Source organism: Ochotona princeps, chromosome 16 (assembly GCF_030435755.1).
Source record: "Ochotona princeps isolate mOchPri1 chromosome 16, mOchPri1.hap1, whole genome shotgun sequence".
In the NCBI taxonomy this organism is placed as follows: Eukaryota; Metazoa; Chordata; class Mammalia; order Lagomorpha; family Ochotonidae; genus Ochotona; species Ochotona princeps.
Genome location: NC_080847.1, coordinates 47,351,873 through 47,488,984, shown reverse-complemented (window position 1 = coordinate 47,488,984; position 137,112 = coordinate 47,351,873). Strand labels below are relative to the sequence as shown.

At 54.3% G+C, this 137,112-nt stretch overlaps 10 protein-coding genes across 12 annotated transcripts; 1 reads left to right on the top strand and 9 right to left on the bottom strand.

Moving 5' to 3' along the window:
* Positions 1-26,710: 26,710 nt before the first annotated feature.
* Positions 26,711-31,128, bottom strand: LOC131482204 (free fatty acid receptor 3-like). Its single transcript, XM_058674333.1, has 3 exons — positions 31,037-31,128; positions 28,462-28,590; positions 26,711-28,152 (listed from the first exon to the last, which is right to left on the bottom strand). Exon 3 carries the CDS (start codon positions 28,145-28,147, stop codon positions 27,194-27,196), a length of 954 nt encoding a protein of 317 aa, XP_058530316.1. The 5' UTR covers positions 28,148-28,152; positions 28,462-28,590; positions 31,037-31,128; the 3' UTR covers positions 26,711-27,193.
* Positions 29,332-31,161, bottom strand: LOC101532413 (free fatty acid receptor 3-like). The gene is made up of 2 exons (XM_058674334.1): positions 31,037-31,161; positions 29,332-30,727 (listed from the first exon to the last, which is right to left on the bottom strand). The coding sequence occupies exon 2, from the start codon at positions 30,720-30,722 to the stop codon at positions 29,769-29,771; it is 954 nt and encodes a 317-aa protein (XP_058530317.1). The 5' UTR covers positions 30,723-30,727; positions 31,037-31,161; the 3' UTR covers positions 29,332-29,768.
* Positions 31,162-31,872: 711 nt separating this feature from the next.
* FFAR3 (free fatty acid receptor 3) lies at positions 31,873-33,314 on the bottom strand. The gene has a single exon (XM_012929769.3). It carries the CDS (start codon positions 33,307-33,309, stop codon positions 32,356-32,358), a length of 954 nt encoding a protein of 317 aa, XP_012785223.3. The 5' UTR covers positions 33,310-33,314; the 3' UTR covers positions 31,873-32,355.
* A 1,929-nt stretch (positions 33,315-35,243) lies between these two features.
* FFAR1 (free fatty acid receptor 1) lies at positions 35,244-36,467 on the bottom strand. Its single transcript, XM_004595056.2, has one exon. The coding sequence runs from the start codon at positions 36,203-36,205 to the stop codon at positions 35,303-35,305; it is 903 nt and encodes a 300-aa protein (XP_004595113.2). The 5' UTR covers positions 36,206-36,467; the 3' UTR covers positions 35,244-35,302.
* A 4,193-nt stretch (positions 36,468-40,660) lies between these two features.
* On the bottom strand, positions 40,661-53,925 carry CD22 (CD22 molecule). 2 transcript variants are annotated; one of them, XM_058674626.1, is made up of 14 exons: positions 53,790-53,925; positions 51,052-51,193; positions 49,821-50,198; positions 48,068-48,364; positions 46,574-46,843; positions 46,131-46,394; positions 44,931-45,185; positions 44,513-44,773; positions 44,164-44,424; positions 42,935-43,031; positions 42,732-42,807; positions 42,472-42,590; positions 41,580-41,664; positions 40,661-40,947 (listed from the first exon to the last, which is right to left on the bottom strand). In XM_058674626.1, the coding sequence occupies exons 2-14, from the start codon at positions 51,125-51,127 to the stop codon at positions 40,816-40,818; spliced, it is 2,571 nt and encodes an 856-aa protein (XP_058530609.1). In that variant the 5' UTR covers positions 51,128-51,193; positions 53,790-53,925; the 3' UTR covers positions 40,661-40,815. The 2 variants fall into 2 exon arrangements, with proteins under 2 accessions (XP_058530609.1, XP_058530610.1); XM_058674627.1 differs by lacking the exons at positions 46,131-46,394; positions 46,574-46,843.
* Positions 53,926-60,448: 6,523 nt separating this feature from the next.
* MAG (myelin associated glycoprotein) lies at positions 60,449-72,725 on the bottom strand. Its single transcript, XM_004595057.2, has 8 exons — positions 72,365-72,725; positions 70,196-70,492; positions 69,811-70,068; positions 67,638-67,898; positions 62,723-63,010; positions 62,287-62,383; positions 61,670-61,769; positions 60,449-60,931 (listed from the first exon to the last, which is right to left on the bottom strand). The coding sequence occupies exons 1-8, from the start codon at positions 72,702-72,704 to the stop codon at positions 60,767-60,769; spliced, it is 1,806 nt and encodes a 601-aa protein (XP_004595114.2). The 5' UTR covers positions 72,705-72,725; the 3' UTR covers positions 60,449-60,766.
* A 5,710-nt stretch (positions 72,726-78,435) lies between these two features.
* Positions 78,436-79,818, bottom strand: HAMP (hepcidin antimicrobial peptide). The gene is made up of 3 exons (XM_004595129.3): positions 79,710-79,818; positions 78,741-78,800; positions 78,436-78,639 (listed from the first exon to the last, which is right to left on the bottom strand). The coding sequence occupies exons 1-3, from the start codon at positions 79,794-79,796 to the stop codon at positions 78,535-78,537; spliced, it is 252 nt and encodes an 83-aa protein (XP_004595186.1). The 5' UTR covers positions 79,797-79,818; the 3' UTR covers positions 78,436-78,534.
* A 1,911-nt stretch (positions 79,819-81,729) lies between these two features.
* On the bottom strand, positions 81,730-89,656 carry USF2 (upstream transcription factor 2, c-fos interacting). Of its 2 annotated transcripts, none has more exons than XM_058674073.1 (10): positions 89,466-89,656; positions 89,099-89,145; positions 88,858-88,976; positions 88,500-88,700; positions 87,997-88,147; positions 87,814-87,901; positions 87,501-87,559; positions 82,734-82,828; positions 82,505-82,633; positions 81,730-82,406 (listed from the first exon to the last, which is right to left on the bottom strand). In XM_058674073.1, the coding sequence occupies exons 1-10, from the start codon at positions 89,525-89,527 to the stop codon at positions 82,317-82,319; spliced, it is 1,041 nt and encodes a 346-aa protein (XP_058530056.1). In that variant the 5' UTR covers positions 89,528-89,656; the 3' UTR covers positions 81,730-82,316. The 2 variants fall into 2 exon arrangements, with proteins under 2 accessions (XP_058530056.1, XP_058530057.1); XM_058674074.1 differs by having other exon boundaries at positions 88,581-88,700.
* Positions 89,657-90,604: 948 nt separating this feature from the next.
* Positions 90,605-102,552, bottom strand: LSR (lipolysis stimulated lipoprotein receptor). The gene is made up of 9 exons (XM_058674072.1): positions 102,165-102,552; positions 100,765-101,109; positions 97,170-97,289; positions 93,792-93,938; positions 91,957-92,121; positions 91,779-91,838; positions 91,563-91,694; positions 90,844-91,475; positions 90,605-90,746 (listed from the first exon to the last, which is right to left on the bottom strand). Exons 1-9 carry the CDS (start codon positions 102,271-102,273, stop codon positions 90,711-90,713), a joined length of 1,746 nt encoding a protein of 581 aa, XP_058530055.1. The 5' UTR covers positions 102,274-102,552; the 3' UTR covers positions 90,605-90,710.
* A 7,144-nt stretch (positions 102,553-109,696) lies between these two features.
* On the top strand, positions 109,697-116,392 carry FAM187B (family with sequence similarity 187 member B). Its single transcript, XM_004595126.4, has 2 exons — positions 109,697-110,470; positions 115,993-116,392. Exons 1-2 carry the CDS (start codon positions 109,749-109,751, stop codon positions 116,360-116,362), a joined length of 1,092 nt encoding a protein of 363 aa, XP_004595183.2. The 5' UTR covers positions 109,697-109,748; the 3' UTR covers positions 116,363-116,392.
* Positions 116,393-137,112: the final 20,720 nt, after the last annotated feature.

Here is a 137,112-nt window from a genome sequence, read left to right as displayed (position 1 = left end):
AGAGTTAACAGAGAGAGAAGGCAAGGCAAAGAAAGATTTTCTATTTGCTGGTTCACTCCTGAAATGGCCACAGAGGCCATTGCTGGACCAGGCTCAAGCCAGAATCAAAGAGCTTCATCCAGGTGTTCCACATGTGTCCATGTTCCCAAACACTTGGGCCATCTTCTGCTGCTTTTTTCGGGTCCATTAGCAGGGAGTTGGGTTAAAATTGGGGCAGCCAGGACTCGAACCTGGACTCCATACAGGATGCTGGCTTTGTAGGTGGCAGTTTAGCCCACTGTATCACAATACCAGCTTTAGAAATCTGGCTTTTCTTTTCTACTTCGGGCTAGGCTGGTGTGAAGAAAGCTGTTAAGAACATAAATCTTTTTGTTCCTATCTATTGAGTTCTCCTGGACAATTCTGCAGGAGTGAATTACCTGGATCTTATGGTAAGCTTTTGAGTTTATGTTTGAATTGCTACCTCTCCAGGGTGGCTGTAGGCCTTTGTATTTCTACCAACAATGTTTGAGCATTGCAGCTCCACACCCTCACCCTTCCATTGGTCTTGAACTTCATGTGCTCTGATTAGCTTGCCAGGTTATTCCCCTGGAGTCTTTTTCCATATTTCTCTGCTGCCTGTTGCTGTTAAGCACTTTTCAAGTACTCACTGGCCTTTTGCAGATTCTTTTGTAAAACGCCTGTTCTAGCCATTTGCTCATTTTGGAAAAAAAAAAGGCTTTTTCATATTATTGTGTTCTGAAAATTCTTTATGATATGATGGGCACAAGTCTTTTATCTGGCATGTGTAGTACAAATACTTCTCCCATGCCAGGATTTGTTTTTTTCATTTTCTTAATTGTTTCTTGAAGAACAAAAGTTTTAAATTCTGAGAAAATCTAGGTTATCTGGAGTTTCTTTTAGTTTGTACATGTATGTTCTAAGATGACTTTACCCACCTATTCAGTTGTTCTAGATGTTCCTCTCACCTCGCCTCTCTTTTTAAAAAAGATGCATTTATTTTATTTGAAAGTCAGAGTGAGAGAGAGAGAGAGAGAGAGAGAGAGAGAGAGAGAGAGCGCTTCCACCTGCTGATTCACTCCCTAAGGGCCGCAATGGCCAGAGCTGGGCCAATCCAAAGCCAGTAGCTTAGATCTTCCTCAGGGTCCCCCGTGTTGGTGCAGGGGCCCAGGACTTGGGCTGTGATTTGCCACTATCCCAGGACATCACCAGGGAGCTGGATGGAAAGTGGAGCAACTAGGACTAGACCCCATATGGAGCACCAGCTCTGCGAGTGAAGGATTAGTGCACCACTACACCAGCCCCATTCTCTGCCTTTTGAGTCACCTCAGCATCTTTACTGACAATTGACTGTATGTGAATGGGCTATGTCTGGACCCTCTGTTCTTTGGAATCTCTGTTTCCTTTCACTATGCCATGGATTGCATATGGTTTAAATGTATCCTCTGCACCTGGCAAATGGCTCAATTGGCTAGTCTTCCCTCAGCATGTGCTAATATCTCACGTGGACACCTGCTTCTGTCCTGGCTGCTCTACTTCCCATCCAGCTCCCTGCTGTGGCCTAAGAAAACAGCAGAGGATGGCCAAAGCCTGGGGACCCTGCACCTACATGGGAGACCTGGAAGAAGCTCCTTAGTCCTGGCTTCAGATCAGCTCAGCTCTGGCCATTGTGGCTACTTGGGGAATGAACCAGTAGATTTTTTTTTCTGTCTCTCCTTCTCCTTGTAAATCTGCCTTTCCAGTGAAAATAAATAAATAAATAAATAAAGTGTCTCTCAATGGTTCATGTGTTGAAAGCTTGATCCCCAATGTGCTGAGGTTGGGAGGTGGCAGAACCTTTCAGAGTTCTCTACATCAATTCTCTAATGAGCACTAAGTTATTACTTCTTGGAGGTGCATGGTTAATCCAATGAAGGGATTACTGTTGTTCTCATAGGGTCTGGTTAGCTCCCATATGAGAGGTTTGTTGTCAAAGAGCAAGCCTGGGCCCTTGCCACTCTGGCTCCCTCTCTTGCAGTGTCATGTTCTTCAGGTGCGTTCCTGCCATGGTACTGCCATCCTCACTGGGGGGGTGGGGGGTCCAGGAATGGGATCACCCAGTCTCGGACTTTCAACCTACAAAACTGTGACCCACATGACCCCCATTTTCTCCCTACCTGTGCCAAGTATCGTGTTCTACCCATGGAAGATTGATTGATACAAAACCATTCTCATCCAGCCTGATTACTATGGTTTTATAACACATCTTGGAATGACATGGGGTAAATTCTCCAACTTGGTTCTTTTCTGAAATTGCTTTGGATATTCTTCTCTTGTATTCATGGTTAAAGCAATGTGTACCTTCAAGTGAAGGGTCCAGAATGATGGCTTAGTGGCTAAATCACTGCCTTGCAAGTGCCAGGATCCCATAAGGGTGCTAGTTCATGTCCTGGGGCCCCGCTTCCCATCCAACTCCCTGCTTATGGTCTGGGAAAGCAGCAGAGGATGCCCCAAAGCCTTGGGCCCTTGCACTCCTGTGGGAGACTTGGAAGAAGCTCCTGGCTCCTGGCTTCAGATTGGCTCAGCTTTGGCTGTTGTGTCCACTTGGGAAGTGAACCTGCAGATGGCAGATCTTTCTCTCCATCTCTCCTTGTCTCTATAAATCTGACTTTCCAATGAAAATAAATAGAAGAAGACGATGACGATGACCAAATGAATAACTGCTGGATGCCAGAGAGATGTGAAGGTCCTTTAAGGCCTCCGAGCCCAGGATATGCAGAGCTTCCAGAGTTCCGTGGTGTGCCCATGCCAGCGCTGCTCCCCCTCTTTGCATCTGTGTATCACACCCTGCCCCCACTGTGAACCCCAGCAGTGGCTGTCCAGGGGCAGCTCATGCTGTTGCAAAGGTGACAGACTCACAGCTTCTCTTGTGGTTGCCTCTCCTCTCTTGTTCTCCTAGCAGTCCTGTAGCCTGGATGGAAGCCAGCCCCAGGGCACCACAGACAACATCAATGACAAAGGAGCATCTCTTCAGATGCTTGGCTGGGCACAGACAGCATTTGTCAGAGCCTGTCTCTGTTGGCCTCTGCCATGGGCATCTGAGAGCTGCTGCCCTCCCCCGCTGACCACCATATCCTATTTCACCTCTGCAGAGCCTGTTGCTCTCATCCTACCTACCTCTGGCTTGTAGTACCAGCTGTGATGGCTGAACAGCAATGCCTCCCGGAAGATGTCACCCCTCCTAATCTGGACAACCTGGACTTTGCAGGAGAATCACGAAGGGCTGGCCTTTTGGTTGATAGCTTGTGACCTGTTTTGGAGTACTTGGTTCGGGATCCAGCTCCGATTCCTCACTCCAGCTTCCTATTAATACTGACCTTGGGAGACAACAGGGATGGCTCAAGTGGCTGGGTCCCTGCCACCCACATGACCAACCCGTGTAGCCCTGGAGGTCCTGTGGGTCTGACAGAGGGGAACCCAAGGGACCAGGCAAGGATGTGTAGTTGTGCCAACCACTTCCCCCAGCATGTGGCTGTGGGGTTGCCAGGCTTCTGGCAAGGGGCCCTCACTTTTCCCTGAAAGCACAAAGGCACGACCTTGAACCACTGTCTTCTAGGAGCCAGACGACTCTTGGCCTTCCCCAATTTCTGCTTCTTACTCTCAGTTTGGAGCCCCGATATTGAGTTCTTCCATCTGCTGCTCGCTTCCCATCGCTAAACATATCAGATATACAGGAAAAATGTCATTTGTTGTTTCTCTCCTGCCCACATTCATTGCATTATTTAGCCCTCTGTGGTTTCTGTGTGTGTTTATGAAGGGCCTGGGTGGGATGGTGACATGGAGAGCAAAGGCCTGGGAGGAGGACCGCCCCTTTCTCCCAGACTCCTGGGAAGGCTGCCTTACTCTTGTTGTCCACATCCCCGACCCCCACCCCGCCAGCCTTCTGTGCAGTGCTGACCTGCCGACCAAGAACCAGGATAAAACCCACACTCAGGCCCCACACAGCTCCCAGGCCAGACCACCTAGAAGGCAGCTGCTTGGCCCCGTGGCTTCCCTGTGCCTGGGAGGAGAAACATGAGGGGTTCTGGGCATGGAGCTGAATGGGTTTACAACAGAACCAGATCCAGCTGTTTGCTCTCTATCTCTTCCCAACCCAGCCTGCCCCCTTCCCCCCATTGTATATTCCTGTCATATACATGACTCACCTGCCCCCAGGACTTGGGGCATGGCTGGAGTTGCCAGCATTTCTTGCAGAACCTTAGGAAACTTTACTGGGATCACTGATTCTCAGCAGATGTGTGGTATGGGAGGGATTCGAACTCGCTGGTGTGTGTGGGGGGCAGGGATGGAAGTGCACGGGCAACAAAAATGCTTGGAAATTTTTTGCAGAGAGGTAAGTCCAGGTTTTCTCCACCCCCTTTTTTGTTTTGTTTTATTTTTAAAGGCAGATTTATTTATTTATTCTTAAATTTAATTTTTAAATGGGGGCTGGGGAACAGAGAAGGGAGAGAGAGAGAGGTATCTTTTATCTGTTGGTTCCCTTACAAGTGGCTGCAATGGCCAGAGCTGAACCAATCCAAAGTCAGGAGCCAGGAGCTTTTTCTGGGTCTTCCATGTGGGTTCAGGAGTCCAAGGACTTGGGCCATCCTCCTCTACTTCCTGGACCATAAGCAGGGAGCTAGATGGAAAGTGGAGCCCCCAGGACACAAACCTGAGCCTGTATGGGATGCTGACATTACAGGGAGAGGATTAGCATGATAGATACCACAGCACAGGCCGTGAGATTTATATTCTTGCAGGTGGGAGGAGGAAGAAAATGGGAAAGTAACTACATGGCTAGAAAAGGTTGTTTATTAGTATAGCATGCTCTGTGAAGGAAAAAAAATGGATAATAACGTACATAGCCTGGGGTTGGGTGGGGGGCGGTAGAGTTCTTGAACTGGTAGCAATAAGTGTTCCCTATTGGGTGACCCTCCTCTGAGCTGAGGCCTGAAAGAGTGCTCCTTTTGGGAAGCTGTAGGAGAGGCACACTGGGTGGATAGGATGGCTTGTGCAAAGGCCCTGTGGTAGCACAACACTTGGTGTGGGGGAGAAAGTTCAGGAACCCAGTGTGGTTGGGGCAGAATGAACTGAATGAACTTGAGGGAGAGTGATGGGAACGAAGTCAGATCCAGGTGAGGGGTGTGATGGGAATGCGATACTTTGGAAAGGGGCGGGGCATAGCCCGAAGGACTTATAGTCCAAGGTAAGGGTTGATTCTATTCTCAGATGGAAGGTCATTGAAGGGTTTTAGACAGAGGAAGGAAGTGATGTGCCTTATGGAGTGGCTCCTTGGCAGGGCTGTGGCTGGCACTGGGATGCTGGCAGTATGAGATGCCTGCATCTCAGATGGCAGTGTCCAGGGTTGAAATGCACCTCTACCCCTCATCTGGCTCTTGCTAATGCTGCAGGAGGCAGCAGGAGATAGCCCGCACCCTTGGGTTCCTGCTGCCTCCCTGGGAAACGCAGCTGGGTTTCCCGTCTGCTGACTGTGGCCTGGCCCAGCTCTGGCTATTGTACCCACTTGAGGAGCAAATCTGCAAAAATCTCTCTCTCTCTCTCTTTCTGTCTCTCCTGTCTTTCAATAGGTAAATAAATCAACTTTTTAGAAAGCTATTTCCTGCTGTACTCTCCACACCTTCCCCCTCCCCTGGCATTAGGGGAGGTCCAGTGTTGGGCCACTGTTCCTCAGTCTCTTCCTCCCACAGCTCCAGGCCACCCAGGCCCACCAGAGACACATGGGTCTCTGCTAACCCTTGTGCCTGCCTCAGTTTATCTTTGACTCCTGGCACGTGTGTATGTGTGGCACTCTGGCCTTTCTCTCACCTCCCAAGAAAACAAACAAAAAAACCAAAAACCAAAAAACACCTTATGATACCTGTTTTATGAGTGTTTAAGGAGCCAAATATCAGGAGTTACTCACCTTCTCTGAGCCTCAGGTTCTCCCTTTAGGGTCACTGTGAGGTTAACTGAGTGTGTATACACATGCACAAACACATTGTATGTGTACAATGAAGAGATCAGCTTCATTTGGTGCAAAACTTTATTTATTTTATTTTTGTGTAGAATAAGTCTATTATACGGGAAAAATAAGCCCATTGAAAAAGCATAAGCCAACCAGCAGGCGCGTGATACACGGACCAAGTGAGGGACAGAGGTGCCGATGCTTGACCGGTGCAGTGACGTGAAGCACTGGATAGACCAGGTGCGTCCTCTCAGCCCTTGCTGCACAGCACACTAGTTCCTACTTCCTTTCTTCTACTTTGTGAGGGAAGACAGAGACAAAGACAGGGAGAGAGAGAGTACTCCTGTCTGCTGGTTCACTTTGCAAACGTGCATAGCAGCTGGGGCTGAAGGAAGGAACTGCAAACTCAATCCACGTCTCCCTCATGAGTGGCCGGGACCCGATGACTTGAGCCCACACTGCTGCCTCCCAGGCGTTCATTAGCAGGAAGTTGGGGGACAGGAGTGACACCATGCATTCACCAGTGGGACAGGAGGCCTTGAAGAGCTCACTTTCCTACAGACTTTTTGATCCTCATTTGTTACTTCTTTTATTTATCCAACCTCATATCATGTGCTTTGTGCTGAACAAGGTCCTGGTGTGCTTGGTGAATTCTTCTAGGCCTCTGTCCTTCCTCTCCCTCTTCACTGACCAACAGTTCCAAAGTCCCACCACCATTGCCCCCTGTAGGAGGGGAATCACGTGCCCTCAGAGCTCAGCGGGTCTCAGCAGGTGCTTCCTGAACCTGCAGTGTCACAGCCCCCTGAGAACTTGCCAGACACAAACTCTACAGCCCCTGCTGCAGACATGCTGAGAGGGAAACCTGTGGACAAAGCCCAGTGACGTGTATTATAGCTGACCTTTTGGAGTCACGCTAAGGATGGAGAACCTGTGTCTTTGTGGAAAGGGTAGGGGCGGGGGAAGGGGGGTCCAGGGGCTGTGACAGTTAACTTTCTCCACCGCTCAAGGCAGGCTGTGGGCTGCCCAGATGCAGGGCAGTCATTTCGTCTGGGTGTATCCTTGAGGGCGTGTCCAGGAAAAGACTGGTGCTTGGGTCTCAGAATATAACAAAGTGACCCTCACTTCCAATCCTTGCGGGCGAGGAAGGGCTGATTAAGACAGAACCAGTGCTGCCAGCAGCGTGGGTGGGGTGGCGTGGGAAGGGGCACTGCTGACTTGCCCTCAGGCATGAATGCCTCTGAGCCTCGCGTCATCAGCCTGGGCCTGCAACTTGCTCTTGGCCCATCACTGGGCTTCTTGGTCTCCCTCATCATTGCATCTGTCTTGCTTCCATCTCTGTCTCCTATAGATTATCTGGAGAACCCCAGTATCTGCCTGGCTATTGAGGGTTTCAGGCCTGTTATGGACACTAAGCACTTACACAAGACTCCAAAGCCTGGCTGTGAACAATGGGGGTGGGGAGGATGGGTCTAAGGGCGCCCGTGGAGCCAGCTGGCTCAGTCAATCGCCTTTTGTCCCACATTTACTCTAGAGCTGTCCAAAGACACGGCTCGGGACCATTGCACTCAGTGATGGCCAGGACAGCCTGGGTTCCCACGTGGGCTCTGCCATGGGCAGAGATCCGGGGTGAATGTGGCTCAGCCTGTGTAGACCAGCCCAGGAGTGTCTGGGGGAGTAAAGAAGGCAACACGTATATTGTCTCCTCTGCAAAACTTCCCCTCTGTCATCCATTATCATGAACATGCCCTCTGCAGGAGCCGCTCAGCTCCTCCCCAGAGGCCACACAAGGGACAGATTCTGTTCCCTCCCTGTGCTGGAGGGACGCCCAAGGCCTTCCACAGCTGCAACTTCTCCCATTGTGCTCCCAACCCAGAGAAGGCGTGTTGACAGTGTCTGAGTCACCAGTTCCAAGGGCAGAAGGCAGTGGCTGCCTGTAGACATGACCTTCGCTGCTTGCTCCCAGATCAGCCCTGTGCAGTCTGTCTAGTCACAGCCCCGAGGTCCCGTTCTGTCCCTGGGAACTCCCCCCTCACGGGGTCAATGCCTACCTTGGGCGTGAGTCCTTGCCTTGTCCCATGAGTCTGTCTCAATGCCACACAAGAGCACAGCCAGCTCCCAGGGCTTGCATCTCACTTTTCATTGGGGAGGGACCTGAAATCACCTCTGAAAGGAAGTCTTCCTGCTCTTTACTGCCCCGCCTCGTCCCACAGGTTTGCAGGGCCAGTCTGAGTATGTGCCCACAGAGGGTTGTTGGTCGCCTGCTTCCACAAAAGAGCTAGAAAACTCTCAACTTTTTCTCAAAACCGATCCTATGTAATCTAATGTTACAATTCTTAGCTAGACTACACCTGCTTTCCAGTTGCTGTGGGTTGGGTGTGGCTTTGTCCTTGCCTCTGGGTTTCACCTGTTGGGAGCTTTGTCCCACTGTGGTGCTGGCGTTGGGAGATGGTGGAATGGGTTAGAGGTAGGGCTGATGGACAAGGCGGGGGCGGAGATGTTACACAGGCAACAACCTTAGTTTTGGGTTGCTTTAATGAGGACTTGGTGTTGTGTGTAATAGTAAGAAATGCACATGCAGCCATGCTTTGGGGTTAAACAAAAAATAATAATAATTTTTTTCACCCCCTTTAAGAGGAAGCCACGCCCATGACTAAGACAACATCGTTAGCTACCTGGGCCTTTCACAAGTTTGATCAAGCAGGAGCCCTGTAAATGCGTCTTGTTCCTGGGAGCCCAGATGCCAGGCCTCAAGTGGTACAACCAGACTCCGCCCCCCTGCCCCCCAACCCGAGCTTTGTAGAACACAAACTCAGTGAGCGCTGTACCTCCCAGGCCCAGCATGCAGCAGGTGCTCAGTAGATGCAGCTGATGTAGGAATGAGTGAAAGGCCAGTAAGGGTGGCTGGTGTCTGCGTCTCTGGACACGTGGGGGAAGAGAGCTGCCGCCTGCAGATCTTCTATGGCTCCTGCTTGTGTCGGCCAACCTTCTTGGGAGGTTAAGCAGGAAAGAGGCATTTTTAAAGTTATTTTTTATATTTTTATTTTTACTGGGAAGTCAGATATACGTAGAGGAGGAGAGACAGAGAGAAAGATCCTCTGTCCCCTGGTTCACTACCCAAACGGCCGCAATGGCTGGAGCTGCGTCGATCCGAAGCCAGGAGCCAGGAGTTTCTTCCAGGTCTCCCACACAGGCTTTGGACCATCCTCGACTGCTTTCCCAGGCCACAAGCAGGAAGCTGGCTGGGAAGCAGGGCCATCGGGACTTGAACCAGTGTCCATATGGGATCCTAGATGAGCAATGCGAAGACGTTAGCCACTAGGCTACCGTGTCAGACCCAGAAAACGTTAGCCACTAGGCTACAGTGCCAGACCCAGGAAAGAGACTTTGAAAACTGGATTTATTCAAGAGATAGAGAGATAGACAAATGGACAGATAGACATCTGCTGGTTCACCTCTTGAATGCCCACTGCTGTCAGGGCTGGGCCAAGCCCAAGCTGGGAACCAGGATCTCTGTAGGAGGACATTGTGACCCTAGAAGGTCAGTGAGCACAGGATTACAGTTGATTGGACAATATTTGTATGAAAACAACTGAATGTGTGACTGATTGGATAACCTTTGCATGAGAACAACCGAATGGATACCTTTTGTATAACTGACTGGATATCATTTGTATAAGAACAGTTGAGTGGACAGCATGTGTATGAGAACACTTGGTAGAATATACTAGACAAAAGGAGTTCCAAACAAAAGCATAGAAACAATTGATGGGTTTGTTGATGAGCTCAATACCTCCACCCTAATCCTATATGACCCTCAGTGTAGAAAGTCTGGTGCCCCTAATAAATTTTGGCCATTGATCCTCAGTCAGTAGTCCATGCGTGTTATTATCGGCTCCGTACACCAAGTCCATCACTGCAGGACAGCGACAGAGCTCCATCCCAGTCTTTTGTAGGATGGCAGGAAGCACTGGAGCCGTCAGGTGCTGCCTTGGCACCAGTGTGCCTCAGCAGCAAGCTGGGGTCAGGAGAGAAACATGGGCATGCCTGCGTTGCATGAGGTCGATGTCTTCACCATGAGGCTAAGGGTGTGCCCCAGAAATTGGGTTTGTAAGGGATCTCAGGCAACTTTGGGCACCTCCAACACAGTCAGGGCAGCCTGCCCAGATTACACCCCTGGAGACAATGAGCCTCCACTTCTGTGCCCACCCATTCTGGAGGCTAGCTGTGTACCCAGAGCAGCTTCCGGGGCCTCATGCCAACAGCTTGGCAGTGCACTCCTACCTGAACATGGCCACTGGTTGTGTCTTGGTCACATACCTGTGCTCTAGGTGTGAGGCGACTCTGGGAAATCGAGTTTTGGCTGCTGCTGTGGAGCGGCACAGCCTCTGAGGATGGGTGTCCGAAGGTGCTGGGTGACCACTAAGAACGGTGTAAGTTTCTGACGGAAAATCATGGAGCCAGGAACCTACCCAGAGCCGCCATTCTCTGCTTCCAGCAAGCCCAGAGGGTTGGTTCTCCCCTGTGCTGCTCTCCTGGCTCTTGAGGAAGCTGGTGGCGCAGAAGGGGGCATTGGAAACAAGGAATGACCCAGACTGGGGTCCAGGCGTGGTCACTGTCTGGTTGTGCATTTTGAGGAAGCCGTAGGGAATCTCTGGACTTTACAGCCTTTGCTGATAAGGGGATATCATAAATCAACCTGCCAGGATTAGTTGTTGGCTGGAGTGTCTAGTGTGTGTTTGTGTGCAAGTGCAATTGTGGCTGGGGCTATGGCACATCAAGCTAAGTCGCTACCTCCTGTCACACCAGCATCCCATATGGACGCACCACTTGTAGTCCGGGATCTTTCACTTGGAATCCAGCTCCCACCTGGGAAAGCAGCTCAGGTGGCCCAAGCGTAATTTTTTAAAACTCAAAGAAACACATCCTTGGGCTTGAAGTAGTATTGCTCTCCAGACAATGGACTAGGTAGAGCCACGGAGGGCAGACCTGAGCATGCGCGTAGAGCCGCAGCTGCCTCCGCCCTTGGGGCTGCGACTCCGCCCCTCACCTGGCTGACTGAGAGTGAATCAGTGGAATTAACATGCAGACAGCCTTGACTTTATTTTACACATCATAAAAGAGGTGATCCCCTACGCTGTCTTCTTCATCGTTGGTGACAAACGCTCTGAAAAAATACTGAAATCGGCTGCGTCCAGACAACAGAAACCTGGCTTCAGCAGATGAAGCAAAAACAAACAAACAAACAAACAAACAACCAAAAAACACACTGGAATGCTTTAGCTATGGAATTGGAGGACTGTGGGGGAAGAGGGACCGGTCGCTCAAAAGAAGCTGCCAGACATGCAGGTCTCTGTCCTTGGGCGGTCCACCCCCAGGGAATGGCAGAGGACTGCCTGGGGCTGCCTTGTTCATCACCCTGCAAACCATTCTCTGGATGGGAAGGCATGGGCATGTGTCTTTGGGGAGGGTCCCATGCCACCTCCCCCACCCCTTCGCCTTTCACCCTGGCTACCCTGTGCCAAGTGGACTGAGTGAAGGAGGAGTGGTTGGCTCTGGATAAGTCACAGGTGGCTACCAGAAGGGGGAGGAATTATCGTGGGCAAGCCCAGCCCCGCAACCACGGCAGAAGGTCCCCACGTGGCTGGGAACGTTGAGGATGGCTGCTTCTGCTGGGTGATTCCCAGGTCAGCCTCTATGGGGGTGCTGCAAAAAAGTTCGTGGGGAAAAAATAGAATTGAGTGGTAAGTTTAGGGAGCTGGTGCCATGGTGTAGTGGGCCAAGCTACAGTGCTGACGTCACGTATGGTTGCTGACTCGTCCCGGCCTCTCCATTTCCTATCCCACTCCCTGCTTATGGCAGAGGATAGCCCAAGTGCTTGGACCCCTGAACTCACGTGGGAGATCTGGAGGAATCTCCTGGATCTTAGGTTCAGATTGCCTAGATCCGGCTGTTGTAGTCATATGGGGAGTGAATCAACAGATAGAAGATCTCTCTCTCTCTCTCTCTCTCTCTCTCTCTCTCTCTTTCCATGTCTCTATGTAGCTCTGCCTTTCAAAAAAAAAAAAACGGTTTAAAAAATAAGTTTATTTTGATGGAGAGAAAAAGAAATTCTATATATAATTTTTACCCCCATAATAGACCTTTCCATGAACTTCTTTTTTAAGATTTATTTTATTACAAAGTCAGATATACAGAGAGGAGGAGAGACAGAGAGGAAGATCTTCCTTCTGATGTTTCACTCCCCAAGTGAGTGCAACGGCCAGTGCTGTGCCAATCCAGCACCAAAGCCAGGAGCCAGGAATTTCCTCCAGGTCTCCCACATGGGTACAGGGTCCCAAGGCTCTGGGCCGTCCTCGACTGCTTTCCCAGGCCACAAACAGGGAGCTGGATGGGAAGTGGAGCTGCTGGGATGAGAACCGGTGCCCATATGGGATCCCGGTGCATTCAAGGCGAGGACTTTAGCCACTAGGCCACGCCGCCGGGCCCTCCATGAACTTTTGAAAGCTCCCTGTATAATCTCTTAACCAGTTTATTTCTTAGTCTTAACTCTCCCCATCTTTTATGCTTCTGGTTCCACCCCTCCCTGGAGATGACGCTGTGCACCTTACTCCCCAGCAGGAGGAAGCTGTGGTCTCAGGGACCTTCATCCTTTCCCTTCCCCAGACACGATGTTAGGGCATCTCCCACCAGGACTTGGGGTACCTGGCTTCACCTCCACCCTGAGCTGCTGCCACCTGGTATCAGCCCTGAAGAGACATGTCCCAACCCATGCAGGGCTGTAGTCCTGCGGCCTCCCGGGCCTCCCAGGACCCAAGAACCTTTTACACTTGAGCTTGCTGCTGCGTGTTAGGAAGAGGAAGGTCAAGAGTTGACCACGTTCTCAGGCCACTTAGCCCTCTGTGTTTTGCCCGAAAGCCTGTTCCCACAAATCTAATTGATTTCTTCGAGATCTCCAGCCGTGATGATTCTCTCCAACAGACCTTGTTCTGCTTTCTCAGTGCGGAATGGCCTCCTGTTTTATGTCCTCCTTCTGATTGCTGGTTTTGAATGAGTCCCTGCCCAGTCTGGGTCTTCTCTGCCCACGGCGACTCTCCTTGTTGTGTCCATCCTTCCTTTTCTGGACCAGGCTGGAACTGGTTTCTCTTTAGCCCTGCCTCACAACACCCCTTCGCTCCCAACAATACACACACTGCCATCCCCAGATACGAGAGTATCCAAGTAGCAAGCAGGGCTGCTCCTGAACATGGCTTATCAAGGAGCAGGTGTCCAGCCAGGGAGCTACGATGCCCTCACCCCAATTTCACAGGGCCTGGGTCTGCTTTCTGGCCAAGGCTCGAAGCAGACCCCACGACGGGGGAGAGGTGATGGCTTGAGCAGCTGGGCTCCTGTCACCTGCCTAGGAGACCTGCACTGCTTTTTCTCACTCCCAACTGCTGTGGCCCTCTCAGAACCAACCACAGGGTAGGGGAGATGTCTGAGAAGTGACCTCTAGGTTGGAGTTCTCTCTTTATCTCCATACCCCTTCAAATAAATAAATAAAATTTTAACAAGTGTCCACAGAGGAGCAGAAATCCTCATTCAGCCCACCGCTCTCTGCGGGAAGAATTGGGGACTCTGACACTGTCTCCCAGCATCCTGGCCCTGTCCTGGTGCTCACTCTACCTTCTCGCTGATTATTCCCTTAAACCACCCAGCTCTGTAGTGGCTCCAGTTCCCTTGCAATCCACTTATGCAGATATGCAAAGAGGTAGACCCTGGGGTGTCCAAACCAGTACCATTAGCTGGCTGGAAAATGGGAGATGACACAAAGGTCAGACAGATAGCACTTCATCCCTTGTGACACGTGGCTCTGATCTGAACAAGGCTTTCTTCTCACCCCACATACCAGGAAGGTTGGCTAGTACCCCTGGGTCTCCCTAAGGAGCCCTACTGTCTCATTTTTGCGTCACACCAGCTTCTGTCTGCACCTGTCTTGAGGGCTAAGATTTCCTTGCTTCTAGTCACTGCTAATCTCTGGCACGTTGCACTGCATGAAGGGTGGCGGTGGCTCCTGCTGGCTCCAACCAGCCTGCCTCAGTGCTTTTCTCGACTGTTCATGATATTCTGGATCGGGTGAGCAAGGTGAGGGGTGGGGATATGGACAACCCCTCTACCCCAGTAGAATCCTGGAGCTGTTGTCTGTTCCCCTTTGCCCCTCCCACCATGGTCCACATACAGCCAAGCTTTGCTGGACACCCCAATGCTTTCTGAGAAATGAATCGCTGGCTTTGTCGTAGTATGGGCTGGATTGAGCTGGGATGCAATATCAGCCACAGTCTGTGGTGTCCAAAGCCCTGAGAGGTGGTGCACGCCTATGTATAATGCCTCGTGTGCCTACCCACTGGGTGGCCTTGAAGGTCTTGGGCCTCCTTCCCACTCAAGACTTAGTGCTGGCTTGCAGGGCTCAGGCTGGGAGCAGAGCCCGTGGGAAGGTTGGAAGCTTTGGTATGAAAGCCATTTCCAGAAAGATTCAGATTTACGCCGCCACTCTGGGAAAACCATGGCAGCCACCACTGGAGTTGTAAATACCTGTGTTGTGCTGCCCATGGGAGAACCGATGTGTGGGTATGCAAAGAGGTACACACCGGGGTGTCCAGACCTGGGCTGTTAGGCTAGCTGGAAAATGGGAGATGACACAAAGTTCTAAGAGGAGTGGAAGGGAATAAAACAAAACTTGGCTTTCTTTTATGATGGAATATTCCAACAGACAAACTGAAGTCTCGGTAATCTGTGTCAGGGACGGGGTGGGTGTGGTCATTTATAAGAGACACGATTTGAGGCAGAATGTAGCTTGTGCCAGGATGGGCATTTGAAAAAAACACAGAAGAATCCCAAGCAGTGCTTATGGAGTTTATTGTAAAGAACATTTGAAGAACAAGAACAGGAAGGCTGCCCTTGAATTCCAAAGTAACAGTGCCTGTGGTGAAGGAGGTGGGGAGTTCAGTGAGGCAGCTGCATAAAGGGACCATCAGCCTTCAGTCGCACAAGAACAGGGATCAGCTTTCAGTGGTCACAGAGAAACACTGGAGGCATCTCACCAAGGAGAGAGAAAGGGCTGTGTAGCCCACACCTGGAGGGGTTCAAGTTCAACACGGATCAGCATCCTTGATTTGGCTAGGGAGGAACACAAATGGGGGAAGCGTCACACAGAAAACCATCAAGCAGAGAGAGAGCAACTGGGCCCAACTGAACTACCACAGCAAACATTTTTGGGGAGAACCGACTTCAGGAGGCGCACCTTAATTATCCAAGGACACCCTATTGTTCCACCTATCATGTTCAGTTTCCACCCACTGAGGGCCACTAACTTGTAACTTTGGGGACTAAAGTCTGGTGTGAGTTGGGGGCTGGGAGGGGCAGTAAAGCCTACTTAGTCTCATCATTCCTTCTCCTCCCTTCCCTGCTACCCGAGTCATTTCTCCAGGCAGTGCCACTTGTCAGTGAAGAAGTCCCACTCCCTGTGAACCAACGGGGTCATCTCGGCCAACTTCTCGGCCGGCTATACCTCCCCATGGGTGCACAGAAATGCATCATCACAGCTGTTTTTCCATTTGCTGGTGTGTGTGTGTGTGTGTGTGTGTGTGTGTGTGTGTGAGAGAGAGAGAGAGAGAGAGAGAGAGAGAGAGAATAAAATAATGGCAGCATCCTCTGTTCATTCACTCAGGCTGTCATTAAACACAGGCTATGGAGCATGCGGATGGTGGCCATGGGATGCACCTGTAACAGAGACTGGGCAGGTGCACTCTTGCCAGTGCAGGTGAAGCTCTGCTACCTTTTGTTAAAACGAGTAAGCGACACGTAGAAGACAAAGAAGAGATGCAAGCAGGCTTGGTTACTGAGTACTTCCCAAGCAGCCCTTGCTCCTTGCTGCTGGGTGGGAGTGGGAGCGAATCATTGTGGATGAGGCAGTGCTGTGGTAGCAACGCGAGATGGATGAACAAATGAACAGATGCAGTAACTTACACCTGGGGCTGGGCTGGGGCTGAGCAATGAGACAAAGGCTGGACCATCGGAGTTGGGCAAAGAGAAGGGGGACATCCCCAAGACGGAGGTTCCCAGAGTTCTCTGAGTAAGGCAAGGACAGGTGGGAAATTGCTGGGTACATTCCGGCAAGGCCTGAGATAAGCCTTGGGGCTGTAAGGGAACAGAAAGGTTGGAGTGGCTGCCAGGGCCCCAGATGAGATCAGGGTCCTGGGAATGTGGACGGGGTTGTCAGCAGAGTCTGGTGGCCAGGAGCAAGATGAAGGCTGACACCTGTGGTAGTTGGGGAGACCCCCCACCCCGCAAGCAGAGTCATCATGTGCTCCATTTCATGTCTCCAGAGGCTCCCCCCAGGAAGCTGGATGGGATGTAGGCTGGGGGAAAGGATACCCATGATCCTGTTCTGGGTGCTTGTCTGGGAAGGGTTTAGGAAGTTTGGGTGGAAAGGAAATGGGTCGTTTCCTTCTGTCCTCTGGTGCTGCAAGAGAATTTCCAAGCATACTCCTGTCGTATCTGTGTCCTCATATGGACAATCTCCCAGAAAGCAAATTGAAATTATGCAAAAAAATATTCACAGTCAATGCGTGCTGGGCATCTGTAACGGGCCCTGCTGCTTACTACAGCCAGGAGCCTCTGTGCAGCATGCACATTCCAGCCACAGCCTCTTCCACAGTGGAGCACTAGAGCGCCTGGGGCCCATGCAGACATTGAGAGGGGAAAGGGCCCAGGGCCCGCCCTCCAGCAGTTGGTGCTCTGAGCCCCATCCTCACTCCTTCCTTGATGCTGTCCAGCTTCCGACTTGCCAGCCAGATGGGCTCCAGCAATGCCAAGAGTGCCGTCTTGGTGCAGTCTCATTTTCCTGATTACGAATCCTGGACCACGCACCCCTCAACAGACGGCAGGCTTGTTTTGCCCATCACCATCGCGTGTCAGTGGCGCTTTGTCACTGTGGAAACAGAGGCCAGCTTGCTCATTTAGGGATTTAATCATCAGATCTGGAGTAGTTCGGAGATTTGCCAGCAAGGCTTGGAGAAACAGACTCCGGGAATAAGGGAAGCTGTCCAACCACACTCATGTTGAAAGTCATTCACTGACCTCACATCCACTGTGATCACACACACACACACACACACACACTGTGCACTAGCTCCCAGCACCATATTCTGCCCATCACCATTGGAAGTCATTCCTCACCCTCCCTCTCACCTGGTGTTGTACCACTTGCCTCGGGTTCAGAACCGGGGGCAGGTGCACCTGATGGGCTCTGCACAGAGGTCAGTTTCCAACCTCCTCAGCCTCTACCAGGAGCAGGCAGGCTGCCTGTCTCCCCACAAGGTACAGAGTGGTTCTAAGCCAAGGTGCCAGCCACTTACCGAACATCCAGCAGGGCCTCTGAGGAGAAGGGACCCAGATCGCTTCTCTGAGGTTCCCAGTGAGGGAGGGAAAATGAAGAAGGACCAGAAGTGGGATTCCCAGGACGGCACTGTCTTTTCCATGTTTGGGATAGCACAGCCCCATCCCTAGCCTGAAGTGAAAAAGAAATCATTCACACAGTTTGTTTCTTGACAAACACAAATTTGTTATAGTGCAAAGCCACGTATGGGGCCCTAAAGACAGCCCTGGTGTCTCCCCTCAGCCAGTGGTGGCCCAAAAAAGTACCTGGGAGGCCTGGACCAGGTGCCCTCTGGGCTGCTGGCTGGTCCCTGGTAGAGACAAGGTGTTTCAGCGTTGGGGCTTGGCATCGCTCTGAGTGCAGGAGCTGCTCTGGGCTGCGAGCCCCTCTCTGCTCAGCCATCTGGCTGTGCCAGCTGGCAGAGAGCTGCCTTGCAGATGCTGAGTGCCAAGAGGAAAATTACTGCCCGTCACTCTTATATTTCATAGAGAAAACACCCAGCGTTCCATGCCAAAGGTCTGGGGGTGCTTAATCAACTCTCCCTGCCACTGCTCTGGGGGTGCTGGCAGGCACACGTGGAGTAAATGATTCACCCCAGGATTTCAGCACTTCTCCCAGTCACCTGTCATCCCAGGATACCAGATTCGTTCTGATTTTTATCAGAATCAAGGAAGTAGATGTTTCTTCCTTTTCATTTCTTAGTTTAAAAAAAAAAACATTTATTTGAAAGACAAAATTACAGAGGAGAGAAAGTGAGAGATCTTTCATCTGTTGTTTCACTCCTCAAACAGCCACAACAACCAGTGCTGAGCAAGTCAGAAGCCAGGAGCTTCTTCCTGGTCTTCCATGCAGGCACAGGGGCCCAGGGTCTTGGGTCATCCTCAGCTGCTTTCCCAGACCACAAGCAGAGGGCTGGATGGGAAGTGGAGCAGCCAGGGCACGAGCTGGTACCTATAGGGTATGCCAGCACGGCAGGGCAGCTTGATGCAACATTGTGCTGTCCCCTCATTTCTTAAATTTTAAAACATTGCATCATCCCCAGTCATATTCTTATTATAAAAATCCAATGATATGATAGTAAAATGCAAAATGCTATTTCACTTCTGCTTGACCTTCTCCCTAGAGATGAACACTTCATAAATGTTTACGGGCACATACATGAAGTTTACATACATACATGCATATATATATGTAAGATTTCATTTTAAGTCCATGAATTTAAATTGTTTTATATATATGTATATATAGGCATTATATACATATATATACAAATATTAGTATTATATATATATATTTCAAAACTTCCTTTTCCTCCTTAAGGGGATGGGGAATTCCAGCTTGTAACCCACATAAACCTGTGAAAAATCATTTGTTCTGTCCTTGCCAAGGTAACTACAGGGGCTGACGCCACGGTATAGTAGGTTGGGCCTCTTACTGCAGTGTCAGTAACCCATACGGGTGCCAGTTTAGGTCCCAGCTCCTACACTTCCAACTTAGCTGTCAAACTAATTGCCTGGCAAGCACCAGAGGATTGCCCAAGTCCTTAGGACCCTGCACTCACCTGGGAGACCTGGAAGAAGCTCCTAGATCCAGGCTTCAGAGCAGCCCAGCTCTATTCATTTCTGGAGTGCTCCAGCGGATGCAAGATCTTTCTCTGTCTCTCCTTCTCTTTCTGTAACTTGTTTTTCAAATAAAATCAATAATAAATCTTTTTTTTAAGTGCTTCCCTTGATTTGCAAGTTAGCAAGAAGATTTTCAAAGGAGAAAGGGCTCCCTCATTTCCAGGGAGAGGTGGGGTTTTTTGATAGGAAGCTGAGCTGCATGTAGCAGGTGGCTGTGAATCTTATCTAGGGTTTGCAGGAGGGCTCTTAAAAATTTAATGATGAGGAGGCCTGGTGAACGTTTCAAGATCCCATATGGGTGCTGGTTCTAATCCTGGTAGCCCTGCTTCCTATCTAGCTCCTTACTTGTGGCCTGGGAAAGCAGTCGAGGATGGCCCAAAGCCTTGGGACCCTGCACCCATGTGGGAAACCCAAAAGAATTTCCTGGCTCCTGGCTTTAGATCGGCGCAGTTCCGGCTGTTATGGTCACTCGGGGAATGAATCATCAGACAGAAGATCTTCCTCTCTGTCTCTCCTTATCTCTGTATATCTGACTTTCCAATAAAAATAAATAAATCTTTAAAAAAAAACTTTTTTGGTGGGGGCCCAGTGCGGTGACTCAACTGGTTAATCCTCCACCTCCAAGCACCAGCATCCCACTTGGATGCCAGTTCATATGCCTGCTCTTCCACTTCCCTTCCAGCTCCCTGCTTGCGGCCTGGGAAAGCAGCAGAGGATGGCTTAAAACCTTGGAACCCTGTACCTGCCTGGAAGACCCAGAAAAAGCTCCTGGCTCCTGGCTTCAAACCAGCTAAACATCCATTGCAGCCATTTGGGAAGTGAACCAGCAGATGGAAAAATCTTTCTTCTCCCTTCTCTCTATAAATCTGCCTTCCCAATAAAAATAAATAGTTCTTTTTAAAAAGGTTGTAAAGGTGTAACCTTGTGTAAAATGCAAATATTCCCTGCCTTACTTTTGTCTGGAGTGTTAACATTAAAGTGCGATGCCAACTCCATGTGTCAGCTTAGCCGGGCACAACACACAGATACCTGCCCAACCTTGTCTGGATGTCTCTAGATGGTTTTCACACTGGAGTGGCTGGACAGAGTCACGCAGATTCCATGGGTGCCTCGTGCAGTCAGTAAAAGGCCTGAGTAGACCAGATGGCTGAGCTCCCTGAGCCAGCAAGGGTGGACTCTCTGATAGCTGCTTCAGGCGCCAGCTGCACCTGTCTCCATCCTGGCCTGCCTACACACTGCCCAGTCCGCAGACCCGCCACGAGCTGATTTTTTTTTTTTTAAAGATTTATTCATTTTATCACAGCCAGATATACACAGAGGAGGAGAGACAGAGAGGCAGATCCTCCGTCTGATGATTCACTCCCCAAGTGAGCCGCAACAGGCCGATGCGTGCCGATCCGAAGCCGGGAACCTGGAACCTCTTCCAGGTCTCCCACATGGGTGCAGTGTCCCAGTGCATTGGGCCGTCCTCGGCTGCTTTCCCAGGCCACAAGCAGGGAGCTGGATGGGAAGTGGAGCTGCTGGAATTAGAACCGGCGCCCATATGGGATCCCGGGGCATCCAAGGCGAGGACTTCAGCCGCTAGGCCACGCCGCCAGGCCCACGAGCTGATTTTGAATGCGCCCAGCCCCCCACACTACGTGCAGCGATGCCTCAATCTGTTGCTAGATGTGTGTCTGCAAAGCTGCATCTGTATCCCCGTCCGTATGATGGGTGAGGGTGCTGAGCTCCTGCAACCTTAAGTGTGGGGTGAAGGCTTTGGGGCAGTGATTAGATGGGATTAGGCCTCAGTGTGGAGCCCTGAGATTGGACGTTGGGGGCTTTACAGGGACCCCACAGATACACACGCCCCCCATGCGCTTCCCCTGTGCTGCCCGGTGCCACCTGGGGTCTCTGCCAGCAGGAGCATTTTCACCGGAAGTAAGCTGATGACCCACCCACCTGGGACTATGAACTCCTAGAAGTATGAGGTCAAACTGGACTCTTTCCTCTGGGAGGTCAGGCTGCTCTGTTGTTTCATTTTACTTAATGGGAATTTGGCCCACATGAGGGTACATCAGAAAATATGTGCAAAGTGGGATTAAAACACAAGTTGGGGCTTGGCACAATGGTGCAACGGCTAGATTCTAACTTTTTAAGTGTTGGGATCCCATATGGGCACCAGTTCATGTCCCAGCTGCTCCACTTCCCATCCAACTCCCTGCTGATGGCCGGGGAAAGCAGTGGAGGACGGCCCAAGGCCTTGTGCACCGTGTTCTCATGGAAGACCCAGAAGAAGCTCCTGATTCTTGTGGCCATTTAGGGAATGAGCCAGAGGTTGAAAGATCTCTCTCTCTCTCTTCTTCTCTGTAACTATGACTTTCAAGTAAAATAAATAAACTTTTAAATAAAATTCAGTAACTTGGTGTACTAGTCTTGATTTTTCAGAGAAGCAGAGCCAATAGACTATGCAGATATAAACATGTGTCTGAGGAGGGCTCTTAAAAATTTGATGGAAAATGAAGAAACAAATTTATTTTGATGCAAAATATGTTAATGTCCATGCATAGTTTCTTCCTAAAAGACATTTTTTGCATGAAGTTTTGAAGACTTTTACTATTTATGGATTTGAGAAAAAAAACTGCACCAAGTCAACTTATCTTTTTAAAGATTATTTTATTTTTATGGAAAGACAGATCCACAGATAGAAGGAGAGACAAAGAGAAAAATCTTTCATCGGCTGGTTCACTTCCCAAATGGCTGCAATGGCCAAAGCTGAGCCAAAGCCAGGAGCCAGGAGCTTCTTCTAGGTCTCCCACGTGGGTGCAAGGTCCCAAGGCTTTGGACCGTCCTCTACTGCTTTCCCAGGCCACAAGCAGGGAGTTGGAAGGGAAGTGGAGCTGCCAGGATACAAACCAGCACCCCCTACCAGATGCTGGCATTGTAGGTGAAAGATCAGCTTGCTGTGTGCCACTGCTCTGGACCCCAAGTTACCAAATTTTACTTATTTTATATTTCTTGAGAGGCAGACAGATAGAATCAGAGAGCTCCCATCTGCTGGTTCACTCTCTAAATGCACACAGCAGTCAGGAGTCACGCACCAGCCACAGAACCACAGCCAGGAGCTGGGTTCCCAATCCAGGTCTCCCATGTGGGTGCACGTGGGGGCTCTCCAACTCCCTGCTGATGGCGCAGTTAACTGAATCAACCATGCCACTTCACAGGGTCTGCACTGACAGGAAACTGAGTCAGGAGCTGGGGCCAGGAATTAAACTTTGATATATGATCCTGGTGTTTGAATGGCCTGGTTAAATACTTGCTCTTGAGTTGGTAAATTTTTTATATCAATGTTTTGAGAATTTAAAATTACATAATTTGGAGAGCAGTGTCATGGTGTGGCGTACCAAACCTCCTTCTGCAGTGCCGGCATCTCACCTGGGTGGTGGCTCCAGTCCCACTGGTTCTACTTCCAATCCTGCTCCATTCTTGTAACCTAGAAAAGCAGCGAAGGATGACCCAGGTGCTCAGGCTCCTGTACCTGCATGGAAGACCCGAAAGAAGCTCCTGGCTCCTGACTTCAGATCAGCTCAGTTCTGGCCACTGTGGCCATCTGGAGAGTGACCCAGTGGATGAAAGATTTCCCTCTCTCTTTTTCTCTCTCTCTTTCTCTCTCTCTCCTTGTCTCTGTAACTCTGCCTTTCAAATAAAAATAAAATAAATCTTTACCACAAAGAAAATGCAAAATGCTATCTTATTGGCAAGGTTGCATATAGAGTCTCTGGAAGACTGTTGGGAATGAGAAGGTTGATTCAGCTGGCAAAGGAAATTCATCAATGCTTATCCAATTAATTTGCTAAATAATTAACTTAGCAAGTGAAATCTTCGTTTCCGTCAGCAGCACTACTTTAAGAGAAAGCAGCAACACACAGGTGTTAATACGAGACAGTGCTGGTGATGTCATTTATCGTAACAGGAGATCAGAGATGCTTTACTGTTATCCATTCATTTGTGGCATACCAAGTGCCGGTTGTGTGCTGGGACACCCCCTGGGTGTCGCGTCTCAATTAGGATGCACATGGTGACTGCTGCCGAGGGCCTGCCTGTCTGTAGGAGGAGTCACACTAAACCAAAGAAGACAAAGTACATAAACCATCATTGTGTAAGGGAAGAGATAACTATATAGGGTTACTTGGGGCTGCAGGAGCAGAGAAAACTTCTGTAGCAGAGAGAAACCTGGGAGAGAGGTGTGAGCCTGCTACCCTGCTTGGAGGAAGCTGGCAGTGCAGTGACAGAGAGCGTGGCCTTGAGTAAGGAGCAGGTGTCACTGCAGCAGAGCGACATCAGAGCAAGTGGGACGCCCACACAGCTTCCCTGGGAGCAGGCAGAGCGGGAAGACCTAACTCAGGACGGTGGCATGATTCTGGTTCCCCACAACTCCTTGGGGGTGCAGTGGGGACCAAACAGGGAACCGAACAGGAAGGAAGCTCAGGCAGTAGCCCAGGTATGAGACAATGCCTGTCAGGGAATTGGAAAAAAAAATGATGTTGTAGTGCCCCGGGTGCTAGGTTCTAGCTCTGCTTCTAATGCTAGCTTTCTGCCAGTGCGCACCTGGAAAACAGCAGATGCCGATTCCAGTGCTTGGGTCCCACTCACCCCCAGCCCCAGGGAGACCAGCTCTGCGGCTCCTGGATTCAGCCTGGCTGTTGTGAACATTTGGGGAGTAAACAAGCAGATGGATGAGCTCCCTTCACCTTCCCCCTACCCTACCCTTCAAATACAGAGAAAACCAAACAATACTATATGTCTATGAGAATGGCTAACATAGAGGTATTAACAACACTAAGTGCTGACAAGGACATGAGCTGAGTGGGCTGTCCTTATATTTCTGGAGAGCCAGCAGTTTGAGGTCATCTCAAAAAGTGAAACCCCAAGGGCTCAGCGCAATAGTTCAGTGGTTAAATCCTTGCCTCGCAGTGCCAGGATCCTATTTGGGCACTGATTCATGTCCCAGCTGCTCCGCTTGCCATCCAGCTCCCTGCTTGTGGCCTGGGAAAGCAGCAGAGGACGGCCCAAAGCCTTGGGACCCTGCATCCACATGGGAGACCCAGAAGGAGGCGCCTGGCTCCTGGCTTTGATCGGTTCAGCTCTGGCCATTGTGGTCATTTGGAGATTGAACAAGCAGATGGAAGATCATTGTCCCTCCTCTCTGTAAATCTAACCTTTCCAATAAAAATAAATAAATCTTTTTTTTTTTTAAAAAAAAAAGAGAGAGAGAGAGAGAGAGAAGAAAGAAACGCAAAGCATAAGCCCACAATTTCCATTTGACTCAGCCATCCTTCTGTGGGGTGTTTGACCAGGAGAGATAAAAGTTTATGGGTCTACACGAAAGCTTGTATATAAATGTACACAGCTGCTCCATTCGGCATTGTCCTAAAGCGGAAACAACCCAAACATCCCCCAGTGGGGAAACACACTGTGATATATACATGCACACAATGGGGTACCACCCAGCTGTCCAGGGAGCACGCTGTTGGGATGAGCCTCAGCACCTTGAGCAAAGCAGACAGCCTAAAAGGCGTCTGGTTCCTTCATGTGATAGTCTTGAAAAGATACAACTGCAATGATGTCGAACACATCTGGGATGACCCACACCTGGGGGTGAAGGAAAAATACGACTGTAATAGCCCTTGGACCCCCAACATTTAAAACAAAAATGCTATTGCTTTCCCAGGGCACAAGCGGGGAGCTAGAAGGGAAGTGGGGCAATCAGGACATGAACCAGGCACATGTGGGATGCCTGTGCTTGCAGGTAGAGAATGAGTCTGCTGAACCACCCTGCAAGCCCCATACCCTTCCTCTCACTGCACCTGCTGACCTAGTGGCCTCAGTCTGTTGAGGTGCCAGCTGGCCAGTGTCACAGCCCTTGCTGCTGCCTGCAGTCGTGGTGGAGCCATCTTTTCTGGGTTTGCAGCATCTTCTTGGGTGACTTCCCTGTGTTTCGGGTCCCACTTGATGACTTTATACCTCAACTCTCCTCTCCTGTCAGCTGAGACTCTACCTTGTGGCCAGGATGAGTCACTCCAGCCTTCCCCTGACCTTTTAGGTTGGGCTGCCCTTGATTTTGGTGGAAGAAGAACCCCTTCCGGGGAATGATCCTCCTCTTTCAAAACATGCTAGATGAGCAATCATGCCAAAAGTTTGAGGAACGAGGTTTGGGGCAGGCTCTGTGGTGAGGTGGGTTAAGCCACTGCCTGCAGCATTGGCACTAGCATCCCATACGGGTGCTCATTCCAGTGCTAGTTGCTGCACTTCTGATCCAGTTCTCTGACAAAGCACCAGGGAAAACAGCCATCCTCTACTGCTTTACCATGCCACTAGTAGGAAGGTGGATGGAAAGTGGAGCAGTGGGGACTCAAACCAGTACCCCTATGGGATGCCGGCACTGTCTCAAACCAGCCTCACCCCGACCCTCTGACCCTGGTGGATTTTGCTTCTCCAGCCTGGGGTGGGGCCATGCTAGATGACAGTTGAGGGGCAGCAAAGCCAGTGCAACTGCCTGCTTTTCCTGCAGCTGTGGCTCTCTTGGTCCTCACTGTTCTCTTTAGAACATGGGGTTCTCCCACTTCCTCAACTCGTGGCCCACACCACCAACACACCTCTCAGTTGCTGTCAGTGCAGAATGTCTTGGGACAGCCAGAGGGATCCGTGGCGCAGAGAGAGAGGCAGTTCAGTCCTTTCTCCACACAGACACAAATGCCTTCACCCTCTACCTGTGATCCATCTGTCTCCCATTCCCACAAAGCTGGAGCCAGTCCCCATTTTCCAGGGAGAAACTTAGTGTTTCAACAGGCCGGTATTGGAGTCTGAGGCCTAGAGCCCAGCCACTCACACCACAGACACACTGAGCGAGCACTGCAGAAATGAGCTGGCTGAGACCTGCTGCCAGGTGCCTGTGCCAGGTGGGCGAAACCGTAACGAGTTCTTGCTACTTCTCAGTTGAAAAAGAATATGTATCTGGAGAAAACAGCTCCAAAGAAGCCCCGTGTATCTGCTGCACAGGCCTCGTGACCCTGGTTGTCCTGTTTTCTGTAGGGTGCTGTGTGGGCAGGTGCCTTTCCTGGGAAGAGGCTGGTGTCACACACAGAGGCATCTGCTTTGCATCTAGCCGACCTCTCAACCATGACCTGTTTACCTATGCCGTCGTAGTCCCCCTCAGCTCCCTTCTGAGTTTGGAAATTTGACTGGGCCGGGGCTCTGCGGCTGGCCGGCTGGCGGCTGTGTGCTGGCAGAGTGCAGCAGGCTGGGTGAGGGCCTTGGGGTATACAGTCAGGTAGACCAGATCCCATTCTGCTTCCAGTACCTACTGGCTCTGGGCCTTGCTTCCCTGGGCCCACGGACCAACCAACTGCAACAACAGCAGCTATTTGGTGGTTATCACAGGCTCAGGTCATGCCTTTGGCTTGGTCAGGTCAGCTCCTGGTTCCTCTTCCAGCTCAAACAATCTTAGTGCGGTTCTTGCCGTTTAACCCTTTCCACTCCGGATCTAGGTACTCACCCATCCACCAAGCACACCTCCAACGAGGACCCCAGAAGGATAAGGAGAGACCATCCCATCACACTTGCTACCAAGTTTATTTGGATGGTTCCTCTGCTGCCGCTGCTCACACACGTCCCCCAAGAGCTACACACACTGGGCAGTGGGTGCCCGGTGGGCAAGCTCACACACAGCCAGGCTGCTCCCCCAACCCTGGAGGCTGCCTCGGGGTTCCCCACCTGCCACCTGACTTCCTTCCCTGGGGATGGAACCATTGCTCCGAGGGGTGACCGCCTCTACCACCTGTCCTGAGCAACAGGGCAGCTCTAAACTCCTCCCTTACCCTCAGCATGGGCTGCAGAGAGGGCAGACCGCCTGTGGCATTCGTTGGGAGGTGGGGGAAAGGGGAAGAGGTTCCTCCTGGCTCTGCAAGGGATCGCTCCCCATGGCTACTCCCTGTGAGTCACTTGTGTTCTCAGTGTGTGCTGGAAGGGTGGGAGGTAGGAGTGGGGAGAGCTGGGCTGCAGCGGGACCATCCCAAGTCACATCAGGCCCCTGCCTGCCATGCTCAACCCTGAGCTGGCAGGGTGATCCGCACGCCGCACCTGAAGGTCTAGTTGCAGTCCTGGTCCATGGCCTGTCTGGAGCCCAGCCCCTGCCACCTATGTGGGACAGTCCTGCACCTGCCCGCCCCCTGCAGTCTGTACCTTCAGTTCCACACTGCACTCAGGCTGCCAAGGGCCCCAGCACTGAGCCAGCCTCCTGAACAGCTGGTGCAAGTCAGCCTGGAACTGAGACGACGAGAAGTAGTAGACGAGGGGGTCGACGCACGAGTTCAGGGTACTGAGGAGTAGCACGTAACCCCTCCAGGTCGGGCTCTCGCCCCGGATGTAGCCCACAAGGTGGGACACGTTGTAGGGCCCGAAGCAGACCAGGAAGTTGAGCAGCGTGGCGGCCACCAGCCCCGCCACCCGCTGGCGCCGGCGCCGACTGGCTCCACGGCCAAGGAGCCACACGAGGCGACTGTAGCAGAAGCTGGTGATGAGCAGCGGCACCCCAAAGAGGACCACGGACATCTCCAGGCGCACGGGCAGGAGAACGGCCAGCTGGTCCTCTCGGAACTCCAGGTAGCAGGTACCGTTGGTGCCCTGGCTGCGAGAGGAGCTGCCCGAGTACTCGATGATGTAGACCACGCTGCAGTGCGCCACGGCCAGGAACCAGCACACCCCGCTGACCAGAGTCGCCTGGCCCAGCCTCGGTTGCGTCTTGTACCACAGCGGGTAGGCCACACTCAGGAAGCGCTCCACACTCACGGTGGTCAGGAAGAGGGTGGTGAGATAGATGGTGGTGAAGAAGAGAGAGCCCGAGAGTGGGCAGAGGATGAAGGGCAGCGGCCAGCGCATGCCGCTGGCTGCCTCCACCATGCGGAAGGGCAGGAAGAGCAGCAGGAGCAGGTCAGAGATGGTGAGGTTGAGCAGCAGTATGTCCACGGCCACCGGGCGGCGCCTCAGCTTGCCCACGAACAGCACCAGGGCCAGCAGGTTGAGGGGCAGTCCCACGACGAAGGCAAAGAGGTACACAGAGAAGAAGAGCCAGTGATGGCCAGGGACGGTCATGGCCGCTGGTGGCAAAACAAGCTGATGGGCTGGGGAGCTCCGTCAGGAGCATCTCCTGGGCACCACCACCCCAACACACACACACACAGAAACACACACAGAAACACACACAAACACCTGGCCCTAGGTGCATTCCCCCCACCTTGCCGCACACCCTGACCAGGCCAGCTGCCTGTCTTCCTGACCATGCCCAAACTCCTGCCCCTTCCATTGGCACAGAAGCACCCAGGTGCTCCACTGCACCGCCACCACTGCCCCCTCCACTTCACCCCTCCCACCTACCCACCCACCCCGCCCCTCTTGCACACTCTCACCTGTTGATCTGAGAGCTCTGGGGCTGGTTGTACAGCACCTAGCTGTCTCTTCCAGAACGAGTGGGCGCCGGCAGCTCGTGTTATCTGGCAGAAATGATAAAGACCTGGCAGCGCCCGTGACGTCACCCGCTAGAGATCAAAGGCACAAAAGATGCCTTGAGCTCTGTTACCAGGGCTGCGCCAGTATGCAAAGAGGAACAAATTCCACAACTGCGGGTCTGGCTCCTCGGGCAGCTGCAGCAGGGATGTCCGAGGCAGATCCAAGCCACCTTGCTCCCCACTCCTGTCCCTGCCACGTCCTCCCTTGTGTCTAATTCTCAGTGATGGCCTTGGTCCACTTCACCTTGCAGGAGGTGTGAGGTAGCCAGGGAGGGCTGGGCTCTGTGTTAGCACCATCTCTTCGTAGCTTTGTGTCTTCTTTCCCCTCTTCACCCAGGGGTGGTGACATGAGCCATCTCAGAAGAGGTTAAGGTATAGCTATGTGGGACTGGCAAGGTGCTATAACAGGCTAATCCTTCACCTTCAGTGTTAACATTCCTTCTGGGCGCTGGTTTGTACCCAGCTGCTCCACTAACCACCCAGCACCCTGCTTGTGGACTGAGAAAGCAGTAGAGGTTGGGGCATGGCCTTGGGACTCTGCACTGCATGGGAGACGCAGAGGGAACTCCTGGTACTCACCCATCCACCAAGCACACCTCCAACGAGGACCCCAGAAGGATAAGGAGAGACCATCCCATCACACTCGCTACCAAGTTTATTTGGATGGTTCCTCTGCTGCCGCTGCTCACACACGTCCCCCAAGAGCTACACACACTGGGCTCACAAGAGCTCACACACAGCCAGGCTGCTCCCCCAACCCTGGAGGCTGCCTCGGGGTTCCCCACCTGCCACCTGACTTCCTTCCCTGGGGATGGAACCATTGCTCCGAGGGGTGACCGCCTCTACCACCTGTCCTGAGCAACAGGGCAGCTCTAAACTCCTCCCTTACCCTCAGCATGGGCTGCAGAGAGGGCAGACCGCCTGTGGCATTCGTTGGGAGGTGGGGGAAAGGGGAAGAGGTTCCTCCTGGCTCTGCAAGGGATCGCTCCCCATGGCTACTCCCTGTGAGTCACTTGTGTTCTCAGTGTGTGCTGGAAGGGTGGGAGGTAGGAGTGGGGAGAGCTGGGCTGCAGCGGGACCATCCCAAGTCACATCAGGCCCCTGCCTGCCATGCTCAACCCTGAGCTGGCAGGGTGATCCGCACGCCGCACCTGAAGGTCTAGTTGCAGTCCTGGTCCATGGCCTGTCTGGAGCCCAGCCCCTGCCACCTATGTGGGACAGTCCTGCACCTGCCCGCCCCCTGCAGTCTGTACCTTCAGTTCCACACTGCACTCAGGCTGCCAAGGGCCCCAGCACTGAGCCAGCCTCCTGAACAGCTGGTGCAAGTCAGCCTGGAACTGAGACGACGAGAAGTAGTAGACGAGGGGGTCGACGCACGAGTTCAGGGTACTGAGGAGTAGCACGTAACCCCTCCAGGTCGGGCTCTCGCCCCGGATGTAGCCCACAAGGTGGGACACGTTGTAGGGCCCGAAGCAGACCAGGAAGTTGAGCAGAGTGGCGGCCACCAGCCCCGCCACCCGCTGGCGCCGGCGCCGACTGGCTCCACGGCCAAGGAGCCACACGAGGCGACTGTAGCAGAAGCTGGTGATGAGCAGCGGCACCCCAAAGAGGACCACGGACATCTCCAGGCGCACGGGCAGGAGAACGGCCAGCTGGTCCTCTCGGAACTCCAGGTAGCAGGTACCGTTGGTGCCCTGGCTGCGAGAGGAGCTGCCCGAGTACTCGATGATGTAGACCACGCTGCAGTGCGCCACGGCCAGGAACCAGCACACCCCGCTGACCAGAGTCGCCTGGCCCAGCCTCGGTTGCGTCTTGTACCACAGCGGGTAGGCCACACTCAGGAAGCGCTCCACACTCACGGTGGTCAGGAAGAGGGTGGTGAGATAGATGGTGGTGAAGAAGAGAGAGCCCGAGAGTGGGCAGAGGATGAAGGGCAGCGGCCAGCGCATGCCGCTGGCTGCCTCCACCATGCGGAAGGGCAGGAAGAGCAGCAGGAGCAGGTCAGAGATGGTGAGGTTGAGCAGCAGTATGTCCACGGCCACCGGGCGGCGCCTCAGCTTGCCCACGAACAGCACCAGGGCCAGCAGGTTGAGGGGCAGTCCCACGACGAAGGCAAAGAGGTACACAGAGAAGAAGAGCCAGTGATGGCCAGGGACGGTCATGGCCGCTGGTGGCAAAACAAGCTGATGGGCTGGGGAGCTCCGTCAGGAGCATCTCCCGGGCACCACCACCCCAACACACACACACACATGCACACACACAGAAACACACACAAACACCTGGCCCTAGGTGCATTCCCCCCACCTTGCCGCACACCCTGACCAGGCCAGCTGCCTGTCTTCCTGACCATGCCCAAACTCCTGCCCCTTCCATTGGCACAGAAGCACCCAGGTGCTCCACTGCACTGCCCCCACTGCCCCCTCCACTTCACCCCTCCCACCTACCCACCCACCCCGCCCCTCTTGCACACTCTCACCTGTTGATCTGAGAGCTCTGGGGCTGGTTGTACAGCACCTAGCTGTCTCTTCCAGAACGAGTGGGCGCCGGCAGCTCGTGTTATCTGGCAGAAATGATAAAGACCTGGCAGCGCCCGTGACGTCACCCGCTAGAGATCAAAGGCACAAAAGATGCCTTGAGCTCTGTTACCAGGGCTGCGCCAGTATGCAAAGAGGAACAAATTCCACAACTGCGGGTCTGGCTCCTCGGGCAGCTGCAGCAGGGATGTCCGAGGCAGATCCAAGCCACCTTGCTCCCCACTCCTGTCCCTGCCACGTCCTCCCTTGTGTCTAATTCTCAGTGATGGCCTTGGTCCACTTCACCTTGCAGGAGGTGTGAGGTAGCCAGGGAGGGCTGGGCTCTGTGTTAGCACCATCTCTTCGTAGCTTTGTGTCTCCTTTCCCCTCTTCACCCAGGGGTGGTGACATGAGCCATCTCAGAAGAGGTTAAGGTATAGCTATGTGGGACTGGCAAGGTGCTATAACAGGCTAATCCTTCACCTTCAGTGTTAACATTCCTTCTGGGCGCTGGTTTGTACCCAGCTGCTCCACTAACCACCCAGCACCCTGCTTGTGGACTGAGAAAGCAGTAGAGGTTGGGGCATGGCCTTGGGACTCTGCACTGCATGGGAGACACAGAGGGAACTCCTGGTACTCACCCATCCACCAAGCACACCTCCAACGAGGACCCCAGAAGGATAAGGAGAGACCATCCCATCGCACTTGCTACCAAGTTTATTTGGATGGTTCCTCTGCTGCCGCTGCTCACACACGTCCCCCAAGAGCTACACACACTGGGCAGTGGGTGCCCGGTGGGCAAGCTCACACACAGCCAGGCTGCTCCCCCAACCCTGGAGGCTGCCTCGGGGTTCCCCACCTGCCACCTGACTTCCTTCCCTGGGGATGGAACCATTGCTCCAAGGGGTGACCGCCTCTACCACCTGTCCTGAGCAACAGGGCAGCTCTAAACTCCTCCCTTACCCTCAGCATGGGCTGCAGAGAGGGCAGACCGCCTGTGGCATTCGTTGGGAGGTGGGGGAAAGGAGAAGAGGTTCCTCCTGGCTCTGCAAGGGATCGCTCCCCATGGCTACTCCCTGTGAGTCACTTGTGTTCTCAGTGTGTGCTGGAAGGGTGGGAGGTAGGAGTGGGGAGAGCTGGGCTGCAGCGCGACCATCCCAAGTCACATCAGGCCCCTGCCTGCCATGCTCGACCCTGAGCTGGCAGGGTGATCCGCACGCCGCACCTGAAGGTCTAGTTGCAGTCCTGGTCCATGGCCTGTCTGGAGCCCAGCCCCTGCCACCTATGTGGGACAGTCCTGCACCTGCCCGCCCCCTGCAGTCTGTACCTTCAGTTCCACACTGCACTCAGGCTGCCAAGGGCCCCAGCACTGAGCCAGCCTCCTGAACAGCTGGTGCAAGTCAGCCTGGAACTGAGACGACGAGAAGTAGTAGACGAGGGGGTCGACGCACGAGTTCAGGGTACTGAGGAGTAGCACGTAACCCCTCCAGGTCGGGCTCTCGCCCCGGATGTAGCCCACAAGGTGGGACACGTTGTAGGGCCCGAAGCAGACCAGGAAGTTGAGCAGCGTGGCGGCCACCAGCCCTGCCACCCGCTGGCGCCGGCGCCGACTGGCTCCACGGCCAAGGAGCCACACGAGGCGACTGTAGCAGAAGCTGGTGATGAGCAGCGGCACCCCAAAGAGGACCACGGACATCTCCAGGCGCACGGGCAGGAGAACGGCCAGCTGGTCCTCTCGGAACTCCAGGTAGCAGGTACCGTTGGTGCCTTGGCTGCGAGAGGAGCTGCCCGAGTACTCGATGATGTAGACCACGCTGCAGTGCGCCACGGCCAGGAACCAGCACACCCTGCTGACCAGAGTCGCCTGGCCCAGCCTCGGTTGCGTCTTGTACCACAGCGGGTAGGCCACACTCAGGAAGCGCTCCACACTCACGGTGGTCAGGAAGAGGGTGGTGAGATAGATGGTGGTGAAGAAGAGAGAGCCCGAGAGTGGGCAGAGGATGAAGGGCAGCGGCCAGCGCATGCCGCTGGCTGCCTCCACCATGCGGAAGGGCAGGAAGAGCAGCAGGAGCAGGTCAGAGATGGTGAGGTTGAGCAGCAGTATGTCCACGGCCACCGGGCGGCGCCTCAGCTTGCCCACGAACAGCACCAGGGCCAGCAGGTTGAGGGGCAGTCCCACGACGAAGGCAAAGAGGTACACAGAGAAGAAGAGCCAGTGATGGCCAGGGACGGTCATGGCCGCTGGTGGCAAAACAAGCTGATGGGCTGGGGAGCTCCGTCAGGAACATCTCCTGGGCACCACCACCCCAACACACACACGCACACACACACACATATGCACACACACACACACATGTACACACACAGAAACACACACAAACACCTGGCCCTAGGTGCATTCCCCCCCGCCCTGCCAATACACCACCCAGGACAGCTGCCTGTCTTCCTGACCACTGGCACAGAAGCACCCAGGTGCTCCACTGCACCGCCACCACTGCCCCCTCCACTTCACCCCTCCCACCTACCCTCCCACCCCGCCCCTCTTGCACACTCTCATCTGTTGATATGTGAGCTCTGGGGCTGGTTCCATAGCACCTAGCTGTCTCCTCCAGAACGAGTGGGCGCCGGCAGCTTGTGTTATCTGGCAGAAATGATAGATACCTGGCAGCGCCCGTGGCATCACCCGCTAGAGATCAAAGGCACAAAAGATGCCTTGAGCTCTGTTACCAGGGCTGCGCCAGCGTGCAAAGGGGAGCATCCCTTCTGGGAGCTAATCTGTGTCCCAACTACTCCATTTCCTATCCAACTCCCTTTTTGTGGACTGGGAAAGCAGTAGAGGAAGGTCCATGGCCTTGCACCCACATGGGAGACCCAGATGGTGTCTGGCCCCTGACCTCTGGCTTTGGCTGTTGCAGCTCTTTGGGACGTGAACCAGCATATGAAAGATCTCTGTCTCTGCTTGCACGTCTGTAAACTTGTGTCCAGTCTTGTAAGCAAGACAAATGTCCCCCCCTTCCTAAGGGCTGTTAGGAGCATGCTTTCACCTGGCCTGTGTTCCCTGAGCACCTGTTAGGTGCCAATCTCCCTTCACGGTGCTGCAGGGGTGTCATCAAAGCTGCCAACGCCCCCTGGCAGCTGAAGACATTAGGAAGGAGCACTGGTGTAAACAGTTCCCCCCTGCTCATCTCTGTGACCCTCACAATCCTTCACCTTGGCCATCAGCAGACCGGTGCCTCTCAGTCTCTTCTCCCTTGCCTAAGAGTGTTGACCTGACACCTTGAGTTTTCCCAGGGGCCTCTGCCTGCTGCCCGGGGTCCTAGTCCTGCCCACCAGGCCTACTCCCACCCCTTCCTCTCCATGGAGTCTCAGGTGGGCTTTCTCACCCTGCCAAGGGAAGGTGATCGTACACCTGAGCCAAGGACTGTCCCACCTCCCGCCAGGCCGGGTGCCTAGAAACACAAGACCCGACCCTCTCTTTTCCTTTCCGGGGAGCCCTGCCTTGCACCCCGACATGCTGCCTCACTGGCCAATGTCTTGGTCCATAGGCTAACGAGGCTAGGATGGGTGGTCTCTACCTGGGGCCTTGGGATAGAGCACAACATGCCCACATGCTCAGCAGGACCTGCCTAAGCCACAGGCCGAGTGTGACTGCAAATAGCGCTCGCCACCAGACGCCCCTGAGAGCAGGGGTCCGTGTCCTGTTAAAGACCCCACTCCTGCACTGGTAGATTCTCAGGCCGCTTGGTGAAAGTTCGCTTGTTGCAAACCTTGTCCCACTTGCTCTCTGTTCACAGTTCTCGTGCTGCCCCCTTGTGACACTAAGACAGTATAGCGGCATCGTTACCCTATCACCTACTTTCTTCGGAAAAAAAAAAATCCCGTCTTTCCCAGGATATTTCATCTCCTGCTGTGGATCAGCCTTGTAACAGCCCTTACCTCTACATCGGAAGCAAACCTTCCACCCCCTTCCCTCTGGTACCAGGCCTCTGCCCCTCACCCTTGGTGGGCCCCAGCAGAAGGGAGCTTACCTTCCCCACTGTGACCCAGCTCCCAGCCTCCTTGCATCCTTGTCAGCTGCGGCGTTGGCCTGGCCATCTCTTTGTGTGAGGGGCTGAAGGGAAAGCTCCAGGCAAGGCTGCCCTGCAGTTTCTGGGGGACAGCTCCCAGCAGGAGTCTGGGGAAGCAATCAGTCTCTCCCACTCGATGTACACTGCCCCTGATAGGGGCTGCTACTTCTGGGATGTTCCTCCTTGGCCCCTGGCCAGACACACTGTCCCCCGGCCAGGACCCCTTCCCAGGTAGCCGGTCACCAATGGATTGAGGACCACACTCCAGGCTCCCGTGATGAGCCCCAACTTTCGCCAAGGGCCTCCCATGTTGGGCTTCAGGAAGCCGGCCACATTGGAGGCGTTGTAAGGTCCCAAGCAGAGTAGCAGAGTGAGCAGTGCCCCACTGGCCACCCAGGCTGCTCTCAGCTTCCGCCTGTGACTCAGACCTGAGTGGGCCAGAGCCCGGAGGCAGCCTACATAGCAGAAGGCTGTGATGGCCAAGGGCAGGAAGAAGAGCAGGAGAGAGAGGCTGAGTCGGGCGGGGCCGGCGGACGCTGGGTCCCAGGCTTCCATGCAGACCGGGGAGCCGTTGACAGGGGTGTTGATTCCCAGGGAGCTGGTGCTGTTGTCCAGCCAGCCTCCAGGAGCCTCCAGGGCAAAGACCAGCCCAAGGTGACAGAGCACAAGGGCCCAGATGGCCGCACACACGCCCCAGGAGTAGCGTGGCCTCCGGAAGGCCTGGTAGCCCAGGGGGAAGGCCGCGCCCAGGTAGCGGCCGGCGCTTAAGGCGGCTAAGAAACCACCACCTGCGTAGAGTGGAGCGAAGTGGAGCAGGGCAAAGGCCGGGCAGATGGAGACCGGCAGAGGCCAGGTACCCAAGGCCAGGGCCTCCATGGCCTTCAGGGGCAAGGAGATTGTCAGCAGGAGGTCGGAGCAACACAGGTGCAAGGCGTAGACCAGGCTGGGTGTGAGGCGAAGCCGGGCCTGGGCTGCTGCGCCCCGGATGGCCAGGACATTGAGCGGGAAGCCCAGCCCAAAGGCTGCCACGTAGAGGGCGAAGGAAAGCTGAGGGAGCAGCGGCATAGGCCTGGGGTGCCGCCTCCACTGCTCCTGCTGGGTGGGTCACGGAGCGCTGTGGATCGATCCCACTGAGCCCTGGTGGCCGGAGGGACGGCTGGAGACACACAGAGGCCAGCGGAGGGAGGTGGCAGCCAGGGCACGGGGTGACTGGAGCAGAAGGAAGCAGCCTTAGGCTTCAGCGTCGGCTTTCATGTCACCACATCACGCGTATCATGGGTGGAGACAGGCAACAGGGTTGTGGTCCCAGTGGAAGGAAGGTCTTACAGCTTTGGGGACTGGGGAGAGGATGAGAGAGAGCTGAGCACAGGGCTGGGCCCCACAACTGCACTTTTCCTGGGGATGGGTCCCCAGGACACTTCCTTCCCCCATTCCCTGCCAGAGCAAGAGCTGCTCCCCTCCCCATCCCTGGGTCCAGCTGGCTATCCAAGGACCGCGAGGACAGGAGAAGTTGGGCTCTGGGTGACACCAAGGGACAGGTAGAGTGGGGGCCCAGTGGAGCCCACCATGAAGCAGGGTCCTCTTGGGGATCTGGGAGTGACCTTCAGGGGGCACCTAGTAAGAAGAGCTGGGGCCTGGGGATCCCAGGAGTCACAGAAGCAGGGACTCACCTGGACACGCAGCCAGCTGTCTCTGAGCCCTGGCCAGGCTGCGGGAGGATGCGGGCAGGGCGGGAAGCCGGAAGGGCGGGGAGCACGGGAGGCAGGGCCATTAGCCAGGGGCACCAGCAGCCTGGGTGAGCAGCTAATGGGGCATCCGAGTCACCGCTGAGGCCGGCCTGCAGCAGGTGAGGGTCTGAGGAGGAACCAAAAAGGAGGGAGAGGGGGCAGGAGGGGCTGAGAGGGACAGGAGTTGGGGTTTCTCAGGGTGGGGGCAACATGTGATGCCCGAACCTCAAAGCAGCATGGTTTCCAGCTGGCTGCTTGTTCTTAAACCCACTGTCTTCCCACGTGCCCTGGGGACCAAAGCTACCCTGCCCTGGGCTGCACCCCTGGAGACCCCACCTCACTGGCTCTCTCCTGGGGGGCAGGGAGGCAGAGTCATTGACCTCCCTCCACTTGCAGGGCCACCTGGGTGATGTGTCCCCACAAAGACAGGGAGTCCCTGTTTTTCCTGTCCCTTCTCTTCAAGGGTCTGTCCACGAGGAACAAGGCTGCAGCATGTCAAGTTCTGGTGGCTGGGGCTTGCAGGGCACAGTCCCTGCTGCACTTTGTCTGGGCTGTGCGGACATCCAGGTGGCTCCTTCCCCAAGGGTGCCTTGGCAGTGGCATGGGTGGCACTTCCAGGGACACAGAGGACCCCTCCAGTAACAGTAGCCCTTTCATCTCCTCCTGGGGTCCACTGGCCCTTCCAGGAAGTTCTCCTAGGCAAGGTTTTGAAAGGCTCAGGATACGGGGTGTTCAACCTAGTGGTCAGACACCCTCTATCCGGAGTGCTTAGAGTTCTGGAGTTGAAGCTCCTGATTTCTGCTAACATGGATTCTGGGAGGCGGCAGGAATGCTGCCATCCACTTGGGAGACCTGGATTGGGTTGCTGGATCTTGGCTTCCGGTCCTAGCTGATGCAGGCTTCTGGGGAGTGACTTAGCAGGTGGAAACTACCCCCATCTCTTCATCTTTCTGGAAGCTTTCTGCCTCCACCGTTTCTGTCCATCTCGGAGCCTGCTTGCATCCTTCTGGCTCTGGCTCCTGGCTGCCTCCGGCCAGTGACCCAGCCACTCACCAGGCTACAGGCTTCTGCGCTTGTGAGCAACTCCCTCTGATTGCTTTTTGTCTTCCTTCTAGAACCTCAGTCACTGACCTTCCTTGCCCCCTTTAACTGCGCCTTCTAGCAGAAAAACTTGTTACCTGTTACAAGGATAGTTTTAAAAGTTATGGAACAAGATGCCTGGACGTCACAATTTGGGCGGGGCATTAAAATAATCTACCCGTTCATTTTCCCTATGAGTAAGTGACTTAAAAGACACAAATAGAGAGCTCCCATCTGCTGGTTCACTCTCCAAGTGCCCACGATGGCCAGGGTGGAAGCTGGGATGAGGGAACTCTCCAGCCAGAGATGTCCCATGTGGGTGGAGGGACCCAACTACTTGAGCCGTCCCTGCGGCATCCCAGATTCTACCCGCGCATCACACCCAGGTACCCTGATGTGGAATGTGGGCATTTCAACCAGTAGACAGAATGCCTGACACTCCATGGCCTTTGGGGATTCTACCCAGGGTCACTTCCCCAGTTGGCCACGCTGACTCCTCTTCTCCTGTTGTGCTTTTCTTGCACGGAATGTACCCTGAGCAGCCACAGCTGCAACCTCGCACCTGCCAGCTCCTCTGCAGAACGCTGACTTGCTAAGGAGCTAACATGCAGGCGGCTCTGCCTGCTGCCTGCTGTGGAGCAGGTGCACAGGCCGCTGAGTGACTCATCAGTTGTTCTGGACCTGGGAGCGGTAAGGTTGGGGCTGGGCGGGGGGTTGCCTGTGTTCTGGAGCCCCTGGCCTGGAGCTTCCTGGCCACCTGCTCTTCACGCTTCAGCAATGCCTGTTGACAGTCACATCTCGTGGTCAATGGGTCATGAAGAAGGCTTTTGTCAGCAGCTGGGGACTCGGGGACAGGAAGGGAGGCAGCTGATGGTTGCCGGGGAGCCTGATCCAGGCTTCCTGAGCACCGGGGCTACCTTCGGCTCTCTCAAGGGGACAACACCATAAAAACCTTCAGGGCTTCCTAGACCAGACACCCCCAAGATGGTCACTTCATTTTGTCTTTTCTGTACCAGAACTGCTGGCCACATGAATGAGGGAGTGAAGGGTGGAGTGACACTAGATTTTATTTTGAATCTAAAGCTCCAAAATGCAGCCCCTCTCTTTGAAACAGCTCTCACTTTCTGGCAAAGATAATGGTATGCACAAGAAGTCCAGCAAGTGAGTTGATAAGGAAGCCAGCGCCTCACCCTGCCATCATTCTAAGAATGCCCATCCTGGCAGTGAGCAGAGGCAAGCGAGCAGGGTAGGAAGTCATACATCGGGGGCAGTTACCAGGGGCCAGCAGTGGTGCTCATTGCCTGGTGGTTGGCTAACCATACGTGCTTGCCCTCTGAGGAGCAGTTCCCACCTCCTGCAGGTGAAGCAGAAGTGGACAGTACACCTGAGAGGCGAGGAAGGGGCAGCTGGAAGCACCTGACTGGAAGATCTGAACCAGCGCACACAGCAGGTGTGGATGACAGTGGGCTACCAACACGCTGTGAGGCGCTGTGAGGCTGTGGGTCCTGGAGGAGTTCTCAGGCAGCTGTGGGGTATGAGCCCCTGGTGGCTCACGTCAGTGACTCAGTTTCTCTTTTACTGATATTTTTCAGGAAATGCAAATAAAAGCAGATAGGGGCTCTCGTGGCTCTCTTCCTGTCCATTTCTCACCTCTCAAAGAAACAAGCCAAAGACAGATTCAAGCTGACGAAAAGTGCAGGCCAGAGCACTCCTGCAAGATGCTGAACTCCCCAACCTGCTGACTTTTTGAAAATATTTATTTGAAAGGTAGAGAGGAGAGAGAGAGAGAGAGAGAATTTCCAATCTGTTGATTCACTTTCCAAATGCCACAACAGTCCCGAGTGGACCTGACCAGAACCAGTAACTAGCCAGAAATTCTACCTCCGTCTCCCCCGTGAGGGACCAGGACCCAAGTGTTTGAGCACTCCCTCCCAAAGTGCTCATTAGCAGAAGCCAGATTGGAGGTCAAGCACTTGGTATGGAATGCAGGCATCCCAAGCGGCAGCTTAACTTGCTGTACCACAAGGCCAGCTCCTCCCATCTGCTGATTTGATCATGAAATCATTGTAACTGCTTTTCCTTCTCCATGAGGGCCACAGTGCTACTCTGACACCACAGACTGCAAAGGGCTCCCTGGTTCTTGGGAGTGGGGTCTGCACTGGTTTTATTGAGCCGCTGCCCGTTTGCTCCATGTTTGTCCACACCAGTAAGTCAGTTCAGAGGCCAGGCCCCTGCACACCGGGGCTGCTGTGGCGAACGCTCTCCATGCGGGACCCAGCTTGCTTGCACACAGGTGTCCCCAGGAGAAGCCAGCTCACACAGCACCTCCTTCCATCTCTGTCTTTTCCCGGAGAAAGCCAAGAGGCAAACGTTGAGCAAGATATCACTCGGTGGGGCTGTCAGCACTGGGGGAGGGACCAGAAGGACAGGAAACACTGCCCTCCAGTCCCTGACCCCTGCAGGGTCCCGGCCATCTGGGGCTAGAGTTAGAGGGGGCTGTGGATGTAGCAGATGGCTGGGTGGAGGCAGTGGAGGTGGACAGCCCAGATGAGCTTCTGTGTGGGAAGGAGAGCAAGGAAGGCCCTTCTAGAAGGCTTGGGTTAGCCATGCTGAGAAGGAAAGCTGATTCGCACCAGGCACAAGGTTTCCTGCAGTGACAGTGTGTCTGTGTACACGGACATGAGTTATGTGTGTATGAGTGTGTGTGTGAACGTGTATGCATGCATGTGCGTGTGTGTATGAGTGTGTGCATGTGTGTGTTGGAAGGAGGCCCTGTGATTTAGCAGCTGAGTGTCCAGCAGTGTGGGGAGCTTTGAGATCTCCATGACACCTGCCACCCTGGGCACCTCCACCCCGGCTGCTCCAGTGTCACTGCTTGAGGGTCACATAGTCCACGTCTTCCTGGGCCTGGGGTCGCACCCCTGTCCCAAACCGCACCAGCTCCGAGTAATGAATGCCTTCATCTTCTGGGAGATTTGGAGGCACATTCTCATAGTCAGCCTGTGAGAACACACGGCAGTGAGCCTGCCTGTGCGTCACGGGTTCCCATCATCAGCTTTCCCAGCCCCTTCTCTCCTCGACTCTGCCCGTGTTGTCTAAAAGCACCCCCTCACCCCAAGAGTCTTCTTTGGCAGAGGGCTGGCTGTGTGAGATGCCTGCCTCAGCCTGAAGCACACGCACGGTTTTGCATGCGGCCCCAGATCCCATATGTGGGAAGCATGAGCCCCAGGTTTGGCGTACATCACTTGGAAGCTTTGCAAGGTGATTGGGTGCTGGGGACGACCTCATGACTGACCACAGGAATAGATGCATGAGTTTGGACAGGGGAACCAGGGATGTTCTCGCACCCATCCCTCCCCACCCGCCCCCATGTGACGCCCTGTGCCAGCAAGGAGGGTCTCACCAAAGGCAGCCCCTCCACCTTGGACTTCCAGAACCAGGAAGTTGTCTTTCTTCTACACAAGGTGCAGCCTTGGGTATTCAGTGATAGCAACAGGAAACGGTCAAAGCAGCGGCCCTGGCCACCCACCGCCCACTTTTCGCCACGGCTGATGGCTATCCAAGTCATTCTGGTGCAGAACTTACCACTGAAGCCAGGCCTGCCTCCCTCCCTCCCCTGCCCTGCTACTTACCACTCGGCGCTTCTGCACCACCGAGTAAGTGACTGTGTCCTCGCCACTGAGGGAAGGTCTCTGTAGTTCAGCTGTCCCTGTGTCTCTAAGAGGGGAGGCAGGTGGATGACCAAAGGGAAGCATTGCCCAGGCTCCTTCCTCGGGCACCTGGCAGAAGCCCAGCCTCTGCTTTTCCGTGCCCACCTGCAACAGACAAGCCCTCTCCCTTTGCATGCAACAGAGAGCAGCAGCTTCCGCAAGACCACAGCTCAGAACCTGCACTGGTCCAAAAACAGCCAACACAGCTGCTGGCCTCACCCCGGCGATGACCTTTAGCTCATTATAATCTCATTATCATAATATCACCAAGGCGGGCACTCCTGTTCCTGCCATGTACCTGATGTCTTTTGAAGACTTTCTAAAAAGGACAAGGAAGTGATCAGCACTCAAACTCTACCTGCATCTGCACCCACTACAAACACTCAATTATTCCTTTTCCCAGACCTCCACCCCATTATGCCTCCAGAGTATATAAGCGGATGCTCAAACCTTATTAAAGACATCTCCTTTTGAGTCTATGCTTTCACTTTGTGTGCAAACAAATTTTGCTTCTCCACTAACCTTTACCTGTTTCATTCTTGACCTTTTCTTGTGTTGGAGACAAGGACTTGACCCCAGCCAGCCCTTACAGAAAAATAAAGTGCTGTTTCCCAGGTGCCTAAGACTCAGTGACAGCTGATAAGAATGTGTGCCCAAGGCAAGAAACCTGGGTGATAAAGGCAGATCCTGGGCACGGGGTGCTCCGAGGAGGAGGGGAAAGAGAGGGTGGGCACATAGCAAGTCCAGTTATCAAGAGGAAGATGGGATGCCAGCTTTTCCTCGCCCTCCCTCCCTCTCCCAGTACCCTCGTTACCCTGCACTTGATGTGTCCACCTCGGGAAATCGCAAGGTTGCATAGCTGATGCCATCCTCCATCACCGGATTGTAGCAGCCCAGGGAATGGGAGCCTTCAGGAAGTGGGGGCCTTCGAACCTGGGGGTGTGGGAGGGACAGAATTGGGGCACTGACCCTCTTGCCCCCTCCTCGGCTCTCTTCCCCTGGGCTCTGGCCCTCACTTGGTTTCTGGGCTTGACTTCTGGGTCTGCCCTGATGTTTTTGTCTCTGCAATCCTACCTTTGGATTCTTTACAAAGAAGCTCTGACCACTGAAGTTGTCCTGAGCCCCCTGCTGGCTGCGGATCCTCTTCCATCTAAGAAGTAAAGGCCATCCTCAGACAGGGACAAGGTCTCTGCAAGCTCTGGGATCCAGTAACCCAACCAGCATCCAGGGAAGGAGCATGAAGGATGTGGGCTGGGGGTGGGAGGAGGGGAGCTCACTTTTGCCGAAGCTTGAACCCCCAGATGGTCAGGATGAGGACGGCCATGGAGCAGCCGATGCCCACGGCCACTCGCCTGCCGATGGTCTCCGGGCTGTCTGGTGGAGAGAGCAGCAGGCTCAATGACACAGCGCCCCACACTGACTTGTCTCTACCCCCAGATCCAGCCATCTTGCCCACCAGCTTCTCCTTGTGCAAAGCAGGAGTACAGAGAGAACAAGGACACCTGCCCTTGCCCATTCCACTAGAAGAAGTTGAAGGAGCCCTGTGACACACCACACACCAGGAGCCTCCATCCCATCAGTGGACAACTCTCTGGGTCCTGGAGCCACCCTGTCTGCGGCTACAATGCACCTGCCCTGTGAACCAGCAATTTCCCAGTGGACTCTATCCTGTCATCCTCCTTGCCACCATGTCCAAAGCGACAGACTGCACTCCTGGGCCTCGCCGAGGGCTCTGGGTGCACTTGAAATAGGACATGGTGTAGTCCTTAGCACAAGGGGTGGGTCTCAGGGTGTCTCAGAAAGGCAGACCAGGCTCTGGGGATTTGATGGAACATGCTGTTGCTTTTCCGGACCAGCAGGTCATGGTCTTTTGCTGGAGCCTCCAGCGTTGTGGGAAACAAACTTGTAAATGTAAAGCATGGCGGCCATCACTCATCACTTGGTGGACATTCTGTGTCTGCCTGGATACAGGATGCTCTCTCCAAGTGATGTTATTATGGCATGGGGAAGAAAAACAATCCAAGAAAAAAAAAATAGGAACTCTGTGGCCATTTGCCAAGAAAACAGTGGAAGGAAGCCAAGCCGGGTGTGTGATCTGCACATGCACAGAATGGCTCTATCAGAAACGTTGAAACCGAGAATGTCCCTTCGGAAGCGACGGGAGCATCAAGAGTGACAGGTGTCTGTCATTTCACCTGTTGGCCTTTTCATAGCTTCTTTTCCTTTTACTATGCCTCTGTATGATGCTTAAAACACACACACACTAAAATCTCCCAAAAGAGAAGCAAGGAGAGAAGCCCCAGGAGAAGCATGGAGTGTCTGCCAAAGTGGAGGCAGCATGTGAGGGAGCCCTGGAGGCCAGAGGGATGGAGGGAGAGACAGGCGACTGCAATGGGAGATAGCAGCAGCAGCAGGTGATGGACTGGCTGGGCTGGGTCAGGAGCTCTGCAAGACACAGCCTGGGGTCCTGGGATGTGGAGGGTCCAGGGCCAGCAAGGTGGCTTACAGTAGATGGTGAGAGTTCTTGGGGGTGACTCAGCCCTGCCCAGCCGATTGGTGCCCTGGCACCGGTAGGCGCCCGAGTGTTGGACAGTGGTTGGCTCCAGCTTCAGCATCTGGCCAAAGTAGAACTCTTGGTTGTTCCAGTCAAGCCATGCATAGTGGGAGACAGGAGGGTTGGCGTCGCTATCACAGGTCAGGACCACCTGCTTGCCCTCCATCACTGAGTTTCCTGGGGTCATGATCACCTGCAGCCTACGTGGGGCATCTGGAAAGGAAGTGGGGGTCAGGGCACAGGCAGGCAGCCGGGCACCTCTGCCCCTCCCAGCTCTCAGCCTCCAGCTCCAGTAACTCACACAGCACTTGGAGTGTCCAGGGATCAGATGTCCTCTGTCCTACGGAGTTGTTGGCCAGGCAGCTGTAGCTTCCAGCATCTTCTGGGGTGATGGAGTCAAAAGTCAGTTCTTTTCCTTCCTGCACAGGCCTTCCATTTTTCTTCCAGGAGAAGTGCACTTCTTGGGGGCGGCTGCCAGAGCATTCACATTGCAGGGTGACACGTTGGCCAGCACGAATCTCAGCCTGGACTTGCTGCCGGACCTTCACCCCTCTGGGGGCGTCTGCAGGGGCAAGGGTCTCAGACTGACCCTCCGCTGCCCTGGAATCTCCTCTCCTTACACCCCTGAGATTGGGTTCTCCTGACTTAACAGTCCCCTCTCCCTTCACTCTCCAAACCCCACCTGGGCTACCTGTAGGAACCTCTGCCCGGTCACTCACACTGGACATCCAAGTTCACCAGGGGCGCCCACGAACACCAGTTGTTGCAGGCAGCACAGGTGACAGCCTTGGCATCCCAGGCCACTTTGGGGATGGTCACCACCTCAGACGATGATGGCTTGTTCCCTGGGAGCCTCCATTCGTACCGGGAGACGCTGGGGTTGCTGGAATTGTAGCTGCAGGCCAGGGTCACACTGTCTCCTTCGCGGATGGGTGTGGGGCTTTGAATTACTGTGGTCACCTCCTTGGGCGGATCTGGGAGAAAACCAGAGAAGTGAATCAAGAAAAGCCAGCTCGTCCCAGCCTACTGCCTCCCTCTCCCCCGGCCTGTCCCCTGCAGTCACACAGGCCCTCAATGGAGCCCAGGAAGTCTTAGGCATCCCTGTTGCATCCTGTCAGGAACCAGACTCCACCCTGGTCTTTCTCCAGGCCATAGATGGATGTGGGGTGGTTGCAGCAGACAGGAGCCCCATTCTGTGTGACCCAGGGTTGCAGACCTCAGTATACTCATGTGTGTGTCAGGTTCCTGAAAGTACCTAAGCTTGGGGAGCTGTTGTGAGGAACATGGCATGAGACAAGCAGTCAAGGCTTTTGCCATCATGCATCAGCCATCTCAATGCTCATGAGGTGGGCCACCCCACCTGCCCGTGCGACATCTCAGTGTCCAAGGATGAGGCCTGAGGAGTCTCTCTCTGTGTTGCGGTCAACTCAGTGACAAGGTTCACTGTGCAAAAGACGCTCTGACATTTTGACCCCAATTCTTCTAGAAGGTTTCAGGACCACTTCCAGGCCTCAGTTTTGACAAGTGTTCTGGCCTCTTGCCGTTCATTCATTCAACAATCTACTGAGCTCCTGCCCTGAGCCAGACCTTGTTAAGTTCTGAGAAAGCGCAGTACTTAAAAACTTGGTGAGAAAATGGAATGAACAGAAAAGTTGTATTTTGTTGTCACCACCCAAAAAAAATGAAATCCATGCATTTGAAAGTCACGAAAAGGGGCATATTATGGGAAAACTCTGTGTGGACTTCAAAGGAACTATCTTTTAATTCCAATTTTCCACGAGCTTGCTAAAGCCACCCGTATGATTGTGAACAACAGCATAGGAAATGCCCTGACTGCTGCGTCTTCATTCTAGAACTGCCTACTCCACTCCCCCACTTCCCCTTCTCTGCCTAGAGCCAGAGAACCTGCAGCTACTCACACAGGATGTCCAGCTTAGTTTCCTGGCCAGGCTGTCCCCGCCCAAGACTGCTTTCTGCCAAGCAGGAGTAACTCCCAGCATGCAACAGGAGAGCGTTTGGGATCCGGATTTTCGCTTCGGTCCTTCCCGGCATTTCTTTGGCATTGTGATACCAAGTGTAATTGGTTGGAGGAGGATTGGCTTGGGAGATGCAAGTCAGTTCTACCGGCTTTCCCTCCATAACTGTTGGCGGGTAGATCTGAACCTTGGACGATTTTGGAGCATCTGGAAGAAGGGGCACAGGCAAGTGGGGAGGTGAGGGGGGCCCTCTAACCTGGCAAGCATCTCCGAGGGCCCCACCCCCGACCTCTCCAGAGCCTTGGCCTCCCTGCCCACAACCCCCACCCCTGCACCAGACATGCCAACCTCCTGCCTGCCCCCTCCCCAGCTCCAAGGAGGCTCACACAGCACATTGAGTGTCACTTCTTCTGACTTTCCTGAGCCCATCACATTGGAGGCCTGGCAACGGTACTTCCCACTCATTTCCTTGGACACTTTGGGCAGAGTCAGCGTGAGTGTCCTCTGCTCTGGCAGCTGGATCTCATTCTGGAGCCAGGAGATGGCATGGTAGCCTGGGTTGCTGCTTATGACCTGGCATGTCATGGTCACAGATGCCTCCTCCAGGACAGTGGAATTTCTGGGACTGACCTCGACGATCTTCAACCGTGGGATGTCTAGAGGGGCAGGGGGTGGGAGTCATTCTCAGAGGGTGGAAGCAGCATGCAGGTGCAGGGCTCCTGGCTCATTTACTCCTGGCCACTGTTCCTACCTCCTCCCTCTCCTCTCTGTTTGCCCCTGCTTACTGTGGTCTGCTTGGGCAGCCAACAGCATTCCTAATGCCGCCCTCTGGACCTCGAAGCTCCCTGCTCAAACACAGCCAGTGGGTTCCGCACTCGGAATAAAATCCAAAACTTCTCCCACCCTTGGCCCTCCAAAGGCAGTGACCAGCTTCTGTGGCCCTCAGGCCCTGCCTTGGGCACATCCAGTTCCACCCCCAAGACCCTTTGTGCTTGCTTGGCCCTCTCGGTGGGGTCCTTTCTCACTGGTATTTGCCCATCTAAATTCCTCCCACACTGAGGTCCGTGTGTGTTCAGAGAGAAGTCTCCATCACTCACCCCATCCTGATTCTGCTTCATCTTTTCCTAATACACACGCATCACTACCTATAGTTCTTAGTCTAGGTCTTGGTGCAGGCATTTATCACAGCAGGACACCTGCCTCTCACAGTGGAGTGCTGGGTTCCAGGCCCAACCAGGGCATCTGATTCCAGCTTCCTGCTAATGTGTACCATGGGAGGCAGCAGATACTGGTTCAAATTCTTGGGTCCCTGTCACTCACATGGAGAACCTGGGTTGAGATATTGGCTCCAGGCTTTGGCCTGGTCCAATCACAGCTGCTGAGTGTATTTGAGGAATGAACCAGCCATGGGGAGAATTCTTTCTCTCTCTCTCTCTCTCTCTCTCTCTCTCTCTCTCTCATTGCATAACATCTATTTCTTGCCATCTCCACTGCAGTGGTTAAAAAATTGTTCATTGGTGTAATTTCCCCTTCTCTCTCCCTACCTGGCAGCTCTCCTAATAAGGCCTGGCACCTAGCAGGTTCACAGTCGATCTTTATTGAATGAATGAATGAGGCATAAAACAATAATGTCCAAAACTCTTCAAGAAGAAAAATACCACTGGACAGTCCCCTCCAAGCACTGCCATTGCTTGATAATCTATTCTCTTTCTCTGGTCAGGTAGAGCAGAGGCCAAAATCCAGCTGTTCCCTGAAACACTGGGGCGGGTGAGGGAGCACAGCTCTGCCTGGGCCACTCCCAGCTGCAGACAGCAGTGCAGTCACCAGGGAAGAGGTGACAAGAATGGCATCCTGCCCAGAGGAGCTTCTGGGGCACTCACGCTTCACGTTCAGCCGCACCGTGTCCTCAGAAAGCACATGTGGTTCCGTGGCATTCTGGAGCTGACAGGTCAGGTTCTGCCCATGATGAGTCCACTGGGGTGTAAAGGTGAGCTTGCTCTGGGTGGAGACCGACTCGGTGGTAACGATGGTCTCTTGGACCACAGTCCCATCCAGGGACCACTGCAATTGGATGGGGTTCTCCCAGCAGGAGAAATTCACCGAGCACGTTAGAGTGACTGACTGGTACTCGCGAATGTCAGCTGAGGGGAGTTGGATGTGCGGGGCAAGAGGCTTTTCTGCAAAAGAACAGGCAGCTGCTGGAAGCAGAGAGGGAGGGGCCACGGGCACCCGTGCTCGCTCACTGGGCAGCTCCTCACACCAGGCATGGCGAGGCTCCTGGGGGCTCTCTCACTGGTCCATCCACCTTTCTCTGGCCCCGCTCTTCCCTGATTTGAATCCCATCACGCTCTGAAAGGCCCTGGGAACAGGAAGCCAGTCTTCAACTGCATTTTGCCCTTATTTCATCCTCACCTCCTGATGTTTGCTTTCTAGGCTGGTTCAGGAAAGATTGCTCCTCCTACCACCCTTATGAAAACTCCATCAGCCTAGTTCATGGTGTTTTTCTTTGCCTTGCTGTCATAGCCTCAACAGTGGGTGCCTCCCAGCATGGTGTTGTTACAGTGGGGTGGGTCTATGTGCAGCTAGGCTCGTAACCCCCTGGGCTGGCAGGATCGGAGAGAGAGAGAGAGAGAGAGAGAGAGAGAGAGAGAGAGAGAGAGAGAGAAAGAAAAAAAGAAAGAAGAAAGAAAGAAAGAAAGAAAGAAAGAGAAAAAGGAAGAAAGAAAGAAAGAAAGAAAGGAAGGAAGGAAGGAAGGAAGGAAGGAAGGAAGGAAGGAAGGAAGAAAGAAAGAAAGAAAGAAAGAAAGGAAGGAAGAAAGGAAGGAAGAAAAAGAGGAAGGAAGAAGGGAGAGAAGGGGAAGGGAAGAGAGGGGAAGGAAGGGGGAGGGCAGGGGAGGGCAGAGGGAAAAAAGAAGAGCCAGGCTGGGAAGCAGGTGATAGCACTCCGAATGATGGAGCCCCTGGCCTGTATGTGACAACTCTTAACCACCCATACATGTATGTCATCTAGCCCTGAAGGGTTAATTAGGATATTTCACTGGAAAAGCCAGATTTCTAGGACCAGTGTTGTGGCACATTGCATTAAGCTGCTGATTGCAATGCTGGCATCCCATATCAGCATGCCGGTTCAAGTCCTGGCTACCGTGCTTCTGATCCAGCTCCCTGTTAGTGTGCCTGCAAAAACACCCAAAGATGTTTCCGATGTCTGGGCTCCTGCCACCCATCAGGGAGTCTCAGCTGGAGTTCCAGATTCCTGGCATCAACCTGGACCAGTCCCTGCTGTCGCAGTCATTTGGAGAGTGAATCTATGGATGGAAGATTGTCTCTCTCCCTTTAAGATAATTAAATATTATCAAAAACCCAGATTTTCAACTTTTCTTGAAAAAAAATTCTAAGATATAGCGATCTGAATCCCAGTTCCCAGAATGGGCAGGAGCTGAGGGACAGGCAGGTCACGCAACCTCGAACAGGTGTTCACGCTACAGCTTGTGTCAGCCACCTCATGGGAATCCCCCAGGCTGACAACCTCAGGCAGCTTGGGGTGTGAGAACGTCCCAGAGGAGGGGGTGTTTCCAGCCCCCTCCCAGGCCCGCCCCCCCCCGAGGCAGAGGCCCCCTTCCCCCAAGGCCTTACTGGAGATATTAAGGTTGATGGTCTCCATCCACTTGTCAGTCTCCGTCTCCATCCTGATCCCCAGTTCCCCACTGTCGCTCACTTGCAACCAACGGATGCTGAACGTGCAGTTCTGCTGCTTGTCTCCCACGAACAGCACCTTTCCCTGTGAAGGTGGCTTCTCCTCCATCCTCGTGTAGTTGAACAGGACAGTCCCAGTGTAGCTCTTAATGGCAGTGTCGTACACAGGATTGAGGTACATGGTGATGTTGCTCAGTTGCTTGGGGAGTTTTGGGATTATGTAGGTGCAAGGAATCCAGACGCAAGTTCCCTCCCAGGCATAGAGGGTTTTCGGGAGCTCAAAAATCCAAGGGTTTTGATCAGAGAGAGCCACGCACACTGTAATTTAGCACAGTGATGGAAAGGCATTACCGGGGGAGGACAGAGGGCATTCAAAGGCATGATGAACCCCCTTGGAAGGGATGGGGACACAGACACAGAGTGAGCAAGGCCCCCAGGATGAAGCATGTATGAGGGGAAAAAATGAAATAATAAGATGAACTTATTTTGGTGTAAAAAAAAAAAAGAGGGGCCGGTAATGTGACATAGCAAGTAAAGCCTTTGCTTGCAACACTAGCATCTCACGTGGGTACCAGTTTAAATCCTGGCTGCTCCACTTCTGATCCAGCTCCCTGCTAATGCACCTGGGAAGGCAGCAAAGGCCCTACGTGCGTGGGACCCTACACCCATGTAGAAGACCTGGGTTAAGCTTCTGGCTCCTGGCTTCAGATCGGCTCAGTTCCAGCCATTGTGGCTATTCCAAAAGTGAATCCACAGATGAAAGATATTTCTCTCTCTCTCTCTCTCTCTCTCTCTCTCTCTCTCTCTCTCTCTCACCCACCCCCCACCCCATGTGTATATAAGAGAGAAAGAGATACACACATGTTCTTTTTCAAATTTTTGAAAATTGAAATCCATGCCTAGTTTTTTCATGATACAATTTTCCATGAATGTTTTAAAAACCCCTAGTATGCATGGATTCCACTGGCCTCACAGCGCCAAAATAAAAGCACCATTCATTCCATTTTTCACAAATTTTCGGAAGCACCCTCGTATGCCTCTGAGCAGCCCAACCCCTGCCTGCCTGCGCTGCCCTGGCCCGCATCTACTCATCTCTTTTTCAGTCTCGCCTTCCCCCCAGCGTGTGCGGAGACCCAAGAGCCCTGAGAGCCACCCTGCTGGTCATCCTTACCCAGGAGCAGGAGCCAGGGCCGGTGGAGGTGCATGCTGCTGTGTCCCGGGGGCGTCCTGGGCAGGGAAGAGTTCATCTCTGAGCCGCTGCTTGTTCACTCCTGAGCCCTTTGGAGCTGGTCTCTGGGCTTGCTGCACCTCCCCTGCAGGCCCCTGCAGCTCTCCTCAGAGCTTCCTCCTCTCCTCTCCACTCCCCAGCCTTCCCTCCCTCCCTCCTTCCCTTCCTCCTTCCCTCCCTCCCTCCCTCCCTCCATCTTTTTGGGGTGGGACACATTTCTTGCCAACTCTCACACTTCGAGTGGCCCCAGATCCCTGAGTGCCTTGAAGGCCAGCCACAGCGTGACACAGAACTGTCTCTTTATGTATATGAAAGTTTTTATGCAAGGGAGAGACATGTTCAAACCCCAATTAGAAAATCCTGGGGCGGGGGGAATCCTTAAAAACAATAATATGGCATAATCCAGCAGAGTGGGGATTTGGAAGGATTTCTGGAGACAGAAGAATCTAGATGGTCTTAAGAGAATGGTCTTAGGGTCCCACTCTGGCTGTCCTCAGGGGCTGATGGGACACACACTTCCGTACTTCAAACATTCACTGGACAATGGAATTTAAGGGATCGTCGAGGGGCAAGCATGGGGTCCTTTGGGTAAGACACCCATGTACACAGCAGAATGACCGGGTTCACGACTCAGCTCCTTCTGACTCCAGCTTCCTGCCAAGGCACACCCCAGGGGGCAAAAGGGGGACTCAACAGCCAGAGTCCCTGGGAGTTGTGGCAAGGTAAGTTAAGCCACTATATGTAACGCTGGCATACAATATCAGACAGACCACTGAGTGAATCCCAGCTGCTCTGCCTTGGATCCAGCTCCCTGCTAAGGCACCTGCAATAGCAAGGCAGGATGGTCTAAAAAGTGTTTGGGGCCCTGCCACCCATGAAGGAGGCCAACATAGATGTTTAGGTTCCTGGTTTGGCTCTGACTCAGCCCTGGATGATACAGCCAGATGGGAAACGAACCAGTGGATGGAAGATCGATCTCTCTCTCTCTCTCACTTTGCTTTTCAAATAAATAAATCTTTTTAAGCACATCATACTATTAAGTAAAATCTCTTTGCCAGCTGGAGCACCCCAGGGTGCGCCAATTTGTATCTCTGTCTCTCTCTGCACTGAGCACGCCTGCCACCATGCTTGCCTTTTCAGAGTCGCATTTACATAGAGATAATTTAAGTTCCCATTTACATGGTTGAGCCCTCTGGGCTGGCCCCGGGGGAGGCAGCAGGATGTGCCAACAGAGTGTATCTCCCATGTCAGCACAGACCCTGGCTTGGCACCCCCGCCCCCGGGGCTCCGCCTGCCAGCATTTTCCACGCATGGACACCTGTCTGGCTGCTTCTTGCTGGGGCTGCAAGGCTTGCACCGAGGGCTGCTGGGAGTTCAGTGCCCAGTGCAGGGGGGGAAATTAAGCTGCCTGCTGAAAGCAGAAGAGGGTTGGGTTGCCAGATAAAGGGGCTGACCCAGCCCGTGGCAGAGACCAGGGCGAGGAGGCTGAGGCTGGGGCAGAGCCGTATTCAATTCAACAGATGTTAATCCTGTTACGCCCACGGTTGCCCTCAAGGTCACCTCCACTTAGAGGAAAAAAAAAAAAAAAAAAAAAAAACTGTGTCCTAAAGTGAAGTAGGGGGCAAGCGTCTGGCCTAGTGATGAAGATATTGGCTGAGATGCCACATTCTCCCAGTGGATACCTGCGTTGGGTACCCAGCTTCCTGCAAATGCTCACACTGGGAGGCAGTGGTGTTGGCTCAAACAGCATTACTCCCTGACCCCACATCCCACGTGGGAGACCTAGAAGGAGTTGCTGGCGCCCAGCTTCAGCTTAGCCCAGACCCCACTGTTAAGGCAGTGAACCAGCGGATGAGAGCTCGCTCTTTCTCTCTGACCATCTCGGTCTGTCTGCCTTCTCAAATAAAGAAAAAAAAATAAATAAATTTAGAAACCTAAGTTAAATCCAATTCTTCGCCACCAGGCTTTTCAAATCTCTCAGCGAGCTGCACTTGTGCCAAATACAGGGGCACAATACAGATCCTCTAATGGGGATCTTTGCTTTTCCGTTTTCGACCAGGATCCCCCCAGGGCTGTGGCAGGGACTGGATGCCAGCCCCTGAGCCTACCACTGGGCTCCAGCAAGTAGACTTATGGGCCCCTCTGCCCACCTGTCCACTGGCCACACCTCCTAAGGGCTCCCAGATGGAAAACTCCAGCAACAATAAACGAGGGGGCACTTTCACAGCCACGCTGTGTGTTCCCCCACCCCACTGCTGCCCCAACACCATCCCACAGGACCAAGAAAGTCCCTGAAACATGAGAAGTAGGGCAATGGGCGGGTTGGAAGCACCAATTCCCAAAACCAGGTCAAGCCATCCACAGAGCCTTGCTTGCGGCAGCACAGGCCAACCCCAGGCTTTGTAGGACCTGACTCCATCCCAGCATCCCTGCTTCCTGGGCATCCAATGAGCTGCCTGGCTCTCAGCAGTTGCACCAGGCCTGACACGGGATGCTTAGAGATGGGGCCCTGCCTCCAACCACTGGACCAAGGGCAAGAGAAAGGGAAGGAAGGTTGGGGGGGTCCCTGCTGTGGTCCCAGCTCTGGAAGCTGTGCCTGGGACCTGGTGGCTGCTCTGCACTTGCTGTGTTGAGAGCCAAAGTAAATAAATAAGAACAGAATGGGATTTTTTTTTTTTTACCTGTTTCCTCGTGTCTTCCCTCTTTGGGGACGCCGGCAGCATCTGAGAGTGAAAGGAGAAGTAAAGTCTCCAGGAACTAGATTTCACCCTCTCTGGCCACACCCCTACCTCCCCTGGTGGCCCTGAGAGCGGCTGGCAGTGACTCTGGAACAGAGGGGGAAAGGGGTCTTGGCGTTCCTTCACCAGGGACACTCCCCGAAGGAGCTGGAGTGCCAGTTCTCACTTCTACGTGTAAATTCCCTGTGACCACTGATTGACCGCTGATTTCCCGGGCCAACTTCTCCTCCTTGACTTCCTCAGCCCTAAGCTCTCAGGAAGCACTGGTGACTCAGGGCCGGGCCAGTCTGCACTGCCAACCCCAAGGCAAGCCGCACAGGACAGCTGAGGAGCACACAAGTTCCTTCCAAGCATTCTTGAAAAACTAAAACAGAAAGTGAACTGAAAAGTTGTTTCTTTTGGTACATAAAATACCCAACATCCAAACACACATGCCCCTCTTTTTCTTATGAAATTTTGGGAGACTCCTTGCATGCTGAGATCTCAAAGTTGTTTTCCCCCAAAAGAAATTTTCATTTCCCGCAAACTTACAAAGCACCCTTGGACTTGCTGTGGAGTGACGTCACATGTTATCCCTGCTACAGAGTTGCGAGCGGTCACATGTTATCCCTGCTACAGAGTTGCGAGCGGTAGGAAATCCAGCCACTGGTGATGCCTCCACCACACCCCACCTCCGAGGGTCAGAAAGTGGGGAGAGCAGAGAGTTATTGGGGAGGGAGAAAAGAGGTTGTGAGAAGTACTCTTGGAGGGGAAGTCTTGAGACTGAAACTTTGCCACTCACTAGATTTTTACCCAGCAAAGATCTCGGGTCTTGGGTACAATCCATGCAAATCCTACAGATAATGAGAAAAGCTGATGTCAGGTGCTCTCAGCATTGTAACCTCAGGACTGGGACTCCAGGGAAGAACCAAGAGCAGCAGTGTCTGGGGAGACGGAGCAGGTGCAGTATCCCAGGGGAGGACACGGCTTCAGGATGCGCTCACTGGTACCAGCACTCACAGATGTTCAAAGCCCTTCTATAACGTGTCATCACATTTGCCTGCAACCCACGCATAGCCTCCCACATGCGTTAAATCACCTCCAGACGTCTTACATGGTACCTGGGTACCATGTAAATGAGAAGCATCGCTGTTGGCTTCCATCCTTTAGGGAATGAAGATGAGAAGGAAAACTCTGTATGTGTTGTGTACAGATGCAATTCCTGAAGTCCTGACTGAGATTTCAATTCATGAATGAGTGCGTCATGGTTAGTTGAACCTGCAACATAGAGGGACAACCTTATTTTCCCCTATTTCCTCTTCTATGTATAATTAAAATGGTTGCATATTATCTTTAAGAAGTATTAAGAAGACTCGGAAAGGTGGAGAGACTGGTTGGGAATCTTGGGACCCAAGGAATGAGATGGTGGTGAATTCCTCAGGCTGGTTCCTTGCTTCAAACATCCTAGACTGGATATGGAGACTCTGGCAACTGTTTTGTAGCCAAACAATCAGGAAAGGGGCATCTTAGAAAGAAAGAACATGCAGTTAACAGCAGTTCTGGTCCAGGCAAATGCCACCAAAAAATTAATAATAATAATAATAATAATAATAATAATAATAATAATAATCAGTGGCCTCATCCCCTGCTTGCAAAGGAAGGACGAAAAAAATGAAGAGTCTCAGAATTATATGTGACCATAACAAAAGATTGAAACCATGTGATTATGATCCCAAAAGAAGAGGAGAGAGAGGATGAGGCTGGAAAAAGTTGGCTGGAAATATGTCTTTATTCCCAAACACACACACACACACACACACACACACACACAGATTAATACCACTCTTTTCACACACCTATGGAACATAAATGAGATAAATTATAAGTCACATCTAAGGCCAAAAAACACATTTCAGAATAATTAAAATACTAAATATAACTGGAAAAAAAATCTCTGAATATTTGCAGACTAAACAATGCCTTCTAAGTAATCCATGAGTCAAAGACCCTCAAAAACAAAACAAAACAAATGGGCCTGGCGCAATAGCCTAGTGGCTAAAGTCCTTGCATGTGCCAGGATCCCATATGGGCGCCTATTCTAATCCCGGCAGCCCAGCTTCCCATCCAGCTCCCTGCTTGTGGCCTGGAAAACTAGTCGAGGATGGCCCAAAGCCTTGGGACCCTGCACCCGCGTGGGAGACTACAACAAGTTCCTGGCTCCTGGCTTCGGATTAGCATAGCTCTGGCCATTGTGGCCACTTGGGGAGTAAAGATCTTTCCCTCTGTCTCTCCCTCTCTCTGTAAATCTGCCTTTCCAATAAAAAATAAATAAATATTTTTATAAAAAAAGAAAAAAAATGTATTGCGCTGAATGGAAATAAAACTGAATCTTAACAAATTCCATGTGACACAGGTCAACCACAAGAGGAACATGAGTAGCATCAAAACCTTTGAAAGAAGAAGTGAAATGATTATTTAGTGCAGACTAAGCTGCTGCCCTTCCAGGGCGCTACCCCTTACGGGGTACTCTGATACGGGGCACTCACACCCCCTATCAGGATACTCAGGGCCAAGTCCTTCCTCCACTTCTCATTCCAGCTTCCTACCGACATGCACCCTGGGGAGGGGGGCAGCAGGTGGTGCTCCAAGTGCCTGCGTTCCCATGTGGGACACCTGGGCTGACTTTCAGGTTCCTGGCTTCAACCCGGCCCAGCACTGGTTGTTGTGTACGAATAGACAATGCACCAGGGGACAGAAGTGATCTCTCTCAATAACCTAAGCTTCCATCTCAAGGAACTGGGAAATTAAGAGCCAAATAACCCAAAATAAGCATGAGAAAGGCCATAATAGATATAAAGGCAGAGGTCAATGAAAATGGAAACAATATAAAAAAATAAACTGTTGTGTTCACTAAAAAGAATAATAGAATTGACTGTTGTAGAGCAAAATTGGGAGTTCAGAGTGACAGAGGGAGACATCTGATGCAATGCTGCCACTTGGGAGCCTGGCACTGTGGTATAGATGCAGAGCTGGCATCCCGTATGGGTGTCAGCTCGAGTCCCAGCTGCTCCACTTCTGGTCCAGCTCCCTGCTAATGTGCTTGGGAAGGTGTCTGGAGACGATCCAAGTGCTTGCGCTCCTGTGCCTGCAGGAGAGACCTGGATGGAGTTCATGCGCCCACCTTCACAGCAGGAAAGCAGGAGCTATAAGATAGCAACAATGTTCCTGCCTCCCTCACACAGGTAACATGCTACACAGCCAAGCACATGTAACCAGGAGCAAAGCTAAATCCGGGCTCTGCTCTGTGTACACTGTGACCACTCCTTCCTCGCATGCCCCTCTAAGCAGAATGATGACAGTGGAGGTGCCAGCTCTGCAGGAATGCCGCATGGTCACTCTCTCTGTGGCTGCAAATGTGAGCAGTTCTTGCATGATGGCTGCCATGGGACATGTGTGCTCTGCAAAGGGGCTGGCATGAACGTGGACCTTGTTACTTGCATGGCTGGGTAGAAAGACTCTTTGAGACCAAGCCACATTTTCCTTCACGCTCCTCAGGGAAGATGCCTGGGTGGGCGAGTAGTTGGGGGTAGAGGGTGTGGGGCGGCTTGGGGCGGAGTGGGGCGGCGTGGGGTGGTGTGGCTTCCCAGACTCTATCTTCTCTGGGCAGCAGCTCCCAGGGCTTGCCTGTCACAGCAAGTTGGAGCCAGAGCTTGCCCAGGAGCCCTTTCATTTGGAACACAACCAAGCTGCCTGCCCCAAGCCCAGCTCAAGGGGTGGGATGGAGGGATGGACAGATCATCTCAACATGGAGCTGCACAGTAGTTGAGCAGAAGGGGAAGGATGCAGAGGTCAGGGGGGTGACCGCACGTCATCCTGGGGCACGGATGTACTGCCTCCAGCTTCTGAGACCACGAGGTCTGCCACCCCAGCGCTGCCCAGCTCACACCTAACCTGAGTGGTTGTGCCATGGGTTCTGACCCTTATCCAGCTTGGTATGGTTCAAAGGAAGATGCCACCAGCCTTTGCTGCCCCTGGGGAACCCTACCCTGGGCCTGAACCTAGCCCGAAGAGGCATGTCCAAATAACCCTGTCCCTTCTGTCTCCTCCCTTCGTTCCCTTACGGAGTCCATCAGCTTTGTTCTAAGAGATCCCATGATATCCACGCTGCCGGAAGTCACTGCCTTCTCAAGCAGACACACTCATCTTGGAATACTGGGAATGCGCTTCTTGGACCAACCTGACCTTGTTTCAACCTGCCCTTCCTTGCCCTATCTGTGCAACTCTAGAATTACTTTTACTTCATATGCTTCTTTAAGTCAATATTGGATTGTTCTTTAAGGTGGATTTCTTTCCTTTTTCTTTTTCTTTTTTTTTTTTTTTTCTACTTGGTGTCACCCTAAGCTGTTATATAGATTTAAAACAAACAAACAAAAAACACCTGGTCACCAGTGTGGTGTGGCAGGTTCACTTTTGCCCTGGCACTCACTGAGTAACAAAGGGATAGTAACGTGCCAGCTCCCAGACACCCTCTCTCTGCCCCAACATTACTCCACACCATGCACAGCGCCCACACCCCCCCAGTCCCTGGTTATTGACAATGCCATGATCCTCAGAGTGAAGTCCTCACTGGGGATTCCTACCATGCCAGACCTGCTGGATCGGGGCAGGCAAGATGTGTCTGGGGGGGCCCATGGGCCAATGTGCAGAGCACTTCCACCCTGTGCTGGCGAGCCCCCAGCCCCTCCATGGCAGCAGGTGTCAGCAGCTGCAGTTTGGTCTGACTGGGGATTACTCATTCCATCTGCTGCTCCATGCACAAGAGCAGGGCCCGGACTCCCGCCCTGCACCCTCTGCCTCCTTCAAGATCCAGGACGGGGGGCGGGGGTGGAACTGGCACAGAGATTAACACAGTGCTCGGAACAACCCATCTTGGAGGGTGTGCATTCCAGTCCTGGCTCCTCTTCTGATCCAGCTTCTTGCTGATACACATCCTGGGGCAGTCTGAGTTCTTGGGTCCCAAGTGGGAGATTGAGATTGAGTTTGGGGCTCTGAGTTGTGCCCCAATTGTGGTGAGCATCTGGGGAGGGTACCAGTGGATGGAAGACACCATTCTCTTCGTTTCAAATCAATAACATAAAAACCAGAGCAGGTATGGTGACATGGGACACACCACAGCCTGTGAGCCCACATTCCAGTCCCGGCTGCTATACTACAGACACAGCTCCCTGCTAATGCACTTGGGAAAGTAGCGGAAGATGGTCTAAGTGCTTTGGCACCTGCCACTCACAAGTGAGACCTGGAAGGAGTTCCTGACTCCTGGTTTTGGCTTGACCAAGCCCTGGCTGTTGCGGCCATTCGAGGAGTGAACAAGCAGGTGTAAGATCTCTCTCTCTCTCTGTAGCTGCCTTTGAAATAAGTACACAAATATTTAAAAATAAATAAATAAAGCTAAAGTCCCTGTGACATGCTGTGGCTGTTTCCAGAATGCCAGTGTGGCACAGAGGCATGACGTCCCAGCATGGGCTGGGACTTAGATCTGTGCTCGGCATCACCAGCCACGTGACCTCATGGAGGCAACTTACCACCTTTGCCCCGGCAGACTCTCCAGGCGTGTGAGCATGCATCAGAGGCACCTGTCGGTCCCCAACCCCTAACCCTGGCCCCATTTGACTCCTGCCTCTGGGATTGGGGCTGAGATGGGCTTTTCTGACAACCTCGCAGGCTTGTCGCGGCTGCTGGCTGGGACTGCACGTGGTGGACCAGTGTCAGAGCTGTTAGGGAAAGTGGAAGGACAGTAATTCACAGATACAGGGGTGGACACAAAATCACCTGACTTCCTCTCCCCAGGCACTCACTTCTCAGGACAACCTGAGCTTCCTGAAGGGACTCAGTATACAGTTGGTGCCTATTTAATGTGTCTGGAACTAGGTGGAGAGGCAGAGTAAACATGAGGGGTGGCAGTCCAACCAACACAGGACCACGAGACACCCCCACCCCACCTCAGCCGACCTGTAGCAGTCACAAAGTGATGCCAGCGAGTGAAGCCAGCTGGGTGTGCCAGAACAGGAAGCGGGGAACTGTGGCGAACACCAGCGTTACGGTGCAATGGCTTATGCTGTGGCTGCGACCCTGGCATCTCGGCTGCTCCACTGTGCCCCAGCTCCCTGCTAGTGCTCCTGAGAAGGCAGTGAAAGACGGCCCAAGGCTACCCACGTGGGATGGAGTTTCAAGCTTCTAACTTCAGCCTGGTGTTGCCTAGTTGCTGCAGCTGTTTGAGGAGTGAATCAGTGGTTGGAAGATTCTCTCTCTTTCTCATCCCCCTTGGCACACTACAAATGGCTTGGGCTCAATATGGTCGATTGACCCGACTGCAGGATTGAGTCATGGAAAGTTACCCGGAGGTCAGAACTGACCTAGCCACAGGCTCACTCTGTGTGTGTGTATGTTGGGCAGGGGGCACCTTATTGGCAGCAGGCCTAGGATGAGGGCTGGAATCCTTGGGCCCGGCAGAGGGCAGGGAGGAAGCCAGGGCCAGTTCTGGATACAGAGGCCTGGCAGGCTCCCTCCAGGACCAGTCACAAGCCATCATGATCCAGGCTGGCATCTGTCACCGGGGTCTTTATTTCATGTTCCTTATGTACAGGTCCTGGGGCCAGGTGCAGGGGCAGGGGACCAGGCAGGGCAGTAATAAATAACACGCACAGACAGAGCTCCCCTCCGGACACAGAGGGTTAGAGGAGGTTAGAGGGGAGCCGTGGTGTGGGGGTGGCCAGCAGGGAGGGAAGGGCGGCTGGGCCCCAAGGCCACTCCATCACTGGATCCCCAGCTCCTTCCTGCCCCACTCCCCGCTGCCATGGGGAGGAAGGGAGCCCGCAGCCAGTGGGGGCCAGCGAGGGTCCTGAGGGGAGGGGTGTGGCTGCCCGGGCAGTCCCCAAGTCCCCTCACTTGACGCGGATCTCGGCGTATTCAGCCAGCTCCTCCGTCAGGGTGTAGCTGTCTTTGGTAGGCCGCTTGCCCAGCTCCGAGTGGGAGTAGCTCAGGTCCAGCTCCGCGGGCTCCCCGCGCAGGCCCAGCAGCCTCCTCTCAGTTCCCAGGCGCCTCTCGCTCTGTGAGAACCAAGTCTACTCAGAGACGTCCTGGGGCCACACCCGGAGAATCTGTCCACATCCCTGTGGTTCGCAGTAGGAGCCACCTTCCTTGGGGACCCCAAGCATGCCCCACAGCTCCACCCCACACTAACCCCACTGCCCGAGGCTTCTACATACCACCCTGTCCCTGTTTGCCCACAGCAATTCGGGAGGGGACACACAAGACAGCCCCCCCAATGCACCTGCCTGAGGTTAAGTACCCATCAGGACCCCACCTTCCCAGATACTGGGGTGCACCTGCTGCTGCCCAGCCGCTGCTTGTATCCCAGCACAGTTTGCGCCCCTCTGCCTCCACCCACCACAGGCACTCGGACACACACAGGACAGGCAGGAGCAGAAAGGGGACAGGACACACAAGGCAAGACTCCGCCGGGAGACCACTGTGGCCACCGAACGGGAACGCACGAAGCATGCACACAGGCCCCGGGCCCGCGGAGGGGGGCTCCGGGGCAGGCACACTGAGGCCCCCGGAACCTACCTCCCGGGGCGCTCAGTGACTCTCCAGGGTTGGGAGCTCTCTGGACTATTGGAGAAGGAAACGCAGTCACAAGTGCAGGCGGGGGTGGGGAGGGCTGCCGGGGACCCCACAGGCTGGGTGCCTGCAGGGACTGCCCAGCCCCCAGCCCATGCCTCCTTCTGCTCCCTCCCCAGTTCTCCTGGGTGTCCCCACTTCCCCCAAGCAGCCTAGGCCCTCACCTCATATTTGTCAGGTGCCCCAGAGATGCGGAAGTCACTGCTGAACAGGACGGGTGGGTTGTCCCCCGCAGAGAAGCTGGGACTCTGTGTCACGTTCTTTCTGCGGGGGCAGCACGCATTAGCCCTGGTTGGGGGAGAGCCCCAAACCTCCCTCAGCCTGCCCTTCTGCCTCAGCAATCTGTCCCAGGGGACCCCAGCATGGCTCTTTCTGCCTAAAATGAGGCCCCCAATCCCCTCTCGTGTCCAGGGGCTCTTGCCCTGGCTGAGAATGATTCCCCGGGGATCCTGGGCTCTACCCCTTTGTGGAACCCCAGCCTTAGTTCCCTGCCTGCCCCTCCCGCTGCCTGCATGTGGCACATGCAGGGAGAGAAGTTTGAACAGGGACTGGGTGGTGCAAGCATGCCACTAGGAGTACAGGTCATGGCCCCTCTACGCCAGGCGGCTGGGGCTGGGGCTCAGGTGGCTGCCATGGATGCGTGTGGGTACACGGGCCACAAATGATGTACGGCTGGTGCTCTCCCCCTAACCTCCCAGCCAGCAGAAGACACCCTCATCCTGCCACCTCCGGGCCTTCTCTCCTCCCCTGCCCCCAGATCAGTCCCCCCACAGACACTCACTTTCTGCGGGTCTGGGTAATGTAGCAGACGATGGCGATTAGGATGGCGAAGGCGACCACGGCTCCCACAGGCCCGATCTTGGCCCACATCAGTCGATCTGAGGACAGAGAAGATGGAGAGCCTGAGGGCCTGCTGCCGGCGGCCTGGAAGTTCTTGGGAGACAGTCGGGTTGTGACAGCCTGGATGCTGCTGCAGCTGGCACAACCTGCCCTGGCAGCTTGGCCGGGCGGCCCCCCAGCTCTGTGTGTGATCCGTGTGGCCACCGAAGGGCCCAGGAGAGAACTCATTAAGCGTTTATTTCTCACCAGCCAGCAGAGGAGTCTTCCGCCATTTCCTACAGGTGTACAGCAGGTACGTGACTAGGCCACACCTACGGGTGGTCAGCTCAAGGTCACAACCAGCCCTTTCCCTCCCATCCAGGGTCCACAGTACTCACGGGCTCCCTGGAACGGTAGCTCCAGGCTCTTGGTGCCATACAGGTTTCGGGAAGTACAGATGACCCGGGGCGGGGCCTGGGCCTGGCCCCGCAGCGTGAGGACACTGGTGAGCAGGAGGCCGCTGCGCTCTGAGTACACGAACTCCCGCTCCGTCTCGTTCACCGTCACGTTGCGCGAGGGCAGCTCGAAGGCCACGGATGGCTCCGGGTTGGATTTCACCACGCACAGGCACTGCACGGTGTCCCGGGCCGCGGCGCAATGAGACTCCAGGAGGATCACAGGCGCGACTGCAGGGGTGCAAGGGGGAGAACCAAGCCGAGGTGAGAGGTGGGTGGGGGGAGAGACGGCGCAGGAAGCCGGGCTTCGGGCACACGAGGCTGGGCAGTCGGGCAGGGGCGCGGTCGCAGGGCGCAAGGCCCCTCGGCGGTGCCTCCAACGCCTTTCTCTGCCTGAGCGAGAAACCCAGCGAGCTGGCCCAACTGTGCTGTAACCAGGCCAACCCTGACCAAACCACACACCCCCTACACCCTGGTGCTTGATGCTCCTTCCTTTGGAACCCCAATCAGCCAGCCCCACCTCAGGGTGCTCTGGAGCACTCGCCCAGGGAGTTCCCTTGCCGCCGCCTTTGGGGTGACTCCAGCTGCATGTTTGGCGCCTCAGACCAAGCTGGATACTTGCCCCCTTGTTCTCTTTCTCCCACCTGATCCAGCTGGTCTGCCATACATCACACCATGGCGCTCCCTGCTCAAAGCCCAGCCGGCACAGCGCTCTGGATCACTCAAGACAGATTCTGAGTGGACAGGGGAAGTTGCTGCTGCCGCTCCTTCTCCACACTGGCTGGCTCCTGCCTGTCAAGCCCCCTGCTGAGCACCTGTCCCCACAGGGGTACACACTAGCCAGCTCTGGGTTCTCCTGGCCCTGCCTGGCTCTGGGAAGTCCTTGGATTCTCCCAGCTCTCGAAGCCTTACACAGGGACCCAGGCGGCCAGCCACCTGCTCCTTGGCCTCTGCCCTCCCTGCCCCCCACCCTGTCCCTCCCACAGTTACTCCCACTTCCTCTTCACAGCATCCCAATCCTCCTCCACGGGGTTCCCCATTGCCACCAGTACCAAGCCACCACCTTCTACCTGAGGTCGTTTTGTCGAACCTGGATGGCAAAAATAGTACTGGTAATTTCTTTTTCTTTTCTTTCATTTTTCAAAGTGTAAAGTTCTGTTGAAGCATCGATTGTTGCTTTTAAAACCCTGTTCTCTTTCCCTCCTTGGCTGGCTGCAAGCTGAGCTCTCAGTCAGTCCTGACCCATACCTGCTCACCCTGGAAGACCCTTGACTCTCCGGCGCCAACAACAGACCCTTCCCTCCCAGGGTGGGCCAGGGGTATCTGCAAGTTCTGCACCCCAGACCCAACCAACAACTGTGAGTCAGAAACTGTCTCATCTGCTCCAAACACACACAGATTTGTTCTGACTGGTCCCTCGACACCACACAGTAACAGCTGACTACGTGGCACTGCCGTTGCATTAGGCTTTGTGGGTAATCCAGGAAGAGGTGGGTGCTGTGGCACAGCAAGGGAAGCTGCCACGTGCAGTGCTCACATCCCATGTTGACGAGAACTCGCCCTTTCGAGTCCCAGCTGCTCTGCTTCTGATCCAGCTCCCTGCTAACATGCCTGGGAGCGCAGTGGAGGACGGCTCACGCATCCAGGCCCCTGTCCCCAGATGGGAGACCTGGAGGGAATTCCAGGCCCAGCCCCAGCCATGGGGACCATTTGGGGAGTAAACCTGCAGTTGGAAGATCTCTCTCTCTCTCACTTCCCCTTCTCTGTCTCTGTCTCTCTCTTTCTCTCATTCTGCTTTTTCAAATAAACAATCAACATTTAAAACAAATCTCCCAAGCCGAGTGCACAGGAAGACGTGGGTAGATTACGTACAAACACTATGACCCTGAGGTAAGTGATTTGAGCACCTGCAAGCTGTGGAAGCCACTGGAGGCTCTCCCCCCCACACACACTGCTCCCTAAGACTCTGAGGGATAACCTCAGCAGGGAACATTCCTGCTGGAGCCGCCAAGTATCTAAGACTGCTCAACACACCATTACTGCTGTGCTCACCGGTTAGCAACACACAGGAACTACATTCCAAGGCTTCCAGTGGCGTCCACCCAGCATGCTGGGACCACTCATGCCAGCACCCTGTCTGTAGACAGGCTCCCCACCTGCTCTGCCACCTGCTGGCTGCAGGAGGCCACTACACGTCCTTGCAGCTCCAAGACTAAGTCCTCAACTGCCCAGGCAGGAGGGTGTCAGGGACCATGAGACCAGGAAGCTGGGTACACACCTGACACACTTTGCACCCCATGCAAGCCATCATCCCCACTCGTACAGACAGGGATTGAGGCTTGGCGAGGCTGGCATCGCTGGCTCCTGCACCCAGATGGGAACAGAGCTGGCGCTCTGAGCTGGGTCTGTTCACCTACGTTGGGTGCCAGACACGAGGAAAACAATTTCCTTCTGTGTAGCTTGGGGGACAAGAGTCCCCTCTCCCAATCCGGTGTTTGTGAGGACAAAATAGGTCAACACACACCAGGCACTGTTGCACTTGGTACGAGGAGTAGTCTAACGCTGAGTTAAGGTGCACAGGGAGACATGTGCACGGTGACACACTGGGGCCTGGGGAAGAAGACGGGCTGCACAGCTGGGACAGGGCATAGGGCCCTGCTGCCCGCAACTCCAGTGGACGGAAGGTCGCAGGCTCAATCCTATTCGTGCTCAGGAGAAGGCAGACTGATTACAGCCTGGGTGGGATGGGGGCCACGAAGCAGGGGATTTCAGAGCTGGGGGCCCCAAGGACTCTGGGATGACCTTGGCTTTGCACAGCCAGCCCCCCCGCCAGGCCTGGACCATGCCTTGCCCTTCCCGTCCTCCTGCAGCGAAAGGGGACCATGAGCACAACACGTACCAGGGACCCGGCAGGACAAACCCTACCGAGATCTCGTGGCTTGGTCCAGGGAAAGCGCCTAAGGTAGGTTTTGCTGCCTTTGCTGGGACTTGCCTAAAAGTGTTGGTGCTGCGGTGCAATGAGTGTGCTCAGCAGCTGCCCAGATTCCCAGAGGCTGCCTGCCTCCCCATCAGAGTGCCTGGGTTCGAGTCCCAGCTCCTTCCCCAACCCCAGCTTCCTGCACAGTGTGTACTCTGGGAGGCAGTGGTGATGGCTTAAGGACTTGGGAGACCCACACCGCATTCCGGGCTTCTGGCCTTGACCTTGCCCAGCCCTGGCTGCTGTGAGCATTTGGTGTGTGAACCAGCAAAAGGGAGAGCTGCCTGGCTTGTCTCTGTGCCTCTCAAATAGTAAATAAACATGAGAAGGCAAAAGAGCCACCAGTTCAGGGCCTGGCGGAAGCAGGGCTCAGGGGACAGGCATGGAGAGGGCGGAGCCCCACACGGCTATCCGCCATGATGGCCTTGGGCTCCCAGAGAGAAGGGAGACTGCGCCACAGGGAACAATCTGCATCTGGCGACCAAGTTCTGATTCCTGAGTGTGGATGACATGACTGGCATGTACTGGAGTCTACAGAACCTTCCAGCAAATTCCTGGGATAGGAGCCATGGCAGGTGGCCTAATGAAGGCTTCTCCAGAGGCAAAATCTGGAGACCAGAGGCCAAGTCCAGGAGGAAGCAAGGGAGGTGGGACCTGGGAGGTGACATTGCAGAGTGGCTGGAGGCTGGAGGCTGGGGAGAGCAGGGAGGCTGCTGGTGAGGGGCACAGGGCGGAGGGGGTGTCAGGGAAAGCCCTGGGCCACAGTGCTGGAGTGTTTTCCTCCCAGAGCAGTGGCGTCCCTCTATTCCCGCATTCTGGACTGTGTCCGTTCACAAGCTCTGAGTCCTCTGGATGTTATAGTCCTAACTCCCTGACCAGCACTCTGCCTGCTCACAACTGTTCGAGGCATGGTGGGTGAAGCTACCCCTGATGACACCAGCATCCCATTAGAGTCCCAGCTACTGCACTTGCTGTCCAGTTCCCTGCTAATGTGCCAGGGCAGGCAACAGAAGACAGCTGCTGCCACCTGCAGGGGAGGCCCGGGATGCAGTCCCTGGCTTCTGCCTGTGGGCTGGCCCAGCCCCAGCCATATCGGCCATTTGAGGAGTAAACCAGTGAATCAAAGTTCTTCTTCCCTCCCTCCATGTTCTTTATCACTTTTTCTGTCAAACAAATAAATATTTAAATTTTTTTAAAAAAGCAGGGGTTAGCGCAATTGCTCAAGCAGCTAATCCACCTCTAAGTAACAGCATCCTATGTAGGTACTGGTTCATATCCCAGCTGCTCCACTTCCCATCCAGCTCCCTACTTGTGGCCTGGGAAAGCAGTCAAGGACGGCCCAATGTCTTGGGGCCCTGCGCCTGAATGGGAGACCCAGAGGAAGCACCTGACATCTGGCTCTGCTCGGCTCAGCTCTGGCCATTGCGGTTATCTGGAGAATGACCCAGCGGATGAAGGAAGATCTTACTCCATGTCTCTCTTTTTCTATGTAAAATCGATCCTTCCAATAGAAATAAATAATTATTTTTAAAATAATAAATGATCAACTGCTTTTTTAACGTGTTCTGATGTCACAACACTTAGCTGTGAGACCTTGGGCTGGGGGCCTGTTCTCTCTGGGATTCCGTTTCCTTCTGCGGAAACTGAAGATGGTAACAGGAGATTTTTCACAAGTGGATCCCCACGCACCGGCCCCAATAGCTCCACAGGGGTCAAGGATCAAGGTCAAGGCTACTGTCATGGTTCCTGTGGCCAGGCCTTGACCATGGGATCCAGAAATCACCCCAGTATCCCAGATGTCTATTATGGAGCCAGCAAGCCCCCGCCCAGGCTGGGAGTGGGCTGGCGGCTGAGGTCTGTGGGGGGTGGGGTGGTACTCACACTCCACAGACAGGTTGAAGGCAGTCGCTCGTTGGCCAAACTGGTTCTCGGCCACACACCAGTACTCCCCGTCATCCTCAGGTGTGACGGCCGGCAGCTCCAGCTGCAGCTCGCTCTCGTAGATGACGGTGGTCAGGATCTGCTTCTCCTTGAAGATGGTGAGGATGGGGTCTGGGTTGCTCTGCGTGGAGCACAGGATGGACACCGTCTCCCCCTCCACGGCCACCATCGTCCCGTTCACTGTCGGCTTCCAGGGTGCATCTGGAGGGAGGGCAGAAAGAGGCAGGACTCCGGTTGGTGCCATGACCCACAGATGCCTCATACCTGCCACGACCACCCAGGATGACCCAGTGACCCTGGGTCCTGGACCTCCTATCTACAAGACACCAGGCCCTGTGGACAGAGGGCTTGTCTCTAGATTCTGGGTGGGAATTCAGGTCTTAACCTTTCTGAGCTTTTCTCATATGGGAGATGGGCTTAACAAGAGTTTCACTCTCATAGGGGTGACCATGGGACATTCCCTGAGAATCCGCATTGCGAAATACATGCTTGGTGGGCCCAGCAGTGGCATAGTAAGCTAATTCTCTACCTGTGTTTCTAGCATCCCATATGGATGCTGGTTCATGTCCCAGCTGCTCTACTTCCCATCCAGCTCCCTGCTTGCGGCCAGGGAAGGCAGTAGAGGATGGCCTAAGACCTTGCACCCACGTGGGAGACCTGGAAGAAGCTCCTGGCTTTGGATCAACTCAGCTCTGACCATATGGTCGCTTGGGATAAAATCAATGGATGGAAGATCTCTGTGTGTCTCTCCTCTTGGCAAATCTGCCTTTCAAGTCGAAATAAATGCATTTTTTAATACATGTTTGGCAAGGTGGGGGTGTCTGCCCTAGAGAGAACTGGAAGGGGCAGTGGGTTTTAAATAGGACAGGTGGGGAAGGCTTCAGGCAGATGGGGAGGCAGTAGGGGATTCCTGGGGCAAAAGCGTTTAGGTTATGCCCCCCGGACCCGCTGAGCAAATATTAGCTGTGGCTGTGACTGTTATGATCAGGGCCTTGAGCACTTTGCCTCAGTGAGTGTCTGTGAATGAATGGAGGGAGGGAGGGACAAGGGATGGACCAAGGATGGAGAGCCTTCGCTGGGTTCCCAGCTAAGCACCCTGTTCTAACCAACCCCCCCCCCCGCCGCCCCACGCACACCCAGATCTACAATGTTCACCTGATGGACCAGCTGAGTCCCGAAGTACCCTCACCTCTCCCATGTGATTCTTTGTTTTATTTTGGTTTTGTGTGTTCTTATTTTTGTTGTTTTGTTTTGCTTTATAAAAGACAAAAACAAATCTTCTTGGGCCCAGCGCAGTAGCCTGGGTGGCTAAAGTCTTCGCCTTGCATGCGCCTGGGATCCCATTTGGACACTGGTTCTTGTCCTAGCTGCTCTGTTTTGCCATCCAGTTCCCTGCTTGTGGCCTGGGGACACAGTGGAGAATGACCCAAGTCCTTGGGTCCCTGTACCCAAGTGGGAGACCCGGAAAAAGCTCCTGGTCCCTGGCTTCGGATCGGCTCAGCTCTGACCATTGCAGCCACTTGGAGAGTGAATCAGTGGATGGAAGATCTTTCTTTCTGTCTCTCCTTCTGTCTGTAAATCTTTTCCAATAAAAACAGCCTACAGCCATACCACCCTGAACACACCTGATCTCCAATAAAAATAAATAAATCTAAAAAACCAATCTTCCTCTGATTCAAATGTCAGTAAAACTTGGGGATAGACTGGCTGAAGCCAGGAGCCAGGAAGGAACTCAACCCAGGCCTCCTGCATGGATGGCAGGCTCCCAACCACTTGAGGCATCCCTGGGCCTCCCAGGGTCTGTGTAAGCAGGAGTCAGGAACTGGAGCCAGGGATCCGAATCTCATAGTCCAACGTGTCTGTGACTGCACCCTAGCTGCTGGGCTCAGCGTCCACCCATGAATCTGAATTTAAGGGGCTGCCCTGTGGCAGGGACCCTTGTGCTCTCATCTTGTCCTGGCAGGGAGAGTGGGTCCCAGCAGCTGTGCTGGAAACACTATCCCCACTCCCTCACCCCGGACCTTAACAGCAACAGTGGTGTAACCGGCCGCCCGTCTCCCTCCCTGGCGGGGGCAAGTCCACTGCCCGTGGAGGACCAGCTCGCACCACTCACACATGACGCCGAGCTGCACGGTACGGTTGTCCTGGCCGTAGGTGTTCTCTGCCAGGCAGGCGTAAACGCCGTCGTCGGCGGGCGTCACTTCTTCCAGCTCCAGGTACAGGCTCTCAGCCACTGCCTCCCGCAGCACCATGCCGTCCCGCATCCAGGTCAGCAGCGGCAGCGGGTTGCTGTCGGCCCCGCAGACCAGGCTCACGTGGGAGCCCTCGATGGCCTCCACCGAGGAGTTCATCTCCACAATCACCGGAGGGTCTGAGGCCCGCACACATGCCGAGGTCAGCGGGCAGGTGCAGCAGGCTCAGAGACGCAGCTCCGACCCTCCCTCGGCCCCTGCTCAGGTCCCACCCAGGCCCCGCCCCCGGCCCGCACCCAGGCTCACACTTGACGTCCAGGCTGGCGTAGCCTTCGAACTGCAGGGTGGTGTTGGGGAAGGTGGCCTGGCAGCCCAGCCGGTGGCCGTTGACCTCCCTGGTGGGCACGAAGTGGAGCAGCGACACCTGCACCCAGGTGCCCTCGTCCTCACGCAGCCGCCCCAACACGGCTGGCTCCCCTAGGTTCTCGTGGCCCAGCCAGCTCAGCTCTGGCCGCAGCTCAGGACAGTTGTCCGGCACCATGCAGCTGACCTCCACTTCTGTGCCTGCCACCACCTCCGGGGGCACCACGATGTTGGGGGTGTCTGTGAGAGCCAGGGAAGGAAGGAGGGCTGAGGCAGCAGCCCCCCGGGACTTCCTTGCACCCCTTCCCTGTCCTGGACCCATACTTCCCTCCCAACTCCTTGCTCTTAGTGCCCTTCCTCTCAGAAACCCTGTGCAAACCTAGGCAGGCAGCAGTAATAAGGAGGTGATGCTAAGGGTTTGATTTGCACAAAAGGACCTGAAGCCACAGCTAGTGTGGTGAACCTGACCTTCACACCCTTCCCTCTAACCTCAGAACCTGTACCCCGACACTCCGTGACCCCCTGAGGATCCCCACCCTTGCTTGGGTTCACCTTCCTGCCTGTGCGTGTGTGAGTGTGTGTGACTGCTGTAAACTGCCATGCTTCAAATGGGTCCCAGAAAATGGAGCCAGATGTTTATTTTGGGACAAAAGTTTTGATTTTTAAAAAGTTAGACTTTGGATTTTTGTTGTTGTTATTGTTATTTAAGTGTTTATTTGAAAGGCAGAGTTAAAAGAGAGAGAGAGAAACAAAGAGACATCCTTCGTCTGCTGGTCATTCCCCCAAAAGGCCACAACAGCTGGAGCTGGGCCAATCTGAAGCCAGGGGTCAGGAGCTTCTTCTAGCTCCCCCACAAGGGTGCAGGAACTGCAGGGCTTGGGCCATCCTCTACTGCATTCCCAGACAATCAGCAGGGAGCTGGATTGGAAGTGAAGCAGCTGGAACACAAACTGGTGCCCACATGGAATGCCAATACTGCGGATGGCAGTTTTATTTGCTCAGCACAGCCCTGAGCCTCCAAAATTTGTTTTGAAACTATGTAGATCAGAGATCTTCAAACATTTATGAGAAACACACATTAGGCAAGGACTTCCAGAAAAATGTGGCATGAGTTTCTCAGATGAGTAGCCCATGCGAGTACCAACTTGTGTTCCAGCTTCCTGCTAATGTTTCTGGTGGAGGCTGGTCGAAGTGCTTGGCCCCAGCACCCACACTGAGACACCTCGATGGAATTCCTGGCTCCTGGCATCAGCCCATCCCCAGCCCTGGGTAGTTGCAACCATGTGAGGAGTAAAGCAGTGGTTGTGGTTAGAACATATACTCTCTCTCTCATCTCTGTGTGTGTGTGAGATGGCACCTGTGTGATCTCTTTCTATGCCAAGGCTGTCATCTGACTGCTCACATAACCCGGATGGTGCTGGGCAAACTGACTCTCAGGGCTCCAGCCAAGCAGGCCTCTAATGAAGTCAGGCCGAGGGTAGATCTGTCACCAGGCAGCAGGCCCTGTCCTCATAGCTAGTCGGGCTGTCACCGCATCCTGTTCACTCTAAAATGTTTTCCAAAGACCCGAATCAGCATCCCATACATCAGAATGAGGCATAGTCATTCCAATCTGGAAAGTCCATTATTCAGGATTCTCTCAAAAAAAAAAAAATCAGTATGCCCAAGGATGGGGCCCTGCATTCTGCCAGTGGAGTCAGATGCCTGGTGCCTCTGGGGCGGTTCTTCCTGGCCCCACTCACGCTGGACTCCTGGACACTGCCCACCTACCCTGGAAGCCCCCCAGGAGGAGGCACACTCTCCAGGAGGGAACAGGACTCTTTTGTGCAGGGCAGAAGAGGACAGCAAGGCCCAGGGAAGTGAACTAGGTTGTCTAGGGTCAGCCAGCCTGGCCCCTGCCCTGTGGGCCTGCTGCTGTCAGAACCAGGTGCACCTGTCATGAGTCAGCCCCACAGGACTATTCTGGACTCATTTCTGAGGTCTGCACCCCAGGCTCAAGGATGCAGCTACTATGCAACCCTTCTGGGGAAGGCTAGGCTCAAGGGGGATTGTCTGCTGCACTCCGTCCCTCCCCTATGCCGCCCCTCCTCCCCCTGCCAGGGGGGCACTCACTGATGATGTCCAGCACGCTGTGCTCTGAGAAGGTGTACTGGTTGTAGCCACCCAGGTCCCCCCGGAAGTAGTACTTGCCGCCCAGCTCAGGGCTCAGGGTGCTAAGCAGGAGAGTGCAGTTGCGGAGGCCTAGGTCCCCTAGGAGGCGGCTGCGACCCTGGAAGCTCTCGTGCACGACTTGGGTGCGGGACTTGAAGACCACCGGGGGGTAGTTCTTGGGGTAGGGGCTGTTGAAGTACCAGACACCATGCACCACAGCAGGCCGCAGCTCGTCGGGGAAGTCGAAGCGGCAGGGGATGGAGACGCATGTGCCCTCGAAGGCTGAGATGGACGAGGGCATCCAGGCACCCCAGTGACCCCCGCGGGAGGCTGCAGTGGGTAGGACCACAGAGGCTAAAGGACACGTTCCACCTGTCACCCCCCTCCCCAGCTCCCATCACCTCCCATTGGCCTGGGCTGGGGTGAGGGGGTGAAAGAGGTTCTGCAAGCTACAGATACAACCTCAGCCTGCTGGGGGGCAGGTTCCAAGGCCTGGGGTCCCCCATAACCCCTGAATCATTACCTGAAATCATAATCCAAAACAGGGGCAGCGCAGTGAGGAATATCATCGCGGATGGAAAGAGAGGGACAGCTGGACAGGGAGAGTTCAAGGTCAGGGAAGTGGACAGAGCTGGGGGAGGAAGCTCTGTTCAGGTGTCAGGAAGGGGCCCAACCAGACGTTTGCTACTGCTGCGATTTATAATCAGAGACACTGCCACGGCACAGGCCACGTGCCAGGCCTCCGGGCACTGCAGGAGGAACTTGCTTGAGTCTCTTGTGACTACCCAGACCCAAAGTAAGCGTTATTTGCCCCGCAGTCAGTCTGTAATCTTAAAACCAAGCTTTCCAGACTGGACCAGCCGGCTGCGGAAGTCAGTACCGTACTGCCCCTCACCTCAATCTCCCTGAGTTGGGTACGTCTTCTGGCTCTGTTGGAAGCTGCCAGCCACTGACCTGAAACAAGAGTCAGACAGGTGCGAGGGGGGCGGAGCCTGGGTAGGCAGGCCCTGCTGTGGGTCATCAGGCTGCCCTGGGAGGGGTTGGGGTGGGGGTTGTCTGTCATGCAGGGAAGCTTGAAGTTGAACAGCCCCCTCCCCCACTGCTACGGAGCAGGGATGCGGGAGAACCGTGGGGGAGGGGAAGGGCAGAGGCAGTAGGGAGCCTCAGGGCTGTGTGGCGGTGAGTGGGATGAGGGAGCAGATGGCCCCCGAGGGTGGCAGGCAGGGACCCAGCACTCAATGACGGGGTTTCAGGGCATCGGCATTCCCAGCATGCCGCGGGAATTCCTGCCGCCCTCTCCCACCCCACGGGCGCCGCTGGTGTTCCCCCCACCCTCCGCCCGCACCTCCCAGAGGCCAGCGCCCTGTACAAAAGAGCCCTGTTCCCTCCTGGAGAGTGTGCCTCCTCCTGGGGGGCTTCCAAGGTAGGTGGGCAGTGAGAGAGGAGTCCAGCACGAATAGGACCAGGAAGGACAGAGAGGGGAACCAGACAGCACACGCCCCTGGCACCCGGGCCCTACATCGCTGGCTAGAGCCAGGGGTTTCCAAGCCATCGGCTTCTCCCAGCCTCTGCTGCCCACAGACACCAACGCACACTGGGCTCCATGCAAATACCGCCAGGAAATGTGACAGACCCTGATCCCTGCCCCAAGGAGCAGGCTCACACGTCAGAGACTCGTGCAGCTATGGGATGGAGCCCTGTGTGCACATTCAGCAGCCCTGGGCCCATGGCTCACTCCATCTCGGAGGCAGCCCTGGGCTACCCAGTCTCCTGCCTGCCATGCAGCTACAGAGACATGGACGTGGCCTTCAAGGCACCCAGAGGGCCTTGCCGCTGTGCTTTGCTCACACTCAAGAACCTGCACACGTGAACACACACACACACACACACATACACACTGGGGTATGATGCGAGACAAATCCACCCTCATGCTAATGCCATCCTTGCACCTGAATCAGGAAGGTGCAGGTGAGAACGAGCTTGTGACCTGGGCACACAGGTGAAGCCAGCATGTGGCCTGTGCATTCTTAGCAGGGGTAAAGACTGCTTTGGGGTTAGGGGCTAAGACAATCGTAGCTGTCCCCACGATGTGTGGCTCTCCTTTAAGGACCAGCTTCAGAGGAACCGTGACTGGAGGGAAAATATGCCCAGTTTCTTAAGTGGAGTGTCATGGGCAAAAGCTGAGAAGTGCCACTGGAAGACGCTTGATGGAAGGTACTTGGGGGAGGCAGGTGCGCGTGCACACACAGCTGGAGTGTACCCAGAGGCTCCTCCATAGCTCCCATCTGGATTCCAGGAGACGGGAACCCCAGCAAGCGGGCACCTTCTGCACTTCATTCAGCCGCAGACCACTGCCACCTCATCTGCCCCAAAGTGTAGCCCTGCGGCCACGAAGGGTGCCCAGGAAAGCTCCCTGTTCTTGGAGAGGTCCCAGTTCTTTTTTTCTTTTCCATGATTGCTTCTCCCAAGTCCCACCTCTGTCCCCACTGTAGTTGCAGTACATCCCCAAAGCACTCCTAAACAACACCCTCCTTCATCCTAAATCAGTGGCTTATCACAGGGACCTTCCGTGGCTGGGAGCACCTCACCTTGCACAAGCTTCGGGCGCGGCTGGCTGCTGCTGTCCTGCCGCTGTCCTTCCCCCGGGGTGCCCTGTCCTCCCGCGCTCACCCTGACCGTCCCCACGGCCGTACTCACTCAGATGCTCGTCTCCTGCACCCTCTGCTCTGCAGGCCCAGCTCACAGTCTCCTGGCGTCCCAGGCTCTGGGCCCCCACTTGCCAGCCCCTCCCCTTCCCCTGGGTGCCAGGGGCCGCCTGCCTCCAGGGCCCAGCTCCTCCCTGCCCCTGGGGGAGGGGGCACAAAGGGGCCCTTGTCACCGCAGGGCTCGGACCGGGCAGCCTGACTCCTGGGTTCTAGTAGCTCCTGCCTGGCCAGAGATGGGACGAGGGGTGTCTGCCTTGCCGGCCCCCCTCCTGCATCATTGTGCACCCTGATTCTGGGTCCCTGGTGGGCCACTGTCCCATTTCCCTACAAGCTCCATCCCTGAGGATAGGAGACATTGCTTTTGGCGAGTCTTGGTGGCGATGTAGGGTGCCCTTTGGTCCCCAGTGTGGGCAGAAGGAGGAGACAGGTCCCGTCCTTGCCATGTCACCTTGTGTTTCCTGCACCCCCGTAGAACCCCTTCCCATTTGGTTACCCAGCTCTAGTTTCTTCTGGGTTCTTTCTGGTATCTGAGATGACCTTGAGTGTTCCCTGTCTGGTTCATGCTTTCTGCCAGGGTCAGGGCGTTGCCTGTCTTGCTCTCCATCAATCTCTGCTCAGGGCTCAGCAGCGGCTGACTGCACTGCCCGTACATCCTGTGGTCTCAAGGCTTCCTGGGAGGCTGCCCCAGCCCACCCATCTCCTGAGTCTGACACCGACCACAGCCTGTTCCTCCTGTAGGCTCAGTATAGCCTGGATGCCACTTCCTCCAGAGGGCTTCCTGACTACCCTGCCAAGCCAAGCCCCTCTATCTTGGCGCTGTCCTTTCTTCCCTGGCCCTCAGCATTCTTGCCATTTTGCACTCTGAGGATGCAGCTTAGCCCTTTGCTTTCTCACCTGGGTAGGTGATCTCAAAGAATGGGGCTGCAGCAGAAACCTGTCTGTCTGTCTGTCTGGTGTTACCTGCACCCTCTAGAACAGCACCTGCTGTTCAGATGGTCATATTGACCTCAGGGAAGACCCTCATCATGTGCAGATGCCACAGGCTCCCTCTGCTCTGCCCATGACCTCTGTTTGCAAGACGGGGCACGCTGCCGAAGGTGGGATGACCGAGTGTAGCAGTGGTCTGCTCAGCAACCTGGCAACCTTCCCCGTTGGCATCTTCTATTCCCCTTCAGGGCAGAGCTGTGGGGAGCCAGGGTTCTTTTCCTCAAAGGAGAACCCAAGGGTGAGGGGCAGGGAAATCCCTCCGACCAGAGAGTGGGGAGGCAGTGGGGTAGGCAGTGGGGGAAGTCTGGGGGGGAGGGGGAGTCCCACCCCACCTCGGGCTTCATGATGTCAGACTCTGCCCGTGCCTTTCCCAGCCTAGGACAAAGGACCATTGAGAGAGGGGCGGGGCTTGGACGCCTGGGTCCTACAGAAGAGAGGGGCCTGGTGCCTGGACTTGGGATGAGGGCACCGAGACCCTGGCATCATGTGTCACAGCCTGCAGTATCATCCACCCCAGCCCCTGGGAGCTATGCACATGTGCTGTCCAGGGTCCCAGCTCCTCTCTGGGTGTGGCCTGCAGCTGACCCTGGAAAAGGAGGCTCAGACAGGTGTGTCCCGCAGAGAGCACTGGCCACGCCTGCTTGAGAGCTGCAAGCCCAGATCCACCCATAGGAGGGAGGCAGGTGGAGTAGGGGAGAGGAAAGGGCTGGTGAGGGGTCTGTGGACCCAGAAGGTAGGCACTGCAGACATGAGGAACAGCTAGCCGTCCTGCTGATCAACCTTATCTTCAGGGAAGGGAGAGTACTGTTTTACTAAGGCTGCAAGTTAGGTGGCTTTAAAACTAGCCCATATCAGGGTACGGTGTCAGCACTGTGGGATAGGCAGAAGGTTAGGGTTCCTTGGTTTGGGGATGCATGCACCCCATATCTGAGTTCCTGTTCAAGATTTGATACGCATTTCTGATCTAGCTTCCTGCCAATGTCTTTGGGAAGGCAGCAGAAGATGGCCCAAGCACTTGGGCCCCTGCACCACTTGGGACACCCAGACAGAGTTCTGGGCTCCTGGTTTCCATCTGGTCCAGTCTCGGCTAGTGCAGATATTTGAGCAAGAAGCTGGAGGGTCTCTCTCTCTGTGCCACATTATTTTTCATATAAATAAATACATAAAAAGTTTTTTTAAAAGAAAGAAAAATCGGAGCATATCTGTTGAATCATCCACCTACAAGTGCTGACATCTCATACAAGTGCTGGTTTGTGCCCTAATTACTCCACTTCCCGTCCGGCTCCCTGCTTATGCTCTGGGAAAGCAGTGGAGAATGATCCAAGTCCTTGGATCCCTGCACCCAAGTGGGAGACCCATAAGAAGCTCCTGATTTCTGGCTTTGGATTAGCCTAGCTCTGGCCATTGCATCCATTTAAGGAGTGAACCAGTGGATGGAAGACCTTTTCTCACTGTCTTTCCTTCCTTTTCTGTGAAATATGCTTTTCAAATGAAAACAAATAATCCTTTCTCTAAATGTTATTTGTAATGTTGTTTATATAGTTGAGGAGGATGCATGCCCATGTGGATCACTAATTAGGGTGGGGAGGTATGGAGTTAGGTGGGTGGGACAAATGTTTTCAATTCTTTTTTCTCCTGTATCTGTGGGGGAGTGAGGGGAGAGGGCTGCTCCTTACTGCCAAAAACTGTGTCAGCACCCAGGGATGGAGGACCATCATTTGATGTCATCTTGAGACCTTGATGTGGGGAAGAATGTTGCAAGGGTATTATTTGAGTGGTTTTGGTAGTTCTGAGACAGTGCTGGTTTTGTTGCTCCAGGGTTGAGAAAATCTTGCTAAGACCTATTAGTTGGCAAAGTTCATGTAGTGTGTTCACGCACTCAGCTACTTGCTGCCAAACTTGGCCGGGAGTGTTCCAACCTGTTAAGCTTTCCATCCTCTGACAAGGCACTTGACTTCCTCTGCTGCCCTAGGTGATCTGTCATGTCCCCTGTGTTCCTCTGGGCATGCTGTCCACTGCATGGGCATCAGCAACTGAGGCCCAGTCCCAATACATACGTTCCAAGGTTGGTTCACACCCTTGGAGTGATAACCCGACTTGCCACAAACCCAGACCTTACACACACTGGTGGGAACTGCAGTCTAAGTCAGGGTGACCCTCAGTAACTCCACCAGGACAACAGAACACATTCAGCAAGTTTTCCCCTCAATCTCTAGTTCACACCAGTCCCATGTAGCACTACTGATAGGAGCCAAAAGAAGAAGAAAACAAAGGAAAAGAAAAAAAAGTCCCTGGCAGAGGTACTTGTCAAGGGAAAAGAACATCAGATTCTAGTTTGGAAAATAGTAGCATCATACATTTTATTTCAAGATGAGTGTCAGAGGGTGGCAGGAATAAATAAGGGAGGTGGGTAGGAGGCTGGGGCAGAGTGGGCAGGTCCTACGTCTTGCAGCAGAACCCACAGGTTGATTTCCGACAGCATTCACAGCAGAATGTGCAGATGGGAAAGTGGGTGTCTCGCCGCCTCAGGCTGTGGAGTGCAGGCTGTAGGCAGGGAGGGAGGAAGTGTGAGTGGCGTTGGGGGGCCTGGGGCAGGTAAAGAGTATTAGGGGAGGGCTGGGAAAGGGGGGACCAGGGTCTCTCACCATCATCCTGGCCTGGGCTCCGGTTGTGTCGTGGGCCTGTGGGTCTGCAAGCTGCTTTGTCTGTGAAAGCAGAGTGGGTGCTAGGATGGCAGGGGCCCAGGCAGCACCTCTGGGTTCACCCCACCAGCCTACACCTCCTCTGGTGGCGGGCAACCATGCCTTCAGCATGACCCTGAAGTGGGAGCTGGTCATTTTGCTTTGCTTGTATTACCGCCTAGACAGTCTCACACATTTAAAAAAAAAAAAAAATCCTAGATCTCCTCCTCCCCTTTGCCCAGGTGCGAGTACCAGCCTCTTAACCAATCTCCCTGCTTTTTGCCCCTTCTTGCCACCTGCTTGTCACACAGCGAATCAGCTTCTAATAATGCCAGATGCGTCCTGGCTTCCTGCATGCTGATCCCCACACTCAGACAGGTCTGTGCCTGCACAGGGGCCCACCAGACATAGCACGATCCATGCCCTACCCTACCCATGCTTCCCAGTCCAGCCCAGAATGCTGGGGCTCCAAGGCAAGGTCAAGCATCATGTCCTCCAAGGCGCTCTGTCCTGCTTGCCCACCAGCCCTCTGGCCACACATGTGACTGCCTGCCACGGTCTTTCACATTGTGCTGAAAGAGCCCATACTAGGTGTGATGCTTTTTGTCTTGAGTGTTCATGGACGAATTCCCTGCCTGGGATGTCAGCACTATGAAAATCTTGTCTCCATCTCTCTGGCTCCCTGCTATCTCCCCTGTGCAAACAGCATCATATGTGGTAGACGCTTGGGTTAGTTCAGGACCCCGAGTCACCACTTTTCAGCAACCGTTACCCTGCAGTGTAAGCGGTCACCAATCCCCCCTTGAGCCATCCTGAGCTCTGTCTGGTGCCTGGGGCTCTCCAGCTGCAGTCAGCAGCTCTCCCATCTTGCCCCAGGGGTCTGTCTCCCCAAGCCTGGGTGCCCGCTAGACCCCAGACCCCAGTGGCTCTTACCTGTTGCTGGAGAATGAAGCCATTGGCCAGGCCGGTGAGGACGAGGAGCAAGAGGCAAGCAGCCTGAAACTGCGTGTTCAGTGCCATTGGGCTATCTGTCTGTCTGGCTGTCCGTGCGTCCGTTTGATTTAACAGGATTGGCTCTGGCATCTGGGTTGCTTGCAGTCACTTATATAGAGAGCCTGCCATAGGGAGGCGGTGGTCTGAGCCCCCACCCCTTTGCCCTCACTCATTTCCAAGAAGGTGGTGGCGCCGAAGAGGCGGGAGAGAGATAAGCGGGAACAGAGTGACAGGGAACAGGGTCGGTTGTGTCACCCTCAGCCAGCAGAAGTGAGTCCAGGGGGTGGGGCAGACTCCAGCTGCCAGCCAGCCACCTGGGAACCCTTTCCCCGACATGACATCACCCCACTGGTCTCAGAAAAATTCCCTTTTGCCTTAGAAGTTCAACAGGTGGGTGAGCAGAGAACCTGAACCCCCAGTCTCATCTGACACCCTAAAGCACACACAGAGAGCCTGACTATTAGGTACTGGGTCTCTGAGCAGCCTCATTTGGGGGTGCCGTTGCTTCAGGTTCTTCTCACACACTCACCCCAGACATGGATGCAGTGGCATGTGTGGGGGTGAGCCCCTGGAAGACCCCTAGTGTTTCCCACCTGTCAGAACCTTGAGATGTGACTCTGGTGGAGGAAATGTTTGAGGGAGCTTTGGACCACAAGACAGCAGTAACAGGCACAGGGGCATCACCAGTCTATAGCTCGCACACGACCCTCTGGGCTGCCAACATCTGTATTGCCACCCCCCAACACGGAGTTTCTGCCTCCTCTGTACCAAGCCCTGGGGGTCTGGCCTCCCCACCACCAAGTTCAGTTTCTTCCGTGTCACAGGACAGGAAGTGAAAGCAGCACCTGGGGCACTGCCCTCACTGTGCCGCCAGTGCCACTCCAAGCACCCCCTAGACTGGGCTCAACAGAGCAGTGTCTCACTCCAATGCCACATCCAGGGCCTCATGTGTATGCTTTGAAAACTATAGTGGGAAAACAGAGATGGGGGAACTCACCAGTAAGTTCATGGAAGGTACATCTTAGGAATAAACTATGCATAGAATTCAATTTTTTGTTGCTGCAAAATCATTCCATTTTCCCAAGTTTTTGAAGTAATTGTTACCTGTTTCAGGGACCAGACTTTTCTTTTATCCCCACCCCCCATGGTAGCAGGTGTTTTGGTGGGGAGACCAGGGGCTGGTTCTCCAGGACACCTCTGAACAAGGAAATTGCATCTAGGCAACCTGTGGTGCCTTCATTCCTGGACCACCCCAGGCAGGTACACCAGGCTGAGATGCTGCTGTCAGGATCACTTCCAGGCCCCTGAGCAGCTGCCAAGGCCCGCCAATAGGTGGGTACCCAGGGAGTGGAGGGCTCTCACCATGAGCCTCCCTGCTTACTCCCACAGCAGGTCCCTTACAGCCCACGTTCTCAGCTGGGATGTGTGGGATGGGAGTGGGGGGATGGGTCACACAAGGTGAGTGGCTTGGCAGGCCTCGACCCCGTGTGGGGACAGAGCTGAAGGAGGCTGGGGGGCTTGCAGAGAGGGCCACGCGGCATCTCAGCTCAGGCCAGGTTTCATCATCAGCAGGGGCAGGGGTCACATACAGGCGCCAGAGGCTGGGCGTGAGGCGACAGGCTGACGGGCCAAACCTGGCTTTCTGGCCATCTGCCCTCCTGGGGGTGGGGGGCTCAAGGCCAGGCCCCACCATTGGCTGGGACAGAGGGGGAGGGCTTCAGCCCAGAGCAGCAGGGCCAGGAGCCACTCCTGTTTTCTTGAACTGCTGACAAGGGAGACCCCAGTCTCAAATTCAACAACATGGCACATGACCTTCACTCCAATTGCCCCGTCCCACATGTCCACACCTCTACCCCATGCACCCTAAGCCTCACAGAGGACATTTGGGCCTGGATACTAGGGTGTGGATGGTAGGCCAACCCCTCTGCCTACCCCGCTCAGATGGACAGACACGCAGACAGACAAGGCGGGGGCCACATGCGGCCAGTTTATTGCAGTTAAATACCTCTCTCTCTATTTTTTTGTCCATTTTTTTTTCCATAAAGAAAATTAAAACGCGCGCACGCACGCACGCACACACACACATACACACACACACACCCCCTACGACCCCAAAGGGGAGCAGGGATCCAGACACAAGAGGTGGGGTGGGCTGTGGCCTCCCTCTTTGGCCCAGCCCCAGGGATGCCCCCCCAGACTCCCCTCCTTTCCAGAAGCACCCTGTCTCGGTCCCTCTGGAGACCCAGGAGGCAGCAGCTAGGGCAGGGCTCTGGCCTCCTCCCTCTCGCCTCCAGGTGAGACCACCAGAAGTGCCCGGGCTTTGCGAGGGCTGGGAGAAGGCAACAGACAGAGATGGACAGACGGATGGGTGGGGAGCAGATCATTTCCAAGTTGGGGAGGGTGGTGGGCAATGGATCCACAGAAATGCATTATTTTTCCCCGTTTTTGTTAAAAATCTACTATAAAAAACGCAGCTGGGGGAGGGGCATGTGTCCCTCTCTGTGCTAAGGGCTGGGGCAGGGGCAACCGAGGCCGGTGAGGCGGGGGTCACTGCCGGGTGCCCTCGCCCACCATCTCCAGGTTGTGCTGCTGCAGCTGGGCTCGAAGCAGGGCGTTCTCGTTCTTCAGCTCCTCGATCTGGTGGACACGACAGGGGACAAGGTGGGCTAGGGCTGGCTCCCAGTGCCTTATGGGGCTGGGGTTCTGGCCTCCCAGCTCCAGGCCATGACACCCACCTGTTGCCTCAGGAGCTCGTTGTCCATCTGCAGCCGCTCGGCCTCCTTGAAGGTCTCTTGCATGCGCTGGTTGGTCTGGCGTAGCTCCCGGATGTAATCGCAGGCCTTCGACAGGATCCCGCCTTTGCTCTGGGTCGGGGGTGGGGGTGGTTAGTGTTGGGGGTTCTATCCCCAGGCCAGTGGTAGCCTCAGTGATGGGCCTTGCCACAGGGGCAGAGCGGGCACTCACCGCTCCTGTCTTGCTGTTGTCTGCGTTACAATCTGGAATGATTTTCGAAAGTTGCACGATCCAGTTGTTGATCTTGTCCCTCCGCCTCCGCTCCACTGGGGGAGTAACCATAAGGGGGCCAGCTGCAGCAAAGACACTCTCCCAGCGCCCCCCAAGAGCCCAGGTGGGCTGATCCCCAACTCCATGCCAGCCTCATCCAGATCCCAAGGCAAACGAGAAAACCCAGACCCTCAACCCATGTAGGTTTAGGCCAGAAATCCAATGCTGGGAGCTGTGGGTTCCCGGCTGGCCCGCCTGATGGAGTTCTCCATGTGTCAGTCCAATTTGGAAGCCGGGGTTTGTCCAACCCTGGCACTCTCTGCAATCCTGGCCACTGTGTGCTGACCACACTGGGCCTGTGTTCTCTAAGGTCCCTTGTCTTGGACCAGGTGCCACCCCAGTTCCTGCAGCCTGTCTGATTCTCCATGTCTCCCCTGGAACCCTGGACTCCAGAACCTTCCTTTGTTCCTCATCCTTCAAGCAAAAATCTGACCCCATTTGGCCCCTGTGTGAGATCTGGCTCCCCAGACTGGCCCTGGGGACCACCGAAGGCTGGCATGGCCGACTACCAGATTTCCCTTGATTCGTTCATAATGATTTCACCCACTCTTCACACATGCCAGCTGCCCCATGCAGGTGGGACCTGTGGATGCTGTGCCCTACCTCACAGGCTTGGGACCTGCCCCAGGTCTCTGTACAGTGCAGCCTGGGACCCCTCCTCAGGCCAGGCTGGCCCAGGCTGCTGGGCCCTTCAGAGGATGGTACCAGGCACTATAGGGACAGAAAAACCCCAGCTGTCCCTAACTCTCATCCACTGGGCCTCACCCCCCACTGGGAGGGTCCAAAAGGTCTGGTGGTGTTTGTGGAGGATAGGGGCATGAGTGTGGAGCCAGGTGGGACTTGGAGGGCGGACCAAGGGGGCACTTCCAGAGGGTTGGAGGCAGTGATGATGGGCACTGGGACGGACAGGGGTTGAGTCAGTAGGGTAGGGGGTGGCCAAAAGCATGCCCTTTACTCTTCATCCCGAGATCACTGCCTGCCTCAGCATGGGCAGGACAGGGTAGGAGCCTGGGCTCCAGGCCACAGGTGCTCAAAGCTCCACCGTGGAGCAATGTGAACAGGCGATGCTGACCCTGTGAGCACAGGCGCACACACCTAGCCTGGGCTACAGCAACTGCTTTGGTGCGGGAAGTGGGACGAACCTTCAGAGAAACACTGGGGCAAGATTAGGCAACACCAGGCAGGCTGGCAGGGAAATGGCAGCAAAGGTAACAGGAGAGTACTCCAGGGGTGTGCTGGGGAAGGGGATCAGGGAGGAGGGAGGCTGTTAAAATAGCTCCTCAAGGCCCCTTCTCCAGGAGTGACATGATCAGGCCAGTCGCTTGGGAAGCCAGGCTACAAAGGTACGTTTGAGATGAACAAAACCTACTAAGACCAACATTGTGTCCACTGCACACACGTACTTCAGTATATCCAGACAGCAGGAAAAGTCAACTCAGAAGCAAACTCGGCCAGGCCTGGAGGCAGAGCCGGGACGTACCACAGGCATAGTCAGAGACCTCAACACCCATCCTTCTCACAATGTGGAGCATGTGCGCGCACACACACACACACACACACACCAAGGACAGAGAACCTAAGACTCTTGCCCAACTTGACATTGACACTGAGGGAGCCCTCCACCCAACAGCAGCAGCCCTATGTTCCTGCCAATTGCACGTGGAACTTGCCCCAGGCCAGACATAGGCAGCGCCACAACCTAAGCCTCACCGCAAGTCAAAGAACAGACACTGCACAGATACGCTCCCTGTCAACAGAACTCAGTCAGGAGCCGGCGACAGGAAGATGTGCAGAAATCCCACAAATATTTGGAAATTAAGCAACACACTTCTAGGTGACCCTGGGAGTCAAAGAAATCACAAAGAAAATTGGAAAATATTTTGAACTGCATGACAGGAAGAACACAGCATATCCAAACACGGGGCAGCTACAGCATGTTCGGTACCATCTGTGACTCTGATGGCTTGGATTAGGAAATTAGAAAAGTCTGAAAAAGTACCTTCAACAGCCGGGAGGGAAAAACAACAGCAATGAAGCCCAGCAAACTGACCCCAAGGCAGAGAGAATGGATGCATGACACCAAGAATGGAACTCAATGAAACACGAAAGGCAGTTCTGGCCAGCACTTAAAACTGAGATTTCATAGAGGACATGGCTCCTGTCTTCTCCCAGTCTGAGTTCTGACCTCACATCAATGAGCCCTCGGCTGAGGGCTGCTCTCGCGGCAGTGCCTGAGCGCCCCAGCTCAGAGAGCTCCCCTGAATCAGTTTCTGACTCAGAGACAGGCTCTGGAGGAACCATGTGATGGAAGAGTGAGGGAAAGGAGCAAGACACCCACGGAAAGTCCACACTGACCCAGAACCTGGGTTTTAGGGATAGGAGGAAAGGGGGCCATGTTGCAGTCCCTGGCTCTGATTTCTGTGAGGCTGACTCTGATGGGGTTCCCTTTGCTGCTCTAGAGACAGAAGTGTTTCATGGGAGGCCATCCAGAGGTGAGTCTGGGGGTCTGGCACTATGGCACAGTTGGCAAAGCTGGTATCCCACGTGGGCACCAGTTTGAATCTTGGCTGCTCCACTTCCAATCTAGCTTCCTGCTAACACACCTGGGAAAGCATCACAAGATGGTTGGACCCCTGAACCCACGTGGGAGACCTGGATGGAGTTCCAGGCCCCTGACTTCAGCCTGGATTAAGCTTTGCAGGGGGACAGATCAAGATGGGGGTCGGGAGTATGAGACAGAGGCAAGGTGCACTCAGCTCCGGCTTCACCCGGATCCAGGGCGTGTTAGGAGCCCTGGGACACCAAGAAGTGGCTCTTGGCTATGTCTTGGCCTGGACTAGGGTTTGGGGTTTCAGAAAGTGAGACTCCATGAATCCTGCTCAGGCAGTAGCTGCAGGCCCGGCCCCACCTGAAGACACTCTGGGGCCCCTGCCCATGGAAACAAGCACCTGGGGAAGCTGTCAGCTACTCCACTGCTCTGTCCATTAGGAACCCCAGGATCATCCTGCAGGTATCAACCAGCACCAAGCTTCCCTGGGGGGAGTCTTGGTGGGAGGGGCTGGCTCTGAGGAACAGGCAGGGAATAGAAGCAAAGCAAAGAAAGATGGAATAGCATGGCCCAGGGTCAGCTGCCCAGAGCTCTGGTCAGGAAATGAGAGCAGGTGGACGTGGTAGTGAGGTCAGAGGGTGAAGGCTGATGCAGCTCTTCTGGAAAGACACGCGTCACACTTGGCAAAGGCCCAGGGAGATGGAGGCTGGGCACGGGGTGGGTTTGTCTATTAATGGCTAGGAGAGGTGGGCAGGATACAGCTGGAGGTTGCAGCTGACCTCCTTTGGGTGGACTCATCCAATGGGGGGAAGGCAGAACGACAACGTTAGTGACTTCCGTCCTACTGTGCGGCACACCACACAGCTGTGGGAATTCTCGTGCCTTTACTTGCCGGGTCCTCACTAGCAGCCATGGGGTGGCCTGGTTCAAACTGTGCTACAGGGACAGGGCAAGGAAGGACCCAGCCGGAGATGAAACCACACTAAGTACTGCAACCTGCACTGCCCAGGAAGCCTACCGGAGGGCCCCCCGATCTGTCACTCTGCAAGCCGAGCCGAGTAAGGGGGGCTGGGCTTGCACCTCTTGATGGTTTCCTCTCGCCTGCCTGAGGCCTGCTCTCCCACACAGCCTGTGTGATCCCTGCTTAGGACCCTGACTTGTCCCCTCCGGACCCAGCTGCATGTGACTGGTGGTAAATTATATCACATGAACTGCCGGGGAGAGCTGGGAGCTGCTCTAAGGGCCCTGGAACAGGCAGGCCCACTATGCTGATGTGCTAAACGTGAGGACTCGGCGCTGCTCAGGCACCACTACACCTGATATCAAACACCCCCAGATCAGTTTTACCTGGACACTCAAGGCCCTTCTTGAAGCCCTCCCCCAGCCCTGCTCCCAGCTTCCTTCCTAAGATACGCCACAACAAGACCTGCAACGACCAAGCCAGCACCCACAGAACGACCTGCCACCCCCTTGTCCCAGCCTGAGCTCTCACACCTCATAGGCTCCCAGAGGTAGTTTCCTGGGGTGGCCTTATCCCCGCCCCCATCAGCACGAGTCAGACACAAGTCCTGCCTTCTCCAAGCCTCCAGACGCTCCAGGCAGGACTCCAGGCCTGGCCCGGGGCCCACGTGGCGTAGCCTAGAATCTGTGGCCAATAAATATTTGTTGAGGGATGACTGTTTGGGTGTAAATGCTTCCCGGGCTCAGGCAGGTTGCTGTGCCCACAGCAATGGTGACTGAGGCAGAGGCCAGGGAGCAGGTCGGAGACCAAACACCTCAGGGTGGGCTTTGGTGCTCCCTGGCACAACAGCCATTTGGGAGGCCAGGGGTGGAGGGTGCACGTCCAACAGCCAGCCTCGAAGTGGAAGGACTGGGGCCAAGGAAGCCAAATGAACCAAGCTCTCAGCAGGGGTAAGGAACCCTCATGCCAATGTGGCAGGTACTTTAGGTGTGGGTCCCGAGTACAGTCACCAGTGCGGCAGAACCCAACACACCCTCCTCTGCCTTCCCCTTCCAGCGGGAGCTCTGTCTCTCAGCAGCCCCGCTGCAGGGCTCCATAAGTCCCCAGCTGAGCATCTGTCTACAACTCAGTCCCCAGGGGGGCTGCGCCCCATCCTTACCTTCATTGTGCTGGGCTCTCCTCCTCTCATCCCGGGGAGTTCTGGTTCCATCGATTTTCCTACATCCAGGAGGAAAACAGGGGCATGCCTTATCCTCTGGGGCCCAGCCGCCCCCGCACTTCCACAGAACACTCAGATAGCCATCCTAGCAAGGGAAAGCCACATCCAGGAGGGAGAACAGTCCTTCCACACTCATGCCAGAGGAGCAGAAGCACCACAGGCCTGCTGTGTGCCAAACCCTCCAGGCTCCCATTCCAGCCCCCTCCTCCCCGCAGTGTGTGCCCTGCATCAGGAACCGGGTCTCCACACGTACGGGGAGTAGGGGTGCGTCCGTGGCGCAATCGTCCTCTGTGTTCCCGTCTGGAGCACATCCTGGGGAGTCATCATGACATAGAACTGGCCTGCGGGGATAGTGGGAGTCAGCGCTGGCCCTGGCTGGGATGGCAGGGGTCAGTGCTGGCCCTGGCTGGGGCGGCAGGCATTTCCCTCTGCTTACCACCGGCCTGCAAGCTCTGGTCTGTGGTCTGCACAGACACTGCCGTGGTGTCTCCCACACTGGAGGCTGGGAAGTAGGCGAACCGAGCCTCTCCGCTGACGGCTTCGGCCGCAGGGCTGCCGCCATTGCTGAACGGGTTCTGGATGACAGCCTGGGGAGAAGGGGAGAGTCCACCCACGGCACCTAGGGACTCCTTCCATCACCTCACTGCTGTCTGCTTCTCACTACATCCCCCCTGCCAGACTGCTCTGTCTTGCAGCTCACAAGGCCCTAGAAATCTGGCAGATCTGTTTGTAATTCAAAGACATCACGCCCACTTCAGAAACATTCTACGAGGGTCCATGCAAGGTTGTACCACGTACCACAGCTCTGACCCTGAGTAGCCTGAAGGCAGTGTCTGTATCTACCTGTCTCTCCCCTCCCCCGCTCTGGGGGTTCCCCAAGTTCAAGGCCACTGTCCATCCCCCACCCCAAGCCTCAGGGCCAAGTCGCTGGACACCTACCAGGGGAAAGGGCGCTGTGGGACCTGGAGGCACAGAGGCAGCAGTGGGGCCTGGGCGCTGGGCTGCACCATCCACACCCACCTGGGTCACAGCCTGCTGCCCTCCCGCGAAGGCAGCTGTGGACACGACACTGACGGCACCAGCCGCGTCGCCCTGGCCGTCCAGCTGACCATCAGTCACCTGGACTACTCGGTATGTCACCTGCAGGGGGCGGTAGAGCAAGCGGTGCCAGGCGCCGGGGTCCCCGCCCAGGGCCAGGTGCTGGTAGCCTGTTCCACTTGCTGCGGTCAGACCCTCAGTTCACAGCCCTGCTCCCCGCCGCGTGGGCGCGTCATGGGATACCCGGCCGCCACCTCACCTGTCCTCCATTATTCTCTGTGCGGAACTGGTACTGGATGTTGTGGTCGCCGAACGCCGCCTGCTGGACGCTGGCGATGGCCACCGCCGTCTGCTCCTCCGCCCCAGGGCCGTCGCTGCCTGCGGTCGGAGGAGGGTCAGTGGCCTAGCGGGCAGGGGCGGCGCAGGGAGGGGGAGCGCCCCCAGCCCCTCCAGGTGCGCAGGCCGAAGCACAGGTGGACCCCCACCCTACAAGCACTCACCTTCCTGCAGCTCGACGCCCTCCTCTGCCTCGGGTCCCTTGTCGTGGCTAAGACGGGAGGAGAGGGAGAAGATGGGCTAGCGGCCGCCAGCGCCCCCTCCCCCGGCCCTCCCGCGCTCTCAAGGTGCGGGGCCCTCACTCCGCCTCGCCCCGTCTGTGGCCGGCACCTCTCACCCCCCCTCCCACCCCCGACCCCACTCAGGGCCGGGGACATCAGGCACCGGGTCCCCCCTCCCTCGCGGCCTCCATTTTGAGCCGGGCCCGGCGGCCGCTCGGGATCATGGCGGCCGGCCGGCAGGCCAAAAGGGGCCGGGGCCGGAGCGGGGGGGGGGGAGCGTGGGGGGCGAGGGCCGGCAGGGCACTCTTACCTGGCGGCGGCAGCAGCGGTGGCCGAGGCAGCGGGATCCAGACCCGGGTCCAGCATGTCCATGGGGGGGTGGGGGCGGGGGGGGCGCGGGGCCCGGGGAGGGGGAGGGGAGGGGAGGGAGGGAGGGGAGGGGGCGGGCGGCCGGGGGGGCCCCCCGAGCCCGGCGCTCACGCCGCGCGGACGGAGGAGACACGGGAGCCGCTCGCGCTGATCACGGGGACAAACAGTGGGGTCATGTGAGGAGGAGATGCCGCCGCCGCCGCCGCCGCCGCCGCTCCTGCCGCTCCTGCCGCCGCCGCCTCCGCCCGCCCGCCGGCTCCGGACGGCTCGAGGCCCCGGGACGCGGCGCGGCCGCCCCCCGCCCGCCGCACGCGGCCCTCCGGCCTGCTTCCCCGAGCGCTCGACCGCCGCCGCCGCCGCGACTTTTTTTTTTTTTTTTTTTTAAAGCTCGGCCCGCCCTGGATGGCCGCCGCCGCGCCCCCGGATCGCCGGCTCCCGCGTCCGTCCCCCGGCCTGGCCCAGTCCGCCGGTGGCGGATCGCTGCTGCAGCCGCCGCCGCTTTCTATTCCCCCCCCCCCCTTTTTTTTTTCCTCCTTTACTTGAGCTGCGCGCGCGCGGGGGACCGGGCCCGAGCGCGCGAGGAGGGAGGGCAGCCCCCGGGGAGCGCGCGCGCGCGCGGGACCGGGCCTCGGCAGGGCGCGAGGCCGCGCGCCGCCGGCGTGGAACGCGGGCCCGGGTGGAACGCTGGAGGACCGGGAGCAGCGTGTGTGGGGGGCGGGGGGCGAGGAGGAATCTGGTCGCCGAGAGCAAGAGAGCCCGGCCGCCGGGGACCGGATGATCCTAAAGTAGGTCGGGGCGGGCGGGGTGGGAGGGCGCGCTCGCGCGCTCCCGCGGCAGGGTGGCCGTGCGCGCAGGCGGGGGAGCCCGCGGCGCATGCGCACGCCGGGGCGGGGCCGGGGCGCGCACGCAGGGCGGGCGGCGCTGCGTGGGGCACGTACTGTCCTGGGAAGAGGGAGAGAGGACGCGCTCGGGCTCTTCTTCCCCCCGAGCTGAGGGACTCGAGGCCCGGGAGAGGGAGGAAGGTCTTGGCCTGGTCCGGTGCCCAAGCCCCCTGCGCCGCCAAACAAACGCTTTCTCAAGACTTGTCATTGTAAACTTTATTAAACTCAGGAGGGGAGGATCTGCCTCAGTTGTCCGTCGAATTAAAAAAAAAAGTAGAAAAACAAAAACCTACAAAACGTTGAGGTCAGACGACCAAGCTCTCCCGACTCAGGGCCAGGTTCTGGAAGGAAGGAAGGAAAGAAGGGTGAAGCCTGTGGGGGTGGGTGGGTGGGTGGGCTGGGAGCATCCCAGGGTGTACCCCCAACACACACTCTCACCTTCTTCAGCCTCCGCTCCCGGGAGGCCTGCGATTCTGTCTCTGAGTAAGGTGGAGGTGCCGGAGGGTAGTAGTCCTCCTCGCGCTCCACTTCCTCCCTGTAGGGCCGCCGCCTGTCCCCGGACCCCTTCTTCCTCAAGGCCTCTTCCAGGAGTCGCCCGTCATATGGAGCATCCCTGGTTCGGGAGCCGTCATCCCGAGGGTCTCGGGACCGGGGGTAGCGGGACCTGGGGTCTGCATGAGAGCGGTCCCGAGCCCTGAAGTCGTCATAGTGGGGGTTCCGGGAAGGTGGAAAGTCCCGGGGGTCATCTTGGTCGTAGAGGTCATCCCGGCTGCGGCTCCTGGGGGGCGCGTAGGCTCGCCCCCTCCGCCCGCTGCTGGGGGGTGACCTTGTGCCTGACTCGGCTGAGCCCGGGCGGGCTAGGTCATCCAGGGCATCCACAGAGCGGGCCCGCGGCCGCCCAGATCCCCAACCACTCCCAGGACGCTCGGTGGGAGGCTCCTGAGCCCATCGCCGGGGACTCCGCGGAGAGTGGCGGTCCCACTCCTCGTCCCGGATCGGGGTGAGGACAGGCCCCCTGGAAGGCCGGGACCGCCAGTCGTCCTCATGAAGGGAGGTGACTTCGCTCATGGCTGCAGAAAAGGTGGGTGTCACGGTCAGCCTGCAGGGTCACCCTCCCCTAACTCGGGGCACCCTCAGATTCCAAAGTTGGCTCTCACCCCTCTCCACACGACCGTTGAGGGGCCCAGGCCGAGAAGGGTCAAAGTTGGCCAGCTCTTTCTCCATGTAGTACAGAACTCGCATGGAGTCATCTTGCTGGTTAGCTTGAATCCTGTAGCCGCTGCGGACTTCTAGGGACAGAGGAGAGGAGGACCAGCTCAGAAAGCCAGCTGCTGATCTACCTCCCTCACCTCCACTCGAGGCCTCATGCTTACCCGAGGTCACACTGCTGTCTGTGTCACGAAGCAGGGGTACCTGGGAACTGTGACCACCAACTGGGGGAAGACTGGCTGTCAGTAGGTCCCCAGTTCCTCCCTCACCCCCTTATCCACCCTTCCTTCTAGCACTACCCCGCCCCCGCCCCTCCCTGTGTCCCACCGGCCCACGGCTCACCTGAACTATTCCTGTCGAAGTCTCCAGGGTACCCGTTGTGGATGGGGCCCATGGGAATCATGGTTGGTGGCGGGGGTGGGGTCTTGGTAGGAGAGAGGTATGCATAGGTGCTGGGGGCGTAGATGCTGGGGACACCTGAGGTGGCTGCTTTGCCGGCAGCGTACACTAGGGGAACAGGGTGGGGTAGCCATGAGCTGGACTGCATTACCCGAGCATGCTGGCCTGGGCCCCTCCTCCCACCCCTGCTATGGACCATCTGCCAAGCACTTGGCTCATGCAGGTCCTTATTCTGTAGGGAACCAAGACTCATAGCAACGGGTTCTGCTGTGTCCCCGCACACAAGTGTTGGAACAAGTGCACACAGGCGGCCCCTAGCAAGTTCTTGCCCACAGGATGGTCGTTTGTCAAAGATCTGACACAGAATCCTAATCCTACAGCCACTTCAGCTGTGTTTTCCAGGTAACAGGGCAATGCCTTCCCTGTCGTCCCCACAATGCTAGAACTGGCTGCCCTTTGCTCTAGAAAAAAAAAGTGACTCATCTTGGGGCTTCCCAGGCCTGCTGGATCATCCTGCAGGCCCAGCCGCACTGACAGGGGTGGGGGGGAGTCTGGGGCAGGAGCATGTGTGTGGGGGTGTCTGGTCTAGCAGGGAAGGATTTGCTGTACCTCCAGCTCCCACTCCTACCCGCCTTAGCCTGGCTCTGAGCCAATGGTTCAAGGACAAATCCTTTTTGCTGGCTCCTGGTGGCTGCTTCTGCAGCGGAGTCCCTGGGCTGCAGGAAACACACCGTCTTCTTTGGGGCTCCAGCAGGCAAGTGAAAGTGGGGGCGGTGTGGGGGGTGAAGGGGAAGGCTGGGTAGGCCTCCTGCACTCTGGCTGTGCCCGGGAGAAACCCTCTCTTAGCTTAGGGCTCAGTGAAGGTGGCTGCCATCTGAGGGCTCATGGGAAAGATGGTCATCATGGCATGGCAGGAGGCTGCAGGGCACGCACAGGGACTCAATGGAGGAGGTGTGGCTTAGGCACTGGCACTCAGCGTCTTAGGTCCCATGGTACAAGTGGGTTAGCGGCAAAGCTGCCTGCAACAGCCTCCAGGCTCTCTCCCCGAAAGGGGCTGAAGTGCAGGCGCAAGCAGCAGGGCCAGCCTGCATCGAGGAGAGTGGTGGTGTTTGTTGGGGATGGTAGAGTTGCCCCCTCCCACGCCCCACAAAGCTATCTAACCGTGAATTGCATCAGCCAACAAAGGTCAGAGCTGTGACCCCATCAAAGAGGAGGGTTCCAGTGTGGCTCAGGCAGGGCATGTGTGTGTGTCCTGTGCCCTGACCCGCACTCACTATTGCTGTTGGCAGCCACAGTGTCCAACAGCCAGGAGGTGCAAAACAGTTTAAGCAAGTGGAGCCCGGTGCTCAACGCTATCTGGCATCACCTGGGCCCCGGACTCACCCTGGACAGTGAGGTCTGCCCTAAGGAGGGGGGAAAAAGGGGCTGGGCGAGGCCAAGCTGCTCGCCAAGATTCCCGGCAGGCCAGGCTCTGTTGGTTCTCGGAAGGGAACCCAGGCACTGGCAACAGCCATGGGAGGCAGATGTGGTTCCTGTGTCCCTGCTGTGCAGTGTCCGTGGGCTGTGGGCAAAGTCTGCACTCCAAAGGAAAAGTAAAATAAATGAAAACTGACCCTAAGAGGTGGCCTGAGTACACGACAGTCTCAAACAGCAGCCCCTCTTTGTCTTGCTTCCCTCATCGCCTCCAGCGCAGTGGTGCTGTCCTGGGAGAGCAGGCAGATGGCCGCCTCCCTTCCACAGGCAGGCCGAGCAGGGGTAGCAGCATGAGGGGCACTTACGGGCCTCAGGGCAGCAGCACTTTTCAGGGCAGCAGGGGCACCGGACGTAGCAGCAGCAGGTATGTGGGCAGCACTGACACCAGCAGATCCCCAGGAGGAGGAAGACAAGGAAGCCGGCCAGGCAGACCACGACCACGAAGAGCCAGTCTACGAGAGATACGGATCAGGCCCTAAGTGGGGGTGTCCTGCTGGGGGCAGGGGCTGGGGGAGCCAGGAGCAGAGAGGGGTCCTGCTGGGTTCTGCTAATGCCAGAGGCTGGGACAGAGCTGCAGAGTTCACCAGCTTCACATCAGAGAGCCTCCCGCACCCCTGGGTTCAAACAGGGCAGAAAACAAGAGGAGACACAAGTAGGATGTGGAGGAGAGCGCGCCAGCAGCCCAGCTCCCCACCCCACAAACAGCACCACAGACACCAGTCACAGGAGCCCCTACCTACACCCCAGGCACCTCTTCTGCCAGCCCAGCCCTGTGCCCGGAGCTCGGTGAGTGGGAGTCAGGTAGAGTTAGTGGGGTCCACAGCAGCACCATTTAGGGGGTGGGATGGGGACACCCGACACACAGTGGGGCTCCTGAGAGCACCCCCCCACTGAAGACTCCACACCCCTCCCCCGTACCTTCCATGGGCCCCGCCTGAAAACCAGGTAAGAGCTCAGCCACCCCTGAGGTCCTGCCTGGAGGGACAAAAGAGAAACAGATTATGCTGGCCAGAGCCAGCCCAGACCACCCTGCTGGGCAAAGAGCCCTGCTCCATACTGCTCAGCAGAAGGTGGGCCCTAAAGCAGGCACCACAGGAGCTGGGGCCCAGAGGAGGGGGCTGTGCCCTCCACATCATGTCTCCACCCGCTGCGGGAGGGTGTTGTCAGGTGTGAGGCTCCCTCCCCCTTTGAGCCACCACATCCTGAGGGGACCTGAAGGTTTGGCCCCAGGCTGGGCATTTTGCCTTTCCCATCCACACCCGCCCACACAGCAGCCTAATCTGTTAGGCAAAGGGAACAAGGCCCTGGGGTCCAACCCAAACAGATCATTTTAAAATCTCAACAGTATAGGGCCTGGCGTGGCCGAGCAGATAAAGTCCTCGCCTTGAACGTGCTGGGATCCCATATAGGCGCCAGTTCTAATCCTGGTAGCTCCACTTCCCATCCAGCTCCCTGCTTGTGGCCTGGGAAAGCAGTCGAAGACAGCCCAAAGCCTTGGGACCCTGCACCCATGTGGGAGACCCGGAAGAACTTCCTGGCTCCTGGGTTCGGATCGGCATAGCACCGGCCATTGTGGTCACTAGGGGAGTGAATCATCAGACAGAAGATCTTTCTCACTGTCTCTCCTCCTCTCTGTATATCTGACTTTCCAATAAAAATAAATAAATCTTAAAAAAAAAAAATCTCAACAGTATAAAAAAGTTCTGGGTATATACCACTGACTTGTCTACAAAAGTAACATAGTTGGAGCAGGCACTGTGGCATGATGAGCTAAACTGCCACATCCACATGCATGCTGGTTCGAGTCTTGGCTGCGCCATTTCCCATCCAGCTTCCCGCTAATGTGCTTGGAAAAGCAGTGGAGGATGCTTGAGCCCCTGTACCCACTTATGAGTCCCAGAAGACGTCCCTGGCTTCTGCTTTTAGACTAGCCCCTCCAGCTGTTGGGACCATTTGGGGGGTGAACCAGCAGATGAAAGAGCTCTCTTCATCTCCCCTCCATCTCTATAACTCTGCCTTTCAAATAATAAGTATGTAGTTTCCCAGTTTCTGGAGCGGGCATTTAGCCTGGTGGTTACAATGCCAGTGACATGTGCCCCCATCAAAGCCCGTGGTTTTGATCCCCACCTTGGGCTCCAGCCTGCTACCCATGTGGGAGCCTTGGATTGAAGTCTTGACTCTCCTGGCTTCAGCTGCAGCGCATGCTGGAACTAGTGGATGGATGGGAACTTCCTCAATTTCTCTGTTACATCTTCCAAGTTTTCACTTCTCATATGTTAAACAATTATGAATATGACCCCCAAAAAACCTCAACATTCTTTGAGATCCTTAATATCCCAGTTTAACAGCTGTAAATTGATTCTGAGCCTAAATTTTGAAAACTGCATTTGCACAGCACGTGTTTTACCAAAGGACACAGAGGTGCCCAGGGCATGGGTCCCATCACCCACCTCACCACCTGTGCTCCTTCCAACATGCATGATGGTGGTGGGCAGCCCAGCTGTGCCCCTCCCACACAGCACTCGGGGAAAAGAAACCCTATGCGCAGGCTTACAACCAGGTGGCTGGCTCAGAGCAACACTCCCTCCACCTAGGGCAGGGTGCTGATGAAGGCTGCCTCCCATGTCCCTGAGCATCCAGAACCAGCCTGACAGCCACCTAAGATGCACCACCCACAAAGTTGGGTTGGGGAGGAAGGAGGGGCTCTAGGGTGCCTTGTGGCTGAAAATGGCCTAGCCAGTTAAGAACTTGCATTTTCTAACATATTGATCACTCAATACCATGTTAATTAACTTCATGATGTTATTAATTTCCATGTTTCTTCCTATTGTTGAAGTTGTGTAGTGACATCTCATTGGAAGGGATGATATTCTGCCAGGTCTACTTTCAGACCAAGGATGGTCTCCCAATGAAACTGTTGAATTTATCTGGAAAATAAGATGCTGGACTCTCTGCATGGTCCATGCCCACAATGAAGGAACCATGACTGGTTATGAACTGTACTACTGTAACAATATGGAGGAATTCAATATGGGGGGAGGCTTGGGGAGGACCTGGGGGGAATCCCAGAGCCTATGAAACTGTGCCATAAAATGATATAAAAATTTTAAAAGAAAAAAAAGAAAGAAAATGGCCTAGCTCCCTCTGTGGGTCTGCCTTGTTGCAGCTCACCAACAGAGGGTCAGAAACCCAGGGAGAGCCACTGCCTGCCACAGGGTTGTACCTAGCAACTGTTTCCCCAGCTGATACGTTGTATTACATATTACACCTAGAGGTGATTCCAGTGAGACTGGAGAGGAAGTGGGTGAGTTGGAGAAATCCCACCCTGTCCCACACAGAGGACCTGAACAGCTTCTCTGGTTGGTATGGGGAAGGGGATGTCCTAGAACCAACTGTGGGGAGGTGGGGGGCCCAGAGTCAACTGTATACACTAAACACACAGCCGACCCTGACCATCTGTGCCTGAGCCCCAGGATCTCTGCACCCTGAGTTTATTGTAATGCTACAGGGCGGGGGAAAAGGGGCCCTGCCTAGGGTGCAGGGCACAGAGAAGCCCAAGTGACTGGTGGTGCTGCAGGATGGGGGGAGGGGACAGCAAAGCAGGCGACAGAGCCCAGACAGGAGTGGAGGACAGAGACGGAGATGGACAGGAAACCATCCCCACCCGGTCCCGCCTCACTCACCCAGAACCAACAGCTCCGCGTAGGCCTCGTTGTTCCCCTGCACATCCTGGGCTGAGACCACAGAGCAGTAATACACACCACTGTCGCCCCACGCCGTCTGCTCGAAGGTCAGGTCCGCATCTGAGCCAAGAGACAGTAAGTAAGGGGGCGCTCACTCCCCCAACACCAGGAGAGGTAACAAGCTGGGAAGGGCTACAAGTGACTCCAGAAACTAAATCATCCTTGCCCAAGACAGTTATGTATGTGCCAGCTGCTCTGAGCGTGTCCCAGGACCATTATGAGTGTCTAGGAGGTGGGCACCACTCCCACGCCTGTTGTAGTGGACACAACAGGTTCAGGAGGCCACAGGCCCACCAGATGGGCTCAGCACAAGTGGAGCTGGGCAAGGCTTTGCTTCCAGCCCAGACCCCTCCTCTGCGCCACCAAGTGGACAGGCCCAGAGCAAAGGGGCAGAGGCACCCAGCCAGATACCAGGTCAGCGGGAGTGGATGGCTCAGGAAAAGGTCAGGGAAGCTACCCTGCTACCTGCTACCCCACATTCCAGGTCAGGCCCAGGGCTTGGGGACGCCGCTGCCCCAGGCAAGCAGCCAGTTAATTACGCCCCTAATGAAAGTCTTCCTTTTCCTCTCTGCTCCTCAGGCCCTAATTAGTTACCCTACTCCCATCACTCATTAGGTGTGGGACAGGAAGAGTCCACTTGGCAATTCTGCCTACGCCCCAGGTGGGGGAAGCAAGAGGCTCTGTACCCTCTCCACCAGCTGGGAGAAACTGAAGCCTCCAGGTCACTGCCCAGTCCAGCCCAGTCTACCTCCCTGTCTACTCCCCCATGCCCTTGAACTCACTGCCTTCCCCTAGGATAGCCCAGGAGGGCAACAGCAAGGATGCCCAACTCTGCAGCCCCAGATGCCCTGTTCGCACCCAGCATCCCAGGCTCCTTCATCCTCCGCTCTACCCCAGCCTAGTCCCCTCCCTACAGCAGACATTCATCTATCTGTCACAGCTACACCAATCTCTTCTCTCATGCTGGCCTTTCTCATTGCTTCTGGAACATTTGGTACCCAGGGTGACTTCACTTGGACAAATAAGGATTGTGGGCATCCTATGTTCTCAAATCTACACATCTCTGACACACTCAAAAGCCCAAGCTCTGGGATTTGCACTGTGGTACAGTCAATTAAGCCACTGCCTGTGATGCCCGCATACCAGAGGGGCACTGGTTTGAGTCCCGGCTGTTCACTTCTCATCCGCCTCCCTGCTGATGTACCTGGGAAAGCAGCGGAAGCTGGCCCAATGCTTGAGCCCCTGCCACTCGCATGGGACACCTGGGTGGAGTTCTGGGCTCCTGGCATTGGCTTGGCCCAGCCCCGGCTGGTGCAGCTGTTTAGAGAGTAAGCCAATGAACAGAAGAACTCTCTATCTTTCTCTCTCTGTCACTCCGCCAATCAAACATGTCACCCCTGTTAAGCAGCACTGTTGCAGAGAACAAACCTAATCCTTGCCCTCACAGGCTGGGACTCGAGAGAAAACACCAAGCCAGAGCAGACTGTGATAAACAGGACGGAGCCAACAAGCCAAGGAAGGTGACAGGAAGTGCCAGGCATGGAGGGCAGGGCCAAGGAATTATTTCAAATCAGAAGGCCACGGAAGAAGGTGACCTTCAGAGCACAGCGAGGGAGTGGAGGCCACAAGTCGTCCTGACACAGGGCCCCCTGCGTGTGATGAGCTCCTACTGTGTGCTGGGCCCCACACGCATCCTCTCTCACCGAACCCTCAAACTCACAGCAGCATCTTCCACAACACCCTCTTGGCCGAGCGCTCCAAGCAGCCCCTGACCAAGCCTCTCATGGCGGACAGGAACCCCCTGCCGCAGCCAACAATGATGCAGGCCAGGGAGGTGGACTCAGGCAGAGCGGGAGGATCCGGGCCACTACGCATTTGATTTGGCCTAAGCGATGTTTTCAAAACCCATGGAGAATAGAGGTTTCCGGCCTCTTTTGATAATCCAAAGGCCTGGGCCCCAGCTCCTTCCTGCGCAGCGCACCCCGTTCCCAGCCCCCCACCCGGCCTTGAGGTCACACGGCTGGGCACTGCTTTCAGTTTGGTAAAAAGTCAGCCCAGCGGCTGGTTCCTCACCTGCCCTAGGAAGACGCAGACTGAAGGGGGCAGGGGGACACAGGTCCCCTGAAGCTGGGGCCCATGCCACCCAAAAGTGGGAGGCACCCAGGCCAGGGGTCCACCCTACTCAGGGCTCCCTTCGCTCTCCAGGGCACCATGGCCAAAGCTGCTTGCTCCAGTGTTCAAAGCTGAAAGACAGGAAGCTTGTGTGGCTCCAAGCTTTCCGGAAGGGACTCACACAATGGGCACCCCTCACTCATGGCCTGCATCAAACATGAAACGCAGAAGGAAAACCCAGCAGCTTAAAGCTGCCTGCCCCCAACTGCTCACAGTGGGGAGGCCCCACAGGGCCTGGCAGCCAAGCCTGGTCCAGGATGGAGGAGAAGGGGTCAATCCCACCACCTTACCAAAAGGCCCTTCAGCCTCACGGACAGTAGGATGCTCGGGGTCGGACTGCCCGTGGAGATTCGGGGGATGCCTGGTCCCCTCCCGTGAAACAGCAGGATGGATTCAAGCCATTCACACAGTCAGTCCCTCCATGCTGTTTTCTTCATTAGCACTTGGGCCTGCACTTACTCTTTCTAGATGGTCCTGCTTACTGCCAAGTGTCACTCCACTAGTCTCAGGTCCTTGAGGTCAGGGACCCTGGCTGTGTCCTGATCATTATACTATGTCTGGCACCTTCAGCAGTGCCTGGTGGACACAAAACACTGGATGGACACTCAGTGAATGACTTCCCACTGAGAGGCGGGGATACAGCTCAGGACAACAGTCCTTCACCAACTGTGTATCTTGGGTGAGCTACTTGAGCTCTTGGCACTGCTATCATCACGCCTGTAAAATGGCATAGACCCCACTCAGCGGGAGAGCCTATGTAACGAGCCCCTTCCATTCACTCCCTGCCACTTGCTCTCGGGCCCTTGGCTGCTTCTCCTGAGCCAACCAAAGGTGGGAAGAAGTTTGGACATTCGGCCCCAAGTGGCTGAGTAAGAAATCCAGCTGTCACCAACTGGGTGGCCTCAGTTGAGTACCCTTCTCTCTGGACTGGTGAGGGGTGACAGTCCCAGAAACGATTCGCTCCTTTGCTGTGTGGTCCCAAGGAGGCTGGGCTCCAGCCTGAGCCATAGACAGCTCTCTCTGGGCTGTTACTGCTATCAACCTTCGAATCAGGGTAGCAGGAACCTTGCTTGCCTGCCCTCCAGCCCCTGGCCTTCACACCTGCCTCGCATACTGCAATGTGATTTTCCCAAGGGATGGGCTTTCTAGGATAGCTCTGTTTACCAGCTGCACTCCCCAGGGCCTGCGACAGCCGGGTCTTGGCGACAGGTGCTGTGTCTTGTGGTTACCTAAAAGGACGGCTGGATGGACACAAGGAAGGAGCCTGCCCTTCCACATATGGGTGCCCTCAGGGCACCCCGGTGAGGAGTGTGCACTGACTGCCTCTTCCCCCCACCCTTCTGCCCAACTGTGCCCAGCCTACTTCCTGTGATGGTGATCCTCCGGCCCTGGTAGTAGTCGCCCAGGGTCACGGCATTCCCCTGCTTGGTGGCCACTATCCTGACGGTGCGTGCACTGTCCTGGCATTCCACATAGGGGTTGTAGCCTGGGTTCCCAGCTGCCAGCTGTGCGTTGATCTGGTTGTCTGCGCTGGCCGGGGAGAAGGCATCAGCGATACGGTCCCGGCAGAAGGACTTGTACTTCCAAATGATGATGGGGGCTGTGGTGGTGGCAGTCATCTGGTAGGTGCAGGGCAGGGTCACAGGCTGGAAGAGGATCACTACGTGGTAGGGGTCTGACACCGTCACCTGGATGGCACTGGTGGGGGCTGCGGGCGAGAGAGTGGACAAGGCCGGCCATGAGCCCAAGGCAACGTACAAAGCAGAGTGTGAGTGAGGATGTGGCCCGACACTGGCTTCACCCTTGGGAGTGTGTGGCTTTACACTACGCCCGGGACACATTGTTCCTTAATCCCCAGGGACCAGGGAGGTGGCTACAGTAATCATTCTACTTTTCAGACCCACAGGGTTAGAATGCCAGAGCCAAGGTCACAAGGCCAGATGCCTGGAACTCTGGCTTCACTCTTGTTCCCAGGCTGGAAGTGCACAGCCCTCTGGCCCTTGGTGGGTCTTCACTGCAAGTGGCCCTCTCCAGGAACCTCTGAGGGCCAATGCAGGTTTCCGGTGCCCCCGGCCCCACCTGCAGACCAACTGCCAAGGACTCCAAGTTAGGGGCTGGCTTCTGTGCACTCGGACCAATTAAGTTACTTCCTTAAGAGTGACTAAATCCCCATTCACGCTATCCAGGGTCCGGGCAAGCGTGTTTGCTCCCCCACTCGAACAAATAGTAGATGCAGGTAGGTAGGTAGGAGTCTGCCAGTTCCAGGCGGGTTCAAGTCCACAAGTCCATTCTACCAAGCCCTAGAGCCTGCGGGAGGTGCGTGTGGGCGCTGGGGAGTCCCCAACCCCACAACCCACACCCGCCCAAGCACCAGCACCATTCTTCCTCTCTCCCTCCAGAAAGCGCCGGGCCCACCTCTCCCCAGGACCCCAAAGCTTAGAAATCTCGGGGTGCGCCCAAGTGCCCATCCCAGCTTTCACGCCTTTCCCCCTACCCCGCCCCTCGCTGTCGCGGTCCCACAAAGGGTCTCCCTCAGGCGGCCGCTCCCGCGAGTTTCACTTCCTGTTCACTCCAGACACTGGCGGGGAGCGCTCCGCGGCTGGGCTGGGCGAATTCCCTTCCCTCCGCACAGCAGGGATCCCTCAAGCTGCGGGGGATCTGTAGGTACTGGTCCCCACGTCCCCGTCCTGGGCTGCAGAGATCTCTGTTCCATCCCTTTAGCAGGCGGTCGTCCCGTAGGACCAGGGGCCCCGCGCGCCATACCTGTACACCAGGTGCTGAAAAGGAGCCACACGAAGACGACCGCGCCCCGATCGGGGGCGATCAGTTGAGAGCCCGGCCCCCAGAGACGGACGGCCGCTTCCAGCCCCATCGCTGGCCGCCGTCTGGGCGCTTCGGGCCGGCGCGTCCCCACCCTAGTACCCGCAGAGTTGGGGGCGCGGCGCACACCAAGGCCGGCAGGGGTGGGCGCTCCTCCCCTTCCTTCTTCAACTTCTTGTCACGGTTCCAAGATTACCCTGTTGGTTCTTGAAGTTTAAAAGAACAGACACAATGTGGGCGAAGTGCGCGCGTGCCTCTTTCAGCAAAAAAGTGCCTGGCCCCACTGCGCTCCTTAGAGCCAAGCCACCCCCTTCGCGCCTCGGGGAATGGATCCGCCCAGGTACACAAGGGTGGGAGCCAGGGGCTGGGCTTGGTGGGGGTGGGCGGCGGGGAGGGGCTCCCCACCTCCCTCCCCGGAAGTGAGCTGACCCAGGTGCGCTCCAGTCCCCAGGGCCAGAACCAAGTGACTAGGCCAATGGGAGGACGCGCGCAAGGGCACGATTCCGTCCGGCCTCCCTCTGCTTGGGTCCTGCCCAGCGGACCGAGACTCACAAGAACCGAGACCCTTCTTTGGGTGATTCACCTGTTGCGAGGGGGCGGATCCCGCCGCGCACCTGTTCCCTCCCTGCCCACACCCCTGTCCCCGGCTGCGGATGGACCCGCCTCGGTGCGCCCCGCGGGAGGGGAAAGCGCCTGGGAGTGCTTGGGTTTCCCAGTTGGCGCTGGGTTTCCTCGTATCCAGGCTGGGGAAGCTGGGTGGCGGGGGCTTCTTGTGCCTTCCAGGCAGATACTTTAAAGGACCGTGCGAAGTCGCCATAAGGGACGCTTCGCCGCCCAGGAGACACTCGAGGAAATCGGACTAGTTCTGGAAAAGTTGGAATTGTGCTCCGGCTGTTTTTGCCGTCTCCCCCCGGAATCCCAAACTTGTGACTCTCCCCCCGTCATCCTTTGCCCCTGGTCAGGCCTCCGGAAACTCTGGCTCTTAAAGGCGCCGAGGGGAGGCTCGGGGCTCGGGCCCGGTTTCCGCCGGAATGTTCCCGGGCGGTAGCCACCTGCTTCTGGGAGCAGCCCGCGCGGTGCTCGGCGTGGCTCTGCTGACCTCCGGTGGCTGCGTCGGGAAGCGTACCCTGCGGGAACCCTGGGCGCTTCCTCACCTGACACTCCTGCAGGTGGCAAAACGACCTCTGACTGTGACTGGGACCTCAATCTGATTTATTCTGCCGCATCCTTTTAAAATTCAAGCCAGAAGCCACCGTCTCCGTGCCTTAATCCCCGCTCTGACTCCTTTTCACTCCCAGCAGGAAATTCTGTGTTCCACCGCACCTCTTCACGTTCTCTCTAGACACCCACCATCCCCAGCATCTGCCGCCCACCGCAACCTAACGCCCTTTCCGCGGCTGCCCCCTCTATCCGCCACTTCCTTCAGGTCTTTTGTTGTTGTTGTTGTTTAGATTTATTTGTTTTTGTTGGAAAGGCAGATTTATAGACAGAAGGAGAGACAGAGAGGAAGATCTTCCATCCACTGGTTCACTCCCCCAAACAGCTGCAAATGCCAGAGCTAAGCCAATCCGAAGCCAGAAGCTTCTTCCGGGTCTCCCACGCCGGTGCAGGGTCCCAAGGCTTTGGGCCGTCCCCCACTGCTTTCACAGACCACTGGCAGGGAACTAAAGGGAAATGGAGCAGCCAGGACACAAACCCAGCATGGGATCCCAGCAGAACTTTAGCCACTAGGCTACTACACCCGGTCCTCCTTCAGGTGTTAAAGATCATCTTTGCAGCGATAGCCTCCATGCTGCCTTGTAATAAAATGTCAACAAATTCACGTCCCATCATATTTCTTTATTACAGTCAGATACACATGCCATTCTGTAAGTGCACAGTTCAGTGATATTTATTCCATCCAGTAGCCTCAACATAAACTGTGCCAGTTACACCATGAGCCCCAGCGCCCCGTGCCCTAAAGCCACAGTAGCCACCAGGCTGCTTGATTCGATTGCCCATTCCTGGTATTTCATTGAAAGGGCTCGCTGTATGACATTTGTTCAGGCTGTTCCACCAAGCATGGTGTTGTCAAAGTGCAGCTGTTGCATTGTTTATGATTTTGTTTGCTCACCTGCCGACAGAAACTTGTGGTGTGTTCACTTTCTGGTTATGCGACCATGAGCTTTGATGGACAAATTGTGCTTCTAAATCTGTTGGACAGGGCCTAGTGGCTAAAGTTCTTGCCTTGAATTCTCCGGGATCCCATATGGGCGCTGGTTCTAATCCCGGCAGCCCCACTTCCCATCCAGCTCCCTACCTGTGGCCTGGGAAAGCAGTTGAGAATGGCCCAAAGCCTTGGAACCCTGCACCCATGTGGGAAACCTGGAGGTCCCTGGCTCCTGGCTCCTGACTCCAGATCGGCGCAGTACCGGCTGTTGCAGTCACTTGGGGAGTGAATCATCGGACAGAGGATCTTCCTCTCTGTATATCTAACTTTGTAATAAATAAGGAAATCTTTTTAAAATAAATAAATCTGTAGGACACAGAGGAGCAGATCTCTAAGTCCTTGAGCCATCATCTGCTGCTTCCGCTGTGCACACTAGCAGGAGGCTGAAATAGGGAGCTGGATCAAGCCTCGAGCCCAGGCACTCTGATACATGATGCTTTGCCAAGCATCTGCCTCTTGCTGCAGTTTTCATCTGTGTTTCCCTGATAACCAGTGATGTTGAACATCTTTTTCAGGTGCTTAGTACCAATATGAATATCTTTTTTGGAGAAATGTCTATTGGGTCAGTTGCTCATTTCTGAGAATTTCTTATCAGAATCCTTCAGTCCTAAGCTCTAGTGTAAGAAAACTGGTCTCCAGGAGGCACACATTGCAAAGCCACATCAGGAATCAGCAACTGAGGAGGCCTAGTCCCGATGCATACACTCCAAGATTAGACCACATATATTGTGATTTTTCCTGTAGCCAGGATTTTAATCCAGTCATCTAGTTGGGGACTGTCCGCCAAGAAACTTAGCCTGGTGACCTCAGAATTGACTCCTGGACCTGGTATGGTAGTCTAGTGGCTAAAGTCCTTACCTTGCACACAACAGGATCCCATATGGGCGCCAGTTCTAATCCTGGCAGCCCCATTTCCCATCCAGCTCCCTGCTTGTGGCCTGGGAAAGCAGTCGAGGTCAGCCCAAAGTGTTGGGACCCTGCACCCATGTGGGAGACCCAGAAGAGGTTCCTGGCCCCTGGCTTCAGTCGGCTCAACTCTGATCATTACAGCCACTTGGAAAGTAAATCAATGGATAGAAGATTTTCCTCTCTGTCTTTCCTCTGCTCTTTATATCTGACTTTCCAATAAAAATAAATAAATCTTTTTAAAAAGGAAAAAAAAGTGACTTTTGTGTGTGCCAGTTAGTGCAGTGTGAAGTTTGGTCTGTTATCTATACCAGCCAATGAACACCGATGGATGCAGCTGGCTCTTCAATTCCACCCCAACCCCTTTTCTCACATGAACAAATGAGTGCTGTGGCCCAGCCCAAACAGCCCACCACAGACCTATTCTCATGATACCAGCGGGTGTTGTGGCCTAGACCTAGTTTTTGTGTGTGCCAGCCTCTGCTGTGGCCTAAACCAACCCAGTGCACATCCCATCTGGCTCTTGTGTATACCCATGAGTGCTGGTAGCTTAACTCAACCTGACCCATCCCCAGACCTAGCCCACACAATGCAAACAGGTTCCATTGCTTTATCCAACCTGGCCTGCCCCCCACCCTGGTTCTCATACTCCCCAGCAGGAGCTGCAACACAGCAAGGAAGTGCCCACAGTAGGAGCTGCAGCCTAGCAGGGAAGCCCGCAAAGTTCTCCCACCAGGCTCATTTCCAGCCCCAGATCTTGTTTATGTTAGTGGGTGCTTTGATCCAGTCTGGCATGGCCTGTCCATAATCTTAGCACTTATTGGTAGGCATTGCAACCCAGCCAGGCATGATCCACACCCTTCCTGGCTTTTGTGTATGTCAGAGGGTGCTGTGACCTGGTCCAGACCAACTTGTCCCCAGACCTGGCTCACACAAATGCTGAGGAGTACAGCATTCTTGTCTGGCCAGCCTGCCCCCAGCACCAGCTCTTGTGCTCCTGCTCCCTAGTGGGAGCTGCAGCCTAGTAGGGGAATTTCCCAAGTTCTTCTACCAGGCCTACTCACAGCCCTAGATCTCACATGTGCCAGTGGGTGTACAGTCCTGCCTGGCATGGTCTGCCCTTAGCCTTGGCCTTTGCATATGTCAGCAGGTTCTGCATCCTGGCTGCTCCTGGCCTCTTCTACAGGTGACAGGATCCTCTACCTCTGTGCCTACCTGGGGGAGGGATTTCCCTCCCTAAAGGTCAGGCTCTTTTTCCCAGCCATCCCAGTCAGTCTGTACACTGGCTTATTAGTATTTTTATTTATTATTTATTTGAAAGACAGACTTACAGAGAGGCAAAGACAGAGATCTTCCATCTGCTGATTCACTCTCCAGATGGCAAAATGACCGAAGCTGGCCAGGCAAAGTTAGGAACACGGAACTTCCTCTGTATCTCCCATATGGATTCAGGGGCCCAAGCACTTGGGCCATCTTTGGCTGTTTTCCCAGGCCATTAGCAGGGAGCTGTGTTGGAAAGTGGAGCAGCTTTGACTTGAATTAGCACCCATATGGGATGCTGGCACAACAGCTGTCAGCTTCATACACTATGCTGCAGTGCCGGGCCCATCTTTAACCAGAAATTCCCCACCTCTGAGTTGTATGGCTGATGCTGGGGACACGGTGGCGACTAGCAGGAACCTAGTCCCTGCCCGCACAGCTTCTGATTCACAGGAAGACACAAAATATGACTTAGAAACCAAGATTCACAGGCCCACACCAGTGCAGGTGCACAATCCTGGCAGGCACAACTTATTCATCTGTGCAGCAATACCACCACATAGTTATTTTTTTTACTTTGTATTGATTCAGATAGAGAGATTGTATTTGCTGTTCCACTCCTCAATTGCTCGCTGGTCTGAGGCAAAGCTGAGAGCCAGAAAACTCAGTCAGGGTCTCCTACATGGGCAGCAGGACCCCAACCACCTGGGCCCTCCCTTGAACACTGGAGTCCGAAGCTGAGGCCAGAGATGGGGATCAGACCCAGGTACTGCCATGTTGATCGGGGGCAGCTTAACCATCTCACCAGAGGATTGCCTAATCACCGTTATCCATGATACGAGCTACTCAATGGTAGCAGTAAGCAGAAGCCTGCCAACGTTGAGAGGCTAGCAGGATGCTTGGATTCTCCTAGGAAGGCTCCTAGGTTTTGCTTAGCAAGCTCTACTTTAAGCATTGTGAAAAACGCTCTGGAGAGGCCAAAGCATTTCTTCTCCCCGACCTAGGAGGAAAGTCAGAAGTAGGATTCCTTGCAGCTTCTACCACCTGGGAAAGATTCTTGGGGAAGAAGGAGGAGCCTGAGAAAGAGAGTGATAGAGAGAGGAGGTGGAGAAAAGAGGAGGAAGACAGGAGAGGGGAGAAAATTCCTTAGATGGAGGGACTTCGTAGGGTCCTGGGAAGCAGAATGAATGGATGGGATGATCTGAGAGCCCAGCAGGTGTCTGTCCAATGTTCAGGCAGAGAAGCCACAGAAGCTGTTGCTCCTGAGGGGTAAGGTCACACCTTAGGCTTAGCACAGCCCACAGAGGTCCTCATAGATAGGGGCCAGGGACATGACTGAAACAGTCCCTAGCCATAAAGAACTGAGTGGAGGGGCGGATCTTAGCAAAAGTCTGACCTGCCTTCTGCCTCCTTTGGCCACAACAGCTACTGGGGCCCCCAAGCCCTTCCAGCACATTGGAAAGCGGCCATACGGGTCCAATCCCCTCCTGGGAATCTTCTCCCCTATGCCAGTCCTCTCAACTCTGTTGTCTACCCAGGCATCTGGGAATATCCAGCTTCTCCCAATCAGCCATTCAATGGCTCCCACACTGTGTCCGCTCCTTCTCTTTCCCTATTTCCCTGCTTGGCTCCTAGTCGTAGTCTAGGGCTTACGGCCATGGTCTAGAACATACGTGCCTTGAGGAATAGGAGTCAGTTCTACTTGATCTTGTTTGCGATGTGTTTGTTTAGCATCTGTCTTTTCTCCCAGAAGGCAACCTCAAGGCTTAGAATTAACCTACTCATTGCTATGATTAGAATGATAGCCACTATGGCCTAATAAGCTAAGCTTCCACCTGTAGTACCAGCATCCTATATGGGCACAGGTTCAAATCCCAACTACTCCATTTCAGATTGGTTCCTTGCTTAACCAGTGAAGAATGGCCCAAGGCCTTGGGCCCCCGCATCCATGAATTTTCTGAGACAAGAGCCCTCCTCCCTGAGAGACCTATCTAAGGAACAGCAAGGTTGAAACAGTGTAGCTAGAGGGAGGGTTAAGGGAGTGGTATGCAAGGTATATAACAGTGAGAGTTTACTGAGAAGTGGACCTGGAGGGGCCAGCGCTGGCGTATAGTCAGTAAAACGGCCATCTGCACTGCCAGCATCCCATAGGGGCACTGGGGTTTGAGCCCTGGCTGCTCCACTTCCAGTCCAGCATTGCTTGGCAATGCTGCAGAGCACAGCCCAAGTGCTTGGGACCCTGCCACTCACATGGGAGACCTGAAAGAAACTGGCTCCTGGGCCCGGCGGCCTGGCCTAGCGGCTAAAGTCCACGCCTTGAATGCCCTGGGATCCCATATGGGCGCCGGTTCTAATCCCGGCAGCTCCACTTCCCATCCAGCTCCCTGCTTGTGGCCTGGGAAAGCAGTCGAGGACAGCCCAAAGCTTTGGGACACTGCACCCACGTGGGAGACCCTGAAGAGGTTCCTGGTTCCCGGCTTCGGATCGGCGCGTATCGGCCCGTTGTGCCTCACTTGGGGAGTGAATTATCAGACGGAAGATCTTCCTCTCTGTCTCTCCTCCTCTCTGTATATCTGGCTGTAATAAAATGAATAAATCTTAAAAAAAAAAAAAAAAGAAAAAAAAAAAAGAAAAAAAAAAAAGAAACTCTGGCTCCCAGGTTCAGTCTGGTGCAGCTCAAGTCACCATAGCCATCCGGGAAGTGAACTAGCAGATGAAAGACCTCTCTCTCTCTCCATTTCCCTCCGTAACTCTGCCTTCCAAATAAATAAATAAATCTTAGATAAAACTGGTAGGCATGGGGTGTAGGAAGTGTTCAGAGGAGTAAAAAAGTGTTGAATTTTCATGTGTGCCACTGTAATGTCATTGTCTCACTGCTCTGAGTATAGACCCACCTCTTTGGGAAGCAAGAGGGACAGTCAGTAGAGAAAGCCTTGAACAGACAAACTTGGTTTCTTCTTATCCTTAGAATAGAATACAGAAAGCATGGGAAAAAAATTGCACTGGGCCACCAGCTGGTCACAAAACAGGAGGGTATGGTGACCTCACACCCTTAGCATGTCACCCTGCCACCCAAGGCCAAGGCCAGTGCTCCTGGGTGACCTCACAAAGCCCAGTGTGGGGCCCGGCCCATAGTTTGGCCCCAGTTCACCATGCTGACCACCTGGTGCCTGCTGCTGGGATTGGCTGTCCCAGTGTTGGGATACCATGTGTCTGTCACCTGCCCCCGTGGCCAGGTATGCCAACGGGCGTTCCTCTCGGGCAACACCATCCTCCTACACTGCAATGCCACCGGAGCCAAATGGTACCACTTCTTCATGCACAAGAATGGTGACTGGATCCCCAGTGCTTACTCTCCCCCCAACATGCACGTGATGCCTGAAGGCAACCTCATCATCACCAACCCATCGCCCTCCCAGACAGGCGTCTACCACTGCAGGGACAAGAATGACACACAAGTTGTACAGTATGAGATTGACTTTCAAGATGTGTCCAACCTGCATGTTACACACAAGGACCTGGGCCAGCTACCCCTGGAGAACGAGAGCTTGAGCCTGGACCACAACCAGCTCATCTTCACCCACTGGGAGCCTTGGCAGGATTGTAACAAGTGTGGAACACCTGGGGAGCGCAAACGTGTGGGCTACTGCTACATCCAGATACCCCCGGAGAACCCCATTCCCTGCTGGCTCCACCTGGCGGCAGTTGCTGTGTGGACCAACCGCATGAGGCCCGAGCTGCAGGTGGAAAGCTGCCATGCCCAGTGCCAACCTGGACCCTTTTTCCTTGTGGACTTTGTCATGTTTGACAGCTACAGTTTCAGCGAGGAGACAGAATCGGTGCAGCTCACCTGCCCCGTGGCTTCCATTTACAGGTGCTAGAACCCGAACATCAATGCGACAGGTTTTGGGGTTCTCCCTTTAGAGAATCTTGAGGAGTTGGAGACTCCCAGTGGGAGGATCTTGGAGAAATGGGGGGGATTGAATATTCATGGGGGAGGTGGCGTGTGGGAGGGGCCTTGAGGACTGTCAGGGAAGTGTCAGAAGTGTTGTTAGAGCATCAGGTACATGATGAGAGGAGTGTCAGCCATGGCAGTTTGGTTCCCGTGCTGCTGTGTGACCCCCAGGGCCCCGCAGGTGTGTGAGCAGCAGCTGTGTTGGATATTCTAGGCTGTTGCTGGTTCAGGGTTACAGTTGTGTTTTGTTGAAATAATAATATTTTGCATCACAATGAGGTGGTTGGGATGGAGTAAGTAGGGCTGCGAGGAGGCGCTGGTAGCCTCGTCACCTGTGTTATCTTTTCCTGCTCCTATCCATCCCTTCATCTTTTTAAATATATAGATTTTATTTATTTTTATTGGAAAGTCAGATTTACAGAATGAAGGAGAGACAGAAAGATCTTCCATTCACTGATTCACTCCCCAAGTAGCTGCGGTGGTCAGTGCTGAGTTGATCTGAAGCCAGGAGCTAGGAGGTTCTTCCAGGTCTCCCATATGGGTGCAGGATCCCAAGGCTTTGGGCCGTCCTCGACTACTTTCTCAGGCCACAAACAGGGAGCTGGATGGGAGGGAAGCGGGGCCGCTGGGACTAGAATCGGCACCCATATGGGATCCCGGTGCCAGGCACTCCTTCTGGGTCTCCCACATGTGTACAAGGACCCAAGGACTTGGGCCATCCTCTACTGCTTTCTCAGACCATAATCAAGGCTCTGGATCAGAAGTAGAGTAGTTGGGAGCTGAACCAATGCCCGCATAGGATGCGGGAGCTGCAGGTAGAGGCTTATCCTACTATGCCACAGTGTCAGCCAACATCCCTTCATCTTTATTGGGCACTTGAAGGAGGAAAATGCCTGCTGTGTCAGGAGGCTGTCTTGTTCCTCAGGGAAGGACCATCCCTTCCTAACGATGGAGGGGTTTCACTAGAGGTTTGTCATGAAGGGCTGGTGAAGCCTGGGGTCCTCGCCTGATCATCACCTTGACATGCAACTGTTGACTCCTGGAACACACCAGTTTCAGGCTGAGTACAGAAGGGCCAAGAAGGTGCAAAGTTAAGAATTCCATCAGAGAAGGGAGAGAAATTTAAAAAAAAAAAAAGATTTATTTATTTTTATTGGAAAGGTGGATATAAAGAGAGGAGGAGAGACAGAGAGGAAGATCTTCCATCCAATGGTTCACTCCCCAAGTGACCACAACAGACAGTGCTGTGCTGATCCGAAGCCAGGAGCCAGGAACTCTTCTGGGTCTCCCATGTTGGTGCAGGGTCCCAAGGTTTTTTGGGCCATCCTTGACTGCTTTCCCAGGTCACAAGCAGGGAGCTGGATGGGAAGCAGGGCCGCCGAAATTAGAAACAGAGACCATATGGGATCCTGGTGTGTGCAAGGCGAGGACTTTAACCACTATGCTATCGCGCCAGGCCTGGGAGAGCAATTCTTGCAAAGGAACAAAGCCAAAGACTTTCCCTTAGCAAAACCATGGAGCCACTTGGTTTGATTGTAAATCCTTTGGCTATCTTCTTTCACATGCTCATTGGTGTTGTTTTTAAATTTTTTTTAAAGATTGGTCATGTTTACTTGAAAGGCAGAGTTATAGCTAAAGATGAAAAAAAGATCTTCCATCTGATAGTTCGCTACCCAAATGTCCACAATGGCTAGGGCTAGTGCTGGCTAAAAGCCAGAAACCCGGAACTCCGTCTGAATCGCTCACGTGGGTGGCAGAAGCCCAAATATTTGAATCATTTCTGCTGCTTTCCCAGGTGCATTAGAAGGGATCTGGGTCAGGGTGGAGCAGGGGGCTGGCATTATGCCGTAGTGGGTGTGGCCTCCACCCATGCCACATGGGTACCAATCTGAGCATTCCAATCCCCGGCTGCTCCACTTCCGATCCAGCTTCCTACTAATGGCCTGGGGAAGCAGGAGCAGCAGATGGCCCAAGTGCTTAGGCCCCTGCCACTCATATGAGCAACTGGGAAGAAGCTCCTGGCTCCTGGCTTTACACTGGCCATTTGGGGGTTGAACCAGGAGACAGAAGATCTCCCTCTCTGTCTATGCCTTTTTCTGCATAACTCTGATTTTCAAGAAAATAAATCTTAAAAAGAAGAAGAGGTAGTAGTAGTGGTGGCGGTAGAGTAACCAAAATTCATGCTGACACTCATAGGGAAGGCCAGGATAGCAGGCAGTGGCTTAACATGCTGTGGCACAAGGCCAGCTTCAAGCCCATTGTTGCTTAAATGTGGCCAGTTTGATCTCTGCACGTGCTCCAGTCTGCTCTGCCAACAGATAATCCAGGGCTAGTTGGTTGTCTGAGACTGAATGAGGTAGGCAGTCTAGGGAATCGTATAGTTATTCTAGAACGTGGGCCAGTGATCTGGGATGCGTTTTAGGGTGAGATTGCTCAGGGATGGTCCTTGTCCTTCAACTATAGACAGGCTGAAGATCTGATTTGAATTAGGAGTCCCTAGCGCAGAGACCTGAATGTTTCCATTAGGGCAGTCAGTGTGTATTCTAAGTGCGTAAATACCAGGACCCTGGAAGGCTTTAGGTTGTGTCTGGCTGTCAACCCAGATCCTGGAGTCCACACCTCACAGAAGCCTGCTGGCCCAGGAATGCAGTTCAATGTGTTTTTTGTTTTGTTTCGTTTGTCTGGAGTGGCTTCCTAGGTGGTCTGTTTCCTTTCACTTAAGCAAAATGACAGAGTTTCCCAGCACCAGGAGGTAGTCCAGGTGGGCTACTGCCTAAGTGCAGAGCTGGTATAACATACTAGCCTACTTTCCTTTAAAAAAAAAAAAAAAAGGAAAGAGAGAAAGAAAGAAAGAAAGACAGACAGAAAGAAAGAAAGAAAGAAAGAGAAAGAGAAAGAAAGAAGAAAGAGAAAGAGAGAGAGAGAGAAAGAAAGGAAAAAAGAAAGACAAAGCAAATGCAATGACATCTTCACATGGTTTCTACTGAGCAGGGCTGCAGATAGAGATGATGTCTTATACGATGTAAGAAGGCTCCAGGTGTCAAGTTGAGTTTCTCTGAGTTCTGTGGCAAGGGTGTGGCCAAAAAATTGAGGGTTACCCTTAAAGCCTCCAGGAAGCATAGTTGAGAATGGATCAGTCCAAGGTGAACACTGCCGGGATTCTGGATGTAAAGGGGGAAAGACATCTTCCATGGACCAAGTGATGCCCTGTAGGACTAGAATAATGCAGGAAATGGGGCTCCATGGCATGGAGTACAATGACAGCCTCGTTCATGGCCCTCAGGTCCCAAACTGTTCTGCATTCCCCCATTGAGCTTGGAACCTTGCAGAATGAGAATTGCAGGGGATCCGACATGGAGACAGAGCTCCATGATCCAAGAATTTCTCCATCAAAGGGCAGAGGCCCCTCCAAGCTCTGACTTTAGGGGACCCGGAGTGGAGCAGGAAGCATTGTTTAGTCCTTTAGGAGGACTGTGGTGTCATAGACCTCAAATTCCACATACTTGGCCATGGGGTCCTCTTGCCCTTTCCCATGAGCCCTACTTAGCCCCTCTCTCATGTGGCATGTCAGGGAGAGAGTATCCGAACAATGTGAGGGGCATCTCTACAGCACTGGGGAATCTGCCTTACCTCCACCACCCAATTTCTTGTCCTTGTCTATTCCAGCTGTGGCTTCTTTCTCTCCATCTCAGTGTTTGACCTCTCCTCCTGCCCCCTCCTTTAAGTGTTAAAGCAGCACCCAGTTCAGACATGTAAGAAAAGCCCAATGAGTCCCACCTCTCATCTCTAGGGGACCCTGCCTGTCCACATCAGCCACCCAGGCCTTCCCCAGGTGTAGTTGCAGGGACCCTGGGAGGGCCTCCAAGGAGTCCAGACTTATCTTGAGCGCTAGGGGACTGAGCCGAGTGGCTGTTGTCTGCCTCAGGCTCTGGGCTCCCACCTACTCAGGTCCTGCTCCCAGCTCTGCCACCTTACAGCTGTGCAGCTTCTCCCAGGCCTCTGGGTCTTTATGTGCTCACTTCGTTGATGGCACCTCTGGAGACCAGAAGGTATCAGCAGGACCTCTTCCCTTTACCTGTCTTTCTTGAACCGCTGCCGGCTGGAGCCAGAGACCCTTGGGCTTGTCCGACTTACAGCTGTGCCTCTGCCCTGCCCGCCGCCATCGTCATTTGGCATCCTTCCTGTGTTCTGTCTCATCTCCTTTCTTCACCAGGACACCAGTGGTGTGGGATTCAGGGTCCACCCTCCCCTGGGATGATCTCATTCTGACTAATGACATCTATAGCAAACAGGTTTCCAAATATCATTGTCCTCCTGTGTTTCTGTGAAGGTTGCGAATTTTGGGGGCGGGGGGTGCAGGCAGTGTGCAACTGGGTGCAGAAAGGCCTTGGTGGCTGGGGAGGTCATCGAGGCCTTTCGGGAAGCTGGCCGCTGTGATGCTGTGGCTTCCTGCCGCTAGGTTGTGCTGCAAGAATCCCCTCTGTCCTCGGCCATTCTGACTGTGTTGTGCACCTGATCTATCCACTCACTGTTCTGGGTACTGACCAAGGTCTCTCACCCCAAGGGGGCAGGGAAATCTATTGATTACAAGATGGAGAAAGTATACAGTGTTTTAGGTGGCAGTGAGGGTAGGGGAGATACAGGAAGAGGAGAGATGGCTATTAAAAGAGGGGTTGGGGAAATCTTGTCTGAGAAGGAGCTATTTCTTTTTTCTATGATTTATTTATTTGAAAGGCAGTGTTGCAGAGAGAGATAGCTTGGCATGTGCTGGCTCATGCCCCAATTAGCAGCAGTGGCAGTGGTTGGGCCAGGCTGAGCCCAGGAGCTTGGAACTCCATCCAGGTCTCCCATGTGGGTGCAGGAACCCAAGCATCTGGACCATCCTCCACTGTTTTCCCAGATGGGTTAACAGGGAACTGGATCAGAAAGGGAGCAGCTGGCTGTCTAACAGGTACTCACACAGATACCAGTGTTTCAGGTGGAGGCTTAACCTGTTGTGCCACAGTGCTGGCCCCAGGAGGAGACATTTTAGCAGAGATCAAAAGAAGTTGAGGGAGCCACGTGACTGAGGACAGGTGTTCCACGTGGCAGGGACAGCTGGGGTAGAGGTCCCGGAGGTGAGATATCTAACCCGGTCTGGTAGGACAGAGTAAGGGAGGGAGAGAGGGGAGGCCATGACACCAGGGCACCAGTCATTGAGAGAATGTGCCCACCGATTCTTCCCAATGACCGCCACATAAGAGTTCATCACTCCCAAGTCCAAGGCCATGCACCCTTGTTGGGGGGCCACATGGTGCTTTCCCAGCGGGTGCTGTGTTTGCTGGCTCCCAGCAAGCAAGACCCTGTTCTCTCCAGCTCCCTTTCAATGTCAATGTCCCCTTTCCTCCCTGAGGGACCCTACTCCCCACTGCCCACCACAGCTGACCTTGGTGTCCTTTTAGGCCCGTTATCTGGGAGGTCGACGAAGTCCCCCTGACTTGGAAGGATCAGCTCTCTGGCAAGGACTTCAGCACCATCTTGGACCCAGTTACGGGGGGCCAGCAGCTGAAGATCTTCAAGCCAGCTGTGTGCAAGTGCTTCGTGAATCAGCAGTTCATAGCCCGCTTCAATCCGCTCAGCAACCAGGCCACACTAGAGGCTTCCAAGATCCGGGCAGAGGAGGACACGCCACCCACCTTGCCCCACTCGGCCCTCAGCAGGTTGCTGCTGACACTGCTCACCTGCTGTATGCTGACCCTGTTGGGGCTGTTGCTCAAGCTGCTCTGTCCTTTGCGGGGCAAGCGGAGCTATAAGATGCTGCTAGTGAGATAAAGCAAGCCCTCAGGGGACACAAGGACCCTTCATTGCCTCGCTGTCTCTTTTGTGCCCTGTCCCCTTGCCATGTCCTGAGATGCAGCAAGGCCCGAATCTGCAAGTGACCCATCTCTTCCCATTGCAGGTCCTGCTCTGTTGGCTCAGTGGTCACAGATCACTCCCATTCACACATGGGGATGCTAAGACCCCGCTATCTGTCTAGTCAGGCAAGGAGGAGGCAATGAGACTATTCTCAGGGTGCGTGTCAAGGTGTGGTCTACTGTAGCTGTGGCAGTCGCATCCCTCTCTCCAGGATGAGGTGGCCGATGCAAGTGGGCCACCTCCAAGAGCCCCTGGAACAACAAGGCTGGCCCCTACTGCCTGTCCCCTGCCCCCTGCCCCATGCCTCCCTGCCTCCAACCAGTGGTGCCTAGGCTTTGCCCACGTCCAGTCCAGACACTCCCCAGTTCCTGCCCCCTTCCTCCAGACACTGCGAAGGGGGTCCAGGCTTTTCCATCCCCAGGACAGGGAGGGGAGGCGCCAGGCCTGGCTCAGCTGACCCATGGGAATCACAGGCCTGGCTGTTCCCAGAAGCTGTGTACACTGTTGAGCAGAGTGCAGAAGCGAGAGATAAAATATTAATATGTCTTTTAAAATTAATTGCCTTAAGGCTCCACCATGAAACAGTGACAGGGAGGGAGGAAACTGAGCCTCGGCAAGACTTCTGTCCCATCCCTCTCCATCCTTCCCCTCAGGGGACAGCACACCCCACCACCGCCCTCACATTCAGGGTTTCAGGGGGTACGCAGAGGCTAGCAGGTTCCTGCAGGACGTGGGACAGTCCCCAGGTAGACTCCTATGGCTGCCTAGGAGGCAAAGGCTGAGAGCAAGTGGGCCAGGGCCAGGCGACCATGTGGGGACCCACTGCTACTGCTGTTGCAGCTGGTGTGGTCAAAACTCAGGCCTTTGCTCCCACAGCTTCCCAGGGGCTGCAGTCCACTGCCTTGGTGTTATATCCCAGAAGCCTCCAGCAAACTGCCCAGGTCACAGACCACACTTGGGAGGGGCCCGCGATGGCAGGGTGAAAGGAAATCTGTGCCCCACTGTGACTACCAGGTCACCTCCCAGAGTCCTGTTCCACCAGCCCTGGGGAGCCCCCACTGCCACGCAGAACAGAGACAGCCAAGTGGGAGCCTGAGGTCAAGCACATGTATGCAAGTGTTGGATGTCACAGACTCAGCGGGGAGGGGGGGGGGGTCCACAACGCCCCCTGGTGGTGGCCCCAGTGACCACCCTGCTCCTGGTGTCAATGCCTCAGCAGAGCGCCTGGGCAACCTTGATTCAGACCAGGTATGGCTGGAGTGCTGGCTGTCCCAGGTGCAGGTTCCTTTGTTATACCAAGCTATGTCTGAGCGAGTGAGAAGGTGATGTCCTTGCTGGCTGAACAATGTGAGCAGCCATGTGGAAGTCCATGTGGCCAGGAGTTTCCGGCAAGCCCGAGGGTACCTGTAGAAGCAGTTGGATCACCAGCGGTTGTGGCCGTGAGCACACGTAGCTGAGCACACGTGAGCACACGTAGGTACACCCCAGCCTGGCAGAAGGCACCTGCTGCCTGAGCTGTCATGAGGTGGAGGGTGGGGTCACAGAGTGTGCCAGAGCTTTCCCTACTCACCTTAGGAGCCTGCCAGGACACAGGTGGGACAGGCTGGAAGCTGGCCCAGGGTCTACAGCACCCCACCCTCCGTTACTGCCCCCCAGGGTGGCAGTTAGAGCTGGCCGTCTAGCTTTTGCACTCAGCTGGTACAACTCTCCCCACGTCCTCAGAGGAGCACAATGGAAACATATGTGGGGACCTCACAATGCTTAGGGGACACAAAACTAGAAGACAGGCATATTTTGATACAAGGTCTTTTTTTTTTGTTTGAGGTTTATGCACATGGAGTGTGTGCATGGAGTTCATGTATGTTATTAAAAAACCATGCGTAGATGCGAACTTTTTTTGCAGCACAATTAAAAACTTCTCAGCATGTTGACCAATTGGTTATGATCTGCTTGCCACATTGGTAGCAGCCACGACAGTGGGGTGCATGCTGTAGCCCTGGCACACAGATGCCTTGGCAAGTGTCAACTTGTTCCATCCTCATAACTCTACTGAGGTATGAAGAATTATACTGGCACTCCTCCACTCTGTGGCACCAGCATTCCACATGGGCGCTAGTTTGTGTTCCAGCTGCTCCACCTCCATCTCCTTGCTTATGGCCTGGTAAAGCAGTGGAGGATGGCCCAAGTCCTTAGGTTCCTGCACTCACATGGAGACCTGGAAGAGTATCCTGGCTCCCAGCTTCAGATCAACTCAGCTCTGACCATTGAGGCCGTTTGGGTTATAAACCAGTGAATGGAAGACATTCTTTATCTCTCCTCTCTGCTCTCATCTGCTTTTCAAATCAAGATAAATCTTTAAAAAGAAGAAGAAGAAGAATCACTCCCACTTTGCAGATGGCAAAACTGAGGCCCCCAAGAGATTATGTCCTTGCTTAAGACTACCTTGGCTCTAAGCAATGGAGGGCCCTTGCTCTTAATTAACCACATCATACCAAAACCTCACTCAGCGAGCTACTCTGGCTCGATGCCGTTCTATCAGGAAACCATCATTTCCTATGTCATCCTTTCTGGCAATACACCAGGTGGGCTCTGTGATGACCCCGTTTCTGAGATAGGGAAATGGAGGCACACACAGTCCTCCATCCGGAGCAGGTGGAACCAGAATGCAGGTGGTGGGCTCCAGAATCTGCAACTTCTGCCCACAGGGCTCCACCCCTGAACTGGGGCTGACGTACGTGTCTGAGAGCTCTCATGAAGATGGTCGGAGGCTCCCGAGACACTGGGTGTTCTTGCTAGCCGAGTGTCAGCCCCTCCCTGCTCTCCCCTCCAGCCGCTGCCTGGCACAGCCTTCCCAGAACTCATGTGGACAGGCTGACCTAATGCAGGCTGGGCCAGAGGGGTGAATCCGGGCAAACAGGCCAGTGGCCGGGCCTGAGTCACCAGCAGACAGGGCGCGGTGGGGGCAGGGAGGGGTGCGAGCTGGCGCCAAGGAGGGCGTGGCTGTGGGAGGGCCCTCCAGGACGGCAGCTGACACTCCTCAAAGCACTTGCCTCTGACCCTTACCTTGACATCCACCAGACCCTTGAGCCACAGCCTTGTTGCCCACCACCCTGACCGGAAACCTGGGCAAGAGTCCAAGGCACATTTAACACAGTTATGAGAAACCAAGACGTGGCTATTTATATATCTTTTGATTCATCTGCCAAGGCAGAACTGAGTAGAAGCAAGGCATTGCACGAGCGGAAAGCAGGTGTGTCCTGCTGCATGGCTCACACGTTCCCTGTAGCCCCAGGATGATGATCTTGACAGGCCAGGCTGCACACACACAGCCTCATGTGGCCCAGCCATGGCATGGGACTGGGACCCAGGCCGGTTCTTAACTCACCCAGCAGTCAAGCTCCACCATGCAACTCCTACCCTGCCACCAAAAAATCCCTTAAAAAAATCATTGTTCATGTGTTTGAAAGGCAGAGTTACAAAGAGAGAGGGAGAAACTGAAAAATAAATCTTTCACCCACTGATTCACTCCCCAAACGGCTGCAACAGCCAGGCCTGAAACTCCATCCAGGTCTTCCACATGGGTGGCAGGAACCCCAAGCACTTGAGCCATCTTCCGCTGCTTTTTCCAGACATGTTAGCAGGGAGCTAGATCAGAAGTGGAGCAGCTAGGACTTGAACCAGTGCTCAGATAGGATGCTGGTGTTAAAAGGCAGCAGCTTAACTCACTGTGCTACAACACTGGCTGTCGGCATGGATGTCGGGCGGGACAGGCCCTCTTCCAATGGCTGGTGAGACCTTGGAAATGTCCCACCTGTTTTGTACCACCTCCTCTCACATCTGTGCCCACACTGTCCTCCTGGGCTCCTCTTTCCTCTCTGATGTTGAAGCGATTGCTCTCTTAGTCCACTCTTTTCTTCATTCCTTTCCTTCTCCTTCCTTTACTTTGTTTTTATTATTTGAGAGACAGCCAGAGCTCTGCCCCACTGGCTCCCACTGTCTGTGTAGCTAGGGCAGAACCTGGGAGCTGGGAACTCAAGCCTGGGCTCCCACAGGGATGGCAGGGAGGCGACATGAGCAGGAAGATGGGCTCGTGAGCAGGAGCCTGGTGCTGAGCTCAGAAGCTCTTCTGTAGGATGTGTCTTAGTTGGCATTGTAACCACTAGGCTAAATGCCCACCCCTGTGTTCACTTCTGGAACTCTTTCTTTTTTTTTTTTTTAACTTTATTTGAGAAGCAGCATTACAGAGAAACAGGAGAGAGCTCTTCCACTGGTGGTTCATTTTCCAAATGGCCACAATGACCAGAACTGAGTTGTTCTGAACCCAGGAGCTAGGAGCTTCCTCCAGGTCTCCTACATGGGTGCAGGATCTCAAGGCTTTGGGCCATCCTCCTCTGGTCCCCCAGGCCATTAGCAGGGAGCTGAATGGAAGTGGAACAGCCAGGACTTCAGGATGCTGGTGCTACGGGGTGGGGGTGGGGGGCTACTACACAGTGCTGGCCCTTCCCAATTTCTTTTTAACCAAGGAAATCATCAAGATACAAACAGGAAACACGAGCAAGTGTTCAAGTGTCTATCGAATTCTCCACCAATGGAGACTCACCCAGCTTCCCTTGGAGCTCCAATCAATACCATTATTGGGCTGCCTGACAGGCACGCTTGTCAGCTGGCTGTGAGGGCTCCTGCCAGGATGCGGGTGGGCACACCCCTGGAGGCCTGGACTGGGGCTTCTAGAATGGAGTGCCCCCCTGTAGGCCGGAGCTGCAGCCTTCTCTTGGCGACCCCAAACCCTCATCCATGAGGGTGTGGATGCCCACGTGAGCGACACGTGATGACCTCAGGGGTCCTGTCCGGGAGCCTTTGGGATTGGAAGACTCTCAACTTCCAGTCCCGGGGTCCCCAGTGGCCGACGCCACTGCCAAAGTGAGCATTAAATCCTTACCTTGTAAGCACCAGCATCCCATAAGGGTGCCGGTTCATGTCCCAGCTGCTTCACTTCCCATCAGGCTCCCTTTTGTGGCCTGGGAAAAGCAGCAGAAGATGGCCCAAAGTTGTGGGATCCTGCGCCCATGTGGGAGACCCAGAAGAAGCTCCTGGTTCCTGGCTTTGGATCAGTTCAGCTCTGGCTGTTGTGGCCACTTGTGGAGTGAACCAGTGAATGGAAGATCTTTCTGTTTCTCCTCTCTATAAGTCTGCCTTTCCAATAAAAAATAAAGGTATCAAGGAGGTGGAGGAGGAGTTGAGAAGGAGGAGAGGGAGGAGGAGAAGAAAGAGGAGAAGATAATTTGCAATCCAGCCCAGTTCTGGCTCCTGCAGGCATTTGCAGAGTGGACCAGAAGTACCTTTCCACCTCTCTACTTTTCCAATAAAACTAATTAATCAATCAAAGGATTTTAAAAGATGAGTAGCATGATGACACTGTCAAGGTCCTCTTCACCATCATAAATCTCTTCTGGCCAGGTTTCCGTAGGCCCCAGTGACACCAGATATCTCTGTGACATCTGATGAAAGGAGATTTTAACTTTCCAGAGTCTATAACTCTGACTGAATCATTTACTGCCCTGGGAATAATGCTTAGATTGGCCTGTGAATCCTGCCAAGCAGAAATCTCCTTGCATTTTCTCTTTGTTAAGTCAGAGGAGTTCTCGCTCCTTGCTTCTCCCACCAGGACAGAAGGGAGAGCGTGCGGCCTGGTGACGATGCTGTGGCCCACTTCAGAGTAAGAGCGGGAGAAAATCTGAGTGTGCCCTTGCATGCCAACGCACACACCGTGCTCTGGGAAGATAAAAAAGGAAGTTTCCTCTGCACTTTTTTTTTTAATTGTTTGAGGAACGGGATTCCATGGTGTAACAGTAGCACTCTGGACCCTGAATCCAGTGATGCAAGTTCAAGCCTTGGTGGAATCTAGGTCTTTCTGAAAAAAAAAAAAAATCCTTTGGGGCTGGCAAGATGACTCAACTGGCTAATTCTCCACCTTCAACCACTTGTGCCCCTTATGGGCACCAGTTCTAGTCCCAGCTGCTCTGCTTACAATCCAGCTCCCTGTTTATGTCCTGGGAAAGCAGTGGAACATGTCCCAAGTCCCTGGGATCCTGCTCCTGCATGAAAGACCTGAAAGAAGCTCCTGGCTCCTGGCTTCGGATCAGCTCAGCTCCAGCTGTTGCAGCCATTTGGGTAGTGGCCCAGTGGATGGAAAATCTTCTCCTGTCTCCCCTTCTCTCTGTAAATCTGCCTTTCCAATAAAAATAAATGAATCTTTTAAAATGTATTTATTTGAAAAGGGAAGTGGAGGGGAGAGAGTTTCCCACCCATTTCCATGCCCATATACCTATAACTGGGTCTGGATTCATAGCCAGGAGTTATAAATTCAACCTCACAAAGGTCTCTCACACGGGTGTAGGGTTCCAAGGCTTAAGGCCATCCTCTACTGCTTCCCCAGGCCACAGTCGGGTAGCTGGATGGAAAGCGGAGCAGCCAGGACATGAACCAGTGCCCATATGGGATCCTGGGGCTTGAAGGTGGGTGATTAGCCTATTGAATCACAGCACCAGTCCTCATGTGTGCTTTTATAAGAGCAAAAGCATTTCACCCCAGGAGCTTCTCTCTACTGAGTCCTCATTAGAGCAGTATAGCAGCCCCCTCCTAAGTCCCTCACTAAGGAGCCTGGGGAACTGCCATGGCCAAGCAATCCCAGAAGTTGCAGTCACTCTTGCTTGCAGCCGGAGCAAAGACACAGATTAGTAAAAGCAGGGCCTGCCAGCCAACTTGAGTGCACCAAGCCAGGCTTGCTCATGAGTAATGCAGATTCCCAGTTCCTGCAGCTGGGTGCTGGGCCTCCAGCCTGGTGCTTCCGTGTGCTCCTGTGCCTGAGGCTAAAGGAGCCTCAGACCTTAGGCCTCCCACAACAGGTGCGCCTAGAAGGGGTGTGCGCACCTGCCCACCTCCCTCAAGGGGAGGGCACCGAGGGTTGACGTCCTGTGTTTCTTCGAGGTTTTAGTATCCACCAGGCCATTCTTCTGCAAGTGATGAAACTGAAAGCACAAAGAGAACACACTGATGGTCATGATGGAAAGTTTCAGGTATGGCTGGATCCAGGTGCCTAAGCACTTCCTCTCTCCCTCTGCCATCTGCCCTGTTCTCCACATGGATTTCATTTCCATGCAGGCTGTCTCCTCTGTGGGGGAAAGGGAGCTCCCACGAACTCTAGCCTAGCAGAGAAGTGACCATCGACAGGCAGGTAAGCGATTAGAAGCCTCAGCAAGCTCTCCTGTGTAATTCTACCCTCCTCCTTGTCCTTCAAATCGTTCCTGTTTAGGGATGCACCTGCTTCATCTAGAAGCTAACAGGGGCGAGGGAGCAGGAGGGGCATGGATAGAGGAGCTCCACAGTGGGCTTGCAGGGATGCCAGATCATTCCCCGGTGGCTTCACGTCTGGAGAGGCCCTCCCTCATAAAAGAGGCACGCAGCTGGGAGGGGCTTGCCTGCATCTCGCGTTCTCTTCTGCCAGGGTGCCCTCTCCTCCTCCCCTTCCCCCCGCATCCTCCTGCAGGCAGTCCTGCAGCTCACAGTCTGCTCCACATGGCCGTGATTCCCGCTCATGCACACCTGTATGTCCATTTTCTCCCCTCTCGGATCAAGTTGCATCTTACACTTGCATGCCCTAAAAATGCTTGTCTGTGTGCATGGCTAGAGTCTGGAGCCCCACCCTGCCCCAGCCCAGCAGCCCCAGTAGGGGGAGCCATGGCTGTCTGCCACCACTGTCAGCTTTCCTTGAGGAGCTTGCCCATTTCTGGGTCAGGGGACCGTGTTGGCACCGTCCACATCACATCTGCTAAGAAAAGAGGAAGTTGGTTTCTAAAGATGCAGATCCAAGAGGCTACTCGATCTCTCCCACTTACAGAGCATCCTATCTGCCTTGTATGGCGAACAGCCCAGGACGATGGGGCTAAATTCACAGGCTGGCAGCAAAACCTGGGAGAGAAGACAGCTGCTTCAAGTGGAGGGAATTGCAAGGGAGGGAGGCCTGAGGCAAAGCCCCATTTGGTGGGAGGCAGAGGGGGGAGATGGGCAGGTGTGTGATCAGTGCCCCCCCCCCCCCCCGGGAGGGACTGGCTGCACAGAGACCCACTGCCCTCGGGCTCAACCTGGAGCCCTGCAGGGCCAGGGGAGTGTACAGGTGCAGCTATCGCTGAACAAGAAGGCAAGAGGGAAGGTGACTTGCTGGGAGGCAGGGCCACAGACCACTCCCAAGCCTGCCCTCCACCCTTGCTGCCTAGAAACCTTCCCTCCTCCTGTCTCACTTCCCCTTTTCTGGTCCTCACACTCACCAAACTGTTCCTATCTCAGGCCTCCGTGTGCACTGTCCACTTTGCCTAGAACACCTTCCCAGGCACCTAGCAAGGTGGATTCCTTCTCAGCCCTCATCAGCCAAGGGTCCTCTCCCTCAAGCTGCCTGCCCTGACCCTCCCAGTGAGTCAATGTCCTCCCCACCCCACCCCACTTCCAACCCCCATCCTGTGCCATACCACCTGCTGTACTTCCTCTCTCAGAAACTGTCGGTTGTGTTTGTGAACCTGCTGCGGTTGCGGCTGGCACCCCAGGACTCGGCACATATCCTGGCTGCACGGAGGTGCTCAGCAGGGCTGAGGGTGCAGCTGCCCAGCAAGCCCCTTCAGGGCCAGCCACCTCACCCCAGCTTTGCTCTTGTCGAGGCTGCCAGCATGACAGTGCCTCCTCTGTGCCTCCACTCCGTGCCCAAGTGGGCAGAACAACAGCCCTCAGCTCCAGGGGCCCCAGCTGGGGCTCATGGAACAGGGGTGCTGTGAGGGGCGCTGGGAGAGTCAGCTACTGTGTTAGCATTGCTATGGCCTGCTTATTCCCTACCCCCACCCCAGACAATACAGGATCTGGTGGGAAGGAGCAGTAGGTAAGGCAGTTTCTCTGCTTGGACCTCCAGCAGCCAGAGTGTGGCATCCTGGCAATGTGACCCTTGGAGGGAGCTGTCTGCCCTGGGGCTGATGCTGTCTCCTAAGTGAGGGTTCCATGCTGGCTGCATCATTAGGTACTTCTGCACTCCACTGCACACACACATGCATGTGCACACATGTGCACACATGCACACCAACATACATAGTACACTCACACATGCACACATGCACAGCTGTGGTGCTGGTCTCCTGAGCTCATGCATACAGTATCTAGCACAGGATCTGGGCAGAACATGGCAGAACTCAGCCAAATCCACTCTACAGACGGCTGCCTGGCAGGCCCGGCCTTCCCCAACAGCCTGGATCTGTCACCAGGGGGTGGCAGCTAGTCTGTGAAGGTTCCTCCTATCAGTCAGGGCTGCAGGCACCCACAGCCAGAGGACTCCACTGGGGTTGGGGGATCCCAGAGCAGGAAGTTCCTGGGCCTCCCTGGGAATTGCCTCTCCTCATATCTGGGAGCCCAGAGGTCCTTCACCCTTGTGGTCCCTTGGGGATGAGAGGCCAAGACTTGGAAAGGGCCAGGGAAAGATTTCCAAATGAGGACTTGGAAAAAAACAAACAAGAAAGCTCCAAAGCTACAGCAGTAAACAACATGACTGGTAGCTGTGGTGGTTTATGCGGTGCTGGATGACAAGCCTCACCCCACAGCACAATGCAGGATGCCCACCTACTCATACTTGAACTCCACAGCAGTCCCCAGAATAACACTCAGAACAGGATGGAAGCCCTGCTCACCTGAAAAGTCTCTTCTATTTAATTTCATTTAAAAAAAGAAAGGAAGAAAAGAAAAGAAAAGAAAAGGAAAAAGAAAGCTGCTGGTTGTGACCTTCTAAATGGATGTCCTGAGCCCCCAATGGTGAGTCATCACTTGCAGTTGGCAAAGCTCTAACTGTACCCGAAAGTCCATTTTAACCCCAGGGAAGGAGGGAGACATAGTGGCCACAGATTTCTCCTTTGCACAGAGGACCTCACTGGGGCCCCAAGGCTGGCCTCCTGCTCACAAACATCCCGCTGTGTGCCGTGGACAGGAGTGCCATGCAATCTGAATTCCATTCGCGGGTTTGCTCCACACATCTGGACCAGAGGCTGTGTGTGCTTGGAGCCCGTACCTGGCAACTCACAAGAGTTGGATTGTGAATTATTCCAGAACCTGTGGCCAGGTGGAATGCTACTGGCAGCTTGCATGAGCCATGGTGGTAGACTAACCATGTGCAGGAGGGTGGATCAGCCCCTGCCCTGCCACCCACGCTGTGCCGTGAGACTCTCAGGTTACATATGCCACTGGTGGGCAGGGCCAAGACCTGGTTCCTGCAGGGACAGATGCCAGTCCTGCAAGAGAGCAGCCCCCCCCGTTCCTCCCACCTTTACATGGAAGTCATGGCAAAGACTCTGGGGGGGAAAATGTGGAGACCCCCCAGGGTATACAGTGTAAAGATTCCCCAGAAAATTCCCCTGGGGAACTCAGAAGGCATATGGAGAGTCTCCTCTCCCTCTTTCTTCTATTTCTTCGTTAACTTTTTTTCCTGCAAAAATTATTTTTATTTGAAAGGCAGATTTACAGACAGAAAAAGAGAGCATCTTCCGTGTGCTCGTTCACTCCCCAAATACCTGAAATGGCCCGATCCGATGCCAGGATCCAGGAGCTTCTTCTGGGTCTCCTACAAGGGTGCAGAAGCCCAAGCACTTGGCCATCCTCCACTGCTTTTCCAGGCCACAAGTGGGGAGCTGGATCAGAAGCAGAGGGCTGGGATACGAACTGGTGCCCATGGGGGATCCCAGTGCTAACAGGCAAATCAGCCTATTGAACCACAATGCTTGGCCCCTCTCTTTTTGGTCCTCGTGTGGACATTCCACAGAGGCCACCACTACAGCAGGCACTAGAAGTGAGAGAAACCAGAAAAGGAAGACAGATGTTTGTTTCTGGTTTCTGGGTAGGGCCACCCCCTACCACCTGCTTTTCCTTCTCCCCTTGTATGATCCCAGACCTTGTATAACCATGGCAGAGAGCAGTTTCTGGCTGGAGGATTCAAAAGCAGAGCCTAGAGCCTTAGAAAGTACCAGATGTGAAAAGATAACATGACAGCAAATCTGGTGACAGATCTAATGGGCTGTTACTTGCAACTCGCAAGTCAGGGCAGCCTCCGTCCCATACAAGAAAGGAGAGCTCTATGTAGCAGCAGGCTTGTAACACGGGCACAAGGAAATCGAGTAAAAGGGGGGAAAAGGCTGCTTGGTTTAGATCAGGTGACTTTTTGTGTAGGTTAAAGCAGAGGACTTCCTTATGATACTTTGTGGGAATGGTGACCAGAATCTCCCATGTACAGGAAATAAAGCCTATTTGGGGATCGCTTTGGCTTCTGAAAGCTTGTTTGGTTACATGGTATTTAGCATGAGTGACTCCGTTTTGTTGTTCCTGAGATTCATCTTGTATAACACACAGAGTAATGTGTTGGGCTAGTATGGTGGCTCAACAGGCTAATCCTCTATCTGTAAGCACTGGCATCCCGTGTGGGCACTGGTTCAAGTCCTGGCTGCTCCACTTCTGATCCAGCTCCCTGTTTATAACCTGAGAAAGCAGTAGAGGATGGTGGGCCCCTGCAACCACATGAGAAGCCTAGAAGAAGCTCCTGGCTCCTGGCTTTGGATCAGTTCAGCTCTAGCTATTGTGGCCATTTGGAGAGTAAACCAGTAGATGGTTTACTCTCTGTCTCTCCTCTCTCTGTAGATTTGACGTTCAAGTAAAATAAATGTCTTCTAAAAAGTGGTGAAACAAAAATGTCCCAATTCCTAGAAAATCCTTTGCAGAGAATTCTTTGCATCTATTAGTATGCAAATATCCTCGAATTAACAAATGGATGTCACAAGATTGCAGAAAACAAAGTAAAATAGCAGATGTCAGTTAAATCATATAAATCACAACATCAAATGTTAATGGATCAGGGACCAGTGTCGTGGTGTAACACCTGCATCCCACATGAATGTCAGTTCAAGTCTTGTCTGCTCCACTTCTGATCCAGCTTCCTTGCTAGAACACCCAAGAAAGCAGCAGAATGTGAACCAAGACCTTGGGGCCCAGCATCCATGTGGAAGACCTGGAAAAAGCTCCTGGCTCCTGGCTTCACGCTGGCCCAGCTCCAGCCATCACAGCATTTTGGGAGTGAACTAATGAATGCAGACTCTCCCTCTCTATCTGCCCCTCTCTCTTTGTAATTCTGTCTTTCAAATACGTTTTTAAAGATTGATTTATTTTTATTGGAAAGGCATGTTTTTACAGAAAAAGAAGGTATTATGTCTACTGGTTCACACACCAAATGGCCAGAACTGAGCTGATGTGAAACCAGGAGTCGGGAGTTTCTTCCAGGTCTCCCACGCAGGTGTGGGGTCCAAAGGCTTTGATCCATTCTTCACGGCTTTTCCAGGCCATAAGCAGAAAGCTGGGTTGGAAACAGGTTAGCTGAGGCACAAACTGGTGCCCACGTAGGATGCTACATGGTGCAGGATTAGCCTGATGGACCACTGTGCTGGGCCCTTTTCAAATAAATTTTTAAAAGTGGTAATAGATTTAAAAATTTTTCAACCAAAAGTCAAAATCGGGCCCGGCGGCGTGGCCTAGCGGCTAAAGTCCTCGCCTTGAATGCCCCAGGATCCCATAAGGGCGCTGGTTCTAATCCCGGCAGCTCCACTTCCCATCCAGCTCTCTGCTTGTGGCCTGGGAAAGCAGTTGAGGATGGCCCAATGCATTGGGACACTGCACCCGCGTGAGAGGCCCGGAAGAGTTTCCTGGTTCCCGGCTTCGGATCGGCACGCATCGGCCCGTTGCGGCTCACTTGGGGAGTGAAACATCGGACGGAAGATGTTCCTCTCTGTCTCTCCTCCTCTCTGTATATCTGACTTTGTAATAAAAATAAATCTTAAAAAAAAAAAAGTCAAAATCTTTTAGTTTGAATTTTTAAGAAAATCTAAATTACAAACTATCTACAGGAAAATACAGATATAAAATTCGAATATATAAACAAAATCGTAGAAAATGACGTATTGTAGAAACAGGGATCACAAGAAAGCTGGAGTTACAACACTAATGTCAAACGAGATAAACATTGAAACAAAAAGTGTTAGTAAAGAGGAATATTTTGTAATGATACAAGATTCAATTCACCAGAATTTATAACTATATGCGTGTGTGTATTAGAGTCCCAAAATGCAACAATCAAAAAGTGATGGACATGAATGGAAAAATAGGTAGATCCACAACAATAGCTGGAGATTTCAACGTATCACTTTCAAGAGTGCCTGGACAATTAGGCAGAAGATCAATAAGAAAATAGAAGATCTGATACTGTAAATCAACCAATCATGGCAGCCTCTACAGAACATTTCCTCTCCCAACAGCAAAACGCTTCTTAACTGCCCGTGAAATAGTCTTCATGACAGACTCCAAACTAGGGCACAAAATAGGCCTGAGTACGTTAAACACACACACAAACTGAATTCACACAAAGTCCTTTTACCACAATGGAATGGATGAGAGAAATTTGGAAAACTCACACCATCAAATATGCTCCTAATGAACCAGTGAAGCAAAGAGGAGAGCAAAGAAAAATGGTAAAAATACTTTTGGAAGGAATGCAAGTGAGTGTGCCACTTATGGACACCCGTGGGTTGTGGTTAGAGCCAGGCTTAACAGGGAAGTTCCCGCCTCCAAACGCCTGCAGTATGCCAACAAGGATCTCAGGTTGGATTCATCACGTTACCCCTTGTCCGCCTCAGCCGAATCTGCTCCGACAAATTCCACAGGGCAAGGTCGCTGCACCAACAAGAAGACCTGTTTTCACTGCCCTGGAGGAGGCCAAGTCGAAGGCCAAAGAGCCAGGTGGTTCCTCGTCCTGTGAAAGCTTTCCCCTGGGCTTGCTGACGGCCACCTTCTTTCCACAGCTTCATGTGGACAGGGCCGCTGGGGTCTCTTTCCCTCCTTTGGGAGAATACTAATCCCTTCGTGTGGGAGATCACCCCTGGATCTCTGCCTGCTTGGCCTATGTGGGAGGTCATAGGCACACGGTGTCCCCCGCGGGAACCCCAACAACGGTTTTGGCTGAGATCTCAACCTGTCCTGTTCACTGGTCATACAGGCGAGGGCAGTGGGCTGCACCAAGTCTCTCTTCTCTGTCCTTGGACAAGCTGTATTGGGACTTCCTTGATAAGCAAGGAAGTCAGGTGTGGCCCACATTACCTGCCAGCCTACCTGGTGTATGTGACCCACAGCCTATCTGCCAGGTATAAGGGTTGTACATGACCTATGACGTAATTGGAGGGTATAGATAGACATGCCTTCTAGCCAATTACAGTGCTGTTGTTGGGTGGGACGTTGCTCGGGAGATGCCTTCCTTGTCTTGTCTTAGTCTATAAAAAGTTTGTGCTTGCATTGCAGTAAAGGGGACATGCTTGATCAGATTGTCTCTGGTGTTTCGTGCTGAGGAGCACCACTACCTCAACCCCCTCGATGGACCCAGGACCTGCTGGTCAGAACCCCCCTGAAACTTTCATGAGATTCCATTCTCAAGAACTCTTCTAACCCCAATTACCTCTCAAAGGCTTCCTGACAACCACCATGACACTGGCATCCAGTCCCCAGCGTGCGAACTGGGAACAGATGGCAACGTGTGGCCATTGGCGATGTCTGGTTCGCAGGATATACTGAAACAAGAGCAGACCATGCTTACAGCATGCAGACAAAGGAAACAGCAGAGATGATAATGGAAAGCTTTGAAATAGAATATAGCAAAATCAATAAAATCAAACGTTTTGCTTGTTTTGAAAGGTCTTCCAAAGAGAGAAATCTTTGGCAAGGCCAGCTTTAAAAGACAGAGAGAAAACTCAAACTGCTGAAAGCTGAAAATGATTACACTCTTGTAAAAACAAATATATATATATGTGTGTGTGTAAAATACAATGACTTAGGCAAAACTCAAAAATCTAATTCTAGCTATGGGAACTCAATTGAATAAATTTTATTTAAACATATATATATGGAGGGCCTGGCACAGTAGCCTAGTGGCTAAAGTCTTCATTTTGCATCTGCTGGGGTCCCATATGGGTGCTGATTTGTGTCCCAGCTGCTCCATTTCCCATCCAGCTCCCTGCTTGTGGTCTAGCAAAGCAGTGGAGGATGGCCCAAAGCCTTGAGTCCCTGCACCCACATGGGAGACCCAGAAGAAGTTCCTGGCACCTGGCTTCGGATCGGCTCAGCTCCAGCCATTGTGGCCACTTGGGGAGTGAACCAGCACTTGGAAGATCTTTCTCTCTGTCTCTCCTTTTATCTGTGAATCTGCCTTTCCAATAGAAATAAATAAGTCTTTAAAAAAAAAAACAGCGTGGCAAGGTGAGAGGTGATAGAACCTTTACAAGGTGGTACTTCATGGGAGATCATTAAGTCACTGAAGAGTTAGATGTCTGATGGGAGCCTGGCTGGGTCTTTTGAGATTGGGCTGTTACAAAATGAGGTCACTCCTCACCATATGTTTGGTCTCCTCTGCTTGTGGTCATTTCCCTTCTTACGTTTGCATCCTGTTGTGCTGCAGCCCAGGGAGCCCAAACAGATGGAGAAAGTGCAACGTTGGGGTCTCCACCTAGATGGGCAGCCTCATGACAGGAGGCAGATGTGCTCATCACAGCAGCCACCAAAGCCCACTTGGACCAGCCACTGTAGTGGGCCACAGCACCCCATTAGCCCTGATTCACCACCATGCCTCAGGAGCCAGCTGTTTGTACAAGCCCCACAGGGGAGTTGAACCGGGAACGCAGCAGCAGCCACTCTGATGTCTGTCTAGTCCTTTAGGGTGGTGCCAATCGCTGAGATTGTTCCAGAGAAGCAGCATTGCCTTGGGTCTACTCGTTGTGTCCGTTGAGAATTGCAGTGGCTCCCACTTGGGTTTTGCTATCACAGTCCCTCTCTCTCTCCCCCACCTTCCCCGCCAGCATAGGGATGCTTCCAGATGCTCAACGTCCATTCCAGCCCAGGCCTCCTGTGTGAGGGACCTGACCAAAGCTCCATGGAACATCTGACCCCTCTTGTGTTTGTACTCCGGCCGGTAGGCCACAGTGACATTCCCATCTCCAGGTGTTCAAGCCAGTTGAGAGGCACAGTGGTATAGTAGGCTAAGCTTCATTAAGCCATGCTTGCATTCCATTTTCCCTGAAATCTTGGATGCTTTCTGCTACCACAGGGATCATCCAACTGCAGAGCTCAGGAGACACACAAGCTCACAGGCTGCTTCTGTGTGGTCTGCTCTTCAGTGGAAATGGACCCCCTTCCCAGTTATATCCATGACACATGAAAATCACACGAGGCTTCGATTTCGATGTTTATGAAGAAGCATCGATTGGAACGCAGAGCTATCCTCATTTCTTTGCAAACTGTCCTTGGCAGCATTTCCATGACCAAGGGAGAGCTGCATACTCACCGACTGAGATGGGTACATCAAATCCAAAACATTTACTATCTGACATCTTACGCAGAGAAGCTTGCTGAGTCATGCTCTGCAGTCCACCAAAGGATTTCTGGGCTCTCAGCCCGGCGTAGGCCAATGTTGGGTCTGTAGGTAAGTCAATCAACAAAGCAGCGGCAGGCACAGGACTCAGCAGTTCAGAGGTCCATGTGCCAGGCAGGGGTGCCTGGGTTGGACTCACCACACCTCTTCCCATGCAGCTTTCTGGGTGGCCACAGGTGTTGGCTCAAGTACTTGAGTCCCAACCAGCCCCATGGGAGACCTAGGTTGAGTGTCTGCCTCCTGATTTTGGCTAGGCCCAGTCCCAGCAGCTGCAGGCGAATGAACAAAGGAAACTGTTAGCAGCAAAGCTGGGTGGGTTTCTTTCCTCAACTTAATCTAGAAATAGAAAGCTGAGGGCAGGCATAATGGTTCAACTGGCTAGTCCTCCACCTTGCAGCACCTGCTTCCCATTTGAGCAATATTTCCTGTTTTGGATGCTCTACTTCCCATCCAGATCCCTGCCTTTGGCCTGGGAAATCAGTGGATGGCCCAAAGCCTTGGGACCCTGCACCCATGTGGCAGACTTAGAAGAAGCTCCTGGCTCCTGGTTTCAGATTGGCTCAGCTCCACCTGTTGCAGGTACTTGGGGAGTGAACCAGCAGGTGGAAGATCTTTTTCTCTGTAAATCTGCCTGTAAAAAAAAAAAAAAAGAAGAGGAGGGAAGAGGGAGAGGGAGAAAAAGGAGGGAGAAGAGGAAGAAGAAGAGGAGGAAGGAAAGAAGGAAGGCAGGATGGAAAGGAGGGAGGGAGGAAGAAAAAGAAAAGAAAATTAGAGAAGGAAGCCAGAATGTGAGTGCAAGTGTAATAGAATCTTGATTCAAAGCCAGATGATGTGAAAGTATGGCCCCTCAAGGAAGTAGGGAAGTCGAGTGCCAGACTGGACACTGGCTGTAAGAGAAATGGCTTGGGCTTTTTTTTTTTTAATTATTAAGATTTGTTTTATTTTTATTGGAAAGTCAGATATACAGAGAGGAGGAGAGACAGAGAGGAAGATCTTCCGCCCATTGATTTACTTTCCAAGAGACTGCAATGGCTGGAGCCGTGCTGATCCGAAGCCAGGAGCCAGGAGCTTCTTCCCAGTCTCCCACATGGGTGCAGGGTCCCAATGCTTTGGGCCATTCTCGACTACTTTCCCAGGCCACAAGCAGGGAGCTGGATGGGAAGTGGAGCAGCTGGGATTAGAATTGGCGCCCATATGGGATCCCGGCATGTTCAAGGTGAGGACTTTAGCCGCTAGGCCACGGCACCGGGCCCCAAAATTTAAAAATCTAAAAAAATAAAATAAAAAGGGGTGTCTTGGATAAGAGTTTTCAGGTGGCGATCTAGTTCTGTTCTGGAAGTGTGGTGGGCTGGGGTCCCGTGGGCAGCAGTGGTACCGCGCAAGGGCAGTAGCTTAGGAAAGCACAAGACCATTCTGCAGGGAGGGCAGTGTGGAAGGGCTGCTCTATGGCAATAAGGACTTGCTGAAATTGAGGGGTTTGCCAGAATTTTGGACGTGAACCAGCAGATGACTAATATGTGTGTGTGCGTGTTTTCTCTCTCTGTAACTCTGCCTTGCAAACAAATAAATTTTTTTAAAGGATTCTGTTCACCTAGAACCATACTCAGACCCAAGTTTTATCATAGCAAAGTGGAACTTCTAAGACACACACACACACACACAGTTTGTTATGCAAATTTGACCTTTAGTGCTTGTGGGAGCTGGTTGTCTGTGTGACACTATTGTATTTATATCACATTCCAGAGAGTAAATGAGAGGAGGGATTAAGTCCTGGTGAGGTCAGGGAGGTGGAAGGAGATCGCCAAGCCCTTCTCCTGCCTCTGTTCAAGTGACTGGCTTGGGTTCTTCCAGGTGGTTGTTAACAAAGTGTTTGATGGTCGGGGCATTGGCCACTCCAGCTCTATGGGGGCTAGGAATGGAAGTTAGCCATATAAGTGGTCAACTCTGTCCATCTGACTGACCCTCCCCCCAAAAAAGCCTGGGACCCCAAGATTTGAGTGGATATTCAAGGTAGAGAATATTCCATGTGTGTCATAATGGGTCATTAGTTGGGTGAGATCAGCCAGCTGTCCCAAGAGTGGACTGAAGGTTCTTCGGCTACTTTTAATTATTTTCCTTCTGTTGTAATAAACCATTCTGTGAGGCCCAGTGCGGTAGCCTACTAGCTAAAGTTCTCGCCTTGCATGCACTGGCATCCCATATGGGCACCGGTTCTAATCCCGGCTGTTCTACTTCCCTTCCAGCTCCCTGCTTGTGGCCTGGGAAAGTAGTAGAGGATGCCCCAAAGCCTTGGGACCCTGCATCCATGTGGGAGACCTGGAAGAAGCTCCTGGCTTCGGATCAGCTCAGCTCTGGCTGTTGTGGCCATTTGGGAATGAATCAGCAGACAGAAACTCTTTCTGTATCTCCTTCTCTCTATATATCTGTCTTTAAAAAATAACAAAATAAAATAAACCATTCTGTGATTTGAAATTGCCCCCCACCATCACTGACTTTGGAGTTTAGGCTCTGAAGTGCCATGCTAATGGTACCAAATTCAATCTTGATGCTTGTAGGTGTGGCTTTGGGTGATTCGATTGGATTCAGGCGGTGCCACCTGCAATGCTGAAATCCATGTGAGTGATGAGTCATGTTCCGGATGCTCCACTTTCAGTCCAGCTCCCTGCTGATGTACCTCGAAAAGCAGAGAAGGATGACCCAATGCTTGAGTCCCTGCATCCACATCAGAGACCTGTGAGAAACTCCTGGCTTCTGGCCTCAAATCTGCCCACTTCCATCCAGCCATTGTGGCTATTTGGGGAGTGAACCAGTGTTTATAGATCTCTCTCTCTTTGGTAACTCTGCCTTTCAAATAAATAAATAAATAAATAAATAAATCTTTAAAAAAAATTAAAACCCAAATAATAGATTGGGCCCAACCGTAGCATGGGATGAATTGTGGTGGATTTGCAATGAAAGAGACACACAGAGGTGCTCCCCGTCTGTTACTAAGCAATGCCCTTTGCTATCTCAGGACTCTGCCAGTAAGAGTGCTTTCCTCAGAGGTGGAATGCCCATCCCCAGAGCTGTGACCCTGAGCAGACCTCACTGTCCACACAGCCAGGCTGCCTGAGAGCCTTCATTACAGGGAAGACACACGGATAAGCAAGAAAACTACCAGGATAGCAGCTCCGTGACTGCCTCTGGGGAATTCTCAACCCTAGGCCTGGCCTTGAGGGGTGGGGGTGAGGGGGCATTCTCAACTTGCAGCTGGAAGCACCAGCCTTGGAGCTGACGCTGGTCGTTGGCTCTGGGCCCTGGGCTGGCAGCTCAGCATGCAGCTGGAAGGCCATCTCACTTGGTCTTTATTTGTCTGCACTGGATTTGCCCTTATGGGCATCTGCTATCTGTGTCAAGAGGTATTGATTTTCCATTCATGGCTGCGCCTCTTACAATAAATTTAAGTTAAAAGGATAGTTGGTCTTTGCAGCAAGAGCAGGATGGCACAGGTGGAGTGGATGCACAGGCCACATTGGGAAGCCGTGAGCTAGCGCCATTTCCCCATGTGGTCCCCTTGTCGCTGGCGTTTCCTGCCCTAAGTGATTTTTCTTCCCACCCTCAAGACGTCCCCTCTCTCTGGTGCCTTTCCCATTTTTTCCAAAATGTATCGTGAAATACGTTTCTCCTTACCTTCATTAAGTACATCATTAAGTGGAGCCGTATGAAATGGTTACTTTGTGCATTAAAATATCTGAATAGTGCCATTTGCAAAGCACTCAGCTTAAGTTAAAATATATGTCACCTATATCACCTTATGATTGGTTAGGCATGTGTTCTGATCGGTGACGGATACCAGTAACAGCATATTTTTAGCATCCTCCCATACTACGGATACACTTCTTCCTCAGGGAATTGGCTCCCAAGACTTGACATCCATGGACACCCACATTCATTTCTTTTAAAAAATGATTTATTTATTTATTTGTGAATGAATAAGTTACAGAGAGAGAATGGGAAAAAGGAACAGAAAGAAAGAGGTATTCCATCCATTGGTTCACTTCCTATAAGGTCACTACAGTGGAACTAGGGCAGATCCAAAACCAGAAGCCAGGAGGTTTGACCAGGTCTCCCACAAAGGTGCACAGGTCCAAGGACTTAG

Coding starts and splice junctions, on each gene's coding strand:
- FFAR3 (XM_012929769.3), bottom strand. CDS start 33,309: ATGACCGTCCCTGGCCATCACTGGCTCTTCTTCTCTGTGTACCTCTTT.
- LOC131482204 (XM_058674333.1), bottom strand. CDS start 28,147: ATGACCGTCCCTGGCCATCACTGGCTCTTCTTCTCTGTGTACCTCTTT.
- FFAR1 (XM_004595056.2), bottom strand. CDS start 36,205: ATGCCGCTGCTCCCTCAGCTTTCCTTCGCCCTCTACGTGGCAGCCTTT.
- FAM187B (XM_004595126.4), top strand. CDS start 109,749: ATGCTGACCACCTGGTGCCTGCTGCTGGGATTGGCTGTCCCAGTGTTG. Junction 110,471..115,992: donor CCCGTGGCTTCCATTTACAG/GTGCTAGAACCC, acceptor GTGTCCTTTTAG/GCCCGTTATCTGGGAGGTCG.
- LSR (XM_058674072.1), bottom strand. CDS start 102,273: ATGGGGCTGGAAGCGGCCGTCCGTCTCTGGGGGCCGGGCTCTCAACTG. Junction 93,939..97,169: donor CGCGGAGCTGTTGGTTCTGG/GTGAGTGAGGCG, acceptor TATCTCTCGTAG/ACTGGCTCTTCGTGGTCGTG. Junction 91,476..91,562: donor CAACGGTCGTGTGGAGAGGG/GTGAGAGCCAAC, acceptor CCTTTTCTGCAG/CCATGAGCGAAGTCACCTCC.
- USF2 (XM_058674073.1), bottom strand. CDS start 89,527: ATGGACATGCTGGACCCGGGTCTGGATCCCGCTGCCTCGGCCACCGCT. Junction 89,146..89,465: donor ACCGCTGCTGCCGCCGCCAG/GTAAGAGTGCCC, acceptor CTCCCGTCTTAG/CCACGACAAGGGACCCGAGG. Junction 87,560..87,813: donor CGGACGCACCCCTACTCCCC/GTACGTGTGGAG, acceptor TCCTGGATGTAG/GAAAATCGATGGAACCAGAA.
- MAG (XM_004595057.2), bottom strand. CDS start 72,704: ATGCCCTCGTCCATCTCAGCCTTCGAGGGCACATGCGTCTCCATCCCC. Junction 70,493..72,364: donor CAGCGTGCTGGACATCATCA/GTGAGTGCCCCC, acceptor TGGCTCTCACAG/ACACCCCCAACATCGTGGTG. Junction 63,011..67,637: donor CTTCAACCTGTCTGTGGAGT/GTGAGTACCACC, acceptor GCACCCCTGCAG/TCGCGCCTGTGATCCTCCTG.
- CD22 (XM_058674626.1), bottom strand. CDS start 51,127: ATGAACTCTTCCCTGCCCAGGACGCCCCCGGGACACAGCAGCATGCAC. Junction 45,186..46,130: donor AACTAAGCTGGACATCCTGT/GTGAGTAGCTGC, acceptor GTTTTCTCCCAG/ATCCGCCCAAGGAGGTGACC. Junction 41,665..42,471: donor GTGGACACATCAAGTGCAGG/GTAACGAGGGTA, acceptor CTCCCCTCTTAG/AGACACAGGGACAGCTGAAC.
- HAMP (XM_004595129.3), bottom strand. CDS start 79,796: ATGGCACTGAACACGCAGTTTCAGGCTGCTTGCCTCTTGCTCCTCGTC. Junction 78,801..79,709: donor GCTTCATTCTCCAGCAACAG/GTAAGAGCCACT, acceptor CTGCTTTCACAG/ACAAAGCAGCTTGCAGACCC. Junction 78,640..78,740: donor GAGCCCAGGCCAGGATGATG/GTGAGAGACCCT, acceptor CCCTGCCTACAG/CCTGCACTCCACAGCCTGAG.
- LOC101532413 (XM_058674334.1), bottom strand. CDS start 30,722: ATGACCGTCCCTGGCCATCACTGGCTCTTCTTCTCTGTGTACCTCTTT.